The sequence below is a fragment of the Squalius cephalus genome (assembly GCF_949319135.1).
Source record: "Squalius cephalus genome assembly, chromosome: 5".
Taxonomy (NCBI): domain Eukaryota; kingdom Metazoa; phylum Chordata; class Actinopteri; order Cypriniformes; family Leuciscidae; genus Squalius; species Squalius cephalus.
The window spans coordinates 25,419,392-25,524,525 of NC_137126.1; the positions used below are offsets into that span (position 1 = coordinate 25,419,392).

The 105,134-nt window shown below is 36.7% G+C and overlaps 1 protein-coding gene across 2 annotated transcripts; it reads right to left on the reverse strand.

Annotated features, from left to right (window-relative positions):
- Positions 1-16,720: 16,720 nt before the first annotated feature.
- Positions 16,721-97,590, reverse strand: arid3c (AT rich interactive domain 3C (BRIGHT-like)). Of its 2 annotated transcripts, XM_079873180.1 has the most exons (9): positions 97,298-97,590; positions 95,306-95,935; positions 83,866-83,952; positions 45,467-45,539; positions 31,898-32,081; positions 27,630-27,877; positions 22,685-22,972; positions 20,520-20,609; positions 16,721-19,343 (listed from the first exon to the last, which is right to left on the reverse strand). In XM_079873180.1, exons 1-9 carry the CDS (start codon positions 97,334-97,336, stop codon positions 19,171-19,173), a joined length of 1,812 nt encoding a protein of 603 aa, XP_079729306.1. In that variant the 5' UTR covers positions 97,337-97,590; the 3' UTR covers positions 16,721-19,170. The 2 variants fall into 2 exon arrangements, with proteins under 2 accessions (XP_079729306.1, XP_079729307.1); XM_079873181.1 differs by lacking the exon at positions 83,866-83,952.
- Between the last annotated feature and the right edge of the window lie 7,544 nt (positions 97,591-105,134).

Sequence of the window (105,134 nt, forward strand, 5' to 3'; positions counted from 1 at the left end):
CTGGCAATAAAACCACCATTAAAATGGCTCTTTTGTAATGCAGTAATGGGGCAGTAATATTGTTCAGGACTGCATTTGTAAGGCAAAACAGAAAAATAAGCAAAGTACTAGCGTGGGCCAGCTGTGTTTGTTGGGATGTCAGCATGTTAGTGGCAGCACATTCATCATTGTACGACATAGCTTTAGCTCTGCTTTGTGTGTTTTGGTGAATTTGCATTCTAAATGTTTCATATTATCTTCACAAAGGCAGGTGCAGTGCTGGCTTGGTAGGATTCGAACACCTAGTTTTACAACAAGCAGACATACAAAAAAGACGTTACCTAGTTGGCTATTCAGTGATTTATCTCTGTTGATTTGGCATCCAGAAACAGCGTGATAGTCATTGGCTTCTGATGTGAAGCGTGACAATCCTGATGACACAAAATGGAAAGCAGAACTATACATACAAATATCCACATTGACAAGATCAACAGATTTTTCTCTTTGTTTCAAGATAATGTTTGGGCTACTCTAAACAGCCACTGACTTTCTCAATAAGCCATGAAAAGTCTTTTGTTATTTTGCTGAGCTGCGGTTGTGCCCTGATATATTGTGCCAAACATGCCAACAATTAACTGAAAATATCAATGCAGCCATTTTACACTGCTTATTTATTTGTTTGTTTCATTTTTTTTAACCTATGCACAGAAATAAACCAGAAAATGCAGAACAAGGAAATTGTCATATATCATTTTATCATTTGACTGATGTTTGGTCAGTAAAATCCACTATAGACTATTATCAGTGGAACTATGGTAATCAATAGATGATTTGTGTATTGACTACATATCCAGTTTCCATAGCTTTTATCCCTATGGCAACTAGTGGTTTTGTGGCAAAACTACCATTTCCTTTCACATGAGAATATTTCTGATGGCTTTTTAAGTACCTCCCTGACCATCACATGGTCAATTTTATAAGGCAGGTCATGGACCGTGACCTAGATAACTGAGGAAAATAATCCCATCACAATGCATTAGTGCCTGACGAGTCCCTTCTTAATAAAAGGAATGCACAACCCTTCCCCCATTATCTTTCATTCTCACCATGTCAACGAACAAAGAGATGGACATCCAGTCTATGTTCTTCCTAGTTGAAAAGGAGGAAAAATCATCTGAATGTTTCACACAAATGGAAATAGCAAGTCTAATGTGAAATCTGATGTTTGTTGTTCACCATTTAAAATTCCCACATTTAAAAAGAAATCTTCAAATGCAAACTGGACTGTTTTACAAACAGATTAAAAAAATCTAATGCTACAGAAATGGAACTGGAAGTTAATTGTAAAATAGACATATAGATGTGCAAAGGTGTTTTTTTTTTTTATTAATTTTATAAGTGTTTTATAAATAAGTAATATTAATATGATCATTTCCATACCACCGAGGTTTTTAGTATCACACATAATGGATCGTTCCTCTCAGGTTGCTTTTGAAGTGACACTCCCTTTGAGCCTTTGAGTAGCCCAATAAATTTCATCTTCATCTTTCATCTTACCACACCCTTAGGCAAACCTGACAAAAGATACAAGCCATCTGATCCAGGATCAGCAAAATACTGATACAAAATTACTTTGCCTGAAGGTTTTTGTCTTTAAGGTACAATGCCATTGATATGTAAAAAGAAATGAATACGATTCTCAGAAATCCTTGATAAAACTGGTCTGGTGCACATAAAGGACGACAATCCCGTTTACACTCTTGATGGGATAGTTCACCTAAAAAGAAAATTAAGTCATAAATTACTCACCCTGGTGTTGTTCTAATGCTGTATGTCCTTTTTTCTTTAATGGACCACAAAAGGAGAAAAAAATAAAGAAAAAGTCCTGCTCACATTCATATAATGGCAGTGAAGGCCAACCAGCATCAAGCTTTTTAAAAAAGATGCAAAATTATCACAGAATGATCCCATGTGACACATGTTGTATATTCCCAGGGGTTCTGGGGGTATTTGATATGAAATTTAATGTATTATTTTATGAATATCCTGACCTTGTTCGTTGGTCTTTAGTGCATGGCTACACAAACACGCACGATGCAAAGCCGTACACCGAAGACCAACGGCCAAGTTCAGGATTTTTGTTAAATGCATACTTTTTTGAAAAAGCTTGATGCTGGTCACCATTCACTGCCATTATATGGACGAGTGTGAGCAGGACATTTAAAAAAAAAAAATTCTCCTTTTGTGGTCTATAATAAAAAGAAGGGCATACAGAATTAGAACACCAGGGTGAGTAAATGGTGACTTAATTTTCATTTTAATGTGAACGATCCCTTTAAAATAGCCATTTGTGGTTCCCCAAAGAACTGTTCAGTGAACAGTTTTTAAAGAACCATTTCTCCTTGGTGTGAAGAATATTTTTATAATCTAAAGAACCACTTTTCCCACCATAAAGAACCTTTTGTGCAATGGAAAGGTTCCATTTATGTTAAATGTTCTTTACGGAAGTAGACATGATCTCTTACATAACTTAATTAACTTCAGAAACAAATCTAAACAAAGACATGATCTTCAAATGTCTTGAGATCATTGGTGAATGTTTTAAATGATATAGAAGTTATTCATATTTACTATTACCAGTTCACGCATGCAGAAAAAATACAGAAGCCAATTATGCCTCTCATAATAACGATGATAACAGATATGTCAAGTCAAGTCAAGTCAAGTCATGTCATCTTCATTTATATAACGCTTTTAACAATGTAGATTGTTCCAAAGCGGCTTTACAGAGATACAAGGATAGTTTAAAGTAACAGAGATTGTTTTGGCTTTATAGCAGTTCTTGAATAAAGTTATTTTCCAGCTAAAGTTAATTTGATTGATTAACTTCCGTTGCAACGATCATTAGTTATTAACTTAGGGGCCGCTAACACGACACCGTTTTAACAGGAAACTCTACACAGACTTTAACCGCGAAACATGTGAGAACGCTGATGGTGTGCACATGTGTATTACGAGTTCAGTCTATTGGTATGCGCGTTTGAATATATGCGCGCAGGTTTGTAATTCCCTACAAACCAAGCCTTAAAAAACTACTTGTCTGGCCTTAACATTTTTGATACAGAATTTTATCACTTCGGGGTAGATACGCGAACCGAATTTTCCCGACAACACTTTATCTGTAGAGTGGTAAAGGGATCCTCCATAAGGAGAAACTAGTTGGCACTTAAGTACCCCGCTATGACATCGGGTCCAGGCGCAGGTCCTTCATCAGATCTGGATACAGCCTGGATACGGCATCCTGCGGGAAAACCTCGGGATAAACAAAAACACTAAAATTAGCGTAGATGCCATTCTTCTTATGATGTAACGAGTACATCAGGATTTATGTGAAGTGTTCCCGGTTCCGGCTGACCTGATCTATGCAGCCTAACATTGAATTATAGAAGTCTATAATGTGTTATGTGAATGCTAGGTCAAAGAGATGTGTCTTTAATCTAGCTTTGAACTGACAGAGTGTGTCTGCTTCCCGGACAATGGTAGGAAGACTGTTCCAAAGTTTTGGTGCTAAATAGGAGAAGGATCTACCGCCAGCAGTCGATTTAGATATTCTAGGTATTATTAACTGGCCGGAATTTTGAGATCGCAATAGACGTGAAGGACTATAATGCGTTAAGAGCTCGCTCAAGTACTGCGGAGCTAAACCTTTTAGTGCTTTGTAAGTAGTCAGCAATATTTTAAAATTGATGCGATGTTTAATAGGGAGCCAATGCAGTGTTGACAGAACTGGGCTAATATGGTCATACTTCCTGGTTCTGGTAAGAACTCGAGCTGCTGCGTTTTGGACCAGCTGTAATTTGTTTATTAAGCGTGCAGGGCAACCACCCAGTAGAGCATTACAGTAATCTAGCCTTGAGGTCATGAACGCATGAACTAATTGTTCCGCATTTGTCAATGAGAGCATATGGCGTAATTAAGATATATTTTTAAGATGGAAAAATGCGGTTTTACAGATACTAGACACGTGACTTTCAAATGAAAGATTGGTATCAAAGAGCACACCCAGGTTCCTAACTGATCACGAAGACTTAACAGAGCAGCCATCAAGTGTTAGACAGTATTCTAGGTTATTACGTGTGGGAGTTTTTTGTCCAATAATTAGAATTTCTGTTTTTTCAGAATTTAGTAGTAGGAAATTACTAGTCATCCAATTTTTTTATATCAGCTATGCATTCCGTTAATTTTGTGAATTGGTAGTTTTCGTTAGGTTGTGAAGAAATATACAGCTGAGTATCGTCAGCATAACAGTGAAAGCTAATTCCATGCTTCCTAATGATATCTCCTAATGGTAGCATGTACAGAGTGAACAGCAGTGGTCCTAGTACTGAGCCTTGTGGTACGCCATACTGAACTTGTGATCGATAAGACATCTCTTCATTTACTGCTACAAACTGATAACGGTCAGATAAGTATGATTTAAACCATGCTAATGCAATTCCACTAATGCCAACATAATTTTCAAGTCTATTTAAAACAGGGGTGCCCAATCCTACTCCTGCCGATTGACTGTCCTGCACAGTTCATCTCCAACCCTAATCAAACACACCTGCCTTTAATTTTCAAGGGATCCTGAAGACGTTAATTGGTTGCTTCAGGTGTGTTTGATTAGGGTTGGAGATGAACTGTGCAGGACAGTCGATCGGCAGGAGCAGGATTGGGCACCCCTGATTTAAAAGAATGTTGTGGTCAATTGTGTCAAATGCAGCACTAAGATCGAATAACACCAATAGAGAGATACAACCACGATCGGATGATAAGAGCAAATCATTTGTGACTCTAATGAGAGCAGTCTCAGTACTATGGTACGGTCTAAATCCTGACTGAAAATCCTTGCAGATATCATTTCTTTCTAAAAAGGAACATAGTTGTGAAGATACTGCCTTTTCTAGTATCTTTGACAGAAAGGGTAGATTCGAGATCGGCCTGTAATTGACTAATTTTGTAGGATCAAGTTGCGTTTTTTTAACAAGCGGTTTAATCATAGCCAGCTTAAAGGTTTTTGGTACGTATCCTAGAGACAAAGATGAATTAATCAGAGATGGCAAAAGTACTCACTTCCCATACTCAAGTAGAAGTACAGATACTTGTGTTAAAAAATACTCTGGTAAAAGTAGAAGTACTGATTTAACTTCTTTACTCAAGTAAAAGTAACAAAATACAGGCTTGGAAATTTACTTAAAGTATAAAAGTAAAAGTAGCCTTACGAATGACAACCATTTTTTTATGCAAAGCTACCAGGACCACACAAATGTTTCTAGGGTGCAAGCTGAGAAACTTAAGTGGATTTGGAAAAAAGGTTCTTTATATGCCATTGCCTACATTTTAAACGGATGTCTGCCAATAGGCCTAAAACATCACATAGCCTATGATTATTGTGACAGAGACCGGGACTCCAGGTTAATGAGATTCTGACTGAGTAGCAAGATATGAATTCAATTGTGAATTCAATTGTGATTCTGTGAGAATTCACAGATCCAGTTTCTCTTTTTTTAATCTTCCCCTTAACATTTAAAGGAATCTACATGTAGGCTATGTAATGATTTTTCCGCGAATGAATGCCGCCGAATCTGTGTCACGGTTCATGAATCGGCTGTCTCATTTCTGATGTGTGTGTGTGTGTCTGTATGTGGGCGTGGTTACTCATTGTAGTAATTAGTGTTGCCAGCTGTGATCAATCCCCCGTTCCCTTTATATGTGCAGTAATTCCCATCTCATGTTGTCAGATCGTTGTGGTTTCCCCGGTGTCGTGTCCTGTTCCCGTGTGGCTCTCTGTTTCCCTGCTGTGGATTTCGTCGTGTGGATTCGTTGTGTTCGTCACCTCGTCTGGATGTTCCACTGGTTCCTGGTTTCCTGAGCACGCTTCACTTCACCACCATCGGAGGCCATCGAAGTCCCTGTGCCACAATCGTCATCTGAGTGTGTTTCCCCGACCTGTGTTTGTGCGTTTCTGACTCTCAATAAACGCCTTTTACTTGCAACTGTATCCGTTCTGATTTCCTCACAATCTGTCGAGTCGTCTTGTAGTGATGGGTCAAGTGCAACGTATATTCCCATCCAATTGACCGTTCGCAAAGACCGATTTGCAAACGGTCCCAAACCATTCCCTTCCGTTCCCTTTACTGTTTATGTCCGACAAGCGACGCCACTTTCTCGCCACACCATGTTCTCACGCAGTGAAAAATGCATCGCGGAGCAGAGAGGAACACTGACAATCTAACACTGACAATGGTGCTGACAGACAGGACAGACCAGGTTATATGACAGGTTTTTATATTAAACAAATTCTCACCTTTCAAATTTAGTCATTTTTTAAAGAAATTTAAACAATAAATACGGTTTTGTGGCTCTTTAATGTGTCTGACAGATCGCTGTAGAGCCTCAGTTAAAGCTGCTCGTGAACCGATCATCTCTTCCTTCTAGTTCATTTATAGCATCAAATAAACATGAATGAACATAAGAAGGAATGTTGTTTTTACGTAAAAAGACATGGTACACTTCGTTTTTCAAGTTTAAATCCTCCTATGTTAATCTGCTAACTCTCCTGACTGCTTTGTCGGACAAAATGGCAGATTATGATTGGTCAGATCGCCTATCAATCAAACTCCCTGCGAAGGGTTGATGACGCGAAAAATAATAACGGTAACTCCACTGAAATTATTTGAAACTAAAGTAACGAGCCAATTTTGTAAAATGTAAGGAGTAGAAAGTACCGATATTCGTGTTAAAATGTAAGGAGTAAAAGTAAAAAGTCGGCACAAAAATATAGTAAAGTAAAAATATATGAAAAATCTTCTTGAGTACAGTAACGAAGTATTTGTACTTCGTTACTTCCCATCTCTGGAATTAATGATAGTAAGAAGAGGATCTATGACCTCTGGAAGCATCTCTTTCAGTAGCTTAGTCGGTATAGGGTCTAACATACATGTTGTCGGTTTAGATGATTTAATGAGTTTAGCGAATTCTTCCTCTCCTATATAGCCTGACTTCGTCATACTCATATTCTAGTCAGAATGTGAGTCTGAGACTGCTCCATAGAGATTTGATTATGGGGCGTGTCTCAACCGAACCAGGAAAAAAAAAAACTCTGCACTCAATTGGATAGACCTACAACCAATCAGAGCAACGGAGTAAATGACGCATGTTCTTCATTCATATTTTCAACCAACAAAATGTCGCGGCTCTCTGTTCCTCTTTTAAAATGAATGCGCTGTGGATATCTTCTATAACAGACGCGATGGCGGAATCTACACATGATGTTTCATAAACAAAGTTCGGGAGAAGCACGTACAAATAATCAATCCAATATCAACTTGTCATCAAACAATACCATGTCTAACGTTACCCTATATCAGCATGAGGAAGCATATTCACTCTGTCAACTTACCTAACACTCCTTGACAGTTTTTCAGCATCCCTCCACCACCCCGAATCCTCACTCTTGTCTTGTTCTCTCACAACCAGGAACACGGGGGAGTATGGCTACCGAGCCCACAGCCCTCGGACAGCACGTCATATACGCATTTAATCTATCTGACTTATTTGTGTGAACTCGTGAAATCTTATATGCATTTATTCTATCTGACTTATTTGTAAATGTGAACTCGTGAAATCTCAATTCTCCAGCTGCACTCGTCTTTGTTGTAAACTAATTCAAATCAAGCACTCTTTGGTGACGTAGGTGATTACGTTACCGTTGCTCATCTGTCCATCATCGTATAAAGCCCGCCCTGACAATTTGATTGGTCCGAACAATTTTTGTTCGGGCATAATAGCTCCTCAACGGAGCGAGTCCAGACCGAACTTCCCGACCAAAAAATATTGTGGGCGGGGTTCGGGCTGGCACCCAGGCTATCTCCTATAGCAATAAATGAATAAAATTTTTCCTTAGGGAGACTACAATGCACTCCCTGATGCGATGCTGTAGTAGACGGTTGCATAGTTATAATTTTGTTTTTGTCCATGATATTATCAATCTTATAAGTGAAGAAGTTCATAAAGTCATTACTGCTGTGTTGCTTGGAAATTTCTGGGCTTGAAGCTTTCTTTTTCTTTAGTTTAGCCACTGTTTCAAATAAATACCTAGGGTTTTGTTTATTTTCTTCTAATAGGTTTGAAAAATAAGCAGATCTAGCAGCTTTTAAGGCCTCTCTGTATGCAATCTAGCTCTCTTTCCATGAAATGCGAAATACCTCTAGTTTTGTTTTCTTCCAGTTGCGCTCCATTTTTCTGGCTGCTCTCTTAAGGGCCTGAGTGTGCTCGTTGTACCACGGCGTTGGACTATTTTCTTTAATCTTCTTTAAGCGCAACGGAGCAACTGTGTCTAAAGTGCTGGAAAAGAGAGAGTTAAAAGTTTCTGTTGCAATATCAAGTTCTAAGCTATCTGGGATGCTGAGATGATGAAACTGATTAGGAAGATTATTAATAAAGCAATCTTTAGTGGCAGAAGTGATAGGTCTAACATATTTGTAACACGGAGTCGGCTTTGCAGCCTTGGCTAAATGTAATTTACACGAGACTAGATAATGATCTGAGATGTCATCGCTCTGCTGCAGAATTTCAACGGCATCAACATTTATTCCGTGTGATAATGTTAGATCTAGAGTATGATTACGACAATGAGTAGGTCCTGACACATGTTGTCTAACTCCAAGAGTTCAGAATGTCTTTAAATGCCAATCCCAATGCATCTTTTTTCATTATCTATATGTATATTAAAATCAGCAACAATTAGTACTTTATCTGCAGCCAATACTAACTCTGATAGAAAGTCAGCAAATTCTTTGATAAAATCTTTATGGTGCCCTGGTGGCCTGTATACAGTAGCCAGCACACATCTCAAACGTGATTTGTCATTTACACTATATATTTTTACATTAAGCACCGACACTTCAAAAGAAGTATATTTAAAGCTAGATTTCTTAGTGATTTTGAAAATATTACTATACATTACAGCGACACCTCCCCCTTTGCGTTTCAGACGAGGTTCATGTTTATAACAGTAATCTTGCGGGGTGGACTCATTTAAAGTAATGTAATCGTTTGGTTTTAGCCAGGTTTCTGTCAAACACAGCATCTAGATTATAGTCAGTAATCATATCATTAACAATAAGTGCTTTTGAAGTAGGGGATCGAATATTCAGCAACCCAAGCTTTATCATTTGCTCATCTGTATTATAGTTGTTTTTTATTTGTTGAACATCAATCAAATTTTTAACCTTATGGGTTGAAACGTTTTTTTGGATTTCCAAATTCAGGGAACAGACACAGTCTCTATGTGATGATAGTTAGGTGAAAGAGTCTCTATGTGATGGGATTTATCTGACCTTGGTGACGTGAGATAGCTGGCAGACGGTCGGTTTAGTCAGTCTGTCTGCTTCCTGACCTGAGCCCCAGATTGTCATGTTTTATCTCTAAGACTATGAGCCAAATTACTAGAGAGAAGAGCAGCACCATCCCAGGAGGGATGAATACCATCTCTTTTCAACAGGTCAGGTCTGCCCCAAAAACTTTTCCAATTGTCTATGAATTCTATATTATTTTGCGGACACCACTTAGACAGCTAGCCATTGAGTGAACACAATCTACTGACTATCTCATCACTCCTGCGAACAGGAAGGGGGCCAGAGCAAATTACAGTGCCTGACATCGTACTTCCAAGTTCACACACCTCTTTAATATTAATTTTGGTGATCTCCGACTGGCGGAGTCGAACATCATTTATGCCGACGTGAATAATAATCTTAGAGAATTTACGATTAGCATTAGCCAGCACTTTTAAATTTGCTTTGATGTCAGGCGCTCTGGCTCCCGGCAAACATGTGACTATGGTGGCTTGTGTCTCTATTTTCACGTTCTGTGTAATAGAATTGCCAATAACTAGGGCACAATCAACATGATTCTCAGTGGGTGTTTCACTGAGTGGGGAGAACCTGTTTAATGTTGTTATCGGAATGGAAGAGCGGTGTTTTGTCCCGCGACTATAGCATCTCACCGTCACCCAATTGCCCTGCTGCATGGGCTCTACTTCAGCCGGAACCAAACAGTGTATAGAGTTCACTAAGCTAGTCGCATCCAAGCAGTATCTAAAGCCCTTGCATTCTTACTATCCTCGATTAAAGTTTGGATGCGTGTCTCTAGTTCTGAAATCTTCCCCGTCAGCTTTACTATCTCCCTGCATTTATCACATTTACCTGTGCTGACAGAGAAGGCTATGCTATACATGTTGCATGAAGTGCAAGTGACAATAAGAGGAGAAGATGACATGACTTAACGTGTTTGTTGACTGATCCTACTCACCTAAGTTGTTTGATGGACTCGTAAAAGGTGCGAGCGCGCGAGAAAAATAAATAAATAAAGAGAGCGCGGGTGGCACGCTAACAGGCTAGCGAATTACTAGCGTGTTGTGCTAGCAATAACGATTTAGATTGAAGCTAGCTATGTCAGGTTAATGTGTGATGTTGAGTAAGTTATATTTAGCAGTATAAACAACAAGGAATGATAGTAAATAATGATTCAAAACAGAAAGATATACGAAGCATTCAGATGCACACCAACGCAACAGCAGCAGCAGCAATGAGGCAGACAGGTGCAGGCAGGCAGACAGAACAATATGTAGTCACTATTGTTCGAGTCTTCCCTCAAAGAAAAAAAGTTTTAAAGTTATAAAGTGAATAAAGTTTTTCTTTTATGAAATCACAAAGTTGGAAGCTAATTAATCAGTATTCAGAACATGATACCATCACTGGTATATGCTGTGGTTGCTGATTGGTATTGGCAGCCCAAAGCCGGTGCTCTTAGATCAGCTGAGCTAATCATCTCTGACAGCCATGAGGTGATTCTAGTGAGGAATCCTGCTCCTGAGGTCAAAGTTCACTGCTGAATCAATGGTCACCAGGACAGCAGTGGATGAAAACAGCATCTTTGTTGTTGTTTCTCTTATCTATAGCTCATCAGCCAGTGTGTAAGATGATTGAAAACAACCCACAACATAATCATGTGGCTTCATTTGATTTAGGTGGGTGAGTTTTCCCTTTCCTTAATCAGGAAGCCTCGAAGAAGATGGTGATCAATTACACCTGATAATAAACATCACTGTGCTGTCCATGAATGACAAATCATCATATTCATAATTAATCTTATTGACTGACATTATTCTCTTGCTGCAACAGAAGTTCAGGCACTAAAATGAAATTAGACAACAGGTAATATGCAGTCGGATTAGATGTTCTCAGATGACCCAAGGCAGGGTAATCTAACCTTTTGGACACATGACCAGTTTAATGCCCGTCAGTAATACTAATTATAAATTTATAATAATAATAAAAAAAAAAAACTGAAATAAAGAACATCTCTGCTAACAGTCTAAGACATGACTGGCCTTTTGAAATTAAAGGATAAAAATCAGATCGATCCGTCTTTACTGCTTTTGAAGGATTAGTTCACTTTCAAAAACTTTTTTGCTGATAATTTACTCACCCCGATGTCATCCAAGATATCCATGTCTTTCTTTCTTCAGTCGAAAAGAAATGAAGGTTTTTGAGGAAAATATTCCAGGATTTTTCTCCACAGAATGGACTTCAATGGCAACCAACTATACCAATGTTCAAAGAAGGTTCAAATGTCCGTCTCAATGCAGCTTCAAAGTCTCTACACGATCCCAGTCGAGAAATAAGAGTCTTATCTCGCGAAACGATCAGTCATTTTCCAAAAAAAAAAAAAAAAAAAAAAACTTTTTAAGCACAAATGCCATCATTGTACCATCTCTGAGATGCACCACGTATTACGTCATCACATTGGAAAGGTCACGAAAAAATTAAAATAATAATAATAAGATGACATTTTTCGCCCTTCCCTACCTTTTTGAACCGGAGTACACAGACAAATAACTTAGATAGATGACGTGACGCGTGACCTTTCCAACATGATGACGCAATGCCTGGCACATCTCAGAGATGGTACACGACGAGCATTTGTGGTTAAAAAGTATATATATATATACAGTGAGGAAAATAAGTATTTGAACACCCTGCTATTTTGCAAGTTCTCCCACTTAGAAATCATGGAGGGGTCTGAAATTGTCATCGTAGGTGCATGTCCACTGTGAGAGACATAATCAAAAAAAAAATCCAGAAATCACAATGTATGATTTTTTAACTATTTATTTGTATGATACAGCTGCAAATAAGTATTTGAACACCTGAGAAAATCTATGTTAATATTTGGTACAGTAGCCTTTGTTTGCAATTACAGAGGTCAAACGTTTCCTGTAGTTTTTCACCAGGTTTGCACACATTGCAGGAGGGATTTTGGCCCACTCCTCCACACAGATCTTCTCTAGATCAGTCAGGTTTCTGGGCTGTCGCTGAGAAACACGGAGTTTGAGCTCCCTCCAAAGATTCTCTATTGGGTTTAGGTCTGGAGACTGGCTAGGCCACGCCAGAACCTTGATATGCTTCTTACAGAGCCACTCCTTGGTTATCCTGGCTGTGTGCTTCGGGTCATTGTCATGTTGGAAGACCCAGCCTCGACCCATCTTAAATGCTCTAACTGAGGGAAGGAGGTTGTTCCCCAAAATCTCGCAATACATGGCCCCGGTCATCCTCTCCTTAATACAGTGCAGTCGCCCTGTCCCATGTGCAGAAAAACACCCCCAAAGCATGATGCTACCACCCCCATGCTTCACAGTAGGGATGGTGTTCTTGGGATGGTACTCATCATTCTTCTTCCTCCAAACACGTTTAGTGGAATTATGACCAAAAAGTTATATTTTGGTCTCATCTGACCACATGACTTTCTCCCATGACTCCTCTGGATCATCCAAATAGTCATTGGCAAACTTAAGACGGGCCTTGACATGCGCTGGTTTAAGCAGGGGAACCTTCCGTGCCATGCATGATTTCAAACCATGACGTCTTAGTGTATTACCAACAGTAACCTTGGAAACGGTGGTCCCAGCTCTTTTCAGGTCATTGACCAGCTCCTCCCGTGTAGTTCTGGGCTGATTTCTCACCTTTCTTAGGATCATTGAGACCCCACGAGGTGAGATCTTGCATGGAGCCCCAGTCCGAGGGAGATTGACAGTCATGTTTAGCTTCTTCCATTTTCTAATGATTGCTCCAACAGTGGACCTTTTTTCACCAAGCTGCTTGGCAATTTCCCCGTAGCCCTTTCCAGCCTTGTGGAGGTGTACAATTTCGTCTCTAGTGTCTTTGGACAGCTCTTTAGTCTTGGCCATGTTAGTAGTTGGATTCTTACTGATTGTATGGGGTGGACAGGTGTCTTTATGCAGCTAACGACCTCAAACAGGTGCATCTAATTTAGGAATGTAAATGTATACCTTGAAATGCAATGTAAGTCACTTTGGATAAAAGCGTCTGCCAAATGCATAAATGTAAATGTAATAATAAATGGAGTGGAGGTGGACATTTTAAAGGCAGACTAACAGGTCTTTGAGGGTCAGAATTCTAGCTGATAGACAGGTGTTCAAATACTTATTTGCAGCTGTATGATACAAATAAATAGTTAAAAAAATCATATATTGTGATTTCTGGATTTTTTTTTTTAGATTATGTCTCTCACAGTGGACATGCACCTACGATGACAATTTCAGACCCCTCCATGATTTCCAAGTGGTAGAACTTGCAAAATAGCAATATATATATATATATATATTTTTTTTTTTTTTTAGAAAATGACTGATCGTTTCGCTAGATAAGACCCTTATTTCTCGACTGGGATCATGTAGGGACTTTGAAGCTGCATTGAGACGGACATTTGAACCTTCTTTGAACATTGGTATAGTTGGTTGCAATTGAAGTCCATTCTGTGTAGAAAAATCCTGGAATGTTTTCCTCAAAAACCTTAATTTCTTTTTGACTGAAGAAAGAAAGACATGGATATCTTGGATGACATCGGAGTGAGTAAATTATCAGCAAAAAATTTTTTGAAAGTGAACTAATCCTTTAAGTGGAATTTTCCTTTAACTTAAAAAAAGTGAGGAAACCAGTTGCCTTAAAATTATTAAGTAATAAACTTCATGTGTAATTGAAAAAATTAAGTTATGTGAACTTGACAAGTCCACATAACTTAATTTTTTTCAATTACGCATGAAGTTTATTTACTTAATAATTTTAAGGGAACTGGTTTCCTCACTTTTTTTTTTTTAAAGTTAAATCAAACGATCACTTTTTACAGTGTATGACTTTTTAATGCAACTTAAAGTTTAACAAGAGAAAGTACATGGCCTGGTTTCACAGACAGGACTTAGATTATGCCAGGAGAAGGCCTTAGTTAAATAAGGACATTATAGTTTTATAAACATCAACGTGCCTTAGAAAAAAACATTACTGTTGTGCACTGACATATTTTACAATGGCATTGCTGTAATTGTTATATGGATTGAGACTTTAATGCATTTTATTGTTTTTAAAGTAAAAAAATGGAACTTAACAAACAATACTTTGGCTCCATTACACATTGGCCTCACAAAACTCTTCGTCTACCTGTCCTGAACTTGAATTGATGGTCTCCCTGACTTTATAGTACCTACATTGATTGTGAAGGTGCTTGTCAGTGATGCATAAAATTAACACTGTGTTATAGGGCATGGATTTCTGTCAGGCCCTGACAAGATAACCCATTATTGGACGACGCTGCTAATTTGTTTTTGTTTATTCCGAAGTGTAATGTAACACTCCTTGAGCCTCAATGATAACTCTATTACCTGCAAATCCCAGGAAAAACCATTGACAGACACTAATCTTGGCCCTACTCCTAATTACATCAGGTTCTTGGGTCTTAATGAAGCGATCTTTACTCCATTTTAGCTGCTTAATGCTGCACCCCCCCCCCCCGGCATCATTAGTTTAATTGCCTGTGTTTGCAGTGCGGGATTTTGACCTTTGTCCACTCTAGCCGAGTCAACTTTTTTCTGTCCCGGTCTTTTTCCATTTGTTCTTTGTGGTTACTGTGGAAACGAATTGCTGATATTCGCTCTATAATGCAGAGCAGCTGTTCTTTTAAATTCAGGACCATTTGCTGTTTCCACTCAATCTAATTATGTTTTAATATGAACATAATGAGATTGAAGGCTGTCTTGCGCTATATACATCTTGTCGATTAATGAACACTTGTTGCTCATTTTGCCTTTTGAGTGGACAACTTTAACACAATCTTGTCAGTAAACATGGGCTGATCAACAATTAAGTAAGCTTTCATTAGTATTCCAATCTTAAACTCTGGAATAAAGTGTGGATTTTGTCAAGTTCTTGTTAAAATCATTTGACATTAGCTTTAGATAAAAGCATCTGCTAACTTATGCAGTACTGTTCAAAAGTTTGGGGTCAGTAAGATTCTTTTAAAAGAAATGAATATTTTTATTCAGCGAGGACAAATTAAATTGATCAAACATTCATTCAGTAAAGACATTCATAATGTTACAAAAATATTTCAAACTGCCGTTGTTTTGAACTTTTTATTCATAAAAGATCCAACAAGAAAAACGAATTAAGCAGCACAGCTCGTTTTCAACATTGATAATAAGAAATGTTTTTTGAGCAGCAAATTATAATGATTTCTAAAGGATCATGTGACACTGAAGACTGGAGTAATGATGCTGAAAATTGAGCTTTGCATCATAGGAATAAATACATTTTAAAATATATATTTTTAATTGTAATAATATTTCACAATATTACTGATTTTACTGTATTTTTGATCAAATAAATGCAGCCTTCGTGAACATAAGAGACTGACCCCAAACTTTTGAGCGGCAGTGTAAATAGGCATCCGGCGGTTCCCCCTGAGTTTTTATGTTCAGCTTTGTTTCCCTCTAAAAAATATAAGACCAATATTAAATATTAAACAAATATTAGACTTTTTTTCCAATAAGACTAATAATTACAGCAATTATAAGAAAAACTCAACTGGACATTAAAGTGGAAAGCAGTACTTTATTTCTAATTATGCTACAAGTCAATGGCAAAACAAACAAACAAAAAAAAAAAAAAATCTTTCACCAGTTTTTTTTTCTTCTTTTTTAACCCCTGAGCACCACAATCCAGCTTTCCCATAATGCACTGGATTTATCCAAAGTGAATAAAAGGAAAATAAGCTTCATACACAGCATATAATAGGATCTAAAATCTACCAGCATAGCATCGTTGACATAGCTAAACAAGGTAAACAACATGTTATTCTTTAAGCACATGAGTGAATATTTTTTTCTTAACCTTTATTAAAATGATAGTCTCTTTATGAACAAATGTTCGTCATCAGTAAGCCTGTGAGCGTGGTTTCGTAAAAGCTTTGGTTATGGAATCACTCTGATTCATGTTTTTGCTTCACAGTCAGCAAGCACTCCAGAGTTCGTCCAGGATTTGCTCTAGAAATAAGAGCAGTCTCTTCATACGCTGATCAAGAGGTAAATTACATCGAACAACAGGAATCAGACAATTGTGCATTGATTGTGCCCTCTGTAATTCCACATAAATATAGACTATATATTTCCATTAATCCTTGCACCTATACAACAACAAAATGATGGTCAGGTTTTCATTAATCGTTAGTTGTGCTAAAAGTCTGGAAACTGCTATTACATTCTTAGATTGCCATTTGTGCACTGAGACTAATTGAATATACAGCTTGGCTTTTTTTTTTTTTTTTTTTTTGAACATTTTGATCCAAGTGGATAAAATCAAGTTTTGCTGCAGCAGGATCAAATGAAACCATTTCTCTGCTGTTTGAGATTAAAAGTTAGGAATGACAGTATTGGTTGGAAATTGTCAACCCAACAACATTGTCACATCTTTGGTATTTGTAAAAATAAGTCATGTTCTGAGCATGTCTCCACATTCAAATAAAGAGAGTGTGAAAGAAAATAATGGAATTTTTTTTTTTTTTAGTTTTTAGTTAGTTTTGATTTAGATTAGGTTATATACTTTTTGAAAGCCACATTATGTTGTGAACAGAAATGATGACTCAAACACTGGCATCAATGGAACTGCTGCAAACCGTGAGCTAAAACACTTAATTAAATGCTGAAGGTTGCAGCTTAACTTACGATATTTTTATAAGATGTTTTCAAATCTAATTCAAACATCTATTCATACTATAAAGAAGAACCTCGATCAGATCAATATTGAATCGATTTGAGCAGTTGTATACATAAAATAGAATCCTTCTGGTATTTTTATTTCCCTCCGTGCATAAAAAATGCCACTGACATAAACAAACAAGCAAAGCAAATTACGCTGTGTTGAGCCCAGTGTGGTCCAGCCTCTGGTTTTGCAGCACAATCCACGCAGGCAAAAGCGAATTTGGACCAGAAAGGCTATGATTAAAAACTGGCTGCTGTGAATATGTTGTTGGCACAGTCTATAACAAATGAGGTAGATGTGTGTTCATTATATATTTCCCTTCTTTGGTAAAACAATACAAAATAGAAAGAAAAAAAATCCAGTGATTTGTTGAAATCAAAAACAAAAAAACAAAAAAACATCAATTTTCAAGTGGCTTCACAATAAAAATAATAGAAATGAAATAAATGAGGTATATCTTGTTTTCATAATCTATTATCTGTGTACAGGTTTGCAGGATTTGTGAGGTATTAGGCTGTAATATGACTTTTTTTCTTTAAATAAATGTGATGTTGCTAAAAGCACTGAAACAGCCCAAGATTAAACATGAAATGAAGAGAATAAAAGTAATAATAAATACAACATGAAATTGTCTACTGAATTCTAAATAAAATGACACAATAAAATCCTCCCATTTCCTTATCAACAGAAAAGAGAAGAAAAAGAAATAAAAAAAAGTGTGAGCAAAAAAGAAAAAGAAAGGAGAACGGAATAAAGGACGAGAGGTGAACTCTCAAATGCAAGTGCATTGTTGAAAACTTGATGAAAATTGGATTCTATTCACAACAAAGATCCCGCCTCATGATCTGATGCCTAAGATGAGCCATATTCAGCCTGTTCACGGCACATAATCTTCTTCTCAAGAGCCTCTCTTTTCTGGTATAAGTACTCGAACATTTTTTTATGATCAACATTCAGCTCAGTCACACGTCACGATATCGTTTGACCCCCGACTTCTGAAGCCTGTATTAACCAGTGTGACCCGTTTTTCCGTCTGCTAAACCATTTAATGAACACTTAAAACACTTTGCTATAAAACCCAAGCTGAGGTGGTGGAAAATCATTAAACATTGTCGACAAGTGTTCCCCGAATAACTCACTAATCAATAGAATATATTTCGCCACGGCCACAGGCCAAAACCAGTCATGAGAGAATAAAGTAGACTTAATCCTGTCTGCTTTCTTCAATATCAAGCTATACATGGCTGATCTTCCACATACGGCAAGCAGTCTTTTAAAGATTGTGTAGATGGATAAAACAATGTTTTTTCTTTCCAAACATAAATTTAAGCAGTGATACAGTAAATAACTTTTCTCCCTGACAATTTGTATTCAAGTTAAATGGGATGTGCTTCGCTTGATTGAATTCATTATGGTGACTTTCCATTCTTTCTTTTTTCCCGATGGTTTGCAATGGCATTTGATATGTGTGATGGTTGTGATAAAACGGCATTAATCTAGTAGGTTGCTCTTATTCTCTTTGGTAATAGCTGATAATAGCTCTTGCTGTTTAATTCAAGAATGCAACGAGTAAAGATGAAGAGGAAGGACTCCTGTGCCAAAAATGAAGGATCTGTGTAGGAGAGTGGAGAATCTTGCTTTGATGCAACATTCAAGCAGGCCAGCGCTCAGTCTGAGGAACATCCCATCCCCTCCTTGTGTTCATGGCATTGTCACGCAATACGTTTTAGTCACTCCACAATGAATAACACGTCCTCAGAAGAACAAAATTACAAGCTGCAACTTGCTGCATGTGTAAATGTAACACATTTCAAATGTGCGGCTATCAGCTGTAGGTGCTCAGCCTTTAATTTTAATGGAAGTTTTTTCGGTGATGGACACTCCTTGTCCTGATTGCAGGGGGAGGGTTAGAAAAACAGTAAAAAGTGTACATTGTACATTGAAGGAGACAGAAAAAACTGGTCCAACAGTATGACCTAAAGACCCTGCCTTATCTGACGTCGGGGGAGAGTTGAGTGAGAGAGGTGTTGTGGGCTCAAGGGGAGGTGGCTGGTCCGTGTGAGGAGGCGGTGGAGGAGGAAGAGGAGGACGGCTGCATCTGGGTGCTGAGCCCTGGGCTGCTGCTCTTTCCCTGAGAGCTGTGTTGGTGATGGACTCGCTGGCTGCCTGGCATGAAACCGATGGCTGGCTTACGGGCAAACAAGACCCCTGGAGTCAGCAGACAAATATTTAGTTCAAGTTAGATTCAAGGAATATAAACACCAAAACCACCCTCACATTACACAACATCAGCAGTTCGCTTACTAGACCAATTTGTTGTTGTTTTTAAAATGCATTTTATGGGAAAAATATATAATGATATATTTTTATTACTAATATTTTCATGCAATAATAGAAACTACATGTATAAGTCAAAAAAACGTAGCATTCTTACAAAAAAATGACAACACCCCCTTGCTCAATCGGTTTCTATATTTCTGTGGGAATTTTTTTCATTAGCACAATACTATATTGAAGTATCTAATTTTTTGTTTAAATCCATATGAAAAAAATGCTCACTAAAGAAAAGCTAAGATATTGAAAAGAGATGAGGACAATTAATAAAACATTTTATTTAAATAAATGACATGGTATGCTACATGAGTTTATGCTATGTGAATCAAATTAATCACTTAATTGCATTCTATCAATGTTCTGAGAACATGTGCCCAAACTAAGATAATTTCAGATTTTATTATGGCAGGCAAGTAAATTATGGAATAGACATTATCAAAAGCGGCTTTAATATTTTATTTGTATGCCTCTGAACTTGTTACTGTCTGAGTTTGTCAATCTGTCCGAAGTAGACTAACGCGCTGTTCACACAGGCCTATGTAAACGTCACGTCTTTGTTCAGTGTTATGCACCACGACAGCAGGATTTCAAAAAAATATCATATAATTTTTACATGGTAATTGGTTAAATTTTTAGCCCTAGAAAAATATTTTATCTGTATGTTCAAGGGCTGTACATCATTACAGGGAACAAACCTTCAGTGAAAAAAAGGATGCCACTTCAACTTGATCTCCTGAACTGTTCCCAGCAAGCTTATGAGCCATCTTCTGGTAATTACTGTCTCTCGCACATCAGGCACAAGCACTGTATCTAGCTAAGGCGGAGGGCCTTTCTCTCGGGCACGAAAGACAATAAGCTCCATCGACCTCCTGGCGCCCAGGCCCAATTTTAAGATATTTAACTTTTTTAACTCTATTGGACTTGCCACTTCATTACGATGGATTTTATAGCAAAGACATCAAATTGTGTGGAGGACTAAGCGAGGGGGTGCTGCTATAACTTATTGAATTTCCTGCCTGCAATTACATCAGCAAACGGCGCTCTATTTACCTGTGTAGACAACCCCATTTATTTCTATTGACATGTTGATGCTGCTAATGCCGTTGGTAGACAGGTTCAATGCAGTCTCTTGTCTATCATCTGTCAAGAGAGGAGCCAGAGAGCGAGGAAGAGAAAAACTCAATATGAGCATTTATAAAAGGAACACAAGAAGCAAGAGAAGCGTGCCACCAACTATCGGTGATAACTCATGAGTGACAGGATAAGGAGGGGTTTATTAAAAGAGTTTAAGGGGGGGGGGGGAGGTGATAACTGTCAAAAAGATGGGGCTTTCACTTCTCTAGATAGGGAACTGCACAGAATGTCTGTGCCATAAACATTTCTTCACTGCGATCAAACATTACACACAAAGTATTCAAGAGAAATATATTAAAAGGATAATTCTCCATAAAATGAATATTCTCTCAATATTTACTCACCCTCGTTTTCAAACCCATAAGACTTTTGTTCACCATCAAAACACAAATGAAGACATTTAATGAAATCTGAGTTTTCTGTCCCTCCATCGAAAGTCTATTCACCTAAAACTCCACTTCAAAACATTCATAAAGAGATCCATTTGAATCAAGTGGTTTCTTCCAAGTCTTCTGAAGAGAGATGATCATTTTATACGATGAATAGATTTAATTTATTTTATTCACATATAAAGATTGATCAGCTCAACCTTACTTGTTTGACCACAAGAACGAACCTCCTTGGTTCTTGCAGAAGCTCAAACGTGCTGCGTAACACGAGAATGAACCTCATTGGTTCTTGCACATCAAGCAAGGATCATTGAGCTTCCGTTAACCAAATTTGAATGCTCTATGTAGGTTCGCTGATGTTTATATGTGAATGCAAGCCTAAATTTGATCTGGTGATAATTTCTCTTCATAATTCTTGGATTAAACCGACCGATTCATATGGATTTATTTTACAATCTCTTTACAAACGTTTTGAAGCATCAGAGTTTTAAGTGAATAGACTACCAATGGAGAGACAGAAAAATATCTTCATCTGTGTTCTGAAGATGAACAAAAGTCTTATGGGTTTGAAACAACATGAGGTTGAGTAAATGACAGAATTTTCATTTTTGTATGAACTATCCCCTTTAAGTAGCAGACCATTAGATTCATTTTTTGAGTCAAAAAAGGGATAAAACACATGGGTATTCCTATTTCCAAAAAGTTAGCATCTGTCAGGACTTTCAGTTTTTACTCTGTCATTACTTTGAATACTTGTGTGCAGGTTACACAAAATAACCTTTAATATAATCTTTAAATTGCAGAGTATTTCTGTGTGAAAGTCCTGCTCAGCATTACAGAACTATGCTACATTGTCCCGCCATAAAACGAGGCTCTTGGTTTTGTGGGTGGTATAAGAGTAACAGTCACGTAGAAGACAACAAAACATTACTCATGACCAGCCTGCAATCATGACACACTGTCATTAAGTGACGAAGGTGCACTGAAATCATTAACATCAGACAAACGGCCCGACAGAAATCACTTTTCTTCATCAGTAAAGTTTCACCATTTATTCACAACTAATTAAATAGATGTCTGTTTTTTGAGAATGTCACAAACTCTTTGACACAGGAGACACCTTATCATAGTGTCATAAAACAAAATAAAATGTGTCATTCATAAACAATTATTCATAAATACAATGTTTTTCATAAATTCCTTCAGTACTGTTTTGAGAATGTCTCAATCCTCTCTCATAGGTGACCCTTATCTTAGTGTCATAAATAAAATAAAAATTTGTCATTCATAAATTATTCATCAATAAAGTGTTATTCATTAATTACCTCAGTTTGGTGAGGGAAAATTGGAAGGTTCATGTTTCGTCATGCTATGTGTGGTCAAATCCGAGGGCTTTTCCAGCTGCTGTTGGTTATTTGTGATCCTTACTCAGCCTAGAGTAAATAAACTCTTCTGCCCTAATCTACATTATTTGACCCATAATGCCCTCTCTCGTCTCACTATTGACTCAGTCCACAGGATTGTATGGGTCACTCTAGGGAAACACTTCACTTTACTGCCATTTATATTATATTTACACACAAGTGTACGTCTTACTTTTTTTGACACTAAATAAAAATAAAGAGATTTTTTTGTAAAAACATATACAGGACAAAAATATGTGAGAACCATCTTTGGATTCCTTGCCCCCACCTCTGTTGTTCAGTTTGATGTTCATGGGTAGCTGGGTTGCCATGGCGAACAGATTCTGCTGCAATGCATGCTGCATTATCCTCTGCTGCTCCTCTGCCATGAGCATCACCTTCTTCTCCGGTGGCTCTCCAGACTCCAGCTTCTCCCGTAGCTGCTCCAACGCGGCCGCCTGTACAGCTGCTGCAGCGGCAGCCTGAGCCGCTGCAGCCTGGGCCGCACTGTGGTGGCTGGCCAAAGACACAGGGATGCCCACCCTGTTAGTCAGGCAGCTGGACAGCATTGAGTCCTCTGTGGGGCAAGATAGCATCATGAAGTCTTTGTATATGCGACTATAAGACAGTACTTCTCAAATATTTTCAGGTGGCAATACACTTTAACAGAAAACCAAAAATAGTGGACCACCTAGTGGGGGAAATAATTATTTGATCCCCTGCTGATTGTGTAAGTTCGCCCAGTTACAAAGAAATTAAAGGTCTATAATTTTTATGGTAGGTTTATTTTAATGAATAGAGACAGAATATCAACCAATAAATCCAGAAAAACACATTATATTAAGGTTGCAAATTGATTTGCATTTGGTCGAGTGAAGTAAGTATTTGATCCCCTACCAACCAGCAAGAATTCTGCCTCCCACAGATTGGATATGTGCCCATGTGAAACACAGATTAGTCCTGTCACTTTAAGAAAGTACTCCTAATGTCAGCTCGTTATGTGTATAAAAGACACCTGTCCACAGAATCTGTATCTTCCACCTCTCCACCACCATGGGCAAGACCAAAGAGCTGTCAAAGGACATCAGGGACAAGATAGTAGACCTGCACAAGGCTGGAATGGGCTACAAGACCATCAGCAAGAAGCTTGGTGAGAAGGAGATTTTAGTTGGTGTGATTATTCAGAAATGGAAGAAATACCAAATGAAAAAGCAATCGCCCTCGGTCTGGAGCTCCATGCAAGATCTCGCCTCAAGGCAGTTGGGACCACAGTCACCAAGCAAACCATTGGTAACACACTACACCACAATGGATTGCACATGTAGAAGCCCGTCTGAAGTTTGCCAATAAACATCAAATGATTCAGAGAAGGCTTGGGAGGAAGTGCTGTGGCCAGATGAGACCAAAATTGAGCTCTTTGGCATCAACTCAACTCGTCGTGTTTGGAGGAAGAGAAATGCTGACTATGACCCCAAGAACACCATCCATACAGTCAAGCATGGAGGTGGAAACATTATCCTCTGGGGCTGTCCTTCCTTCCTTCAGCCAGAACACTGAAGATGGGTCGTGTCTTCCAGCATGACAATGACCCAAAACATTCTGCCAAGGCAACAAAGGAGTGGCTCAAGAAGAAGCATATTAAGGTCTCGGAGTGGCCTAGCCAGTCTCCAGACCGTAATCCTATAGGAAATCTGTGGAGGGAACTGAAACATTGAGTTGCCAAGCAACAAAGAAACCTTAAGGATTTTGAGAGTATCTGTAAAGAGGAGTGGACCAAAATCCCTCCTGAGATGTGAGCAAACCTGGTGACCAACTACAAGAAATGTCTTACCTCTGTGCTTGCCAACAAAGGTTTCTCCACCAAGTATGGCATGTTTTGCTTGGGGATCAAATACTTATTTCACTAACTGAAATTCAAATAAATTTATAACCTTTATATAATGTGTTTTTTTCTGGATTTTTTTGGTTGATATTCTGTCTCTATCCGTTAAAATAAACCTACAATAAAAATTATAGACCCTTAATTTCTTTGTAAGTGGGCAAACTTACAAAATCAGCAGGGGATCAAATAATTATTTCCCCTACTGTAAATCTTGGGGAAAGTAGCAACTCCTTGAAAGATTTACCATTATTTCACAGGTAGATGTTAGCCTGATAAGGCATTACTGCATACAGTACTTCTACCTGTCTACCAATTTACCCTTAGTTTACCATATATCTTTAAATAGCCTCACTTTTGCGATGGACAATTTCGCCAGGCTGCTGTTTCACATTTATTTCATTTTCTGCTACTTTGAGCTAATGTAAATATGAGCTGACTTTTCACTATCACAAAAGTTAGACCAAACACTTACATAAAAAGTATAACAGCTGAGAAAGCAATGCAACACCGTCTTTAAAGGGTTAGATCACCCAAAAATTAAAATTCTGTCAGTAATTACTCACCCTCATGTTGGCTCAGGCTCACTATTGGCCAGCATCACACACATGACCAGCGTCGGCCAATAGTGAGCCTACGTTCTGACGTACAACCCAGAAGCTGTTACACTACGTGAACTCACTCAGATGCCCACACAGAAGAAAATGAATAGTTGAATAAAGTCATTATTTTTGTTTTTTTTGCACACAAATGTATTCTCGCTGCTTGATAAACTTAAGGTTGAGCCACTGTAGTCACTTTGACTATTTTAACGATGTACTTACTAACTTTTCTGGGATGGTAGATATCGATTACCTAGCAGCCTATGAAGGAGTGAGCCAGCACTCAGAATTCATCAAACATATCTTAATTTGTGTTTCGAAGATGAACGAAAGTCTTACGGGGTTGGAACAACATGAGGGTGAGTAATTACTGACAGAATTTTTATTTTTGTGTGAACTAACCCTTTAAATCATGGTAATATTGTGAAATATTATTAGAATTTACTGTTTTCTATTAAAATGTAATTTACTCCAGTGATGGCAAAGCTGAATTTTCCATTACTCCAAGTCTTCAGTGTCACATGATCCTTCAGAAATCATTCTAATATGCTGATTTGCTGATTTAAAAAAATATGTATTTGTATCAATGTTGAAATCAGTTGTGCTGCTTATTTTGTGGATACATTTTTTCAGGATTTGATGAATAGAAAGTTTAAAAGAACAGCATTTATTTGAAACAGAAATCTTTTTTTAAAATGATAAAACATATGTATATGTCTTTACTTTCACTTTCGATCAATTTAATTTGTCCTTGCTGTAAAAAACCATAAATCTTATTAGTACCGGTACGGTCTAGCAAAACTAAACATAAAATTGCTTTTTTTTTTATTAACAGTGATTTACTGAACAAATTGTGTCTCTGTCTTTAAATGAATTCAGTTATAAATAAAAAGTTTTTCTCTGCTAATGCTAGGGAGCCATTAATTGCACATTACTATAATATTAAAGGTTAATAACAGAGCCCCAAACTTTGTTTAAATTCAGTTGCAATTTATTTTTAGATATATAATCAACACTCAAATAACAACAAATTGTAAGCAAACATGTAAACTAAGGCAGTTTTTGCATTCATTTCTAAATTTAATTATATGTTTTTACTCCAATTAGTTGTTGAAATATAATCATTTACACACTGGCAGTCATTTTCCTGACAGACATTTGAAACCTAGATTAAATAATCAAGACACCACTAACAGGTTAAGTAAAATATAATGATTATATAGGCTAATATAGTGCATATATTTAGCGAAAGATTTAATTTCTCTAGCTGACTAACAAGCTGTTGACACTTGCCTGAGGTAAATGTAATGCTACATTGGATATTGTTTACAAGCTGTTTTATCTTGTCAAATTGCCCCTGACAGTAGACAACATGCGCTTTTCAGCGCAAATGACAGCAGCTTTCTGGCAGAGCGAGAAGGAAGGATTTTAACAGAGAGATACGAGGCGCAGCATGTTAAGAGTGTTTTGGATTGCATAAAATAATAAAAGAAAAGAACAAAAACATGGTGAATGAAGTGGTAGACAGTAGAAGAGACGATTGGGATGATTTTTGATGAAACTTGGGAGGCGGATGGCCGTTACTCTTTCTTGCATCTAAGCATGTGGTGTGTGCATGTGTATGTGTGTGTGCATTTGTATGTATGCATTTGTAAATGTGTGCGTGTATGAAAAAAAGTCTCCTAAATGAAAACTGTGCAACCCAGTGTCACAAAAAAGACTTGTATATATGTATTATAGTTCATTTTTCAACTTTAAAGTGTTTCTTTCGTTCGTGATTTTTCAGATTTTTTCTAAATAAAAATCAGTAAATTTATTTTTGTCTATTCAAATTCTATTTACAAACTCACCACACACAGTAATGGCCAATAACTGTAATTTATTGAAAGCCATCTTTTTTTCTGAAAAAGATGACACCTTGCACTTGAAGACAGCACATTGTTTTACAATTTTACAGTCAAAAAAACAAAATATGTGAAAAACACCTATTTTAGCTTCAGGTTCTAAATGGTTATCTGACATTAATTTTGATACTATAAACCTAATACTTTAAAACTGATTCTATAATTATTTTTTTATGTAAAATGGTTTTGCAAATGGAAAGGACGTTGCTCAATCTGAATAGAGCTTTTTATTCTACACATTAAGATTTAGAAATAACATCCCGACAGGGAAGTATGAGTATGACTCAAGTCATGCCGTAAGCACTGAGATCTATTTAAAGCTGCTTTGTAAACACTATAAATACTATCAGATTTGGAAGGGTCTTTGATCCTTAAAGAGTTGCGTGACTTGTCCTTTTCCATATGGGCACATTACTGAATCATGAAGTAGCCCATGTCTCTTTGTGTTTCATTGCTCCTGCTGGTGTGATGCGGAAACTGGCAGAGTGGGCAAGAGGAAGTCCTGCAAGCTGTTTCCTGTCTTGCTGTGATGACCATTCAGGCCAAAGCGTGAGTAAGAAGTGCACTGTTATTGTGTAAGAGAGATGACTTCTCCTTTGGAGGATCTAGATTGTAATTTAGATGGTCTGCAATAACATTAAATTTCCTGATGATGAATACTATTTTTCTTTCTCTTTCTTTTCAAAAATCAACAATTAATATAATACTATTAGTTTTAGTTGGTTTATAATGGTTAGATTATACCTCATTTAATTTTTATTTTTATTAATTACTTAATTAATTCCTTTTAAGTAGTAACAGAAGTATGTTGTGCAAAACGGAAATACAAGCACAAACACAAACACATACCATTCTTGATAACAGAGGTCTGATTCAGGTGCCCGCCGTTGGGCATGCTGGGCATGCTGATGTGGGGCATTTGGAGTTTGGGGGAAGACAGCAGTGTGGGGGTGCCCACAGGGGAGTAGTTGAAGAGGGTGGAGCCATAACTCTGTCTCCGCCCTTCACGACGATTGCTGTCGATAGCTGCCTGAAGCTCCCCGGGAGAGCTCAGTCCCCGCTTTTCACATTCATAAGGATAGAGGTACTTCATATACCTGTAGAGAACAAAAGACAGAACATGAAACGCGTTCTGTGATGTACAACCCAATCACAATGATACTACAGCTAATAAACAGTAGGGGTGGGAGAAACAAAAAATGTATTCTCCTATGCATTGCGATTTTCTCTTAATCGATTCAGAGAATTTAACCGCAGATGCGCGATGGCACTTTGTGAATGTGTCTGTGTGTCGAAAAGGTTGAATTACAAGGGTAATCGTGGACAAATACATTTAAGATTTAATGCGGATTCCCACCTCTAATAAAGTGTTTGGACGCTAAAGTCACATTGAAAAATATATGAACGTCATTGTATTAGATGCACCGACCGACCGGCCAGGGACCGGAATCGGCCGTTTTTCTGCATGATTGGCCTGATCATGATCGCATGATCTGAGCCAGTCCATTTTGTTGCCAGCGGCACAGGCAATAACGTCAGCTGCGCGTTCTCGCTCTCTTCTCTCCGACGGCAAAGTGACATACACACACATCTCCTCTCACTCACTTGCTCCGATTAAATAGTGCTTGTATTACGCATAATTTTACAAATTCCCACAGATTTCGCGCGTGCACCACTGATCTATACAAGTATCTCAGTCTCAAGCAGTTTGTTAGTCACAAGTACCAAAATGAGAGGCTTACTGCACTTAAATGGTCAAATACACACAAAATTATGTCAAAATGCCCATTTTGGCAAGTATTCAGTTAAACACAGTCAGTTTTGAAACATAATTAGTTGAGAAAGATAAGGCATGTTGTGTAACAGTATACTGGATCCGTGCATAAACTCTTAAAGTGACAGCAGCCTAATATTCCTGTTAATAAAAGAACAAAAGACAAAAAAAATCACTCTCTGCTCTTGACTGAATATCTTGTATAACTAATTGTAAGCATTAATCTGTATTTAATTTTTACAATGAAAACTAACCAGTGTTATTTCACATTTGATTACATTAACGTCTGAAGTATTTCTTACCTGAATATACTGTATACCCACTTAAAAAAATCTCTTTTTACTCTATTGCATTTATTTGTTCTGTTGTTTGAAATTTGTTCTTTTTATTACTGTCTTTTTACTTGTTTTTTTATTGAAATAAAATTTTGCATTGACAAAAAGTAGATTTTTGTTTGTATATACTGTCAATTATAGTTTTTTGAAAGAAAATCGGAATCTGCAAAAATTAGTATCGACAGGTTATAGTTACAGAACAGAACTCATCTTAAAGCTACACTGTGTAATTTTTTAAGTTGATTCTTAGCAAAAAACACTTTGTTCTTTCAAAATGATATGTGCTCATTAATGTGTAATTACTTCTACCAACTAATCTTCTCGTAAGCGTAGAATCTGCCATTTAGGATACATACGAGCGAGTCGCTCGAATGGCGGCAGCCATGTTGCGCCTCCATCTTGAAAATACATTAGCCAAAGAGGGACATACCTGGAAATTCAAGCTTTGCCTTTCGCGTTTTTACACTCAGTGGCACCGTGACGAATGCGAGGGGAAGATTACTCGCGACTGCCGGCAGATTTGAAATAATACGGCCACCGTAGCCGTTAAAACACCCTCGGAATGGGAGGGGCTAGAAAGTAATATTCAGTTGGTAGTCATAAACAATTTCACCGCTAGATGGGAGAAAATCCTACACAGTGTAGCTTTAAACTTATGCATGTTCACCCAGATATCATTGAAAAACTTAATATAGAGGTCTTGATTAAAGAATTCATCTGCATTACTCCTAAGCACCAAATAACATTTGAGTATCAACAGGTAAGATGCAGGTTTTTGTGCTGCCGCCGAGTAGTGAAATATAAAGTGTTTTTAACATTTATTTTTAATCATGAGTTCTAAGCAATCTCATATAACTCTGTCCTCATTTATTTGTATGTTCATCTGTAAGAGTTATTTGGGCCGTTTAATATTAGGATTTTGTTTAAACCCCCCCACCACGGCACTCCCCCGCAACATCAGGCCCCCTGCACCTCCCTGATAAAATATGTTCCCACTGCTATGCACAGGTGTAATAGCAGAGTAACCAAAGGTGTAGTTCATCACATTAACTTTATGTTCCACTAACAGCTGACAGAAACAGAAAACTTTTGTCTTTCTTTTCGAACAGTATATCTATTTTTTAAATAGTCACCCTATTATATATTTAATGCATATATTTACTGTCATTTACATTTTTGAAAATAAAGGAGGGGGGAACACTACACCATAATGTAGTGAGTGCACATTCTTGCTCTCAACAGTGCTGTGAAATCTAGATTTCCTGCATTCCTCTGTTTACATGACCTAGATGAGAGGTGTTTGTTCAACTGTCTACATAAAGAGCATTTTTTAAACAGGCTCATAACTGTTTTCAACATTTATAAGAAAAAATAAATGTTTCTCAAACACCAAATCAGCATATTAGATATGATTCCTAAAGGATCACGTGACACTGAAGAATGATGCGGAAAATTCAGCTTTGCCACCACAGGAACAAATTACATTTTAATTATATTTTAACAGAGAAAATGGTTATTTTAAATTGTAATAATATTTTACAGTATTGCTATTTTTACTATATTAAAATAAATGCAGGCTTAGTGAACATAAGATACTTCTTTCAGAAGCATTAATAAATCTTACATTCCCCAAATTTTTGAATGGTAGTGTGTATCAATATATCAAGAAACTCCCCAAAATGAATATAATTTAAATACATTTGTGGTATATATTGTGTTAGATGAGGAAACCACTGGATAAACAAAGAGCAGCTTTAAAAGTTATATATTGTCTACACCAATCCATTTTGCAATCAAGTGTGTCAATGTGCACACAGGGATGTGGGTTGTTCACACAGGAGTCTGACATATTTTTAAACATGGAAAATATATTTGGCCACTGTGTTGTTTTGCGTTTTTAGATTCTTGAATGCCGCATTTGAAGTTAAATAGAGAGTAAAAAGTTGAAGTTAAATTCACAAAGTGCTGATTCAAGAAAGTGCAATGCTTACACAGCATTATTATTTGCTTGATGGATCTCAATTTTGCTGAACAAATGTAGCCTATATTTGTAAAACCTCTTTCTAACTTTTTCCAAACAATGCGACGTTCGTCTGTATAGGACAACTTGGTTTGAATAAAGGAGCAGACACTTGATCGCCTAAATTAAAAAATAATAATAATCAATGTTATCGATAAAGATATGCGGTTATACGCGGATAACGATATTTCATCCGCAACCGCACTCATCATCTGCACCATTTTTTTTATCCAAATTTCAAAGCCGCACCCGCCCGTGTGATTGTTTTGCGGTGACGGTCTATGGAAGATGGAATGCTCTGCTGATGCGAGCCGCGAGAAAGCCCTTGTCTGTTCTAGAAAGGATGCAGCAAAGATATTTAATGCTAATGTATGAGGCATAGGCCTACGCTGAGTTTCATTCATTTACGATGTGATGCGCTCTAGTTCACAATGCAATGCAAGTGAACGCGGCACACCAGCGCCGGTTATTATATTGTCTGCTATATCTGCTTTTTATTTATTAAATACATGCAATTGGTTGATGAAACATTTATTAAAATTAAGATACAATTTGTACAAAACGAAATTCACTTTAAAGAAAGGCTTTCTACAAAGAAAAACTTAATGAAGTGGTAAAAATCATGTCTGACAATTTACAAAACAAAACTTGCATTGGTAGGCTACTTGGCAAAGAATCAAATACAGTTGGAAACGACGTAGACCATTAATGACACAGACTGTTAACAATTGTTTTTAATTAGTATTTAAACATTCTCTATGATAAAAAATGTTTGTAAAAAATATTTTAATAACACGGTTTTGGCGGTTATAGAGTTCTAATGACGGTGTTCAACTATAACCGTCGGTCTCACGGTTATATACTAACCGTCACACCCCTAGTCTTCACTTTCTCTATTTTAAAAGCAGATAATTAAATTAGACAAGATAGACAAGAATCAACTGGCAGTTATCAACAAGTTGTTCTCGTCTGAAGTTATCTCACTCACTGTGTTCGGAGGGTGAAAGCCGCGCTGGTGATGGAGGTAGGGAGGTTCAGGCCTTTGGTAATCTCGCGCCATATTTTCTTATTGATGACTTCCACTAAGCCGCCTTTTTCGGTGACAAGCTTGTAGAGAGTGTAGAGATCCAACACCTGCTTGGCCATGATAGGAATCCGATTCACTGGAGTCCCTGCAGGAGCCAGGGAAAAAAGCACAATATCCACAATCAATGCCATTAACTCAAGCTTATTGACGAGCCTCTCGGCCGCTTATAAGGCCAATCAGTCAGGCATAAGTAAAACGTCCGACAGCTTCCCACTCCACTTAGCAAAAATATCACTTTTTGCCTTCAGTCAAAGGCACTGTTTCACCACCAGTGAAAAGAAAGATTCTGGCTTCCATGGCTTCTTATTTGTAGAACGAGTGTGTTTATAATAAGAGTAAAATCTCAATTAGTAAAAATTATTTCACACTGTATAGGCTGATCAATTAAAAAATTTTTTTTACCATGATCTAATAAGTACCATAAAGCCCTGTAGTTGGAGATAATCATTTTGACAATAAAGAGCAAATGGCTTTTAAAAAAAAAGAACAAAAGTTGCCAAACATCTAAACTCTCAGATGTCGATGCTTAAACACTGCTCTCCTTCCAATTGCCAGTTCATTTGCTGAATGAAAAAAAAAAAAAAAAAAAAACCTTGGTGATAATTTGTACTCACGATTTAATGTTAGGTTGTAATGTGTGAAGAGGATAAGCCCTTTGTGTGCATCTGAGACCGCGTGACCTCAAGATAATTAACCTGTATTTTGCTGATAGAGTTCTATTGTGCCCATTGGATTTGCCATAATAGCAATCAATACGCAGAGAAATATAGAGCAAACAACAGCAAGCCAAGCCACAGTCTGAAAAGAGCAAGGAGAGCAGAGCTATGGTCTATCAAGGTAAAAACACATCAATTAAGACTTGTAATTACGGCTTCATTTTGCCTCTTTGGCATGTGAACTAAGAGACACTATTAAAACTAAAGATTTATCTGCCTTCTCTCTGAGACAATGCTGGCATTAGATCTAAAGTAGCACAAATGTCTAAAACAATCGATTGATGTTTCTAACTTCTCCTCAAACTGACCACACAAGTCACTGAAGTAAAAGTAAGTATCAAGGGTCTTGATTTGAAAAAAAAAAAAAAAATTAATAATTGTTTAGAGCAGTAGTCTTCTAATAATGATCCAACACAATACCAACATTTTTATTGTACAGAAAAAATAAAGAAAAGGTCTTTAAAATCACACAGAAATGTATTAATATTAATAGAATATGACATAAAATAATAACTAATTGAAATAATATTAATCTCTGCAAAGAACACTTTATCTATATCCTCTATATCCCTTTATCTGTTGCAAGTGACATTTTGAGCGTACTGTATGTATATACACAGTACGGTAGTGGATAAAATGTATGTCTTTTGCCTTTATTCAAACATATTAAAATGTATTAAAGCTTTTTTAAGCTTACTGCATAGTTGCGCTAAGAGTGTAAAACTAATGTACGCTCTCTGCTTTCAATTGTTTCATTTGTGATAAATGAAACAAAATTTTCATTTAGAATGCAAAATTGTGCAGACTTTTTTTTTGTTGCTAAAATGAGATTCAAAGTTTTTACTCATTATTCCCTCCCTATAATTCAATCAATCACTGTGGCTGGCTTTCACTATATCATTAGACATTATTTTGTGGGTTTTAGTGAAAATGGCCAAGAGGAAGGAGCTGTCCTCTGCAACCAATGAGGATAGTTTCAAGAGTGTCAAAACGCCATTGATTTGAATTTCATAATAAAATGGACAGAATTTGAAAGCCGAGACTTTGTTTCTTATCACAAGTAACAAAGCACAAAGCTCTTTGCGATTATTCGATGGGAGGCGCACTACAAATAATGTTTGGTCAAGGGAAAAAAATGGGCATCTGGCAACCCTGGCTTGAACTACGGGCCAAATAGAGCCTGCTTTTATGTTGTTGTTGTTTTTTAATTGATAATGCATTACTGTCTTGTTAACTTGCCCTAAATTCAACACAACACATTTTCTTGCAGTCTGTTGCAATCTGACACGTTTTTCCACCCCCTTTTGATTGATAGGATATAATCGGCCCTGATCATCGGCTGTTTTTAATGGCTGATAGTGAAAATAATTGATAAATCTGTGCATCTCAAGTATATATATATACATACATACATACACATGCTTTATTTCCTGAAAGTATTTTTTGGTAACTCTTTAGTTTAGGGTCCAATTCTCACTATTAACGAGTTGCTTATTAGCTTGCATATGACTAGGATATTGGCTGTTTATTAGTACTTATATAGCACATATTAATGCCTTATCCTGCATGACCATATTCTTTTCCCCTTAATCCTACCCAATACCTAAACTTAACAACTACTTTACTAACTATTAATGAGCAGTAATTAGGAGTTTGAGGCATAAGTCGTAGTTAATAGTTAGTTAATAGTGAGAATTGGACCCTAAACTAAAGTGTGACCCATTTTATTTCTATGCATTTTTTGCATAATAAAATAAAACCCAGATTTCATGATAAGCTGTAGTTTGCCTGTTAAATACCTCAACCAAGTTTAGTGTGTTCTTCATCCCAATTCAACAAACTCCTTATATTTTGATGGCTTAATTAAACTTGTATGGTAATTAAAGGCAAATATTGTACAAATATCTCCTTCGGTCATCACTTTTGACCACTACTATGTGTATATATGTACGAAGTTAAAACACAATAATGCACAAATAATTATTTATTCCCATGCACAAAAGGCCAAACGAAATGAGGCTGGAGCAATAAATAAAACCTGACTATACAAAAGCCACCTTTGGACTGAATCTAAACCTGGATAAGCGTCTTTAAAACAAGATTTACGAGCGCTCGATTTCCGAGGTGATGTATTCATCTCCTCTGGTCCCTTGAATAAGATGCAGTGAATAAAGGCCAGTACAAGCTTTTGTCATCCCTAACAATTTGATCTGCTCATGCATCATTATGACAATGAGTGATTATGGAGTGCAGAGAAACACGTTTTGCCAAGCTCACATAGCTGCCTACTGTTAATTGCTCACTGGCTAAAAAGGTTTAATTGAAAATGGGCTGAAGGGAATAAGCCGGTGTTGGGGCCAATCATCTATGTGGCTGCCTTCATCAGCAGTCTGCGTTTTCATCATTCACTTCAGCCAGATAATGGAAGGACAACGTGTCTGCGATTGCTTGCTCTTCTGAAGCATGAAATGAAGGGCTAATTTGTAAACACAACGGTAGAAAAAAATCTTTATCCATGTGTATAAAACAGGCAAATTGCACTGACCAACAAGCTTGAGTAAGTCCTCTATGATGTGTTTGTCATGAACAGTAGGTAGCTTTACATTACATTTATTCATTTGGCAGATGCTTTTATCCAAAGTGACATTTAAGAAACACTTCACAGTTTGCAGTGTGTGTGTGTGTGTGTGTGTGTGTGTGTGTGTGTGTGTGTGTGTTCACTGCTCCTAATGTGTGCTGCGCACTAACTTGGATGGGTTAAATGCAGAGGACAAATTACGCGTATGGGTTACCATACTTCACATCATGTCACCGTCACTGTCTGCAAAGGGGCCTAAGGGGGCAATTAAAGGTTTGCCTATATTCTTTCCATTTTATTATAAAAAAAGAGTCAATCTTCTACCTAGGTTAAAAACGGAGTATTTTTTTTTATAAATAAAAATGCCTCCCTTGTGTTCTGCTATCAAGCTGATTACAAGAAGGTGCAAGAAATAAATCTACATTATTAATTACAACAAAGTAGAAGATTATGGCTTTTTTCACCCTTTGTATTGTGCATTAATAATGAGGTTCTATACACTGTAAACAAACATTTTGTACAGGTTTACATAGACAAACTGAAAAGAAACACTTCATAAAGTGGCCCATTGTAGTTAATAGTAAGAATCTAAATCTATATTTTCATTCTAGATTATCTTAGCAGAATGGCATTTCCACACACTTCAGGGTTGTGCTTTGAGAGTGTTATCAGCCTGACTTCCTTCCAGGTAAACTAGAACTGAAAATACGAGTGAAACTAAGGGTGCTTTCACACAGGCAGTTCAGTTCGAAACGGGGCATGGTTCGCATGAAAAATGGCAAATGTGAAAGCTGTCATGCGGCCCCGGGTGCGCACCGGGGTACCGAACCCCAAGCTACCTGAAGGAGGTGGTCTGTGTTCGGTTGAATTCGCGTGAATGTGAAAGCAACATGGGCTCGGGTTTGCACAAGTAACCTGCGCATGCGTTTTAGCCAATGGCGATGTATTTAGTTCAATAAAACACATACTGTATAAGGGATGATGGTGTTGATGATAAACCTTGGATACGAGCGAGAGTGAGCCTGCAGTGTATTCGAGTATGGCGAGTGCAATCAGGGCAGCGAATGAATGCAATCCGCTGTCTCCTCTAAAGATTCAGTTTGCAACGCACATACAATAAACCCAAGTGTAATTTACTCTGCTGCATATAATAGCACCAAATTAAAAACAAACAAAATATATTGACCATGTTTTGTTTTCTATTATGCGGCGTGCATGTTTGTAATGACGTAAGATGAACACAAATGCACCAGGGTTCAATAGAATCAAGTTGAGTCAAGTGTAAAACCAGACCAACACTGCGGGGGGCGCCGGGAACAATTGGCCTCGCACCGCAGCAAGCGTGCCCGGTGTGAAAACGCCCTAAAAGACTTGTTCTTCAAGGCCGCTGATAGCCTTTCATTCTCTTCATTAGTATTTCAGGTAATTATGAAAGCGTCAAATATTGATTTATTCAAAAGAAAGTGCTGATGCTGCCCTAAGATGTGATCAATTTATTGTTGCCTCCCTGTGGGAATCATGAATCAAACTGGGAATTTATCAGTTTACAATGGGCAATAACACTCGCATTGTTCCTATTGCTTAAAGATCAGGGGTCGTAAATGAGCCCATCACTCCAAGTCTCTTCCACGATGGATGTATTTATTCTTTAGAAGCCATCAAGGCAACTTAAAAGAAAAGGATACAATTAAGTGATTTACATCAGTTGTTTAAATCTCATTTCTCTTCATATAACGAGACAACCATAGTAGAGCTAGTGTCAAACAAAGAGGGTTTCATAGCAGCAGCACCATAAAACAACAGCCTGTTTCTGAAAACTTCTGGAATCACATGATATCTCCATTTTGACAGAGGTATAATTTGCAGTACACGTTTCATTTGCAGGTCTTAAACAGCTGGTCATAAATACTTCTCTCTATATAAAGCTCTCTGGGGGAGCAGGGAATATCATCTACATTCTTCCATGAGCGGAGTTAAACACAGGACTGTTTGTGTTGAGCTGTGAAATAGAGGCAGCCATTTTGATCTGAAAAAAGATACGGCCATCTCAGTACACACAGGGGCTTGCGACAAACGATTCGTATTTGACAGGTTATGATTGATGATGGCAAGGTCCGGGGGACACTGGGAAGGCCAATGACCTCTGGTCTCAGGCCAGGCCTACAGGGGACAACAGTCCTGGCACGAATTCACTCACAGCGGGGGAGAACCTTTCGTGTATTGGTTTTTAATGTGTTCCGGACACATAGTGAAGCTGAGAAGATTTCAACCAAAGTTTTCATTTTCTTACTATCGTCAAGCTGTTACTTGATCCTGTGACTGAACTGATGTGGAACTTCTTTCTGGGAGGGAAATCTTTTGCATTTGCAACTATCCAAAATTCTCTCTAACAGGAAAAACAGTAATATTGTGAAATACTATTACAATTTTAAATGTTTTGTATTTTAAATATATTTCAGAATGTAATTTAAACTTATGATGGCAAAGCTGGATTTTCAGCAGTCGTTTTTCCATCTTCCATCTCACATGATTGGAGATTCACTTTTTTTTAATTATCAAGGTTGTGGAAACGGTGAATTTTTTTTTCAGGATTCTTTGAAAAATATAAAGTTCAAAAGAAAAGCATTTATTTAAAACAGAAATATTTTGTAACATTATAAATAACTTTACTATCTATTTTAATCAATTGAATGCATCCTTAGTGAATAAAAGTATACATTTCAGACTGATTTTTCTGAACCATTACTTTGTGCATTTAAATTTTGGCTGTTTCTTAGACACAGTTATTGTATGGCTTAAAAATATAGACTCATTTGGATTACTTTTCAGGGCCATTTGAACTACTTAAATGACATTTTCTTAAATATGATAGCTCTAATTCTTCCCTTTCTTTATAATTGGTAAAAAAAAAAATCTCTTTGTATTCGATAGAACAACAACATGAGGGTAAATGATGATAGATTTTAAAGTGATAGGGTGAACTATCACTTTAAGATTTGCCAGAACCAGAAACTGTTTTTAATAAATGTTAAAACTCAAAATTCTTGCATTTTAGATATGTGCACAATATTCTGTGCCATTATTCACACTGCACGTCAAAATACATACAAGACGCGTGTCCTACTTGCATTCTGAAATCTTTGCTAGGTTGAAGCTCAGATTGCACAGTAACCAATACTTGTCAACGATCTAAATATGAACTTGGTATCACTGATCATTGACCTTTCCTCTATTATACTGTACTGCTAAAATGTACCTACCAAAATAATGGCAGGTGGATCTTTGCATCCAGTCATTCATCTTGCTCGTGTCAAACACACAAAAAAATCAGGCTATTGATCGCTTTACAGACATTTAGTTAATATGTAAATTTAAGAGAGAACTGATGACAACAAAATTCATTTATGCAGATGTTCCCTTAAGAACATCTTGCAATAAATTGCAAAAAAAAACTCAAGTTGAGAAAACCCTTATATGATAATAGTCAAATAAAAATGGCAAAAAAATTAATAAAACATTATTACAATAAATAATAATAATAAGCAGTACATTTAAATGTTACCATACATTATTTGACCAAATATTTTTATAGTCATGAAGCCAAAATGCTAAATGTTGGCAAAAGCATTACACTGGCCATGGCCAAAGACAAAAAGAGAAAGAGAAAGCCCTAAAGCAGAGGTTCAAAGCCTTTTTATCAGCTGAAACCTTAAGACATTAATTATTTACTTGTATGCCCTGATATTTTTAGTTATGCTAATCTATCAATAAATATAATGAATTTTAGACATGCATGTCTACAAATGTTACTATAGTTATACAAGTGTCCATTTTTAGATATATTTTATTTATATATAAAACATATTGTATATATTTATGTTTTTTTAAATTAAGACATTTCTATCACCATCTAATCAACGTCCTGCAATATTATTATTATTTGTGAACCCCCAGCTGGAACAAAAAAACCTAAAGTAAAAGGCAAAATCTTAATCACAACAAAACCTGCCTGATTACAGAATGTCAGTGATACAGATAGTATTCGCCAGGGAAACCTGTTGTCAACGTGTCAAAGAGCTGTGATAATAAAGTTCAGGAAAGTCAGGAAAAAACTCTCAGCAAGTACAGCTTTTAATAAGAGCTGTAATGTGATATTAGCTGTTTGTGTTTTCGGCTCAAATTGCAACATGCCATTAATCTTATTCAATCCAAATATGTCTTGAAATGTCATTTATAATATGCAGTATGTCGCTTGTAATATGATCCCTACCAAATTTCAAACAAGAAAAACCACTAACGATGTGCTGCAATGAACACCCATGTCAGTGAGGGCAGCATTACTTTCAAATTTCACCGGAGCAAGCGATTTTGCTCTAGTACAAAAAAGTACACTCAGGATTATCAAATTATCACCTGTCCCTGTTGAAGCACACGCAGAAATTTGAAGCTCCCGAGCGAAGGAAAACGGACCTATGACAACAAGGAATTTAACCACAGTCAATGACAAAATATCCCATAGTACTACTGTAACTTTGACTTTTTGATTGCCAAAAATAACATATATCCATATGCAACATCTATGTTTAGACGGTAGGTGTAGACTTGCAGAGGCACAATCTGTTTCTATACTTCAGCCTCATAAGCCCCAGATACCCAGTGACCCAAGAACCGCCCCGGTCTATTAGCATCTACTGAGTGAACATGTATCGTGAATCTCTGTCACAGTGGTCTCATCTCAGTTAACAAACAGCTCCAACTGTCATTCACAAATCACCATAATGAGTTTCAATACTTAATATGGAGAAAGTTAAATGGGAGTTCCCATTCTATTCATGCTGTCAGTGTGATAAAACAGCTATGAAAGCCACTCTGTCATTTAACACCATGGAAACATGATTGACAACACAACAGTAAAACAAGTACAGCAGGTAAACCTGGATTATGTGCTGAGAGATTCATTTATCCATAACATAAAAAAAGCTTTATTCTAAAACAATAGGGCAGTTTTTTTTTTTTTAAGATTAAAGTGTCAATCACAGAAAGCATGAACTGATAGTTAAATGAATGTTTGTTTAAAATACCCCAGGTGCATTAAAAATTGTATAAACATTTACATGTTTTATCCAATCTGTATAAAAGTAAGTGAACCCTTGATGAGTGCATTAGGTGTTCTATACAGATTTATACATCAAGCATAAGAACAGAGGCAGCAGAGGGCAGATTTAATTACAGTATATTTGATCTAATGCCTGAGCTGACGGGAAGAGCTTCACTTCGCTGCATTCAGGCATTTTTATGTGATGGCATCACTAGACTGGGTGACTCCTCGTTGACTGTCTCAGATGGATTAGCCCATGGCGCAATAACAACAGCATGAACCGTGATAAAACCTGGCCTGCATTCCTGTCATCACAAATTCAAACAGATGAGACAGAGTTAAATGACAACTCAGTCCTCTCTGTCATCTGTTGCCTCACAGGAAAAATACATCAGATATCATGTGACCTGTGACTGCATCAAACATTAAACCAAACCACCAAGTTCTGCTAAAACAAGAAAATATGTTGCAAAGATAGTTTGACTAGTCAAAAATGGCCACACATGATGTGTAAACAAAGTATACTACAAAAACTGGTATGGAAACTGACTAGTATGGAAAGCTTCAGAAAAGATTTACTGTGTATAATACTAACTAACTATTATTTTGATGATCGATTAATCTGACGATTTTTTTTTACGATGAGTCGAATAATCTATTGATTATTTTTAAGATTAATCAAATTATTTTCTGATCAGTCGATTAATCCTTTACTTCCCCAACAATAAATAATAACTGTAACTTCTGCCATTAATATTTCAATGTTTTATTCAAACATTTTCTCATAAAAAATAATAATTAAAAAAAGATAAAAAACAGCAAGGAGTGAGTCTTGAAATGTCTCGTTCATTCTGCAGATTAAAGTATCTGCTTGAATACATATCTGTATGAATGGACAGCTGAAGTCACAACCACATTCTGCAACAGTATCAAAAATGACGATGTCCATAACATCTGGAGGTTTTATCACAATTGACAGTGTGTTATTAAATAACAATCGAGTCCAATTGTTGAGGCTTGAGTTCATCCATCAGGTATCGAGTTCAGAGAATATATTACTATGACAGTCTTATTAAATCTTGAACTGTATATCATTAGAATAACTTGTGGCTCTATAGCTTCAATATTTGACCACTGTATATGATAAAAACAGTTAACAGTGACAGTAATTTCTGTCAGAAATACACATCAAACATGCAAAACCATACCAGTTATTGGAATTTTAAATGAAATAACGACATGTATTCAATCATGTCTGCTCCTTTTTATTTGTGATCATATATATCAAATATAACATCCATTATGGCTTTTAGTCCAAAAGTGTGCACATTTGGGAAAAAAATTATGGATTCTCATGTTTACTTCATATTTCTTTATAAATAAATTTATTTATTTTGTTTATTTTAATTTTTCAGTAAATTATGATATCCGTCCAATCTGTCACTCATATTACGTGTCATAACTCCCACCATTCTATGACGAAAATCCGGTAACTCTGCATTCTGTCCTCGTAACTAAACTAACAGATAGAAACGTTTGTAAAGATTAAGAAAGATTAAGAAACATTAAGCTAATAAATAGACGATTAGAACAATTAAAGCAGAAGTTCAAAGCCTTTTTATCAGCTGAAACCTTAAGACATTAATTATTTACTTGTATGCCCTGATATTTTTAGTTATGCTAATCTATCAATAAATATAATGAATTTTAGACATGCTACAAATATATAGTCAAAACTATAGTCTACAAATGTTACTATAGTTATACAAGTGTCCATTTTTATATATATTTTATTTATATATAAAACATATTGTATATATTTATGTTTTTTTTTAAATTAAGACATCTATCACCATCTAATCAACTTCCTGCAATATTATTATCAACCCCTCTGAGCTCCACTCACTCCGCACCAGTGGACACACACTGTCACTCATCTCATTCGCTCCGGTTAAATAGTGCTTGTATTGTGCACAATTTGACTAATTCCCACAGGTTTTGCACTCACACCTAAAGCGTGCGCAACCACTGATCTATAGAAGTGCCACCAACATAAGCCGCCTTTCAAAAAGCTTGTGAGTCGCAAGTACCAAAATGAGTGGCTTACTGCGCTTAAAAAGTCAAATACACACAAAATTGGCAAAATGGCCGTCTTGGCAAGCATTCAGTTAAACACAGTTTACGTTTTGGAACGTAAATAGTTGAGAGAAAACGCATGATGTGTAACAGTGTATTTGATCCGTGCACAAACTCTTAAAGTGAAGTAATATTCCTGCTGCTGTCTGTTATGTTAATAAAAGAACAAAAGACAAAGAAAATCACTCTCTGCTCTTGACTGAATATCTTTTGTAACTTTAATTGTAAGCATTAATATGTTTTTAATTTTTACAATGAAGACGAATTATTGCGCCAAGGGAGAGTGACCAATAGAAACCGGTCTTTCATTCTGAAGAGCAGCTTCACTTGAGTTCAAAACATTTCAACCTGCAAGCAAAGGTTTTAGAGTCACAAACAGTGACAGCAGAACAGAGAGCAAATTTGTGCGCGAGTGATGAAAACTACACAAAGACAAACAATAATGTACTCGCACTGCAAAGAGGTTTGCTATTAATTACTTTATTTTTGTAATTAAAACAGCTTTAAGAAGACTTTTTATTTGCATTTTTTTATATACAATATAATTATTTTTGCTCTCAAACACTGTATGTTTGACTGATTAAAAAAGACACAAAAGTAACTAATTATAATGGATTATAATTAGTAATGCTACGATTGCATTTTCATTTTACTAGTAATTTTGACTTATTAAAAGGCTTATTATGAGTTTATTTTATGACTATTTTCAAAATCTTTTATTTTTTATTTTTCCTCTATTCATTTTAATGCGGCATCTTTTTGAAAAGGGAAACAACATTTATCAAATTAACTAATTCAATTATGAATAAATATATAATATACTCATTTATTATAAAAAATTTAAGTATATTAAATAATATATTGTATTACTGAAATCTGCAAGGATTTTATTGAGATCCTGCCAAGTACCTTTAGTGTAATGTGTAAGGAAGCCACATACACAACTGTTAGAAAAGCACATCATTGTTCATGGATTAAGAGAGCGTTTCTTGCTCAATTCTTCTTTCTCAGAAAACAATCTGCTGCATTTTCTGTTTGTCTTACAGACCACTGCGCCTGACAAGTTCATAATAAAACTTTTCAGTCAATCATACTCAAAAGTACATTTCAAACAAAAGTGGTGTGATATTGGCTGTATATGTTATATTACAGCTATGGCTTTTAATGTACAATAAAACGTAAAAAGTAAACTTTTTAAAGGTGCATTAAGCAACTTTTCATGTTAAAAATACCCGTTTTCTAACCCATACATGCTTAAACAATTGCCTGATGGGCTGAATGAGCCCTTCTCTGATCACTGAGATTGTCTCTATAATCCTGTAAAGTAAAATAAATAAGAGGGATTCGGGCCGGAATTTTAGACTGGGCGTGACGTCATGCGCGTTCACGGCACGCTCACATAGCTATGCCTGGCAGGTTTGTGTATTCGCCGGCATTCTCCGTAGAAGATGGATTGTAAGAGACCTGCTTATAGTTCATTTCAAACACCAACGCAAACTCCACGTAAGATAAAAAAAAGAAAACTTTTGTCCGTGAGCGTGCACACCTCTGGTTGCAGTGTCGCTTGCCGCCAGAGGGGGCATAGTTCTGCAAAAACTCAGAGACTTGCTTAATGCACCTTTAAAAGTAAAAAGATACATTTATATGACAACTAAAAGGAGGAAAATCCTCTGAAGAACAGAATTATATATTACATATTCTATTCTATTTGGAAGCTGATGTATTACTTTGTTTACATACACCACCATTGAAAATTTTTGGTCCAGTTACGATTTTTTACCGTTTTTGAAAGAAACCTCTTATGCTCTCCAGGCTGCATTTATTTGATCAAAAATACAGTAAAAACAGTAATATTCTGAAATATTTTTCTAATTTATTATTATTTTTTATTTTATTTAGAAATATATCATCTTTATATTTGATTGTATTATGAAAATAATCAAATACATTGTTTGCTCACATAGATACTACAAAAGTGTAACAAGTTTACGGAAACAAAATCAACTTGGACGTAAACCAAAATTACAGTGAAAATACACCGTATAACCAAAACAGAGGTTTTGTAACATATTACAACAAAAACAGTCCTGTGTACTTAAAATAGCTTTGTCCTGTCTTGGAAAGTCTTCAAAGGCTGCAAACTTCCTCATATTATGCAAGGCCAATAATGTTCCTCTATTTCCTCTATAAAATATCGGAGACTGATGTCGACTAAAGCACCTCGGTGGGAAAAACCTATCCGATGATGTACCTCCCTCCTCAATAAAGCAAAAAAAAAAAATCATTATGCTATGGCGGCTAACATAATACCAGGATGCTGCCTTCCCCACAGTGGCAAGGTCATCCCCTCAGGGATGTTTTCACATAATCTGAGAGTAATTATAAAACAAACAGCAGAAGCCGTTGTTTCAGATAGCATCAGGGGCAGAGACACGCCACAGTGGCAGCAACACTTCAGAGAAATGGACGGTTCAAGCAGGAAACCTGAAAAAGCCTATCACAATAGTATCTACACATTCTCAGCCTTTACCAAAACAATAAACCCTGCATTTCTATTGTTGGCAAGACTGCAGATGGGTGCTTAGACATTTATGATGCTTTGTTTCCAAACACAGGTGGCACACAATTATATCAAACCTACTTATTCCAATTGCTCTTATGAAATGAGATCCTCGTTATATTAATTCTTAAAAAAAAAAAAAAAGGCTACTGAAAACCTTTTATTTATTTATAAAAACTTGTTTTGTTAATTGCTTTGCTATCAAGATCAGTGAATACAATTTTACGATATGGAATATGGCTAAAATATCACCAGCAAGTACTATAATTACCATATGTGAGCCTTATCATCTAAAGGCAACATGTGGTTTTGCAATGTGGGTGTGAAGGGGTGTGTGCTTCTGCCATTCGTGATCTGAATAGCTGTACATAACAAGACTCACCTCTTTTTTGCATGAAACTGAAGAGATCGTCAAGAAACTCCTTCCTTTTTTCATCATCGTCCAGTTCGTATAGCTGTGAAATGAAAAAGAAGATGCTTCTTTAGTATTGTGAGGATTTTGCTTTGAGTTATTACAGTTATGAAGTTATAAAATGTGAAGCATCTGCAAGACACCCCATCTATCGTTAAATGCATTATATTAAGGCTGGATGCTAATACATCCACACCAGTGGGAAACCACATGCATTTTAAGGGCGCTTTTCAATTTATTGGCATATCCATTATGTTTTCTCATCCTGTCCCCGCTCTCTGAATGGACATGCTCAAAAGAGCCTTTTAAAAGCCATCTCGTGAAGGAGAAGACTGCAACCTGATGGAAATATGTTCCTCAACCTTCACTTTCAATAAGTCTTAGGCCACGTTAACAGGCGGGCAGGTCGATACAGGAAGACAGAGGGATGACCTTTGGAAACAGCGGGGCACATGGAACAAGGCCCCGGAGATAATAACCGATCATTTAGGAGTGTATTAGCTGTCACCAATATTAAAGGACCAATGCAATCAATGCCTCAGAAAAAGGTACAGTGGGTTTAAAGTGTGAATACGACACAACAGGCTTTTACCCATATGTGACATTTCCAAGCTTGCAGCACGAATAAAACATGTTCTGTTCGAAATATGACAAGCAAACAAAGAAAATCGTATCAATAAAGCCTGTCAAGTTACCTGCAACTGATATGTCAAAATCTATGCGCTTCCTAATTTCAAGATGTATGGCAATAAAGGTGACATTTGAATCAGTCTGTTCATTTAAACAAATCTACCCTTGCTAAGTAAGTGGTTGTCCATATGTGTGGGTTTAATCTGTTTGTGCAGATCAACTGTGTGGCAAGTTGTTGAGCGACATAATGTAAACCCTAACGAAACAGGCACAGAACGTGTAACATGAGAATTCGGCTCCTCTTAAAGTATGCAGATTTAAACGCAGATGTTGCGCAAGTAAGACAAGAAAACATTCTGGGATAAATCAGGGAAAATATACATTCCAAAACCCAAATTGGTTTGAAATATTTGATCAAGACTAAAGAAACGGTTTAAAATAGCATTTCGCATTTTTAAACAATACCAGGTGACTTTTTCCACATCTTAAATACATTGCTCACTTTTATCTATCCACCACTCTGCCATCTTCACTTGAGGTGCCAGGAGCTATAACAGTAAATTAGAGATTCATTAAGTTTGAGGTGATGTAATCAGAGGTCATCACTAAGCTAGGGTGACCAGTAAAGGGGTAATTAATGACGTCTACAATGTTGCATTAAATATTAACAGATGGAAAATACATTAGAGCTCTGCTTCACCTTTGAGTGGTCCATTACGGTCATATTAGGTCTATTCCCAGCATCATGACTGCAGGAATGCAGAGCACTGATGCATGTAGTCTCACAAGACTCACATAAATCTAAATCTTGGTGTGACTTACATGATTTATATGAATTTGAAATCACTGATTATATGGCCTAATCTATTATGTTAAATTACATACAGTGTTGTCCAAAAGCATGTCACTGCACTGCCGAGCTGAGATTCAAAATCGAATTTATACCCGAAAAGGGACAGAAAGATTTAGAATTTAGTTTATAACGTAAATTATAAAATGAATCAGAAATATTGAAGATGCTCCACTATCTCTAGGTCACTATTTAAATAACAGATATTCTCAAACCAAGCTGGAGAATATGATAAACAGGTTTTAAACAAACATGTGGAGTTCAGTGCAAAGGGACAATGGGAGACAATCCAAATAATTCACTTTCCAATTGCATTTATTGTGCTAATGACATAATGTGTTATACAAACTGTGTATTAAATTATAAAAATGATAAATATAACTAAATCACTAGTGTAAACAATTGTTCACTGATTTAAACCTCCCTCGTTATCTGCACACAAGTCACATGTCTATGTCACTCATAAGCCATTCTGTTTTCCTTACTGATCAACTCAGTTGTTGAGCACATGTGTATGATCATTATAAAGCGTCTCAATGATTCCTTGTAGTTTCGAATGACACAAGCTGCTTATAGTGTCAATCCCCCAAGGCTGCTGTTACACTCTGTGTTCACACCCTGACTCAACCTTCAGCAACTACTGGTTCAACATGTATGGACACAAAAATAAAATGGATGAATTACAAACAAAATATGCCAGTGACATACTTGCATGTTTTATAATCTAATTTATTTGCAGAACTCATCAAAAGCAGGAAATATAAAGTAAAATATGCTTTTAATCTTCTTTAAGTGTTAATACTGAAAGAAGTATCTCGCCGGGATTTCAGTAGAGGGAGCTCTTGACAACACAATAAATTATCACACACAACTGAAATGTTCAGCTTCTACCAAGACATTTTTACCAGGGTTTTCAGTACAAAACCAGACCTCTCCTGACTGACATTGAGGGGTTCAGCAAATCAGGGAGACTGACTCCCAGATTGGGAGTAAGAAAAAAAACCCTACTTTTTTGTGTTGTACAATTAATGTCCAAGAGAGACGTGTTTCAAAATCCTCAAATCAGGTACGTGGGCTGGTGACAGGGTGACATTCTTTGTGACTGAAAACACACACACACACACACACCGCTCACTTTGACAAAAACAATGAAGGGGGAGCTGGGATATGACTTTGAACCCAGTTAAAATGGAGCCTTAGGCAGTCTAGAGCTGTTACATGCCATACTAAAACCTGGAAGCTCAGCAGAGACCGACTGTTGACCTAAAAGTTTGGAAATGTTTTTACTTCTATACCTCGTGACCTCTGAGACACTGCAAATAATACACACTCGGTGTTATACTAATGGGCGTGCTCATTCAAAAGCTTGGCTAAAAGCACAGATGTAAGGGGAAAATAAAGGCAAAGTAAAATAACTTAAGGTGTAAATATTAGTGCCCCTTTAAACATATTTTTATTATGATCTTTCCAAAGAGTCATTTATTTGACGCTCTCACAAATACCCGATTCTGATTTGTCAATTGTGGCATTCTGTTGGCAAACTTTTTTTGTATTATGGCCCCCATTATCCACAAGTAAAATATTACAATTTCTACCTGATAAAATATTTTAAAACTTGGCATAACTATAAAAATGTATATTCATAAAATCTATAAAATGGCTAAATAGTTACAAGATTTCATCAATTTATATGACTTTGCCAGTTATAGAAATTACACTTTTAAAACAATTCTTGTTGAGGGGGTGAATAACAATAAGAACTATCTTGATTTTCAGTTGTTGTAGCTTATTTTAACACTTGCTTCCTCTTTATTTTGAATCATTTTGAGTCATCTTGTGGCCCATGGCTGAGAACCAGTACGCTGGCAAAAAACGTCCTAGACTGGGCTAGTTTCATGGCTCTCAAAGCACTCTGCAGTCTCTTTATTCTCACTAAAATACTAATTAAAATCAATATTTCATGTCCATTTATTTATTCATTTGGAAAACAGCTTACTAAAAAATGAGATAATATACACTATATTGGTCATTATCACAAAATAAACTCCTTCAAGATGATCTGATCACCCTGTGAGGGTATATTTTGCGATAATGACCTACATTATCCCTAATGTAAGGTTAAAACAAGAGTAAAAGTACAGAATTTGTTTCTTCAGAATATATGAGTGCTGTTTATATATATATTTATTACAGACCACTGTCCGTAACTGGAGATTAAGAACAAAAAGTTAGAGGAATATATAATTTTGAAGGTAACAATCACCATCTGTGCTAACAACAAACCACTAATTAACAAGCATCAATACTGGGGAAAAAATCCCATGACAACAGAATCGATCACAAGAAGCTCCCTCGTTGTGTGTGGCACTGATAGTGTGTGTGAACATGTGTGTGAGTGTGTGTGCACTGGGTGCCGGAGCTCCTGGGAAACTGCTGGGCTTAATGTGGCTCTGTGTGTTTGAATGTGAGTGTGTGAGAAGCACAGGCAAGGGAGCAGGAGTTAATTAGAGAACAACAGGACTGGTCACACTGGCACTGGTCCAAACTGGCCGACTGCCAGTGCTGCTTTCATTCCATTACACACACACACACACACACACACACACACACACACACACACACACACACACACACACACACACACACACACACACACACACACACACACACACACGCACACGCTCAACTGACATAATGAGATGTGTAAGCTAATATGAAGAGCTGATCTTTGTCTTTCCTTGATGGAGTTCCTCCTAATGGCATTTGATCGGGTACTTGAGCTGACGGACTGGATTAAGTGGCAGTGAGTTGAGCATGTACTGGCAGAGCTAAGTGTTATTTTACAGGGCCAGTGCAGGATGCCTCTTTAACTCCCATGTGGGAGGTGTGAGAAAGGCCCTTCTGTGATGAGCATGGACCTTTGCCCAGACTAAATCAGATTGTCATGGTGTAATTGTGTACGAAACTGATTTCAAAAAGCTGTGTCGCACTTGAAATTAAAATGTATATTGTCATCACATATTGTATCTATTAAATGTTTTACAAGGTTGTATTACAGGCTAAAATAAACCACTAAATTGAGTATCATGACAATATTTCAGCTAATTTTCAAAAGTGTAGCTTTTCAAGTAACAAGCTACATTTTCAATGAATGCAAGAGCGAAATCACTTTTTTTGTCACACTGTATGGAACAGTGGTTATTTTTTTGGGCCGCCTATTAACTATCCAAGTCACTCACTGCACCCCATCGAATAAAATGAATATCAAATAAACCTTACCCGAACATTATTGTGAATTATTATTCTATTATAATAAATATAATAAAATATTATTCAAATATTAAAACATTTAATAATTATAATAAAACTTATAGGTAATAATTACAATAACAACAACAATTATTATTATTATTATGGTGTCATTAAAAAGCATGTCATTGAATGCCAAAGAACATAATTCATTTTGATAGTGTTCACGTTATTTTACATATACAAAGTGTTAAAATATTTACAGCAATGACTTATTATAAATGATGCTGTTAATCACTATGTTTTTAAGTTCCTAAAGGAGTAGTTCACTTTAAAATGAAAATTAGCCCATGATTTACTCACCCTCAAGCCATCCTAGGTGTATATGACTTTCTTCTCTCAGACGAATACAATCGGAGTTATATTAATAAACACCCTGACGCTTCTGAGCTTTATAATGGTAGTGCATTGCATCCATCAGATTGAAGCACAAAAAAGTGCATCCATCCATTATATAAGAACTCCACACGACTCCGGGGGGTTAATAAAGGCCTTCTGAAGCAAAGCAATGAGTTTGTGTAAGAAAAATATTCACGCTCAAAGTAAAATTCTAGCTTCCGGCCAAACGCAGTCTACTTGCGTATAAAGCGCAACTTACGACATTGGAAGTAGCGAAGTGCCTCATGGCGTAGTGTAAATATCAGCAGTACATCGCAGTACTCGCAGTACAAGTTGTGCTTTACAATTAAGTCAAATCCGTATGTTCGTTTGGCCAGAAGCTAGTTATTTTACTTTAACTTTTATTAAAAAGTTAAGTTTTATTAAATGTTACAAAGGTTGTATTTTGTAAAATTGTACTTAGTAACGTTTTAAATATGAATATTTTTCTTACACAAACTCAAAGCTTTGCTTCAGAAGACCTTTATTAACCCCCTGGAGTCGTGTGGAGTTCTTTTATAATGGATGAATGCACTTTTTTGAGCTTCAATGGTTGATGAGCACTGCCATTATAAAGCTCAGAAGCGTCAGGGTGTTTTTTTTTTGTATTCGTCTGAAAGAAGAAAGTCATATACACCTAGGATGGCTTGAGGGGGAGTAAATCATTAAATCACTACTCCTTTAAGCCTTATTTGGACGTGACTAGTTACAATTCTTATCACTCGACGTCTGTGATTTCATGTACCGATTCGGACGGGACTAACACCCCCGTGTTTATTACAGAGGTCGAGTGTGTGTTTTATAGATGTGGGCGTTACAGAAGGTCATGTGCTGTTCTTGCGTGCATCATGTATGAAGTATGTAGGCTTGTTCGACTTCATGCAGCTCTGCGCAGACCGATCGGCGGCTGACTTGAAGCACTGCATGCCGGTTAGAAATTTTGTCCGACTTGATACAGCGCCGGCGCCACGTGACTGTGACGTGTGCCATCAAAGTACCGCGAGAGCGATTCGAGAGTAGCCGGAGAACTCAGCCAGCGCAGCTTCTCAAGAGCGGCTGCACGAGGGCTGATGACGACACAGCTGTTCCACGATTGGTCGGATTCACCGCATGACAACGATCACGTGTGTTTCGTGTTTATTCGAACACCTTTAGTTCCTCTAAAGCTCACAAATCAGTTTATTATAACAGAAAACACTCTTTTATGTAGTTGCGATGGTATATTGTGTCATGTTTATCAAATTAAAACTGATTAAAAAACGTAGACTCCACTTCATTGATAGTAGCTTATGATCATTGATAGATGCTGTATGAAGCAGTACATAAAGTATTGAATGAAAATGTCTCTGAAACATGACATCTGTGTATTGTATGGCAAATATTGCATTTATTTCACTTCAGCTGCGGTAAAGTATGCAAACACCACGTGAGCGGTCACCACGGGAACCAGAAAATGTCCGACTTCACGTCTCCGTTTGCAGCTCCTCCCCGCCTGCACGCGGCTACTCTCGCCGATCGGTTACATCCAGCCGCAGCCGATGTCGAACACACCTTGTGTATTTTAATTTATTATTTGTTAATATAATTTTAATTTATTATAAAAACCATATTTAAGTAAACTTCACGAGTTTATAGCAGCGGGTGAGCAGCGAAATCTAGACAAGTATATTACTCTTTCCTGACACTGATCTTAAAATGGACAGTCTTCGCAGTTTCCGCGATTTGGCTCTATTTATTGATCGTATGTTATTTTTTCGTCGGATACCATCCATATTGAATCGAAATGAAAGCATGCAAAAGACTGGTGCGTAAACGGTAGCTCAGGTAGGTCAAAAAACACATTAGGAGAAGCATCTCTCATTCTCTCTCTCTATCTGTCTAATTTTAAAATAATCTATAGTTACCTATTCATTAAGTTTCTTCTGTTTACATTTTCACATTTTCACATTTCACATCATATAATGCAATCCTGGCTCAGAAATCAACCATCACTTCTGCTTTCATCAAGAGAACGTGGGGATGGTCCATTAACTGTCTTTGACCATTTTGTTTTACAGTGTGATTTGTGGACTAACGCTTTGTCCATGAGATTGCAAAAACGTCTGAAGCTACTCTGACTAACCTCAAATTCCACAGAGATTATCAGATGTAAAAAGGCATCTGAATAAGACCCTTTTTCTGTCTTTGCATCTGTTATTTCCTCACATCTGCTTCTGATAATTTTACCTTTGACATTAATGAAATTCACTGTGCTAGTACCACAGATTGACCTCATGTAGGGATAAGAGAAACAAAGAAAAAAGAAAGAGAATGTCGGCTGTCTGACAGAATTTAAGACACTTTAATGGCAAATCCCCATAGTGCAATTAAGGGATTAGTCTTAAAACTGCTCAGCACTCACATTTCACTCTTTAATTACAAGTGAAAAACACAGCAAATCTTCATAGTCACTCAAGCAGAGCCCCATGAATTATACATAATCTGACCAGGACATTTTCTGTATGTGTGTTTTCCATCAATAATTTAAATGTAAAAGCATGTAGCCATCTTTCAAAGGTTTGTATTTCCTTATGGCAGTACGCTGGTCCCGGATTACAGACAGTGGCTTCATTTCTATTTTCAAACCTGACCTTTGAGAGGATGTATAGAGAACGTAACGGCCTGAACTGGCAGGCGCTACATAATGGATTTATCAGCTTACACATACAGTATCATACAGGAGTGATTGTTGCCTTTTTCTTAAAACTATTAAAAGTGAAAGAGTCATAAACACTATAGTGATGACTGAGGAGCAACTGATAAAGCTTTATTATACAGAATAAAATCTGAATGTACCCAAACTGTACATTGCATTCTTGATTACTGATTAACTATATAAAGCAATAAAAAATGCTTTTGAAATTGTGGAAACTTCACAATCAAAGATTTACAGGTCTTTTGTGGCGCTTCTCTCTGTCTGATGTTGCGAATAAGTGAAATATAAATATGTTTCGATATGCTGTTGCGGGAGTGGCATATCTATACTAGTCTCAGCTGCAGATGGTCCGTTCAATGAGTATCTAATGAATATCACACACAAAACTTGCATGATCTGGCAAACTCTAATCTGATTGACTGTCTTTATGCACACAGATATTTTATCAGTCCTTCTGGAAACCAAGACGCATTTACAAGGTACTGGACTAATAAAATAACTGCTTCAGAGGAAGAACTAATCACTGGATTTGCCAAAGTTTATCAGATAAGAGACATCTAGAAATTCTGATGACACATCAAGTTTACACAACCATGGTTATAGTTTTTTTTTTTTTTTACAGTACAGTAAAATGATCTATCTATCTATATATCTATCTATCTATCTAAAGTATTTATCAACTTCTATGTATCTGCAATGTATCAAGCTCTATGTATCTGTCACTTGTGCATAGGCATGTGACGCTATCAGATTTTCTCATTACAAAAATTGCTAAAGCTTTTATCACAGCATACATAGCCTGTTGTTTTTAAAGTGCCACCATGCTTCTCATCCATGCTGGGATTGTTTACATCTGAGTGCACATGCCTCTTTTACACATTGGTGTTAAAATGAACCAGTTATTGGAAACAAAGCATTCTAAAAACACATTCTTAAAACCTAAACTATTTGTGCAGTTTGACAGAGCAAACTTAACTTGCAAGTGTTACGATGCCTTAACCTGATATAGCTTTAACTCAGTATCAGTAGTAGTAGTATCAGTACCTTAATTGCATCACACCATTAATTGAATGCGTCTTTCAATTATTTGTAAAAACAAAATGAATTGTGATTGGTTGTTTTACATGTCGGTCAGATGTGTCTTAGGCCTTGGCGCGTTTAGCTGTAGCCTATACGTAATGTTTTTTTTATCGTATTCACGTTTCATCCAGACGGATCCGGCATTTTGGGAGCCTGAAACCGCTATTTTTTGAAACAGAGTGGATAAATCTGAAAACTACACCCTTGCATTTTCGTGTGTACAGCCAATGCGCATTTTGTGAAACGACGATGTCATCACCCCACGTGTCGACCCTAGTCAGACACCGCTACGTCACGTAACTGCAACAACAACTGCGGACTTTGTGCTGCAGAAGCTACTGAGCCTCTTTTATTACTTTATTTATTATTTACTTGAATGTATTTTTTTTCTTTATTTTACTTAATTTATTTATATTTTATTTCTTATGCTATGATGCTTGTCTGTTGTCTGATTAAGACATTTCATATTTTGTTCCAGGTCATTTATGGTTGTTTATATTGTGCAATAAAGTAAAAGAAAAAAAGAAGAAGAGGCTTACTGAGCTTATTGTATACAGCTTGCAAGGTTTATGGCAGAAAGGCAGCAATGCAAAACAGACCTTGTGCCACTAGTGAAACATCAGTTCTTTTTTGTTCTTCACTTAGGGGTAAAGCAAAGTTTGAAATACCTTTGCAGTGATATACTGTTAGCGAATATCCCGATGCCGTCCACGCTCCTGAGAGTGACGTTTAGATAATATGTGCTGTGCGCTTTCCTCTCAATAAAAAAATAAAAAGAAGATAAAAACAGAAGTTAAGAAAGCATCTGGTGTGGATATGTTTATTCAGCACTCTAGTCACGTGACATCAAGTTTATTTATATAACAGTTTATACAATAGATATCTTGTCGTGTCAGTGTCTCTTTCAGTTCAAATTCTACTCTAAAGCAGCTCTCCAGTGTGTTCATGTTTTTACTCGTGTCTGACCTCGACAGACAGAACAAAAGAAACGGACTTGAGAAGAAGGCGTGTTCACACAGCAACAGAATTTGGTTGTCAGTCCTGTATTTGGGTCCTTCATACGGTTACGTTCATAGTGGTGGGCCGTTATCGGCGTTAACGTGAGACTCTTATCGGGCGATAAAAAAAATATCGCTGTTAATCTATTCTCAAAGTTGGGTTGGGAGCTGGGTCTATACTAAGCAAGCTATGATGCCTTTCACCTTGATATTTTAGCGCGGATTCGGTTCGGTGTTCGGTACGCATTTTCAAACCGAACCATTGGACCATTGTTGGACCATTTTTCCTGCCGACCAAAATTTCGTTATTTCAAATATAGGCGGGTCAACATTGTCCGACATCAAATGGCAAACGTAATGCAAGCGGAACGAAACTGAGCTACTCGTTATTGTGTGGTTGACGGACCGTTGTTTATCAATTTGGACCAAAGCAGCGCGAGCCGATCTTGATCAAGAGATCCAGTAAATAAATCATTTGAATTCGCTACTTAAGTAATAACATCGCTGCGAGATCTAGTGAGAAACATTCACATTTCTCCGTTATTAACGGATCAAACAGTGCGTAAGCCAGGAAGAAACATTGTGCCATGAATGAACTATCCAGTGTCCACAGATCTGCAATATTTACCATGGATTTACTGTAGTAAAACTAACTGCAACCATGAAAGTTTGGCAGGAATAGTAGGCTATAATGCTTTCAAGTAACATTACGTTGGTTTTATTTTGACATTATGAATAAAATTGCTGCCCTCAAATGTTAATCTGAACTCAAAATAGACCTTTGTTTATAACTACTACAATTTCATTTTTTCCACGGAGCTGTTTTGTTTAATATGTTCATCAAAGTAAAAAAAAAAATCATACTTTATTATGTTAGTTTTAATAATAAAAAAAAAAATCTCTGGCATTTCTTCACAAGTTCTTTTAAATGTCACTTTGTATTTAAGAAACACGTGCCCTTTAGTCATTATTTGGGTAGCACACACATATTCTGAATGCCTTCGGCAGAATTCAAATGAGCCATTTTAATCTAGATTAATCTAGATTAATTCCAAGATTACAGTGAGATTAATCTAGATTAAAAAAATTAATCTATGCCCACCACTAGTTCATACACAGTTCAGTTATTTAAGGGAGTGACGACTGTATTCTATTACCAGTAAATTTTCAGGACTCACAACCGCATTCTCAGAAAACTTGCGCTGTGAACTGAACCGGACTGGACAACTAGTTGTCTGTCTGTCATGTCACACAGCGCGAGAGAGAGGCTCTGCGCTGCACAAACACATGCACCGTGTGTCACAGGCTACGCTTTTCACCCAGATCTAAAAGCTGTTGTCGGTTAATGAAAATTTGAACTTGGACAGTTTTATGGATGCTGCCATCTTTGATATTACTGTAGCTATGGCTACTGGTAAGAGAATACGGGTTTGACTCCTGTTGAACGTTCATACAGACAGTATTCGAGACGTTACTATAATTTGCTGTGTGAACAGGACATTTCAAGACTCACACCTGTAAGTAAATGCGGTTGACAATTCCAAAAACTGACAGCGTTCACGTAGCCTCAGGGTACACCTATCTATTACATAATCACCATGGATCAATGGTAGTTTGAAGGCGTTTACCAGCCAGACTGAACTTTTCCAAAAAGTTCACTTTGGCAAGATGTTTTGAACTCCTAAAATGAACTCCAACTTTGTTTGGCCTAATTTTGTTCAAAATGACGTCCCACCAATTCTTTGAATTTACTTGAAGTATATCGGGCTTTAGCTACGTTGAGAATACCTGTACCAATGACACCTCTACATTGTCTCTACATGTTGATGCTAATGAATCATGTGACCCTAACTCAGTGAACAACATAAGAAAAACCTCCAACATTGTGTTTATACTTTGTTGGTTATAATCAAAGGTTTCGCAAGCGTGCAGGACTCGCGCCGAACAAAAACTCTGCCATTCTGGGCAGTGTTGAATGGATTCTGTCTAACTTAAACACATCTGATTGGCCATTATGTTCACACGCTTAACATATATGTCTGTGATTGGTTACAAAGCTCAAAGCTGCAAAAACGTGTTGTAAATAGAAACCTTTGACGCTCTTCACAGAGTGCAAACATTCCAGTACTGCAGAACGGCCTTTGACGGGACAAAGATGCATTTTGGCATGCCGCCAAATTATTATTTCAATGAAGGAAAAACCTTGCAAGTGTATAAAAGAGCTTTCTGTTTACACGCACATGTATGAAAGGGGTGTGTGAGCTGTGTTCGGAAAGGTTGAAGGTTAGAGTAGTCTACCAACCTTTCCTACTCATTCATTATTTTTTTCTAGTGTCGCCTTCAGTTGTTATACAATGACTCAGCCCTATTATTACCAGCTTTCCATTCATCTTTGCTTCTTCAAAGCCACATGCCCTCTGGTCCTGTATAATACAGATTTAATCACACACAAAATCATTTGGCCAAATCATCTTATTATTGCTGTCAATTTTTTTTATCTTGAGAGATATACTATGATGTTTCTTGTTGTAATTAGCAACAAAACAGACCTCTTTCACATGTCATTTCTCACCTCTCCCTCAGAATTAATTACGACCCACGCTAACATATCATAAGCTCTTATGAAACCAAGTAATACAACATAACATTCCACCTGTCTCCCATTACCTATAAAAATGGGACATCTAATCTTGATAGATAAGCAAGCTTCTAGGCATTTAATCCAACACTGGGTTAAATCAATTATTCAATGTGTCCCCATAAATGGGCTCAAAAGAGCACCTTTTGAGTACAATTAATGTGACAAATGTGTTGGGCGTGTGTTTGATGGATGGCGTCCACACCCAAATAGTTTCTTTACATGAAAAAGAAATGTGTATAGGAGTCATGTTTTCAGATTAAATGGCTCATAACGCATCAGGAAATCTGATGATAAATTAGCAATCACGGGTTGGGACTACACTGTAAAGATAATACAATGACAAACAAAACAACACCACCTGGCGAAAAAAAAAAAACATTAAGTGGATGACTCATGAAAGAAAATTTCAGAGATACCAAAATGAAATGCAGATAATTAAAACAACTTAACCACTAATCATTTGCATCCCACATTCAGGCTAAAAAAACATGCCATTATGGGTTTGTAATTATAGATGACTATATATATATATATATATATATATATATATATATATATATATATATATATATATTATATATATATATATACAGTGCAATGCATAAGTTTAGACACCCATGCTAAAGTTGACTAAAAAGAGGAATAAAAAATCATATTTTGGAAATTGAACTTAATGGCTTAATTTAAAAAATTAGGAAAAATCCAACCTTTAAGGACACCAATTTTCTTTGTGAATGAATAATGTATCGTAAATAAATAAATGTTCTTCCTTAAAATACATGGTGCATAAGTGAGTACACCCCTATGTTAAATTCCCATAGAGGCAGGCAGATTTTTATTTTTAAGTATTTTTTTAAAAAAAAATTTAGGATACTATGCATCCTGATAAAGTTCCCTTGGCCTTTGGAATTAAAATAGCCCCACATCATCACATAGCCTTCACCATACCTAGAGATTGGCATGGGGTACTTTCTATAAGATCATCTCTCAATGCAAATCAAACTAGCTTTTAGGCTAACTGAAATAAAACCAAATTAATATATATATATGTATGTATGTATATAATTAAAGAGTTGTCATAAATATTAAAGTTTTTTGTGGTATAATGTACCGCATGGCTGTAACACAAACCATTTTTCTCAAAAACACTTACAACAAAAGCCATGCTGATGATCAAATTTATAGTATGTGTCCAGTACTAGTTGGGAAAATAGACAGAAAACAGGCCATGAGAAAATATATCATATAGATTTGCCTTTAAATGCTAATCAATAATTGCATCATTATGCTGTAGCGATGACCCGCACAGCATAAACACAAAGAGAGGCTGCTGACATAAAGACTGTACCATTGATATATTGATCGCCTCCCCAATCATTAATTTATGGAAAAATAGACTCAGCACGGTCTTGTGAGAGGGCTTTGTTTTATTCTGGAGCTGAGGGGAAGCGGTAGGGCTCTGTAGTGATAATAATGTCATCTGCCTGCCATCATGGTCTTCAAGGTAGTCTTGAGAAATAAAGGGCTAGTGGTTTGTGTGTGTGTGTGTGTGTGTGCATGTGATGGGGGAGCATCGTGATCTCTAATGCAGACATGACAGGAGAGGAAGAGAAGCTACATCTCTGGCCTTCACCTGTGTTTGAGCCAAGACAAGGGTCAGGCATGATTTATGCAGTAATGAGGATGCAAGGAGTCTTTCTGCTTTCTGCATCTGCGTGAGTAAAGATGTCACACAAATTGCAAGGGTCTAGTCTACCCTTGCAAAATATGGGTCTAGTCTACCACAGAATACTGAAAAATATATTTTGATTAATTAGATTTATTAAATGTATTTATTTTACTTTTTTTTTTTTAAATTTGTATTATTGTTGTAAAGTAATTATTTTGCCTGAATTTATCATTTGTAACTGAATACAATAGAAGAGTATTAATGTTACCACCTTTCACTTGTGTTCAAACAAAGCTCACATACACACACACACGCACACACACTTACTGAACAACTGAACTGATTCCCCTCCCAGTTCACACAAAACAAATCAATGTACATTAATACTTTATTAATATAACATTCTTGATAAAAAAGTGTTATAAATACAGCGGATAAATGACACAAATTAGTATAATTCATCATATATTGTGGGAATATAGTTTAATAATAATGAGATGTGAGTTGGGAAGACCCTTCTCGACCCAGTAATTCAAACACTGACTTCCGCCATTTACATGATACAATACTGACGACTAAACCAAAAACAAACAAAAAAAAAAAAAAAAAAAAAGAGAGAGAAGAAAACAAAGTTTGTTTGATGATCTACATGAGAATCAATGGAAGGAAAGAGGCACAGTATGATCGGCTGACACGAATAGGCCACGCCCCGATCTCTGTCCAGTGACAGCCTCAGAGAACAATGTTGAGAATGCCTGTGTGTAATTTTGCCACCGAGCACATTTAGAATCCGATCCTACAACTGATAAGAACATTGCTACAGCTATAGGGAACTTAACAGAACATTCAGTTCTGTTCTGAGTAACAGTCTCTGTTTGTCTGGACAAGTAGACATATACATGAGGTTTCATTTCGGAGTTTGGCAGTTAGCAGTGGCGTAAACTCATAGGATCTTGAAGCTCTCTGGCCGTTTCCCACACCATCCCGTCATTAAAATTTTCTGTCCCTCATCATTTCTTGCGTCCAGTGACTGGGGCCCCTCCTCCATCCTGTTGTAATTGTGTGATGTTTACCCTCCAAGCCCAAGGCCATGTCTCTAATTATCCCCACATGAAAACTGGAATGTCCAGCACTGTCATTAAAAATAGAGCTAATACCCAGAGCCCCGCTAGCAGCAAAAACAGGTGTGATCGTTATAACCAAACCCCGAATCCTTTCCTATTTAACTTCACACTTTATTGTTGGGTCAAGTAAAAAAAATTCTAATTCCCTTCTTATACATTTGTAACTTTTGAAAGTTTGTGATGCTAACATGCTAGCTATTCAGTTTCACTGTACGGCAAGAGAGAGCTCCTTCTAGCTCAGGTCAATAATGCATGCCGAACGCAGGACTAACGAAGCAGGCAAATGTTTAATCATTGCATACAACACAAATGGCAGAATGAGGCCACATCCACAGAATAGTGCAAATGCAACCTCAGCAGAAGCACTCAATGGCCAAAACAATGAGGGCTTTCGTTCCCCGGCTGCATGGAAGCTGCTCCATATTTCAGTTTTGCTGATGCACAGGGGTCAGGTCTGATTCAAATGAGCCCCCTCCCCTTCACTGTATGTTCAGGGTTCTATGCTCTGTCACAGGCCCAGATGCATGAATTGTGGTTTTACTTAAAAAAATTGCAGTTTGCTTAAAGTCTCGCTGAATTTAAAACATACAGTGATTAATAAATCTAAATGATTTGGCCAATAATTGTTTTCATCGTATGGCCTGATAAATGGCTTATTACATTTTTATAATACTTTATCTAATATTATTCAATCACAGAATTTTTTTTTTTTTTTTTACAATTTATCATTTTAAATGCTTCAAGTAAATTTTGGTATCAAAATGTTATAATACTGTCTACAATGTGAAAAATCTATATTCATTTTAAGATTTGCAAAAGAGACTACATTTAACAGTGTTAGTAAATTACTTGTATCAAATATGACTTTAATTTAGAGCTAAGTGAGCGTTAGGCAGCAGCTAAGGCAATCTAAATGTTAAAATATAGAAAATGAGAATGCACAATTAAATATCCAATATCGATATGTTGTGCATCCTTAATGTAAAGTGACACTAAAATCACTATAACAATTGTACTGCATCAATTCGGGACAGTGCAATGCAGTTAAACATTATAAATGACTAGAACCTTTCACTCCAATTCCAGTTCATTAGATTTACCGAAGAAGCTAAAACAAAGGAACATTTGTGAACATTCATCACTATTTTCAATTATAATAAGACTTTAAGGAGACCATATCACCATATCTTTTCATAAACATACAAAAGACATGACCAACTAGAACCTAAACCACATGCTAAATTATAGCCAGTTCCTCTGAATGACTAACCTGAGCAGGCACAAAGAACACCCTGACCAAATTAAAATGTTAATAAGTGTTCGAGAATCAACGATAAAGCATTTGATATTGTGATGTTGTTTCACGCTAGCTGCCTGTAAAGAATGCAGGCTGTGCTTAATGTCCTCAGCTAATTCTGTTTCCCCCTGAAATGCTTCCTGTCCTGAATGAATGTGTTAGGACAAAAGAAAAAGGTTAACACTAAATGAAAAGCATGTGATGTCTGGACAAGTGTGGAAAAAGCATAGTTAGTAGTAATTGCTTTCCAAGAACACTGAGGATGTTAAAGCAAGTTTTTGACCTCACATTAAAGATCCTTCATCTTTTAGCATTTTCTGGGCATGTACAGCACTTCTTAGAGCTTTTCTAAAAAATATAAAACATAATGAAGGAACCTGCATTAATGCAGTCACTCTTCACGCTTTATTAAGGCCCTTTGTTAACAGTCCTACTTATTTATTCTCAGTCTTAATTCTCATGGACAGAATAGTGGAACGGCAATGTGCCTTGGAAAAGATCATTTGTTTTCGTTGCAAATGAAAAAAAAGATGCATGCCTTGAGAGAAACACTTCAGTCTGTGTGTGGGCATCCTGTTTGATTACTCAGAGCCCTTACAGTATATAGCAACTGAGAGGATAAAGTGAGAAACCGCTGTGATATGTTTTTCAACATTTATGTTGACAAGCATTACAGTCATGTGAAACCATGATAACGGTAATAAATAACAGTTGCAAAATGAAGAAGTGGGTAAGAAAGTGTCATTGCAGCTATGGGTACATCACATGGTTCAGTTGATAAGGGAGCAGCAGTTATGACCAAATTGGCATTTTTCTTTCAATAGGTGTTAACAGCTAGACAATTTTGATTGCTGTTATCACATGAACGATAACATGATCAATGACAGGTTTTATTCATTAACACATTACTTTTTTTGTGTGTCTTTTGCACAACGTACTATATACACCATGTGAAACCATGTGAAATATATAACAATCGATATACCTCTATACTTTAAACAGAAAAACATATATTGTGTTTTTTAACTGAACATGAATTCCAGTGTCTCAGTATTTGGTATGTCTGCCTTTTACTTTAATGACCAGTTTGTGTAACAGATCATTACTTTATTATTTATTTTTCATGTTTAATCCTAAAACTTTCTTTGGTCTTAACTCAATTAGATATGTCTATAATATTCAAACACCTCAATTCTACAGTTCTAATAAAAAGGAAAAGGTTAACAAAATGACAGCATTCCCAGTATATTTACCATATACAACCCAGGAGCCTGAAAAACCACCCATCCCCCATTAGAGAGATGTAACACGTCATATGTCTATATGATACAACCAGCAATGCAGACGTATGGGGTTTTAACTCTGAAACACTTCAACTGGGCCCCTTTCATATAATATAAATACTCGTGGGGCAGAGCACCAATGAAGACAACGTTCAATGGCCTGCAAATCCCTGCATTGGGCCCCTGTTCACAAAACTACGGAGTGTAGTTTCTATGTTTAATGAGCAAAAAACCCTCCATAATATGTCTAAAAGAAATATTGCCCTTGTCGAATAGAATAACTGGAATAGCGCATATCCAAATTGTGTGATTGCACCCCTACACTCTGATTCCATAATCAAAATCACTTATCTTGTTTTTGTGTCATGCCTATCTTCATTTATACTGCTGGATACAGCTGTTCCATATGCAATATTGTATTTACAAAAACAATAGTTAACAACTTGTAAAGCACTGAATCACTCTAAATTGTACACACTCTATTAAATCATGTTCCCAGAGCAAATATGTTCTTCTCCACTAATGTTTTAATTAAGTTTATACTAATGAGAGCCTATAGGCCATCAAAGATCATTTGCTGCTGTTTAAACCCAGTGACTTTAGGCATTATTAGTGACATCAAAGCCTTCCGCTTTCTGTACATACATGTGTTTTTGAGGCCAGTAACATGACAGCACAGCTAAAGCATTCATTCAGCCTGCCGCTTACCTTTATCTTTTTTTTAAGGGTTCACATGCAGCCGTAGCTCTGAGTAGCTACTCATCCAACTCAGATTGGAATAAAAAGTGTATTTTGAAATGCACTATTTTTAAAAAAAATACATTTTCAGAAAAAGAGAATTCAATGCTTTTAAAGTTTACACGCTTATATTACAAATTCATTTGATCCCCTCCAGCCCAGTATAAACGTCAACAGCCCATTGAGTGTGAGTGGGGCCATTGCTTTAGCAGGCAGCTTTAAATTGTCTAATGGTTTAACTCCTAAATTCAGAGGGTGGTTTAATGTGCTGTGATAAAATATTCATTCATGTGCCTCATACAGACCATTAAACCTTAAAAAAAACAAAAAAAAAAAAAAAAACCTGTATGTCTTTATCTGAAGTACACACTGACCTCTGCTTCACTTAATAACACTAACAATTTATACTCAAATATTAACCTAGCTGACCATAAATGAGTGAACTTTCATCATATTATGCACTGAATACATGTAAATGTATGCAGGAACAATCAGAATGGCTTTCATTTGATACTACTGGTGTAACACAACAATTAAGTCCTCCTGCTTTGTGAATCAGGCCTTTCATTAACAAACAGAAATTCACTTTTTCTGATTTTAATGCTAACCAAAAATATCAGGGACATTGTCTTGCTTCAGATGGATTGAGTAATCTACATCTTATTCAGTATTCTACAGCAATACACCATCACAATGAAAGCACATTTCATACATGAAAACTGCAGCAGAGCAGAAAGGACAATAATGCTCCATGGTGTTTTGAGCATTTCTGTGACAGAGGTTTGAGCTTCATAATGACTTCAAAAATGAGAATCACATCATTATCACAATCTGTTCTCATGATACATACTGTTCTCTGGAAAGCCTTACATCAGTGCCTGATAAGAAACAGGGCTTTTTTCTTAGCCTGTCACCAAACAATTTTATCAAAAGGGAACTCTGCATGACCTTAACATACATATTAATGTTCATTTTCTGTGACAGGAGCAGATTTCAAAGTAAAAAACAAACTGAAATGACAAATTAATCCAAATGAATGAATAGCTGCAAGTACTTCAGGACAAACTGAGTAAATTATTATTATTACATCACTTTAACCCAAAAAAACACAAGTCATGTGTATCTAATTAAATTTTAAAAAGATGAATAAATCAGAAGGGCTGTACATTTGATCAAAATTGTAATATGCACTAGTGTTTGTGAATATTAAACTGCAAAGATCGCTAATTAAATTCTGCGTGTTCTGCGTGTCTCTGTGAGAATAAGTGGTGTAGTTTCTGCTACACATGAAAAATGAAAGGAATCATTCAAATTTCAATAGATTACATTTTAAAAGATTAATTAAATTATTAAAGCTTTATGTATTTGATTTACACGATTTTTGATGATACATTTTTTGGGGTGGGCAATATAACTAAAATCTTGTATCACAATATGAGTACTTTTTTGTTCCACGATAATGATATGTATAAATACATATAGTTAGTTTTGATTTAAATAAGGTTTTTATGATATAAAATGTTTTAATACCATTAAATTTCATAATTCTTGTCACTAATTTCAATATCACAAATAACTAATAGTAGCCTAAGTAAAAAAAAACTCTCAAACTTACTGAATACAATTAAACAGTCAGTGGAGTCAATTTACTGTGTAAAATAAATATACAGTACATTTATTCTTATTAAAATTACAAAAGTGATTCACTCAAGAGCAGTGAGAGATTTTCTCTCTTTTGTTGTTTGATTAACATTAATGACACGGACGTCAGCAGGTATATTAGGCTGCTGTCACTTTAAGAGCGAATGCACAGATCCAATTTACTGTTACACATGTGTTTTCCTTTGTCTTTTTACATTCACTTAGGACATAAATGACAGTGTTTACACGGATACTTAAAGATGGGCATTTTGACACATAAGTATGTGTATTTAAGCGTTCAAGCCCAATTTGGTGGCAAAAATAACTCTCAGACAGCCTTCAGGCACTATTATTGTTTAAACTTTAACAAATTATTAAATTAATGCAACATACTTTTTGGATTATTCAAATTTAATTTAAACCATTAAAACCAGAAATTTTTTTAAATGGACAACATGGAATTTTGGGGGAAAATAAAATAGAAGAAACCAGATTTCATATGGCCCTACTCATTCAACTAAGATGTATACCTTATTCCAAACAAAATGCAATTCAACAGAGGCTAACTGATAAACAATGATTTGTTTATTGTGCATTTTTGTATTTATTGTGGAAAAAAGTATCCATTCAACACAATCACAAATCAGCTGGTAAAGGATTGTATTCATTACTATGGCTGGGAATGCTTTAACTTTGTGGTTTATGATCAATGCTCTCTGCTCTTAAACTATTTACCATTCATGTCTACACAGGAAAAGCTGGACATACGAATTCCTTATCAGCAGCCTAGATAATGTCTTCTGTGGCTGTGCAGAGGATGGAAACCAGTCAATATGCTTCTGTCAGCGTTGGAATGTGAGCAACAGTAATTTACTTCAGTCTAGTACCACATCGGCTATGTTAGATTGCAAAAAGCTGCTAGTACGAAGTTCCAAAACCAAAGCACCAACACACTGTGCTTGCCTCTATAATAATTAAAGCAATTCTGTTATCACAATACACATAATTTTATGGGCTTCTCGCTCTTTGTGTACATACTATAGAAGTTTAGTGTGGAAGTTAGCAAGATGGAGAGGACAATCAGCTGTCGAAACAGAAAATAATATACATCTTTAATGTACATCTGAGAGAAATGCTCATAGCATTAAAGATTAACACACTTTAGTTCAGGAAAGCACAACAGACTTTTCTTCGACCCTCATGTATCTTTCAGCATATTTGGAGAGATTTTAATTTCTCAAATGAAATCTAAGCCTCATTCACATGAATGGGAACAACTGCAAATGGAGGATGTAAACTGAGGCTACAGGATGAGACTGTGGCTAATTGCACTCCTATAAAAGTCCAAAACAACAATCCAGACCAGAGATTTGGTCAGTTTTCCCAAATCTCCAGGAACCACACCCACACACAGGCGAGTCAAATGCTGCCTGCTACAACCATAAACATGTCCCACATGCTTGATTGCTTCTCAGTGAATACTTAACTTAGCAGTGATAATGGAGGTGTCTAGTCTGGAGGTGCAAACGGGGGATGTTTGTTTGTGTGTGTGTCGGTTTGGAGAAAGAAGGAATCCAATCAGACTGATGGCTACCAGTGGTTTTTATTTCATGGCTTTGATGTTTACGGTTGGACTCTTTTTTCTTTTTCTTTTTTGGTAAAACTCAATGTAATTCCCTTCTTTAATGAAGACTTATGATGTTGGCTGCAAAATGTCAGGCACTCTGACCCACCTCGCTCAGACCTTGTATTAAAAAAACTATGTCTGGATCTAGTAAAACTATCCTCTCTACAATCTGTATGTTTACGGGAGATTGTAAGGTTGCGGCTTTAAAATTCATAGTGCCTATGAAAAATGAAAGTTACATCTCACATTGTAATAAGCTTTCTGAAGTTTTAAATGATACCCAAACACATTGGAGGGTTCCACTAGAAACACAGAAACACTCAGGTCTTCCTCCCTGTCTGGCTCTTCAGCCTGCTTGTTTGAACACGCTCTCACTGCTCCTTATTAGAACACAATAAAAGACAGGAATGGAATGGGAGGCCTCCCCTCTCCCAAAAGAGCACTCAAAGCCCTGGAGATGGAGACCAGATAATTAGGTCTTGGTCTTTGATGCTCCACCATGGCAAAAGGTGAGTTACCGGCTCATTTGTAACACAAAAGTTGGCAGAGCAATGCAGGTTGGAGTAAAGCGAGGGAAGAACAACAAACTGAACGGTCATTTAACTGCATCCCATTGAGGGCCTGACACTGAAACTTCTGGAATGTAAAGGCTAAAGAAGTCCACTTTTCTTCTGTGTTACCCTGTGGTTTAGATGGTGTTGTAAGCCCTCAACTTCTGCTACCGCCAACCAAACATTCTGTTCAGACCACTTCTTCAGAAGTACAAAGATAGAGCACAATTCACAAGCAACTGCCGTTTGCTAGAAAACAAAATATGATCGAGAGTGGATTATTCACTGTATTAAGGTGTTTTATTATAATATTTACTATAATATGAATGATTTGGATCGGCTATGTGCATTTAAATAACACATACGAACGTTTTTTGAAATATAAACATTTAAATGGTGGCTGTTGTAAAAACATGACGAACTTAATTTATTCAAACACATTAAATATGGAGGAACAGGTTAAGTAAATTTAGCAACATTTATTTATTGTTTGATTTTCATAATAAAATGGACAGAATTTGAAAGCTGAGACGTTGTTTCATATCAGAAGTAACAAAGCACAAAAGTTATTATGATTTATTGGATGGTAGGCGTTTTGTTCAATCATCAATCGATTAAAACCGAGAAACTGGTATTTTTAGCCCAGCCCTACTAGAAACATTTTAATAACGATTCAATAGGTTGCAAAAAGTTGAACATGGACCAAAACACAAAAGTAAACCCTGCTAGTCCTGTGTAGAATTAGATTATAAAAAGACAGCACCCCATTTAAGGGCCTCACTTTAAAACCTGTGCTGTTAGGGCCTTAAAATTTGTGTGTAAATCCAATAAACGTCAGAGTCGTATTTAAGAAAATGTGCAGGGCTTTTCTACGCCGTAATCCTGTACCAGTGATCCGGTTCTTACTAGTATAGTACCTGAGATGTTCAAAGCATGCAAACATATCAGAAAACTCAACCAAATCCAAAAGCAGACAAACAAATCTGTGAAGCAGGAATGCAAACTGACAGGCATGCAAACAAATCACAAAACACCAAAAGCAAACAACTCGACTTGTCAGGTCACAAAATGGTTGTCTTCAAGTTACATGATAAAAACTTCATTTTATTCCATGTAGCATTCGAAATTTGATTTCTGATACATTTTTCTTAAAATGTTGTTTAAATTAGATATTAGTGATAATAATTTTTACTTTGGTTTTTATACTCTGCGTTTTTTTCACAGTTGCGCAAAGCTGCTTTGTTAGCATCTATTTGGATCTGTGTGTGATCTTTGATTTGTTTGCATGGTTCAACTACACTGAATACTATACTAGACCAAAAAAGGCAGAGGGAAAGTCCAAATATTTCGCAAAAAAATGAACTTTGAAATGATAAACTTTCCAAAGCCACGCCTTCATAGCGCCCCTCTTCACTTGCTTCTAGTAAAGACAAAGACCAGCAATCCATAACCCTCCAACCCCGTGTGTCTCTGCATGTATTTACTCAGATGAACACAGAGGACTCAATGTTTTTCTTTTTCTGCCTCTGCTGACAGGTCCTTCAACAAAAGGAGCCTGCCATAGTGGGAGGTCTACTGTGGTAAGTGGCTGCCCTCGCCTCTGTGCTGTCAGCCTTAGCGACATGTCCGCTCGCCCCCTGACACCCGGGAATAATGATATTAGTGGAGGGTGGAGGAGACAGGACGTCAATGGGCAGATTTGTTCAATTTAACCCCCCTGACCCCGTTCGTCCCTTCAATCTGTCAGCCAGACCCTTCCCTCTCGTGCTAAGCAGCTACAAGGGGACAGGAATAGAGAAGGCAGAGGAAAGAAATAGAAATAGAAGACTAAAAAAGATACAGGAGAAGGCAAGAGCAAGCAGAAAAAGAAAACGGGAGGAAAAGAAAATGAATGAAAGGACAAGAATACTGGTAGATACTAGAATTTAACTGAGGGACAGTTCACCAAAAATCATTATTTACTCACCCTCATGTTGTTACCTGAATGACTCACTATAACAAATCAAACTGAACTCATTGACTCAATAGTCTGGTCAAAACGGTTAACAGCTGGAGGGGAAGATTTTCAGTAACGAATCATAACTTAAATTTTAGCCTGTTCATCATCATATGACTTCAGAAGAATTTGAATAAAGAGCATGGGTCATATGGACCACTTTTAAGATACTTGTATGCCTTGTTTAAGCCTTAAAAGCGCCTTTTCCCATTTGTTATAACCACATGAACACATTAAAAGATAATCACCTTTAGTGCTCCACAAAATCAAGAAAGTCATACCGGTTTTAAACAGTATGGGCGAGTAAATAATGACTGAGGTTGTCATTTCTGTTTTCAGTTGTTCCTTTAAATATGTACAGTACCATTCAAAAAAATTGGGATCGTTAAGTTTTTTTTTAATGTTTTTGAAAGAAGTCTCTTATGTTCACCAAGGCTGCATTTTATTTGATGTGACATAATATTACAATTTAAAAATAACTGTTCTATTTGAATATATTTTAAAATGTCATTTATTTCTGTGATGGAAAAACTGAATTCTCAGCAGTCATCAGTGTCACATATATACTGTGTGACTAATATGCTGATTTCATGATCAAGAAACATTTATTACTATTATCGATGTTGAAACCGGTTGTGCTGCTTAATATTTTTTGTGGAAACCAAGATTTTTGTTCAGGTTTTTTTTTATAAATAGAAAGTACAACAGCAATAGAATTAGAAATCTTTTGTAGCATAAAAATATACTGTCAATTTTGAAAAAGTCAATTCTGAATAAATAAAATAAATTTATTTCAAAAGAATAAATAAATAAATAAATAAATAACATACTGACCCTAAACATCTGAACAGTAGTGTAACTTTGCAGCATAAAAATCTACCTAAACAAACTACTGTTCTGAATAAGAAAAGATCTGCAAACTTGCCCCCATACTATGACTTTTCGTCTATGTTTACTCAGTCAAATTTCAAGGCAAGTCAAGTCAAATTTATTTGTATAGCGCTTTTAACAATACACATTGTTTAAAAGCACCTTTATTTATTTTTATTTTTTTACAGAAAATCATGATGTTAATGTTTATAATATCTTAATATCTTCATGCCAGCATTTAGCAGATTAGAGCTGAGCTATAATATTGCTTACATTTTGGGACATTAAAAGCAATCAAGCATTTGAGATGTGCTATAAAATATATTTTACCATATGCGAGCATACTGTATATATACATGGAAAAAGTATATATCCACCTTAAAACAAAATGTAAAAAAATCAGGCAGTTGAGATTTGCTTTGCAGTGTATATTGCTTTATGTGAATAATAGTCTATGCAGATAAAGTTGGATATAACAAACTCAATCTTCAGGATACTGTATTTTAAAGAAAATTTGGTAAAATCCATATAAGTTGTACAGATCTTTATTGTAAAGGGTCTAAACAATGGCTTCCATGCTTTTTCAGTGAACCATAAACAATATTGCACATGCACCTGTGGAAAAGTCCTTAAGACGCTAACAGTTTACAGGTGGTAGACAATTAAAGTCACAGTTCCAATAACTTAGGACACTAAAGAGACATTTCTACTGAGAAGAAAGATGCCCAGGCTCCCCGATCACCTCCGTGAACAAGCCATAGCCCTGCTGCAGTGTGACATGAGGACTGCAGATGTGGACAGAGCAATAAACTGCAATGTCCGTAATGTAAGGCGCCTAAGACGGTGCTACAGGGAGACAGGAAGGACAGCTGATTTTCCGTGTGTCCACGTGTCCCCTCAGACGTGTTTGGAAATTTGCAAGTGCCTTGGTGGAATAATGGAGTAACATCTCTCAGCAAGAACTGGCAAATCTGGCTCAGTCCATGAGGATGAGATGCACTGTAGCACTTAAAGGAGAACTCATTTTTTTGTACATTTGGAGTGCTGTCAATACAGAGAACAACGACAAAAATCGGTGTTGCCTACACCTTATCCTCTTTTTAAAATTTGCACCCTGTTGACTTCAATGGGGCAAGTTTTAAACCTGCTTTTAGCCTCTTAACATCCTTGATGTGTCATTACAAGTGCACAGCCATGTGAGTGATTCCTTCAGAGTCAACACGCGGTGAATCTGACTGCAGTAGATGTGAAAGATATGAATAAAAATTATGTTTATTCAGCCAGCGCACATACCTGTATTTACATCCTGTTTTCGGTCAAAGTCCATAGTAATCGATTGTCGAGTTCACGCACATTGGTTTAGTACCTATGATCATGCGCGTGAACTCGACAATCGGAATCGGAACAGATAGGCGAGTTGATGACATGGTAAGCAAGTTTGTGAATATTTTGAATAAAAAAGCGAAATAAAAGCGACACATCTGTCATGCAGTATTATTGTGGCTGCCGTGTATCGCATGACGCGTCGCCATGGAAACATTAAAGGGAACGTTCGCCTCGAATTAAAAAACTCACTCTGGGGGTGGGGGGTGGGGGTGTCAGTTAGAATATTTTAAACTTACGCGTCAAAGGGTTAAAGAAAAGATCGAAAATAAATATTTGTGTGTGCTGTAAAGTGGTTAGAAAAAAATTAAATCGGAATCGGCTAAAATCGGTATCGGCAGGTCAAACTCAATGAAAAATCGGAAATCAGAATCGGCCAAGAAAATTGTAATCGGTGCCTCTCTAATTTCTGTTCATCAAATGTTGGTGAAACTTGATTAGTTTATGTCTCAGTTGTTTTATCTTAATACAAATATTTACACACAAAAAGAAATTTGCTGGAAAAAAAGCAGTTGAAAGTGGGAGGATGTTTCTTTTTTGCTGAGTATATAACTTTACATATACAAGAGGAATGGAAACACAGAATACACACACACACACACACACACACACACACACACACACACACACTCAAATGAAGAATCTGCTCATTGGCTACTCGAACAAAGCAGTGCACCTTGCTCACAGTGCTTTGTTTGCTTCCTCTCCATTCTTGCTTTCCTCGTTTCTAAAGCATGAATCCTACTCCATGTCTCCAGACATCTGTAAGAGATTGTCTGCATGCTGCTGTAGCACCGTCAGCCAGCTGGAGCCAGGCCAAGTAAACGCTGCCAGAAAAGTCAGCAGGCCACGCGTGTGAACAAACAGTATGGAAAGAGGTCAGAGAAAGTGTTGTGTGACGCAGACCTTGGAAAAAGAGGGGGATTGAAGGGTGGGAGGGGGGATGACAGAGACTCTCGGCACATGAGCCTGCTTTATTTCCCCCATTATGACGGATGGCTTCTTCATTCGACGGCAGCTGCAGCTGCTTTTGGAGAAGCTGAGCAAACATGACACTATTGAAGAGGACTGACTGAGATAACAGCCAGAAAAAACCAGGAGCATGGAATTACAGTTATCTCACCACTCTGTTTGGCACTACTTAAGGCCAGAGATCGATATGGAGGTGTAGGACAAGAGTACATATGTAAATGTTCACTGGTTGACATTGTTCATGTCACATTTGTTTACTGTTCAACACAAATTAAATTTTACTGTTCATCCTAAAACAAGGGCAGTTAATCGAAAAAAAAACAATTTATTAATTAAATAAATAATTAAAATAATTATATATCTATATATATATATATAATAATTAAATTCAACTAATCACATACAAATATTTGCTAAGAAACCCCCTAAATAAAGATTCAAGTTCCGATAGTGGAAAATTAACTTATTGCAGAATTTACATACAGATGGGGAGCACTATTAATTACAGGGAATCCAAAAATCTAAAATAAACTTCAAAATCTTAAAACTTTCTGTTTGTTCCAGGTTTAAATTAGGGCTTCTCAAATATGTAAAACCCCCATTTGTTCTAATGCTACTGAATACTTGATATTTTATCGCTGTAAAAATATAATTCTTAAGCTTAACAAGGAACTGTGGTCGTTAAAACCCATTAATGAAACAATATCTCTCTGAGATCTGTAGATTATTAGCAGGAACTGATTTCAAAATTCAGCACTCAGAGTGGATTAGTCATTAAATGTGCTCTTCATGAGTGCCATATGGCTCTAATACACTTGGGTCCATGAACAGTTAATCAAAATGGTAGTATAACTCAGACCTCGCCGATGGAAATGCACATATCCGCCTTTAAACCAATATAAAGCTATGTGAATAAATCATAGGTAACCAACGTGAGGCAGTTGGAAACGGTTCTCTCTGTACAAATAAATAATGCAAAACAACACGACCAAGCAGTAAAACTAAGAAATCCAGACTCATGGATACATGTTCAAAAGATCAAAATGGCCCTGCATGAGACTTCAATTGGAGCTAACATGAACTATCAAAACTAACTGTGCTGTATGTGATGTTTGTTTACTTGGTTAAAACGGTAATTGTTTTATGACATGAATAGCATGAGATTACTGGTTTTATTATAAGTACTAAGTACTAATATCACCCCCCCCCCCCCCCCCCCGAAAAAAAAAGAGAATAATTACTTTATTAAAACACATTTAATAAAAAAAATGTTTTAACAATTTGTTGAAGAAACTGTATAATTTATATATTTGTATAATTGAAAGAACAGGTTGATGGTTTCTAGTAGAGATCTAAAACTCCAAACAAACAAGGACATCAAATACATTACATATTACAATATGGCTTTATATTACACATTCAAAATTATGCCATTTAAAGAAAAAGTTGGGGGTCAAGATTTTCTAATGTTTTTGAAAGAAGTCTCTTAAGCTCACTAAGGCCGCATTTATTCCAGTGATGGCAAAGTTGAATTTTCAGCAGCCATTATTCCACATGATTCCTTCAGAAATCATATCTAATACGCTGTATTACTATCAATATTGAAAACAGTTGTGCTTCGTAATATTTTTGTGGAAACAGTGATGCATTTTTTTCAAGACTCGAAAGAAAGAATAGCATATATTTGAAATATATTTTTGTAACAATGTAAAAGCATTTAAATTTAATGCATCCTCGCTCAAGTTCTCAACAAGGAACACTGGAAACAACAATCATTTTCACTAGTACTGTAGTACTAAAGCAATGCAGGGGATGCAATTAGCCTGCACTACATGCTCTGAATCAACGGAGGGGCAGGACTAGTTATGTCAATCTTTTATTTTGGTTACGTCATCTGTCAACCGTCATACGTCAACTTTCATTTGCCCTCGTACTCAGGGAAACTGAATGATGTTGATAGCCAGTGCAGTGATATTGGGTGCTTACAAGTACCAACGAGCAGTAGCATCACTGCGTCTGTAGAATTTATTACCCGAGACCACCAGCACTAAGTTCATATCACTTTCACCCAGAGTAAAGTTGGGCTGCGGCCAACACTAGCGAACAAAGAGGGAGCCGGAGCCCTGAATAGATCTGTGATGGATGAGCTTGTGTTGACTGCTCTGTGTTATAAGATTTGGTGTGTTTGTGTGTGTGTAGTACAGGGAGAGAGAAAGTGTGTGTGTTTTGTGTATGTATGAGTGGGTCAGGAGGGGCTGGTGTTTCCCACAGCTTGTGCGCGCTGAAGGCAAGGGGCTCTGTCATATCAACAGTGCAGCTCCTGTGTGAGCTAACCTTTTATGGTCTTTGACAGCCAGGCTCAAGATGGCTACCATACCACACAGAGCCATCTTTATTGACCAAATGCTAAAGCAGACCACATTACATTAGCCAAACAACCAATCCAACATCACTTGACATTAGCGGTATTAGCATTACATGTAGATACTACACACAGAGGTAACAAACCTAAGCCAGTTCTACAATATGAGCCATCTAACCTTCTAATAACCTGTTTGTTTGGTTTAAAGGATTTGAAGTTTCATTTCTGTCCTTATTGCTTGAATTGTCAGCTGACAGACACATTTTTCATGTAGGATACAGTGAATATCCCTCAGTCACGTCTTGTTTGATTTAGCAGACCTTATAAGTGGGTGAAATGTGTGACTGGTGGCAGTGTGTGTGTGTGTGTGTGTTCATTGCAAGCTCTGCAATTCATACAATAATGCTGACGTTAACACAATGCCAGTAGAGTAAAAGATGATGAGGCACATGACTGTGTCTACATGTCTAGTCTAAAAATGACTACTCCTCATTTTGTATCACAAAATCCCAAAATAATTGTATTTTAATAATTTTGTTAACCAGCTACTTTAATTTAAAGCATACATACTGGGCTGTTTATCAAGGCAAATTTCCTGAGTATATATACTGTGCTTGCATGTGATCTGCATTGCACAAGACATCTAAAGGTAATTCTGATTTGTTTTGTGAAGTATTTTTTTCTTTTTTAAAGTGTTAGTTCAGCTGAAAATGAAAATTATATCACCACTGATTCATTCTCGTGTCATTCCAAACCTGTAACTTTCTTTTTTATGTGGAACACAAAAGAAGATATTCTAAAGAACGTCGGAATACAAACAACATTGGATCCCACTGACTTCCAGTGTATGGACGACAAAAAAACAACAACAAAAAAAAACCACACTGGCATGTTTAAAATATGTTCTTTTGTTTTCTATAGAAGAAAGAAGTCATACAGGTTTAGAATGACATGAGGGTAAGGTGATTTTCATTTTTGGGTGAACTATCCCTTTAGGTGTATTCCATCATTCTATAAGCTCTATCAGAAAGGCACACAACTCATCTAATTGCTATCTAGTTTCTAAATCTGTACTTAACCTGCATCTGCAATAGTTTAACTTCATTATAATAACCTAATTTATATAACAGATGATCACGAAGCACACCATAAATCAATGGACATATGGAGCAAGTCTTTAAATGGAAGGAAATCGCTAGCTTCATCTCATCAATTCCCTTCACATGTCACCGATCACAAAGGGAGCATTGCACTGTCACATCACAGCATACGGCCGAGGGGGCGGGGCTTAAACCAACACATCCACTGGGCTCTTTTGTAACAAATTCTTGCCATACAACTAAGATGGATAAATAATTAAAGAAAAAAGGTCAGTCCTGAGAGAGAAAGAGAGAGAGAGAGAGAGGAAGGGGTTTATGAAGGGATGGAGAAGCAGGAGTGGGGAATTGGGGGGGGGGGGGGGGGGGGGGTTAAGCTATTAAATTTATGACTCAAAGTGCCACATCATCAGTGGGGGATGCCATTTCCTGCCAGAGGAGGGGGTCAGACAAGAATTGCAAAAGCAGATGGTGAAGATATCACCACAAATTATACCTTCAAACACAACTCAAGTTTTCTTGTTTAGTGTTTTGGTAAAAAAAAATATCCTATCTGTGTTGTTCATCTAATAGGTCTGAATGTTCAAAATGTAATGCTAACCAAAACCATTTCTCTTATTGTAAATATGCTGATATCAGTGGAATCATGATACCACAGACTAACTGAAATATTTAGTGTTAAAACCAATATTATCACAACTTCTTTAGCATTTCTTATTCAGGCAAAAAGAAGAAGTGCAATTAACCATAGTTATTATTTGAAGACATTGCTAACACCCATCATGCATAGCAAGTTCCCTTAGATCACTTATACACCATTTAAATGTTTGGGGTCGGTAATTTTTTTTTCTGTTTTTTAGAATTTTTTTTTTTTTTTTGGATGAATAGAAAGTTAAAAAGAACAATAAAAAAATAGAAATAATTTTGTAACAAAGGCCTTTAATGTCACTTTTGAATAGTTTAATGCATGTTTATTAAATAAAAGCATTAACACAAAAAAATCCTACTGACCTCAAACTTTTGAACGTTGGAGTATATACAGTATATAGTAGTAGTTTAAAGCACTACATAGTAGCTGAAATGCTATCAATGCATTTACTTGTTCTAATCTTAACTATGTCTTTAGAATCCTTGTCACGCTCAATTCTCCTTGTAAAGACCATCTGGAAATGATCTGGTGAACAGCACTGGCCTGTCAAATTTACTGTTTATCATAAAACATTTGTCTAAGCAGATGATACACAGCAGGACCACAACGTATAAGCCAACAAAATGACACTGACAGAAGAGGACTTTAAGTAACAACTTTACGGCACTAGCTCTGAATTATTGAATAGAGGGAATATGAGTTGTGGTCAGACTCAGCTCTGAGGAATCCGGCACATTTCTCCTGCAATCGACAAAGAAGTGGAACAAACATGAGCTTGTCAGAAATACACACTGAAGCTATGTGGAGACACAGTTGAGCGGTGAGTGATGAGGGGTGAAAGGTGAGCACTATATATACACACATCTACACACACAACACGCCAACGATAGACATCACACCTTCCTAAGAAATGCAGATCCATATAATTTACTCCATATATTTCAATTGACAAACAACACACTTTCGTACAGGTTTTAAGAACGAGAGGATTGTTCTACCAATCGCCTTACGGGATAGTGTGTGCCACGGCTGATTTCACTAACCCTTTGATCTCCTTAATGATCAATGACCAAGTGAGGAATCTATGCACAGCAAGCCTAGTTTTATGGCGATGAGAGGGGGTGAGGTCTACAAATAGGTCAAAGGTCATCAGATTCTGCTTATGCTAAACAGAAACGAAGAGTCAGCAAGCTTATGCTAGATTTCACAGAGGCAAATGCTGATTAGAGAGGATCATGTTTCTCTGGGAGCCATCTTAAAGTGACAGTAACAATTTACAGTTCTGACTTGATATTAATAATAAAACATAGTCTGACAATATAGATCATTTACAATATTGCTGTTTTTACTTGATTTTAAATCAAATAAACGCAGCCTTGGTGAACATAAGAGACTTCTTTTAAAACCATAAAAAAAATCGTACTAACCCCAAACTTTTAAAAGGTAGTGTGCCTCGCCACGCAATTGTATAGCAACTTAGGTCGCTGTACAAGCTACTTCCTCTCTGCTATGTGCTATACATTTTTATTGGTCAGCGATCACCCCCTGAAGAGGGGCCAGATCTAGTGCACGAGCTAAGAAGAATTCAGTTCTTGTGCCTAGGATCTAACTCAAACCCAAACTATAGAGGTCTTCACTGGATGTTTCTTTTTTCTCAAAAGGGTTCGTTATTGATCTTTCATCCTCCTTGTGAGCAGCCTTGAATAATCTGTTTCCCTCTTACTTCTTTTCTACACAGTTTATCATGAGCGCTGAGGGGGAGAATGGAATCAAGGAAGGAAAACAAATCCATTATCTTGTCAAAATTCTATTTAACTTCATTAGGCCTCATCCTTAGAGAAGTGGATAATGTCTTTGGTTGATAACATTGACCACACTGTTAAAAAGCAGCCAATCATGATTGTAACAAGTTTCGACCCCAACAGCTTCATCAATACACAAAAATTATGCATGGCTGCACTTTTATTAGTATACAAAAAAATCATCTTACATTATCTGTGATTTCAGCAGCACAACTTTTACTGCTTTTTGTTCACTGTATAAACAAGTTGACAGACACTTGCTCTGTTGCCCAATTTAATGTGCTCTTTGGTTAGAGATAGGCCGGACAAACCAAAGTGAGGATGTACAGCTCTCTAGGTCAGCTGTGGATCTATGGCATTATGAGATATATCTGGTTTCTATTGATTTAGTGAGGACTTCAATCAGAATTGACTGATTGCTTCCCCGTACCACTTTGAGGGAGGAATGGCGTGAAATGATCTAGAGTATTACACGGATATGACTTTAAGCTCTATTAATCCAATTGTGCACACGTGTATATAAATTAGATACTAGCTGGACTGGCTATTTTAAGGAAACAATTCTCACCTGTGAAACAAACAGAGGGAGAAAAAAAATTATGATTTTTTTAAAATTAATCCTGCATAAACATTTTATGCAGAAATAACATGTTTTTTGCTATCATAGCAAAATATCAAATCGGCATGCAATTCGCATCCTATGCAAGAAGTAAGGTTGCTCCAATCAGGATTTTTGGGGCCAATCACCGATCACAGGAAGCAGTATCGACTGATACCGATCACCAATAACAATCATGGAGTCTATATGAAGCCTTCTTACCTAATGTTTGGTCACACAATGCATTTTTGTTTTTACAATGGGTCAATGTTGTTGCACAATAGCAAACATACAGTACAAGCCTGATTTCAAACTTTGAATTGGATTTACAAAAAAGGCAAGTAAACAAATAAACAAATTACAAGCAGTAGCACAAATAAATGAAATAGAATAAAGATACAAAAGAAAAATACAGTGCTTTAAGTACAGTGCCTAACAGTAGTATTCACATAAGAAATACTACAGAAATTTAATAAAGAATAAAATGTAAAATAAATAACACTAAATAGTCTTCCCTGAATAAATTAAATACATAATAATCATTACAATTAAAGTTACAAAAGTTCTTCAGTCATGAGCAGCGAGTGATTTTTCTCTTTATCTTTTGTTGTTTGATTAACATTAATGACACAGACAGTAGCAGGTTTATTAGGCTTCTGTCACTTTTTTATCCACAGAGTTTATGCACGGATCCAATATACTGTTACACATGCGTTTTCTTTCTCAACTGTTTACGTTCACTAAAGACATAACCGACTGTGTTTACGAGGATGCTCCCCAAGACAGTAATTTTGTACATACCTTTGTGTGTTTTTTGGCCATTAGTGCAATTAGCCACAAACAGAAGAAATTAGTTTGATACTTGCGAGCTGTTTTTGAGACTGCTTTATGTGTGTATGCTTTGAGTGTGCAAGTGTTTTAGAGAGCGAGCAAGAGCTGAATGGTTTAAACACGCTACGCTTATTGTCACGGTTCTGTTTAGTTAGTTTCATTTTTATGGACTTTTAGTCTGTTATTTTCAGTCACATGTGTTTCCTTTGTTTAGTTTCCCGCCACTTATGAGTTGTCATGGTTACTGATATGATTAGTTCTCTTAGTTCAGTTGTGTCTCCTTATTAACCTTGTTTATACACTGAAAAAAATGATTTGTTGAAATTAATCAATTTTTTTTATTTAAATTAATAATTTTTTTTACTGTGATTAATCAATTTTTTTGATTTTATCTACATTTAAACAAATGCATTAAGTTGATCTTAATCAATTTTAGTTCAACTTAATGCGTTTGTTTAAATGTAGATAAAATCAATTGAATGCAACCACTTACGATAAAGAAATTGATTAATTTCAACAAATAATTTTTTTCAGTGTACCACAACTTAACTTCCTTTGGAGCCTCAGTTCATTGTCGGTTGTTATTTGTGGACAGCACACGGTTTCGTATTGTTGGAGTTTCTTGTTAAATAAATCCTGTTATTCTTGTAACCTGCCTTCATCTTCGTCATCTCTGGATCAGCGTTACACTTATAGTGCAGATGCGATGTGGTGATGTGAAGACATTTGCACATTTTGAGAGAGAGAGAGAGAGAGAGCACACAGATTTGCTCGTGCTGTTCGTGAAATTATGTATTAGAGAAAGTTTTCAAATTACTAATTTGTCAAAAGCTATTTAATAAAGATGTATGAATTGAACCTCACCTTCAACATTATAATTATTTTACAAGTGCCAGATAGAGACTGCGACGGCGCTGCTGCAAGCATGTCATGTAGGCTATGCTGTACCACTCACAGCAAGTGTGTGTCTTTTTGCGTCATCAGCCTGAGATTGGTTTCTGAGATCGGCAAATTGAGAGATCGCCGATCGAGTGATTAGAAGCGATTATCGGCCGATAGCGATCGTTAGCCAATCAATCGGAGCACCCCTAGCAAGAAGCCCATTTTAAGCTGTCCCTTCCTCTGCGGAAGTACTGATATTGAATACAAGTGGAACTGAATAGTGGAACTGAGTTCCGAATAGAATGAAACAGAAAATGAAGTGTAATTGGTACACATGCGCTACAAACATTCAATAGTCACTATCAGAGGATCCCGATACTCTTACACAATATTGAAATCTTCCACAAAAGGCATGGACAAAAGCAGCCTCTGCTCTTTACTTTTATTGTGCACTGAAGTTCAGAGTCCACTTTCTTTTTGCTCTGCTGACAGCTGGAATTTGATTGGTTCAACAGTTTGTTGTTACCGTAATTCACATAAAAGGCAGCAAAAAATCTGAATTTCCTTACAATCCATTTGTGTTCCTTGATTTCTGGCTGGAGTAACTTGGTCTTTGACACTATACAGTAGAAAATATGGATATTTCTTAAATTCAGACGTGTTTTCTATGACACCGTATATTTATATGATGATAAACGCATCTCACTGTTTATAAATTAATATTAGTCTTGCTTATTGAATAAATCACTGACAACCTGCATTCAGTGATACCAAACTATATATTCTTTAAAGACCATTAGAAAACTACACTACAATAACAAGTACATCTCAAAAAATTGCTAAAAATTAAAAATAGAATTTACTGGACTTCTTAATTAAACCTCATCAAAACATAATAAATGTTTAAATGTAAAAAAAAAAAAAAAAAAAAAAAAAAAGCATGTGTTCACTACGACTGGCAAACTGGAGGAAATCAAACCTTCCTGCTTCTGAGGCTATGTGCTAGACGAAATCTCTCCAGAGGGGGGGAAAAAAAACATCAAAACTACAGGCATTCAAGACGAATTTAAAAATACCCACGTTATGTTTCTTCCCATTTCTTCACAAACCACATTTCTCTGGCTGTCCCCCAGAGGTTAGTGTTAAGTGTTTACTGTTGCTTTTTATTTTAAAATGTGAAAATATTTTAGGTTTCGGCCTTCTTTAGCAACAGAACCAGATGGAAAAAACACAAACCCTGTGAGCAAAACGCAACACAAGCTTGTTTTCATTTCAAATATTTCATAGTTCCCTTCAGACCTGATAAATCATCTTTACAGCAACAGGAAAGGAATTGGGTGTAGGGCAAATTCTGTAAAACAAACAATCCCTAGGATCCAGTGGCATCTGATGCTGTTTCAACTATTAATTGTTCCCTGTTTTTTCACTGCCATGGCACCAGCAAGCAGAGGTTTCTTTTACTGACCTGCAAATCTTTTAGCACGGAGGTGTGGAAGTCAGTTGGAAGTCAATGACATCCATGGCAATAGTACTGAAATGGCTTTTGTTAAATGAGTGAAATGATCAACGGCTTTAAAACAGAGCTGTCTTCTGCATTAAAGCGTCTGCTGTAATTGAGGTTTCTTTCATGAAGGTGGGGAATGTTGTATCACATGCCTGTGGAATTCAGGCTCTAATTGACCCTTGAATTCATTGCTGGCCATTAAAAACAAAGCAGGCCTTCTATGCTGCATGTGGGTTGTGAACTATGTAGGGCACTGGCCGGTCAGTTGAGTAGCACTTATTCATGAATTCAGCACTGGATTAAATTGGACCTTGATAGTATCACACTTTGTAGTTAGGACAGACATTACTTTGTCTCACAAGTGGCTTGTTGATGCTTTGCTGCTGAATTAATTCTTCCTTCAAATAAATGAATCAGGTTACATTAAGTGGTTTCATGGGGTTTAAGTAAAAAGTTTACGTTCGTGCATGTGTTCTACATCTACCTCTTTTAAAGGGATAGTTCACCCAAATATGAACATTCATTCATAATTTACTCACCCTTATAACGTTCCATATCTATATGACTTTATTTATTCTGTGAAACATAAAAAAAAGATATCTTGAAAAATGTCTGCTTTTTTTGTTGTTGTCCAAACAATTAAAGCCAATGGGGTGCAAAACCATACAAAAACAATTTATTCTTTTTTTATTCAAGTGAACTATCCCTTTAAATGACTTGGGAGAGTTTGTACAAAGATTCCACACTGGTCTTTGTCTTTAACACTATCATGGAAACAGGCGCAAGTTCTCCAAAATGTCACTACTGTTTGGTTGGAGCGGTTGTTACATAGAGGCCTGAGGCAAGTAAAAGGGGGTGTGTGTGCAATTTGAATGAAGAGATGAGGAATGGGGGGTGGGGGTGATTACTGACCTCCTGAATCAGAGAAGAAGAGCCACCGCCACCGAAAGCAACACTCGAATCTTTCAGCTTCCTTCCTGGCCCGCTGCCTTGGCCTGACTGAACACATGTCAAGGGCAAAACTGAAATCACGGGCTGGGACGTAGAAAGAACTACATTTGACTCATGCTAATGAAGTCAGCAATGAAAGACGGCATTTGTTTTAAACAAAGTAAAGGTCACAACACAAAACATTCTGGTGTTAGTTGCTTTAGTACCAGACATTGTACTAACAGGCAAGTGAGTTGGATTAGCCATACAATTTTATATTTGCATTCATATTCTCAGACAACAGCCCTTTCATTTTTCTTTCCACCCCCATTTTACCCTTACATACTTCTCCCTCTATTCACTTTTTTTTCAACCCCAAAACCTGCCGTCTGTGCTCCATTATCTTAAAATCTCCTGTGGGATTAAGCAACAAGCTAATTTACTAATGTTACATGTGATCTTTAGCCCCATGTGTGTCTCTGAATCAGACTGAATGGGTCAGGCTGAGATTACCCTCCATCTTATAAATGATTCAACTGCTGAGGAAAAGGGTGTTACTACTAGCATTACACTAACAGTTTACATAAACAGACAAAACTAACACAAAGATGTCAAATAGACTTGATCGATTTGGTTTCAAAATGCTAGAGAGCACAATCATCAGTTATAACTGTAAATATTCAATGATGTTCCCAGCAAATTTAAAAACGACACATTTGACACCAGCTCCTAATCAGGTGTGATGCAGAAAAAGTTAAGTAGAATTCATTTAGTTTATTATTCTCATAATTTTTAGATCATTTTGGTCATTTTGTTACAATAGCTTACACAAGGCTTTACTTGAAACTGAACTAAATTTACAAAAAATAGACAAGTAAACAGTCAGTAATACAATAATAACAAATAAACAAATTGCAAACGATAGCACAAATAAAGAGATTAGAATAAAGAGACAAATTAAATGAACAGTGCTTACGTTTTTCAAGTGGGTATAACTGTAGGCTAGTATTCAGGTAAGAAACACTACAGAAATGAAATAAAGTATTTAAATGTAAAAATTACACTAGATAGTCTTCATTGTAAAAATGAAATACAGATTAATGCTTACAATTTGTTACAAGAGCATGGATTGATTTTCTATTTGCATTATGTTCTTTGATTAACATGTAAGACAGCAGCAGGAACATTAGGCTGCTGTGACTTTAAGAGTTTATACATGGATCCAATTTACTGTTACACAACATGGATACACAACATCGCCCAGATGGGCATTTTGACTTAATGTTGTGAGTATTTGACAGTTTAAGCACAATAAGCCACGGAAAAGAAGTCAATTTGGTACTCACAAGCTGTATGAGAGGAGGCTTGATGAGAACGCCACTTGTATAGATCAGTGGTGCACGCGCATTTGGTGTGAACGTGAAAGCTGCGGGAATGACTAAAATTATGCGCAAAACAAGCACTATTCAACTGGAGCGAAGAGAGTGTGAGAACACGCAGCTGGTATCGGTGTATCAATAATGCAGAAAAGTGGTATTGGAACCATTTCAGATATTTCAGTATCGATACATATCGAAATATAAATATTTTTGAAAACACTAATTCGTAGGGATGCAAAATTTGGCCAAAAATGTTGTGAAGGATTACTAAAACAAAATATTATTATTATTTTTACTAAATAAAATATAACATAATTAAACTATTTATATATTTCCCTGTACAATAAAAAATACTATATAATAATATTTATGGCAGTCTTAATTTCTTCATTTTCAAACATTAAACTATCAAACTTTTATTTGGCAGGAACCCTTAAAACTTTTCTTTTGTTGACTACAGACGGTTTATCCAATTTTTTCATACACCCCATGACGCTTTGCGCAAATTATGGGAGTAACTTAAACTGTAAACAATCAGTGAAAGGTTCAATCTATGAACGCAATAATACGCTTTTTTATAAAAACTTGGTACAATGAAGTGACATTTTTCTACGCCCCCTTCAACCATTGAACATTAAAAGGAAACTTAAAAGTGTAAAAGCATTAACATTACTACAACAGACCATAAATAACCCCAAAAGCTTGATTCTTTCCGCAAGAATATTACGGATGGGTTACATTTCACTGTAGTAATATTTGTCTATATTATGTAACATGCGTTGTCTTGATCAAAAATGTTTTATTAACTTTAGAATTGACTTGAGTAATAATATTCAAACATGCTTTCCATCATTTTGACATAACAAATATTCTATTTACCTGCTGTAGAAACTTTCCAATAAACACTGCTAATAGGGATTAGAAGTGAAAATGGGAGACAATTACATTTTTAAAGCATCCGTGTGAAAACAAACCTGGAATGAGACGTGAGGATTTGGAGAGAAAAACGAGGGATTTTTAGTAAATTACAGTTAATCATTCATGTGATATATCGTAAATTAAAACGGGAGAGCAGACCACAAATGTGCAGTATATGTTGTCTTATCATGCTATTAAAGAGGAATACAAAGGAAAAAAAGAAAATAATCAGAAGGAAAAGAATGCGGCCACAGATATTCTTGTGATGCCACATCACTTTAAATTACCAAGCGTTACGTTATTCTTCTGATGTCTGAAAAAAAACCCCGGAAATTGTACACCTCATTCAGTCAAACTGGCTGATAAAGTTTATTTGTAGCACAACCTTATTATTTGAAATGATTTGTTTCAGTCTTTTTGAGTAGAAGTTTCCCAAAACGAAAGTGCCTCTGGCTCCAATAATTCAAAGCGCAATAGGCTCGTCAGGAAAAAGGTGGATAACCGCTTCTCATTGCAAGTATGGGAAGATGTCAAAATTATACAACATTCCCTTAAAGGAGAAATCCGGTCAATTTTAACTCATTTTTTTGTAAATTTGGAGTGCTGTCAGTACAGAGAACAACGACAAAAATCGGTGTTGCCTACACCGTGTTATCCTCTTTTTAAAATTTGGGGCAAGTTTTAAACCTGCTTTTAGCCTCTTAACATCCTTGATGTGTCATTACAAGTGCCCAGCCATGTGGGTGATTCCTTCAGAGTGAACGCGGGTGAATCTGACTGCAGTAGATGTGAAAGATATGAATAAAAATGATGTTTATTCAGCCAGCGCACATATCTGTATTTACATCCTGTTTTCGGTTGAAGTCCACAGTAGTCGATTGTCGAGTTCACGCGCATAGGTTTAGTACGTACGATCATGTGCCCGAACTCGACAATCGACTACTGTGGACTTCAACCGAAAACAGGATGTAAATACAGGTATGTGAGCTGGCTGAAATAACATCATTTTTATTCATATCTTGCACATCTACTGCAGTCAGATTCACCGCGTGTTGACTCTGAAGGAATCACTCACATGGCTGGGCACTTGTAATGACACATCAAGGATGTTAAGAGGCTAAAAGCAGGTTTAAAACTTGCCCCATTGAAGTCAACAGGGTGCAAATTTTAAAAAGAGGATAACACGGTGTAGGCAACACCGATTTTTGTCGTTGTTCTCTGTACTGACAGCACTCCAAATTTACAAAAAAATGAGCTCAATGTTAAAATTGACCGGAGTTCTCCTTTAAGCCAGATTATACAAATAGTCCTTCGGGCAAGCCACCAACTAGTCGGTTTTGCAAATCCCTAGAATTAAACGCATCTTCTGGATGTGACTGTGTTACATCATGCAGCCGTTTTGTGCAGTGTGGTCAGACAAATTGCTTGTCACTGGACACTTGTTGCATCACACCTAATTAGAACACAATGCGTACTATATGGACATATCTAAATGCTTGACCGAACCAATCAGATGGTAATAAACTCATATAAACACACACAAAAAATGTGTGTGTGTGTTTTGTGAGGGATCATTAGGATGGGGGGATGTGCTGATGAAGCTAATCCTGTAAAGAGAGTATCTGATTCTGACCGTAAGCCTAAGACACTCAATGCTTGATTCCTCCCTATCTTTCATTACAACTCTTCACCTTAATGAACGCTGACACGTGAGGCCATATGGGCCGAGACTGATGACATGAGACCTCAGCTGCTGCCTGCTGCCATCTAATACTCACTGCACTGTATGTGTCTTACTGATACTGACACAAGGAGAAATGAAAACACTTTAGCACCAAAAACTAAAATGCAAAGCCAAAAGCAATATGATCTAAAAATGTTTTACTGCTGAGCTCCAGCTTAGCCTAAACACACTGCAAAAGATCAGGCATTCCTTTACTGACCATTACTCTTGAACTGAAGGTAAAACGGCTCTGTATGTCCATTAATAGCTCATTTACTTCAAGTACCAAGAAAAATGTATGATGAACCTTGCACAGAGTGTGCAGTAAATGACCTTAAAACAATATATCACATGCATGTATAATGATAATATGGCATTGCTGCACTCAACGTGAAATAATACAAAAAAACCTCTGCTCAATTACTGCACCATATTCAAGCATGTCAAAAGTTATCTACTGCACAATCTGTGAAGGTTTCTACTGGTTCAGGTACTGTATATAGATTATGTAATTTCGAAGTGAACAGAACATTTAGTTTATATCCTGGACATAATGTTTGCACAGATTATGCCTGGCAACCATGATCACAAAGTGTATTGCGAAATCAATCCACAGTGACTGCTAATAAATGAGCAATGATATTCCCATGTTTTAGACAACACAGTGATTGAACGTTTCTCAGACTTAATGAAGCTAGGCGTACTTAGTATTTTCCTGATCTAGAACTGATAAAAAGATAACAAAAACATATTATTACTAGAATATTTCACTGCAAAATTCACAATTCACATGGGCTACCTCTGATCACTTGACTCCAGCATACAGGAAACCACGCAGGGCACATACACTCTAAATTGTGTGTCCAAATGATGCCATGTGTTCTACGACTGCTTGAAATCACACCTCATTCTTCAGATTAAGGGCAAAAGCTAGTGTTGAAAAGCTATGGAGATCATTAATAGGGTATGTTATGTATTACAGTGCCATGCAAAACAGAGTATACTTGTGCTTGGAGAAGGTGTCACTTCTTATAACCACACCATATTAGTATTTGCTGAGTTTGTTCACTGCCCTATGACTTTTGCAAGCTACACAAGAAAGGCCAAGTTTCCTGTAATTAAAAAGTGACATCTACATTAAAAAGGCAAGTTAAACAAATCCATCTCCCTGTACAGATACAAATACAGATAAGCTGATAATTATTATGTTATGCAGTGTTTACCATTCATTAACTACATTGTGGCGGCAAGCCAGTCTAATCTGTCCCGCCAGTTTCATAATGAACCAAAAATATATTTAAACTTCTCTATATAACATAAAAGGTCTTTAACGTTGTGTTTTGCACCATTGCTTTGGCAAAGTATATGTCAAACTAACTAAAATCGGAAGCACAATATGGCTTAATCCCCTTATCAAATTGTAAAAGGCTACAACTTAACCAAGTCTGTTTGTGCTGCATGTTTCAAAACAATGCGCTCACTTTGTTCATGCGATCTGCTCATAGTCAAGTAGTTGCCATCTAAAGTGTTTAATTTAGAGATTTATAGTTTTTATTCATTTTTAAATTATTTATTTCTAATTTATTAAAATGAGTAGTAAACGGTAGTAAATGCTGCTTCATCTGAACACCAGAGGGCGTCTCACGCAGACACGCCAAATATGCCCCGCCGCAGAAGTACGATAACGCCCGTCATTCCAGGAAATCCCTATCGCTGTAGCTGAATAAACAGGAGATTGAAATGCTTTGATTGATTAAACATGACCAACACACAACTCCCTTATTATGTGTAAGAAGCCACATCATTTCACAGAGGGATGCTCAACTGTCATTATGAAGTGAGTTTGGAGTAAAAGCATGTTATTAAATGTTGTCTTTTGTTGGACAAGAGGTTATTAAATGCTTCTCATGTTTGGAAAGCTGTTTGACGCGTGTTGCTTTTTCAAATGCACGTTATAAGTGACTCAAACTCTCAGCGCTTACAGAGCCGTACATCAATGACAAGCTGCGCATAACAAATAATCGCAGCCTTTGCGATTTCAAAATAGCGATAAGCCATCTCGATTTAAGTGCGATTACATGGAAATTGTGATTAATCATGCAGCCCTAATTCAAATTTATATAAAGTGTGTAAATATATATGTCTATATCGGCATCGGCCATCAAAAAAACATTATCTTTCGTCCACCACTCACTGAACGGCTCAGTTTACAGTGAATGAATGCAGTGAACTCCATCTCTGTATGTGCTGTAAGTTTAGCATGCAATTGGGAATGCAACAGATACCAGTTACGCTTTATTTTCACATTCAAATAATAAAAAAAAAAAAAAATGATGGGCAGATGATTACAGCATTTCACTTAATTTGTAATGAGAAGTGTTTGTTAACCTGTTTTCAAAGAAACTGCAGATTTCCACCAAAATAAAAGCTCAACTGCAGTTTCCTTCAAAATAAAAGCCCTATGGTTATCTCTTGCAGTTTTAAGTGTCGAAATTAGGACAAATGTATTGTAATTACCCTACTGTAGTGTAAAGTAAATTAATAATATACTTATGAAATATTCTTTTATTTTACAGTGCATTTGTTTTAAAATATATGGCTATCATGGGAATAATAATAATCTAAAAATTATTATTATTATTATTATCATTATATTCTAATTGTTTAGATTTCTAAAACACCAGTGTTAAATTAATGTAGATTGAGACACTATATCACAACTAAAAAGAGGGCTGAGTCCCCTTTGAATTTCAGGTACAAGTCAATTCACCGTCTTTGTTCAATTTGCACACTGGACATGGGTTGACTTGAAGCTCCTAATTTTTAACTCTCAACTGCACCAGATTGATGAATTTAACTTTAAAATGTACAACATTTTCTTCCATGGCCCTGGACACCCCCTAGAGGGACTGAGGTACACCCACCAGTCCCACAATAAAGTGAGAAACACTGTTATGGCCAATATTCAATACAAAATTATATAATATATTACATAAAAATAACAATAAAACATACTAGTAATAAAATTAATAGTTTTACAAGTGAATTTAGGCATAAAAACATTAGGCTATAAGTACTTAATTATACAGTATTTATTTTGAGATTTGCTAAAGATTACATTTAAATAGGGTAAAGATTACATAGGGTAATCTAAATGTAAAAATAAAGAAAACATATAGCCTACACAGTTCATGTGTCTAAATGATACCATGTGGTCTACAATGGCTTGGGTTGAGTAAATTCATTTATATCAGAGCTAAAAATTCAATATTAAAACTGGTATGATACTAATATATTGTGCATTTAAACTGAATACAATAGGTTACACCAATGAAAATATAACCTTTTTAATTATAAAAAAAACATTCAAATAAAAAGACCCATTTATCAGCCTCTTTCTCAAGATATACTCAAAAAGATGCATACATTCACTAACAGGGTTTGATGACCGAGACAGTGGCAAACACAGTGAAAGTGGAACGCTCTCACTTTGACGTGACACTGTTTTTGTTATTATAGTCAGTGAGCAAGATGATATAGCTCTAGGTGTGGGCCTGTGATCAGTTCTGAATGTTCAGAATGGTTCATGTTCAGAGTAGGCTTATCAGCTCTCCTCAATTCTGGCAGCTGATGACATGTCAACAGGGATTTTATAACAACCCACCAATTGGACACAGCTAAAGGAGGCTCTTATTTATAAGGCAATCTAAAACTGAAAAGACTGGAATTCTACTCAATATTTCCACTGACAGCACACGTCCAAAATGAACCTGCCACAGCTGTCGGAAGGCCTGGGTTAGCTCATACCACAGAAGGCTAACGATAGTGCTGCTAGGTAAAAATCACAACCTCTGTGCCATATGGAGAATTAGCTCCATGCATGTGTTTCAGTTTGAGACTTCATGCTGGGGCACTTAATGGCTCTCAGGATCCCAAAACATATGAGCAAAGCAGAGCAATCAAACAGAAGGGGATACCATAGGGGTGGAGCAGGCCTGTAAAGTCAAGGAATGTCTTGTGTTGACACCGGAGTTACTGTGTGTGTGTGTGCGTGTGTGCATGTGTCGATTTCAAAGAAGGGCTCCAAACATTTTTATGATGGTATTAATGGGCTTGAATTGAAGTGTGTTACTTGAGAAGACTTTAGGACTGGCCATTTAAATATATCAGCAGACTATCCGCAGAGGCTCATGGGTTAAGGCTGTTTTGGGTGCATATAGCCTCTGTCTCTCACTTCCACAAGTTTTTTTTCCTCTTCACAAAAGTATCCAGCAAAACAAAAAGGTGCATATCTTTAAACCCCTGCCCACTGACAAAGTTTGTTTAACCACAAAGACTACTTCGCCTTCCTGGCTGGGGGGGAACGTTGTCTTCCTTTCAGTGATTTCACAATTGCCTCATTTCCTATTTTCTCCAAGAGATGTTTTGCTTAATCGTGAGCGTTTGAGTAAATTAGGTCACAGCTGGCTGCCTCGATACTCGATAATCTGCTTGGAACGGCAATTATAAAATGCAAACAGATTATTTTGAATTTACACAGGTTTCGAACCATTACTTCTAGAGACTGAAACAGTTGATATGTCTCAGAGTTTGGAGAGTGCTAATATCCTCTGAGGCAAAAAAAAAAATGAATATACAAAAATTCTATTAGACTAATTTAACTAAAGCGGACTGAAGAAGGAAAGAGAAACCTCCTTTTCCACAAGCTTATAGTGAAACCAAACACCACTGCCAGGTTTCCTCCACCCCGTTCAGCACTGCCCAGCCCCCCCTATGGTCCTGTAAAATCCTTGTTATGGGAAAAAGCCATTATGTGAGTTTTTTTCATGTTTGCAAAACATGGCAGAGAGAGACGGGAGAGACGGGGGGGACGGGGGGATCAAACATACGCCCCGAAACCAAAGTGGAGGTCGGACTGAGTAATCAAAAGAGTGATATTTGCTTAGGGGAAAAAGTACACTCTGTACCTTTAGTGAGCATTTGATATGTGCTTCAAATAGGTTGAGATATAGAGCCTGCTGATAAAGCATATTTACTCTAAAGTGGAGCCAGTTTGATAAGCCATACACTATCGTTCGGAAGTCTGATGTCAGTGTGGTTTTTCGAAGAAATTAATACTTTTATTCAGCGAAGATGCATTCAATTGATCAAAAGTGACAGTAAAGATTTTTAGAATATTATAAAAGATTTTAAGTAAAAAAAAAAAAAATCTGTTTCAGAAAACAGTGCTGCAGAAAGCAATAACATTTGTGCAAAGCAAAGAAAACTTGTGCAAACAAACACTAAATAAATAAAAGTAAAAGCAATAAATATTTAAGTGTACAACAGAATGTGATTCTCTTTGTGGACACACACACACACACACATGTTTGTCTGGCTAGACTGTGGAGAAGTATGCAGTTTGTTCCTATTTCGTAATGGCTTGGCTTCGAGCCGACCCATACGCAGCCTGAGAGGGATATCCCAACGTTATTGGGAGGGAGCCAGGTTGGAATGCCACCAGGTCTAGTTTCCTGCATTCCTGCCAAAACTCTACGCAACTACTTGCTTTTTTTCCCCTCTCCCCTCACTGCTTTTTGACAATAAACGGCCATATGGCAACCGGTCTAACTTAGTCTCTTCCGATCCTTCCCTGTCTGGCTCTCTTTCCTATCTATTCTGTTTTCCTTTGTTGAATGACTCATTTTTAATATCAGTGCAAATAGAATTGCTACACACATCCATCTGACGCTTAACTGAAAGAGAAATGAATTTATGACAAAGTGCAAACAATGTTATGCATATATAGCTTTTTTAAGACCTTATATTTAGTTTTCATAATTGAGTTGTTTCGATCTTTGGGTTTAGTTTGAATTAAGAAATATTGTACAGAACAATTTGAGCTGACTTTGAAAGTTCTTTCAAAGCTAAGTATGGTCTATCTTTAGCGTTTGAATTACTTTCGTAAATACAGACACCAGGAATTTGGTCACACAAGTTTAATGCTTCAGTCTATTTTTACATTCCTCAAAACAGCCATTCTTATTTCAAGAAGGCCTTCATAGCATTTAGACATTTTTTTTTAAAGTGTTGAAAACAGGCAGTACACTGGCTCCAGTCAGTCTGCCAAATGCCATCGGCATCCTTTCATTGTTTCTGCATTTCACTTGATTTGTCCAAATAGCGATTACAAAATGCATATCCTAGACTTCTGCAAAACAACATTAATTGTTATGTAACACTGTCCTCAGTAGATTTTTTTTTCTTTTTTTTTTTTTTAAGAAAAGATTGTGGTTGGTTGGTATTAATCTTACATGATAAATTAAATTAATATAATATAAATTAAAACCAAACTATCTATTTACATGATGACAACTGCAGTTTAAATTTCTTCTGTTGAATTAGTTTGAGATACTTTTGATGCACAATTTTCCTCAATTTCATCAATGTCAATCAAAGCAGATGTCTTTATTCAAACTGCACTGTATCCTTTACGTTAAGCCAGTGCTTACACTAATGCAGACACTAATGTGCATGTCTCATTTGGCCAGGTCTCTGAATGATCTATCATAAATAAGGAATGACAAGTCCATCCAGGCTCGTTCCGTATAGATCTGTGTTTGCTTAAGAGCCTCACTCTCAGTGTATCACTCTAAATTATCCCCTGAGAATACAGTGGAACTAAACTGCTGCAGCATAACTCAGAAACATTCTCACTCGCACATAAATAATCCTGAATTTACAGTTGTTCTAGTTGACTTTGAATAACTAAAACATTCAGTTGCAATACAAAAATCTGTTTTAAAACAGTCAAAACCAATTGAAGCCACACTAGTATTTTGTACTCACACACATCAACAGCAAAGACTCTAATAAAAACACATTTGTTCTTTATGTACTCTGCAAAAAACACTTTTAGACCTAAATTATGAAATGTTTATTATTTAAATAATTTAAGCAAGTGTTTAGGCAATTAATCTTTCTAAATCCAAAGTAGTCCAAAAAGTGTAATGTACTAAACCTATTACTGCAGTAAGTTTGATTTTACTTAAAAATGTAGTGGGAAAAATTTACAGTGCAGGCTGTTTGCATGGTAATGATGAAACTGGACACTAAAGCACCAATTAAACATGATATTCTCAATATATAATGTCAATGCATGAATCAAGAGTCTAGACTAGTTCTAGCACTGCCATGTCGTTTCCTCTGGAAAAATCTTTTTTTGTTTTTTTTGTTTATGATGACGACTAGCTGTTTAGTTATGAAAGATACTGAGACTTCAACAAGTAGTTTCACACAGGACGGAACCCAATCTCACTTCATGCTTTTAAACTTTCTACATTAGTAATCACCATACGGTTCACCAGAGTGCACATTCAATGGTTATTAAAGTGCATTTCTAGAATCTCACTCATGGACATACCTGTTTGAACTGTTCCTCATAAGTCCATTCGTGGTGCTGCGATTGTGATTGTGGTGCCAAACCACTCGGTGATTCAGCCTGTCCTGGACCTGGATAGGGAGGCTGGATTCTGGATAGATGTATCGGGGTACTTTTTGGAGACTGCCCCGCACTGGGATAAACAGCATGGCGCGGTGGGTAGTGCGCTAGGGGTCCTTCCAAATCTTCATCCCCTCCACCCTCGTTCAAACTGTCATCTTCATCCAAGTCGCGCTCTTCATCATCCATGCCGCGGTCCAAGTCTAGGTCAGCTTCATCATCATCATCGATGTCGGAGTCGGCTGTGCGCTCATTTGGGTGGCCGGAGCTCGAGTTCGGAGCTCCCGCAGCGAACGCTCCCCTGACAGCTGCTTGATAGTGGCGGAATGCCAGAGCTTGTTGATGAATCTGCGACTCCACCATAGACCTGATGTCTTTATCTTTTTCGGCTTGGCGGATCTTCTCCTCCAGGGCGAGTCGAGCCGCCTGCTGTCGCTGCAGGTTCTCCATGACCGCCTCCAGCTTCATCCCGCCGCCGCCGCTCGACTGACTGTGGGCGCTGGAGGAGCTGACCAGCAGAGGAAGAGTGCTCGCCGACGAGAAAGCGGCTTGCTATGGGCAATACAATACAAATGTTAAAATTTAGCTGGAAGCGTGGTGCGAATTATGGGGGTTTAGTGGAGTCAGACCCCCGTTAATTAAGACTTGAGCCCCCTGCAAAAATATGCCAAAATATTTTGTTGGGGATGGGGGAGGGGGGAGTAAAGTAGGCTACTTTTCATACAAGTAGGCTAGTTGGCGTTTTTAGTAAGTATAAATGTTACATTTTAAGTTAGTTGAAGCACGTATTTTCACCTATCATCAAAAAAGAAAAGAAGAAAACAGAAGGTAGCCTAATAACTAAGTAGGCTAGTTCACACACTGTCAATCAGTTTCAGGCAGTAGGCTACAATAAAACGTAAAAACATTTTGTATAATTTTATTGTAGTTTTTCATATCAGAACTATAGTTACAAAAACTATAATCTACAAAAACTAGTTTTTACTTTATTTACCTAAAGTATTTTAGGTTGTTTAGCTAGATAAACTAGTGGCGCCAAATTACAATGTGCCCAGACAGATTGATCACGAAAATTAGGCTACATTTAATAGTTTTAGCAGACGTTCTTTAAAATGTAGAAAATATATGTCAAAATGTATTTAAAAGTATGTCGAAACTTTAGTTGAAAGTCATTTCCATAGGCTACTGGTTGAAATAGCCTAGTTATTTTACTAAACAGCTGTCTACAAGTAGGCTATAGCCTAAAAAAGGAAAAACACTGTAGGCCTTTTTTTTATATAGAAAAATACATGACTGATGCACATTGTAAAAATCTTCTCATCAATGTCCTAACTTTGTTTCCATCCATTTAACTTGTCCCGTAATTTGTTATTTTTACTAGTTTTTCTTCATTAGCAATTAAAGTAGGCTAGTTGAAAAACTGAACTCATCACTGTAACTTAGGCACCCCTTTAACTTAATTTATGCAGCAATTCAACTTTTCAATTTAGTGGACTAATTTTTATGTTCGGATGACATTACCGATCAAATCAGTGCAGCAGTTCAGCATAAAATAACTTTGCATGTAACTTACTGGGTTAGGCAAGAATCGTGGTTTCCTATGGAAATCATTCCACTAACAAGATCAACTACATAAACCTGACGGTCAGCATCAATGAAGCTATGTCACATTTCTGATGCGATGTGCAAAAAACGACCTCGAACTATTCAATGACAGAAATATGACAATGTATAGCCTATTGCTATTGACGGTACAGTAGCTATAGGTCGAGTGTAATGTAACGTAGGTAATGATTGCATGCGGTAATCTATAAACAGTTTATAAGTGCACTAAAGATCGAAATACAATATTTAAATTAATGTACCGAGTAAACAACTCTATATTCTACCCGAGGAGCAAAAGCGCGTGCTTACCAGTGCAGATTTAGTTGCTATGCTTGTGTTGTCAACCATGCTTCTCCCGTCAAATGCGACGAATTTGCTCAAAAGTGACCTTTTTCCCCCAAACAAAGTCAGAAGTGGTTGTATTCCCGTCTCAACATCTAGATCTGTGTCGTGAAAGCAAAGAAATAGCTCTTTATGAAAGCGGTTTCGCGACGCGCTCGCGGTCTCTGAGAGATTTGGCAACAAGTGGCTGTAACTGTAGCGAGAATGACCTCTGAGAACTAGAGATCATCAGATCAGTCCCTCTGCCTCCATCTGCTCTCTACACGTCAATAGACATGGATATAAGGCAATCAGGGCAGGGTCTGCACTCAGCCAACAGAAATACAGCTGAGCAGCTTTTCCTGCGCGCGCTTCTCTTCAAATACTACACTTTCAACTTCATTTGAAACTAATTGAACGCTTTAACAGTTCATATTTAACACGAATGCTCCGACTGAGAGCTGAAAGTGTAGAATAAGTAGAAAGAGCTATTCAAAGGTCGAAGATGGTTTTAGCTTTGAAACGCAAATAATTATAGTATGATCTCACTCGCAAGATGTTCTTCAAAACATCTGCGCGCTTACATTTCTACATACTATTTATGTGTTTCTGAACAAGAGTAGCGAGAGACTGTTGGAAATCGGTCAAATACTTTACGTTTGTTGAAAATGTTTATTTATAGCTGCCTGTATGTTGCACACACTACATCTATTATTATCAAAGCAATGAAATAAGGGGTCACTGAAAATACTAAAATCCCAGATTTGATTTTAAGATGTGCAATTTAGACAGTGAATTAAATGCAACTGTTTTATCATTAATGTAAAATGCAGCCAATGTTCATTCATCATACAGAATAAAAGTCAATCCGTTGCATTACACCAGCATCTAGACAGACTTAAATAGTGCTGATAAATATCGAGTGTTATAGTCTTCTGTAAATACACCCTTCTGACTGCAGAACATGTAATTGCCATTCGCCCTGCAATTATCCAAGATTTGTAATTATATGAACCGATAAACAGACTTACAATTGAATTCCATATAATTTCAGAAAAGTAGGCCTACATTAGTCATTACCACAGTTTTTAGGGTTTTAAACAATTTTGTGGTAATGAAACTAAAGCCTTTGCAGCATCCTCTGAATCATGGCTGTAAGATAGAGAGAGAGAGAAAGAGAGAGAGAGAGAGAGAGAGAGATAAACAATGTTTGACTGTCATACATTTGATGTCTGAATAAGTCCAGATAGCACTGAACAGCAGGTAATTTCTCCCATGACCCCACTGCTCTCTGATTATGATGAAATATCCCATTATCTTTTGACCCCAATAACTCCTGCAAGAATCCTGTGTTGCTTTATGCCCTCGAACTGTTGAGCAAAATTGATAATCATTCCATGGTTACAATCCATTCAAGTTAATGCAAGGCTAAGGTCTTGAACTGACACTGATTAGGCTAGAATGATGGTTAATATGTTTGACACAGTGAACTGTGCTCAGAGAAATTTCTCAATGACAGGATTGAAATCACACACTTTACACAATCAATAAATTATAATGTGTGCATATCTTAGAACAAAAGTGAGACTTTTCTATTATAACTAATAAAAAGAAGATACAGTATTTGGGACACGCCAAATATCTAATGCAATTAACTTTAATTAACTTTATCTAATGCAAAACCTAGACTATCAAACTGAGGTTACCTTTGTCAAGGTTATGTAAACATAAGCTCTGTTCTAACAATGTGAGATAAACTTCTAAGTGGATTGAAATAAATGTTAACTGTTAATGGTGTGAAAAAATTGTTTAACATCGCCACCTGCTGTTCATGATACATCAAAACAATACTACAATTTAAGAGCCATTACTGAGCTATAATGTTCTTTATACTTTAGTAAGAGATGAATGCCAAAATTTAAAACAGGATGAATGTAGTGTTCCACAATGCTAATGCTATTTATTATCATGACATATTTCATGATCCAGTTTCAGCTATAAAATGACTTGCATAAAACTTACTGTCAGATTATTTTTCATGGCACTCACATCCTCAGAAACACTTAGCTAATGAAAGCATGGAAGTGTTTGTGCTTTGCATCAGCTCTAAGATAGCAACTGAGTGAATTCAATAATACTAATACATTGGCTGGCTTAACAGATAAAGCACAATGGTGTGATTGAGAGGAAAAAATAGCCGCAATAACTAAATTACATCAGTGTAGCTCAATCACTTATTACATTCATCATGACAACAAAATCATGACTATATTCAGAATTTAAGTCATGAATGTGCCATATGCAAAGTAATAATTTTCATGCATTTTTTCTTCGGCTCAAAATAGGTAAAAAACTGCATAGCAAGTTCAGAAATTCTCAAAAGACGTACAGAATGCAGGTAGCCTACATCACATTTATATCTGAACAAGTTCTACCCTATCTGACCTTGGTTTGACTTTAGTGAAAATCTAAATTGTTAAAAAATAAAGCATAAATGTTAAGTACATTTCAAAAGTTCTTTTTCTTCTTCTTTTTTTTTTTTTTTTAAGAATACTTATCAAATTAGTGTAAAGAACCAACGAAAAAGAGAAAAATAGTTAGCATTCCATGCATTGGAAAGTAGAAGGCAGGGGGCATAGAAGGAGGGTGAACCAGCTCCAGGGTAAGGCTACGCGATTCCTCCTTAAAAACACATTTAAATAGAAAGTCATGAAATATTTACGTTTCATCTATCAACAACCTACATTATCCCAGGATTAAAAATTCACGAACCACTATAATTTGAACAGGCAAGCCATTGCCTTACCCAATGCAGCAAAACATAAGTTTTCTTCAAATTCTAAGCACGCTAATAAAATGGTTAGTTCCAGTCCTTGATTCTGATTGGTCAACAGCTATGACCGCTTCCACGACACAACACCTATAACAACAACCACTCTTAAAGGAACACGCCAACTTTGTGGGACTTCAGCTTATTAACCGTATCCCCCAGAGTTAGGTAAGTCCACACATACTCTTTTCATCTTTTATTTCACCCTTTTCAGAAGGCGAAGCACTGCTTCTGCGGAGTGATTTACTCCCTCACCACGGGGCTTCTCATGTGCTGCGAGCAAATCACTCCGCCCAAGTAGCAGTGCTTCGCCTTCTGAGAATAATAGTTCCCAGTAGGCCTATGTATATAGTTAGAAGATGGCTGTGTCTCATGTGACCTTATTATTTGTACACGCTGTGACTATACAAATCACAACATGTAAATAGGAAAATGTTGGCGTTATTTTGTCACTTATTGGGAGAAGTATGCTAGCTGGAGCCGTTTACCTCCAGTCTTTGTGCTAAGCTAGGCTAGCGGTGGGTGCGTCAGACAGAGTTACAGTACACACGGAGATGAAAAAGGTATCTATGGACTTATCTAACTCTGGGGGATACGGTGAATAAGCTAAAGTCCCAAAAAGTCGGCATGTTCCTTTAACGTAAACATGTATTGTTCATTGACGCTATAGAGTAGAGACAGAGTGTGAGAGATCGAGTAAGCGAGTGTACCAGCATTTACAGTAGATATAGCATTTTCCTTCAGCTCAGTCCTATATTCGTAATAAACAATCCGTTTGAATGTCCCCCTGCTATATCTTGTCGTTTTAACAGTTAAGAGGTTTCCCCGTGCCATGATTTTGTCTGTTGTTGCGTCTTGCTTCTCAGTGTTCACAAGTTAAACTATTCTCTACTGACTGACTCACTCATAAAGACAGTCTTTGCCGCCATCTAGCGTCGAAATAATGTAACTTCTGTTGCTGGTCACGGCCAGGGACTATTTTTGGCTTTAATATTTGTATTGTGTGTGTGGTAACCGTTTTATAAAATCAATAAGGTAGGCCTACTCGAGGTATCGTGAAAAAGTCAAGGCCGATAATAAAACATAAAAGCGCTCCCTTATAATCACTCACCTTAATTCATCACGAACTCACAAAGTTCTGCTAATCGATTAGGCTGACAATAAAATGAATATCTTATTTAGCCTACATAATCTCTACACTTTTTTGTTACAGGTTAAACTAAAACTATAATTTGAGTGCGCAGATCTCAGCATTGGACAGGGCGGGACGGGCACGTGATCATCGGGACGGGCTCAGAATGCATTTTCAAATTGCACATTGAATTTTGCTACATTCATTGCGGGACACTTAATGGAAATGCAATCGCAAGTGTCTTAACTGTGAGTGTAAATGCAATTAAGAAAAAATTACATTTAAATTACAATTTTGCTACAGTTTTTGCTTGAACATGTTAAACATCTAATAATTTCTGTAATACATTTTCATTTTAATTTTGCAACTTATAAAGCATTAAAATATGTATTCAATTTACATATTAAAACTAGTGTATGAAATAGCAAATGTAAATTATATAATTGAATTTTCATTTTGCACCAAAAGTTGCACAAATGTATGGGAAAATTAAAATTTAAATACAGAAATGCATTGCCATTTTACGTATTGCATTGTGATTTTGCATATTACATTTCAAATTGAATATTGCTACCCATAAGCTTCCATAAATCTCAACATATCGTGTGTGATTGATTATAGTGCGCAACGCTGTAAACCGTCTAAAACACGTAAAAAGTATGATGCAACAAAAGCAGATCTAAATTTAATGCCCCAAGCCGCAATCAACACTAATTTTCATTTTCATTTTTGTTCCAATTCCCCGTTCATTTTTGGGGTACCTTCCATAAGATCATCTCTCACTGCAAATCAAACCAGCTATTAGGCTAACTGAAATAAAACCATGCCAATCTCTAGGTTTGGTGAAGGCTATGTGATGATGTGGGGCTATTTTAATTCCAAAGGCCAAGGGAACTTTATCAGGATGCATAGTATCCTGGATCCATGAAAAGAAAAATCTGCCTGCCTCTATGGGAATTTAACATAGGGGTGTCCTGACTTAAGCACCCTGTATTTTAAGGACGAACATTTATTTATTTATGATACATTATTCATTCACAAAGAAAATTGGTGTCCTTAAAGGTTGGAGTTTTCCTCTTTTTTTAAATTAAGGCATTAAGATCAATTTCCAAAAGATTATTTTTTTATTCCTCTTTTTAGACAACTTTAGCATGGGTGTGTTCACTTATGCTAAGCACTGTATTATAGATAAATCTACCTGTTTAGAGATTATAAGCAACAGCTGTTTAACGACATACATAAACATGAGAGGAAGTCAACATGTTGACCAAGAGCTGCATAAGTTAACAGTTGGAAATGGAACAGCAGATGATTATGATAATTACTGTGGTGGGTCTTACTTTTTCTAATGCATTCCAATTATTATTTGAGTATCGATGAATCAAATTTTTAAAAAATGATCTTATCAGTTCAAACTACATGATTTACCTATATGATAATGAACACATTAACGCATTCTTTTATTCATAAGTTTTTGAAATATTGTTGATCAATTCAGTTTCAGCTAGTGTTTTCCTCCTTAATATTATGTTCAATAATATGTTCCAAAATAACAACTATCATGCCATACCTATGTGTGTACTTCTGCAAATGTCTGGAACAAACTCTTAATTGGTACAGTTTGATGTCATTGTGTTGAAAAGTGTATGGGTTGAAAAGGAAGGCTAGGTACCATAATTACAGTTCTACCAGAAAGACTCGGGAGAATAAATACTGTGACAATTATACATTTATTAACAGCCCAGCAAGCAATAAATTTCTTTGACGCAGATTTCTTTAATCTCGTAACCTCGCAATCTGAGGGTCCGGACTCATGCATATCCTGCCTGAAGACAAAGGCAGGGGCGCAGCCGACCCCCTGTGAGGTAAAGGAAGGGACCATCCTGGTGGTGGTGGTGGGGAGGATGGAGGGAGCGATCCATCTTGGAGGTGGTGGGGAGGATGGAGGTGAATGGAAGCGTCAGCATCTGCGAACTCAAACGTGTGTAAGTACCAATCTTTTATACCACGAGTATTAGAATGTGATTGGATAGATGAGAAGGTAAAGTGACGTAACAATTGAGTCTTCCTGGCAGAACTTATGCTAAAGCTTTCATCTCCTGCCCTCTATGTGGGTGCATTTTATTAATTATTCTCCCCCTCGTGACTAATGACCAGAATCTTATTTAAAACTGTTCTCTAGGTATTTATCAGTGTCTTAACACAGGGAGGTAATGCTTTGAAAAGACAGCATTATTGCACTGGTGCGTTGGGAAATGCAGCCAAGTGTTTGTAATTAAACCTGTCCTTAAGGTGCATGTGTGTGTACAGGTTTGCATGCATCCCTTGTGTAGGCCAAATGAGTTTATTTTGCTCAGCTCCTCTGTGGATGTTAATGTGGTCAGCAGGAGTTGATTTTATATGCAATGCTGAGAAAACAAAAAGTTAAATGATTTCTGTTAATCCAGTGGTCAAATGCTTTGTGGCCACCTGACAATATACTGTGTATATATATATATATATATATATATATATATATATATATATATATATATATATATATATATATATATATATATATATATATATAATCAATTATGAATGATTTGCTGCCATTGTGTGAATAAAATGTAATCAATTAAAACATAATAATTATTAGTACTTCATTTTTTAAATTTGATTATATAATCAAAATTACATGCAATCAGTTACTACCCAGCACTGTATGAAGAGTTCAGATGCAAAAGCCTCTAAGTGCCATCTGAAATTTTCTTCTAGAATGATCATTTTGATCAAGCTCGTATATTTAAGTTCAGTAATTTCACTTAAATGACAATGAAAATTACCTATTAATTGTCATTTAAGCTTGATAAAAATTATCATTCTAGAAGAAAATTTCAGATGGCACTTAGAGGCTTTTGCATCTGAACTCTTCGTATATACAGCGGGGGAAATAAGTATTGAACACGTCACCATTTTTCTCAGTAAATATACTTCCAAAGGTGCTATTGACATGAAATTTTCACCAGATGTTGATAACAACCCAAGGAATCAGTACATACAAAGTAACCAAAACAAATAAGCTCAGAAATTAAGTTATGTGTAATAATGTGAAATGACACAGGGAAAAAGTATTGAACACATGAAGAAAGGGAGGCACAAAAAGGCATGAAAAGCCAAGACAACAGCTTAAAACTATTAGTAATTAAAAAGCAATCCAGCCCCCTGTCCGTGCAAATTAATAACAGTTGGTTCAGTCCCAAATGATGGCCTACAAAAAGGTCTCATTGCCAAGGTGTCACACAAGACACATCTCATGATGGGTAAAAGCAAAGAGCTGTCTCAAGACCTTCGCAACCTAATTGTTCCAACACATAATGATGGCATTGGTTATAGGCACCATTCTAAGCTTCTGAATGGTCCAGTGAGCACTTTTGGGGCCATAATACGGAAGTGGAAAGACAATCATTTCACCATAAATTTGCCTCGACCAGTGCTCCTCGCAAGATTTCTGATAGAGGAGTGAAAAGAATAATCAGAAGAGTTGTCCAAGAGCCAACACCAAGGTGTGCAACGCATTCTCATCCTAGGGCGTCGAATACTGACGCTTTTGACATTTCGTCAACATCCGACGCACATGGCACCCTTTAGCGTCAATATGAGACGCAGATTATGGGTAGGTTTATTTCTCCTCCAAACATGGTGTGTATTATGGCATCCAAACAATTCAATTTTGTTCTCATGTGACCACACTAAATTCTCCCAGTATTTCCCTGGCTTTTCCAAATGTTGTGCAGCAAACTTTAAACGAGCTTCAACATGCTTTTTTTTCAGTAATGGAGTCTTGCGTGGTGAGCGTGCATACAGGCCATGGCGGTGGAGTG

Bases quoted from the DNA above. Each gene is read 5' to 3' on its own strand.
- arid3c (XM_079873180.1), bottom strand. From the start codon at position 97,336: ATGGTTGACAACACAAGCATAGCAACTAAATCTGCACTG. The intron at 45,540-83,865 runs GTCAGTAATCAC...TTCATTTCACAG, and splicing joins CTTCTTCTCTGATTCAGGAG to CTATACGAACTGGACGATGA. The intron at 19,344-20,519 runs GTAAATAGAGCG...TGCTGACTCCAG, and splicing joins AAATGGGGTTGTCTACACAG to GGGTCTTGTTTGCCCGTAAG.